Genomic DNA, 111809 nt, shown 5'->3' on the forward strand with positions numbered 1-111809 from the left:
CCACATTTATTTATTTCCACATGTATTATTTGTCCTCCATAAACAAACTTAGTGCTTAAAAATAGTAATTTTAATGGTCCTTTTGGGATGTAACCTGCAGCTGACCGTTTTTCACAGTCATATGCTGTCACTATGCCAAGTAAGGATATTGAACTTTAAAATCAGTTTCAGAGCTTTGCCTTTTAAAATTATAGTTCAAAGTCTGCTTCCACTTATCAGAGCTAAACTGCTGAAGTTTTTAGTCATTGTAAAATACATTTTCATGAATCTCAATAGTATTCTGAAGACTGACCAAATCTGTTTGTTATGCATTTTATCCCTTACATTAATTAAGCAATGTAAGAGTTTATAAATGATAATTATAACCGGTATTCTCTTCTTTTTTTCTCTGTAGTGTGAGAATATTTCGATGCATATCAGCCAAACCAGAGCCCAGATGGGCAATGCATGCTGGGAGCTCTACTGTCAGGAGCACGTCATCCAGCCTGACGCTCAGATGCCCAGTGACAAGACCATCGGAGGAGGAGACACGTTCCAAGAGCCATGTTTGTTGATCTGGAGCCAACTGTGATTGGTAAGAAAACGATTATACTGAAAAAGATGACAAACTCCTGCCATCTTACAACTATTCAACAATGTGCCTGTAGCAAAGCTCTGTCATCTTCCTTCTGGATGGCTTCAACTACTCGCGTAATGTTTGAAAAATGCAGTGAAAGAATAGGGTTTTTTCCGCTGTTGTTAAGTCTTAGACTTGATAGTTTTTAGGTTAAAAATAAAAGTTATTCAGAGACCCATGGTGTTTTAAGGGAAGTGCCAATGGCAGCTATTATTGGCCTAATTATTATTAGTGACAGGTAAAGGAATTTGGTAGCATCTCTTGAAGAATTTTTAAGTCAGTTTGAATATTTTTCTTAACATCAATTCATTGAACTTATAGATGAATGAATGGACTGATTGTGGTCGTTTGAGGCCTTGAATTGGCCTGTTTGTGTCTGCTGGAAGAAACTGAAACATTTGTAATGATAGTGGAATATTTGGCCTGAAAAGCATTTAAATTCTCTGACTTCCTTGGTGGAAAAAATAGAATAGATCCGAAAAATAGTTGCAGGATCATCAAAAGTAAAAAAAAAAAAACAGATTGAGGGCAGACTGACACATTTATAATTTAAAAAAACTAAGAAAATGCAAAACGTTTGTTCAATTCGTAAAATAGTTTTATACCATGTACAACACTGTAATAGGCAGTTTACCTTGAAGCTTTAGTCCTTATGCCTATCAATAACTCCATCTAGTGGCTGTGAAGATGAACACACAGCTGCAACACAACATGGTATTTACAAGTAGCTACAGTGTGGAAATCAATGATTCAAAATGTTATTCTAGGTATGTAAGTAGGTATATAAAACTGATCATGGCATACAAATACTCTAGTAAAGTACCAGAGAATCAAAGTTGCAGTTAGCGTTATAGTTTGCAGGATTTAGTGCCATCTAGCTGTAATGTTGTAGTCATTTTTGACTGTTACTTTTATTGCATGCACTGTCTCACACAACAAAAACTCTTAGTTCAATCAATCCCAACGAACAAAAACAACAATTTACAAGCTTGCGTCCACTCTTCACAAACAAAATGTGTGAAAATCATCGTCATTCCATATATTGTGTTTTATTTTTAAATTAACCGGCTGTTCTGTCTGTGTTGTCATACTTTGTTGAGCTTAACGCGTGCCATTTCTCTGGAGAAACAGGAAAAGAAATGTTCTATAACCACCGTTAAATGTGTTTATTTTGAGTTAGTGTCAAAACATAATGGGGGAACAAGCCTCTTATAAGACCTGGTTTAGGATGTCTGCATAATGATAGCAGTGTCCTGCTTTTATCACCTGGTTTGGTAATCTCCTAAAAGGAGACAAGAATACAGTAAATTGCAACAAATCCTTTTTTTGTTGCCAGTAAAATTGTTGGGGTGAAATTACCTGATCCTTCTCCCTGCTTCAGTAAGAGAGAAACATCTGTGGCTGTTCTCTCTTTGGTGACTTTGAGCTTAAGCTCTTAGACAGGAGATATTTATTACCAAAGGTTCAGTCCAAGGGTTTAAAGAAATCTTTCAGAACTCAGGCCCTAAAGCTACAAAATACTTATGATTATCCAGATTACAGGTTTTTATTTTAGTTTGAGTTATTGTTTTAAGGACTTTTTGTAATCCTGATTTCCTGTTGTTACTTGAGGAACTCTGTATTTATGTATTGTATTTTACGTTGTTTCCAATGTCTGAGTCGATGTCCCTGTTTTTTTTCTAAATGTCTCTTATCGCTTGCACAACAAAGTTATAGTGAAAGTTGTATTACATATTTAATGTGTAATAAATTGCAAAAACTCTCTTTTTCTCTATCTTCCCCCCCCCCCCCCCCCCCCCCCCCCCCCCCCCCACACACACACACACACACACACACACCGTGTGTACATTGTACATGAATGAGCGCCACCTGCGGATGCTGTGCTTCATCAAGGGGTTTAAAGACAACAAGATTCAGGTCAGACACAGTTTTAGAAACACACACACACACACTTTCTGCACTTTTCTGCAAACGGCCTGTTTGCGCTCTCTGAATCCACACTAAAAGAACCGCAATCTTTAGTCAGTCTGCAAAGTGAACCATCTTTCTGGAAGTGAATGTCTTTTTTGACCGTATGAAAAAGTAGCTTGATCGAGAGAAGGAAACTACAGAAAAACGTTGATAAGGAATAGAAGAGCATTGGATACAGCTATGTGTTCACCCATGTACTAAATGAAAAACACAGTTCTTTTTCATTGCTGAATGTTGAAAATATTTTCACAAATGACCCTTTTAAGAAATAATAGTTTAAATTTACTGAAATAACGTGGCAGTCCAGCTTTTCATATGGATACATATGGACTCTTCCAACTGGTGTTTGTCACGAAAGTTTACATCTTTTCTCATGCAAATTAGAAACATTTCAGCTAGATCATATGCACACTGCCATTGCTCTGCTCAGTTTGCATACAGACAGTGTTTGTAGCAATGTAAATGAAAGCTCCTATAAGAAGCTAAAGGTTTTTTGCCATTTTGATTACCATGTAGACAAAGGATAACCTTTTATCTATTTTTAATTTCGCACAGTAGATGTAAAAATAAAGTTTTTCGACAACAGATCTCATCATGAATCTTTTCTTGTTGGAGATGCAAACTGAAGTTTTTTCAGCAGCAAGCAGTTCTCAAATGTAATTGCTTTAGATATTTAAAATAACTATTGAGAAATAGTTAATATTTGTACTGATGGTTTTGCTTTTGCAGGTCAATAAGAGCCATTAGTAAAAATAGAAATCTGTTCTATAACAAGCTATCTTTATACAATACCACACACTTTATTTTCCACTTGGGGAAATTTGTCTTGGACTCAAAGTGCTGCCAAACAACGAATTGTGTCACATTGTAAGTGAGATATAAGAATAGCTTTCAGGCATGCAGGTGGATAAATAATGCTTAGTTCATGTTATCTTGTGTATGGGACATGGGTGACTTATTGGTACTTGATGACCTGAGAGAGCATGCCATAACAAAACTACATATTCAACTGACAACTATTGTCTCCATTAAGACAAATCACAAAGTAAAAGCCTGTGTTTGTTAAACATTTAAATAGCCACTAAGACAGCAGTGGCAGTCGCATAGTCTGAAGGGACGTGTGTTGGGACCGGGTTCTGGAATTCTGGAAATTGGTCTTGTAGCTACAGAGTTCACTTCCTGAGCCTTGCAGAGTTGCCCTTAAGCAAGGGAACCAAACCCCCTCCACCAGTGCACGTGTGTGTGTGTGTGTGTGTGTGTGTGTGTGTGTGTGTGTGTGTGTGTGTGTGTGTGTGTGTGTGTGTGTGTGTGTGTGTGTGTGTGTGTGTGTGTGTGTGTGCGTGCGTGTGGAATGTCTCACGAACAGAGTATAAAATGGAATTTCCCCTTGTGGGAATAATAAAGTGCATCTTGTTCTTCTTAAAAAACACACAAGGACTTAATCACTCAAACTGATAGTGCACATGAGAAGACACATGTAACCAATCAGATTACAAAGAAATCAGAGCTCGAACGCAGGTGTTTGAGTGAGAGGAAAAAAAGTAGGAAAAAGAAGAAGAAGAGGGAGAGGAAAAGGAAGAAGAAGAGCAAAGTCGAGATAGCCTCTTCAGGTCAATATTAAGAACAGAGAAATGTTGTGTCCCCATTGCATTTCATATTCTTGCTACAAATGAAAATGCCAAAGGCATAATGTTATTTTTCTCTCACTATATCATTACAAAATAGAAATGTAAAAAGCTGTTTCCATGTAGTTGGTACCTGTGTGTAAAGTCCATCCATCCATCCATCCATTTTCTGCCGCTTATCCGGGGCCGGGTCGCGGGGACAGCAGTCTAAGCAGAGACGCCCAGATATCCCTCACACCAGACACCTCCTCCAGCTCTCCCGGTGGGACCCCAAGGCGTTCCCAAGCCAGCCGAGAGACATAGTCTCTCCAGCGTGTCCTGGGTCGAGGCCTCCTCCCGGAGGGACATGCCCGGAACACCTCCCTAGGAGGCGTCCAGGGGGCATCCGGACCAGACGCCCGAACCACCTCAACTGACTCCTCTCGATGTGAAGGAGTAGCGGCTCTACTCCGAACTCCTCCCTGGTGACCGAGCTCCTCACCCTAACTCTAAGGGTGCGCCCAGCCACCCTACAGAGGACGCCCATTTCGGCCGCTTGTATCCGAGATCTCGTTCTTTCGGTCATGACCCAAAGCTCATGACCATAGGTGAGGGTAGGAACGAAGATCGACCAGTAAATCGAGAGCATTGCCTTTTGGCTTAGCTCCTTCTTCACCACGACGGACCGATACAGCGACCGCATGACTGCAGACGTTGCACCGATCCGTCTGTCCATCTCACGCTCAATCTTCCCCCCCACTTGTGAACAAGACCCAGAGATACTTAACTCCTCCACCTAGGGCAAGGACTCCCCACCTACCCAAAGAGGGCAATTCACCTTTTTCCGGTCGAGAACCAGGGCCTCAGATTTAGAGGTGCTGATCCTCATCCCAGCCGCCTCACACTCGGTAGCGAACCACCCCAGTGCGTGCTGAAGGTCTGGGTTCGATGGAGCCAACAAGACCACATCATCTGCAAAAAGCAGAGATGAGATCCTGTGGTCCCTGAACCGGACCTCCTCCTGCCACTGGCTGCACCTAGAAATTCTGTCCATAAAAGTAATGAACAGAACAGGTGACAAAGGGTCGCCCTGCAGGAGGCCAATGTGCACCGGGAACAGGTCCGACTTACTGCCGGCAATGCGAACCAGACTCCTTCTCGGGTCGTACAAGGACAGGACCACCCTTAGCAAAGGGCCCCGAACCCCATACTCTTGGTCGAACACCTTCTCCAGATCCACAAAGCACATGTGGACTGGTTGGGTGAACTCCTATGAACCCTCGAGCACACGCTGGAGAGTGTAGAGCTGGTCCAGTGTTCCGCGGCTGAGGATTGAGGAGATCCTTCCACCGCCCGACGACATCCCCAGTTGAGGTCAGCAGCTCCCCACCTCCACTGTAGACAGTGTTGGTGAAGCACTGCTTCCCCCTCCTGAGGCGACGGACGGTTTGCCAGAATTTCCTCGAGGCCGTCCGAAAGTCCCCCTTAATGGCCTCCCTAAACTCCTCCCAGGCCCGAGTTTTTGCCTCCATGACCGCCCGGGCTGTGGAACGCCTGGCCTGCCGGTACCCGTCAGCTGCCTCAGGAGTCCTATGCGCTAGCAACGCCCAATAGGACTTGTTCTTCAGCTTGACGGCCTCCCTTACTTTCGTTGTCTACCACCGGGTTCGGGGATTGCCGCCACGACAGGCACCAGAGATCCTGCGACCACAGCTCAGAGCAGCTGCTTTGACAATGAAGGTGGAGAAAATGGTCCACTCGGACTCAATGTCCCCAGCCTCCCCTGTGATCTGTGAAAAGGTCGTCCGGAGGTGGGAGTTGAAGACCTTGCTAACAGAGGGTTCAGCCAGACATTCCCAGCAGACCCTCACTACACGTTTGGGCCCGCAGAGTCTGACCGGCTTCCTCCCCTGCCAGCGCATCCAACTCACCACCAGGTGGTGATCAGTTGACAGCTCAGCCCCTCTCTTCACCCGAGTGTCCAAGACACACGGCCGGAGGTCAGATGACACGACCACAAAGTCTATCATCGACCTCCAGCCTAGGGAATCCTGGTGCCACGTGCACTTATGGACATCCCTGTGCTCGAACATGGTGTTTGTTATGGACAAACTGTGACTGGCACAGAAGTCCAACAACAGAACACTGTTCTGGTTCAGATCAGGGAGGCCGTTCATCCCAATCACCACCCTCCAGATCTCACTGTCGGTGCCCACCTGAGATATTTGAAGTCCCCCAGTAGAACAATGGAGTCCCCAGTCGGAGCACTGTCCAACACTCCTCCCAGGGAATCCAAGAAGGCTGGGTTCTCCGTACTGTCGTTCGGCCGGTAGGCTGAGACAACAGCGAGAGACCTGTCCCCTACCCGAAGGCGTAGGGACCCTCTCGTTCACTGGGGTGACCACCAGGCGCTCTCCTGGGGCCCTAACCCCAGGCCTGGCTCCAGGGTGGGGCTCAGTCCTTGTTGTAATATCCGTCATAGGGGTTTCTGAACTGCTTTTAGTCTGACCCGTCACCGAGGACCTGTTTGCCTTGGGTGACCCTGCTGGGGGCATAAAGCCCTCGACAACATAGCTCCTAGGATCATTCGGGTGCTCAAACTCCCCTACCACGATAAGGTAGCAGTTCAGGGGGGAGAAAGTTAAAAGTGTGAAGTTTGGAAGTAAAACTATGGTTATTGAAAGAGAAAGATATCAGATGTTTTTGTGTATTCATTTTGGGGGTATTTTGTGTGTGGAGTTTTGGAAAACAGGACCTAAGTGAGTAATGACTATGACAGCATCTTCATCTATGAATGAGTATATTGTGAAAACGTGTTCACTCTTTGACTCAGTCCATAGACATTATGCACTTCTCCATGCTAGCCAAAAGTATTTATAACTCCTCTTATATGTCACTGTTTGATGACATCATCCCTCTGTCTCTGTTTCTAGCTATCTCTGTCTGTGATCAGGCTGGCCACTGAGGACTACATCTGCCCTGGCTTCCCTCAGGCAAACAAATATACTGCAATCACACAAACACACACACACACACACACACACACACACACACACACACACACACACACACACACACACACACACACACACACACACACACACACACACACACACACACACACACACACACACACACACACACACACACACACACACACACACACACACACACACACACACACACACACACACACAGTGTGGAGGTGCACGTACTGTATAATCTGCAGGAAGTGATTAGGGGGTGTGAGATCAAAGGCTTTTGTGCGACGGGAAAACATTCCCCCCTCAGTTCTTTCCTTGGGGAAAGAGGGAGCGACAATTTCCTCGTGTTTAACTCCTCAACGCCACTAAAACTCGTTGGTGCAACTTCTTTTTACACAACCAAGATCCCTGATTCAAAATTCATACAGCTTAAAATCATTTCAATGAAAAACAGTTCATACTTGATCATTTTTAAGGATGCACTTTTAACTTTATTTTTTAATTTATTTGTTTGTTTTTTGCTAATAGATTTCCTATGAATGTTTCCACGCCTCCGGGAAGAAGTCTATGATGGACAACATTCTGAAAAGGTCAGCGCTGATAAAAGACAAGGTGCCTGAAACTGTTTCTTGTGGCCTCAATAAGTGGCTTCAAACGCTCAATAAAAATTAACTTTAAATCCTGAAGCAAAAGAAAGAATGTCAGATTAGAAACATCAAAAGTGTCAATCCGAACTACCAAATCTAATTCAAAACAACTTTAAAAAAAGATTCAGAAATTATACATATATATATATATATATATATATATATATATATATATATATATATATATATATATACACATACATACACACACACACATGCATACATATATATAGATTTGAACGAACAAAAGTCAACTCAGGACACGTACTCAGGACACGTAAACAACAGTTCTGCTGTATAGTAAGAACTATTTGTTCTCATCTAATATTTTAGTTTTAGGACTTTTACGTGTTAAAGATGATTTTATACTTGGCTCTTAATTACGCAATTTGGGTACACCATCGTTAACAAGGACAACGTTTGGAAAATGTCACACAAGTTACAAAATGTTTGAGTGACATTGTATGCATGTAGTAATAAAATGATCAAATCAGATTTTTACCTACATTTCAAGTGCTTCAATATTCAGTAAGTTGATCTACAAACTCAATAAGCACAGGACTTATGTTCATGGGCAGGTAGTCATGACCATCATGATCAGTGTGCTCTATTTAATAAAAGTCTGTTTGGAAAATATCAGAGCTTTATCAGCTTTTGAAATTGAGCGTAAATAAAATAGAATTATTGAAACAAAATGCAAATAATTACACAAAAAAGTCATAATTTTTCTATATTAAAAGAGGCCAAGAATTAGTAATTGTATGCACACCCAGTGAGTAGAGTCATCTCAAGATTTAAAAAAAATACTTTAAACTGGGCCCTGACATTTTTGGTTTTCTACCTTTATTTTCTTTATGGTATATATGACATGAATTGAAATATTTACATTTATTTCAGATTAACAGAAGATGAGAAGCTTACAACAAAACTAAATGCATTCAGTCTTTCTACACTCACAGTTTCAAAGTTATGGTACGAACAGCATTAAAATAACAGTAGAGGGCAGCACACACCAGGGGCTCTGTGTGTGTGTGTGTGTGTGTGTGTGTGTGTGTGTGTGTGTGTGTGTGTGTGTGTGTGTGTGTGTGTGTGTGTGTGTGTGTGTGTGTGTGCGCGTGTGTGTGTGTGTCTGTGTCTGTGTGTGTGTGTGTGTGTGTGTGTGTGTGTGTGTGTGTGTTTGTCTGTGCGTGTCTGTCTGTTTGTCTGTGCGTGTCTGTCTGTTTGTCTGTGCGTGTCTGTCTGTTTGTCTGTGCGTGTCTGTATGTCTGTGCGTGTATGTGGGTGTGTGTTTGGATAGACTTGTGTCACTATCATTACACATTGTAAACACTAGAACACACATTTACTTTTCTCATTTGATATTATGGCTCTGTGAACAACAAGGTTAGAACACCTCCATCAGTATTCGTGAAATGACATGAATTTCACATATAGTTGTCATTATTTTAAAGTTATTCAATGACAGGTATCATGTCATTACCAATCGAGAGATGGTTTTAAAGTTTTGTTTTTAAAATGGTGGTGATGGGGATGGGGTTTTTTTGTCCACATGAGTAATTTAAACAGTTCAGGTTTTGAACTAGAGACTGTTTGTCTTTTAAACCAATTGTGCTCGGCTCGTTGTCTGTAGACACAAGCTTTCAAATAAGAAAGTCACCAAGATTGTCTCAATTTGTGGTTAAAAATGTCAACTCAAATGTCAACTTGTTTGAGTCAATACAATTCAAGACATTATGTTTCTTAGTAATGTTAATTAACAGGTTATTAAAAAACAGCATTAACCTTCATCAGACTGATTCATATACTTTGATGTTAGATTAGATTAGATTAGATGACTTTATTGTCCACCGTGGTGGAAATTTGTCTTTGGCTTCTCCAAAATATAGACGATGCAATCTCGAAAAGTAAGAGCTACTACCTACATAATCAAAGCTACTCAATTAAAGTACAATAAAAACTGTCCCATGTCTTGTTTTTGCTGTATTTTTTTTTTACCCAAATCCCCTTAAAGACTTGTGTTGTGAACCTCAACAAAAACAATGTTTGTATAAAAGTCAAGTTATTTAACATTTTGCAGAACATTTTGTGATCACATTTTAACTCATACAATTTAAAAACTCAGTGCTGCTTTGTCATGAGAGATTGAAGACTGTAATAGCTGGCATGTGGTGTCTTATCATCTTATAGTAAAGAATACAGAATATTTGAAACTCAAGACAGTCAAAAAAAAAACTTCACTTTCACAATGATTTTTCTGTAAGTCTTAAGCCATTTAGGCCAGTTGTGTTATAGTCAATGATGTAGAACATGTTACTAAAGTTTAGGCTTTAACAATGGACTGTAAATAATGCATAACTGCAGTGGGGGCTTTAGAGTCCCTTCAATAGTGGTTCCCATGCTGAAAATGCTGTCTGAACCTAATTTTCAGTCGTTCCAATGACAGACTGAGCTGCAACTGAGCCAGGTGTTAAGTCTCTTGACAAGCTGTAATACAGGCCCACCCATCAATCAGGTAAGGTATGAGTCTTATTGTGAATAATGCTTAACCATAATGATATCAAACCGGATGAGCTGTCAAAAAATACCCTCCTCGTACAGGGTGGGCAAAACTAGACATAAGCTTAGCAGACAAGTTTAATTTTTTTAACCAAGCTGTTATTTCTGTTGTAAAAACTTGAGGTGGTTGTGTAACTTCTGGTGCTTTTGCTGCAAGTATCAAATGGACACTCAACGAACTGCAGGATTTTTCAACACCGGAGCATGCCGCATGCCAGCCAACAACATAAGCGAGTGAATTTTACACAAAACATCCTTTTAAGTTTGTGAAGAAACTCCAAGGATATCTCAGGTTGTCAGTGCTGTAGAACGCGTAATAAAGGTATTTTGAAACAAACATTGGATTCAATGGAAACGTTGAAGTAACTGTGGTGTTAGCATTAGTAAGTTTTTCCCTCAACTTCAAGACTCTACCTGAAATTTCCAAACAGTTCTGAAGAAGAAAAGAAGGTTTATGATGGCTTAGAACTTCATAGCAATTAATAATTACATCAAAGCTATCTAACACCAAGTGTTCACTTCGGTCAACCGAGGCGAAAATTAGGACTAGGCCACGTACATCCTGTATGTCATAACGAAATTGAGAGACTTAAATGTGGCTCATTCTATTTTTGACATTTCAAATACATTTACATATAAAATATATTGCAATTTTACTATCGAGTTTGTCACAGAAACATCTAAAAAAGCAACTGAAGAGAGTGAAAACTAGCTCTTGGATAACTATCACGTTTCTTGGTTAAAGTGGACCGTTTCGTTATAAACAGAACAGAGCCCAATTTTTTATATTTCATTTTATTAGATATTGCCGAAGAGGTAATGAGATTCAGAAATTCAGTAATTCAGAAATACAGTATATTGATGAAGTAAAAAGCTGAAAATATTAGAAGAAGTGCCTAAACTCTTGCTACCGATTAAAGAGCTTGGCAGATTATAGTAATTATCACGTCATCATTTTGATTGTAATATATTTTAATTGGTTTGGTTATGCTTGCTGTAAATCAAATGTATCATATTTTCAAATGTTAAGGAATTAAATGTAAATCTTTCAATACCTTGCAATGCAGAAATGCCTTCAATTGCTATATGATAGACTAAATAAGGAGGTTATTTTATAACCCAGTATTTCCTACCTGTCTGCCTGTCTGTGTGGGTGGTCATTTAAACACACTGTATGTGGTCCTTCATTCTGAGGGCGAGAGGGCAGATTGGATTACAGCTTTGGAGCATCTTTAATTATACAGGCAGCAGCTTGTTTATGTACAAATCCATCAACAGTGGCTGTTGAGGTGATATTTCTCTCTGGTTTGACAGTTTCATCTATTTTCAACACATAATACTCCAATTGGAAGTCAACATGTAAGAATGATTGGTGCATGAAATTGACCTATACAGTTTCACAAAAGATGGTTATTTGTTCATTAAAGGAAATATATGTTTTGCTTGTTGGTGTTCTTGACACAAAGACATAGTCCAAAAAGGATTCAAAGGGTATTGTACAAATAGGCAGGTTAATATTCAGTTTGGTTCGATGCACATGTAAACAGTAGTAAAAAAAAAAAAAAAAAAAAAAAGCAAAAGGAACTCACTTGGAAATCAGGGAACATCAGGGGTTGATGGGGGCTTTGCTTCTCTTGTGGGCCATAGCCTTCTTGTGGTGAGCTTCACTCAGAAGAAGCATTTGTCTGGACCTCTCCATCAAAGTCAGGAAAGAGGGGAGGCTGGTAACTGTACACACACTAGAAGGGGGAAAGGCCAGAGAGAGGATGAACATGGGAGAGTGTTGTATAGGCATACTCAACCCACACATCATGGTTGCTCCTTGTGTCTAGGATATGAAACAGCACAATCTAGTTTCAAACTCGTGGTTGAAGCGGTCTGTTTGGCTGTTGGATTGTTGGTGGTAGCCAGAAGTGGAGCAAAGTGTCGAACTTCTTGATAAAACACCACAACTCTGGGGAACCACGCAGACAATAACATGACCTCCCCGTTTTCTTGGTGATGGGTAACTTGATAGGATGAACAAAGTGAGTCATTTTGGGGAAAAGATCAAACACAGTCAATACTGTGTTGTTACCTTCAGAAGGAGGGAGTTCGGTAACAAAGTTCAATGACAAGACCGACCGAGGTAGAGGGCAGTAAAAACTAGAGCCCACGTGGCCTGCCTGGAATTGAGTCTCTTTACGGTCTGGATGTACTCCACATTTATTTAATCCATCCAGAGAAGATTAACAAACAAAACTGAAGCAAATATAATAAAGAGTCCACGTTAATTGCTTAGAATCAAGGTCCGGATTTAATTTTTGTGATCTTACCAGACGAGAAACAGTAGCTCCGCCTACTGGAGCCAAAGCCTCTATTCCACCAGTACTACCATCACAGCCAGCAGTTTCTCAGATCTTCAGAAGTGACAATGCAAGAAGCCTTGAGATGGAGGGAAACATTTTTAATGTTGGTATTTATTTAATTTTCAATGAAAGAACAGCAGTTTAAATCAAGAGCAGAATAACAGCCTTAACCTCGAATACATTTATATTGATAAAGTTGACTCTTTGGGAGAAAATAGTTATAATTAGAGTAATTTTAGCCTTCAGGAGAAACATCTACTTCATTACAGATATTGCAGCAATTGGAGGGAGTATTTTTTTGTTCTTTTCTTACAAGAGATACTTCAGAAGAAGACTGATGACGTATACTCTGGATATTCCCAGGTGTTAATGCAACCTTTTTTTTGTGAAAGAATATTAATGTCATATTTCAACACCAGAAATCTCATTCAGCTCTCTACATTTATATTTATGTTGTTTTCTTTAAAGAAAAGTCCCCTCCTGCTTAATTTACAGTCTCTAATGTACACTTACTGCAAAAAAAAAAAAAAAAATACAAGGACAAAGTTATCATAGTCAAATAGATGTATGTGTTCATTAGAATTTTTTCCATCTTCCTCAACTTTCCTCAAAGCACATCTCTGAGCACTTTCTTTGTACTAAATACCTCAAAGCAAAAAGCTAGTAATCAGCAACAATGCTTGCAACCACGCATACCTCCCATTGGTGCGGGCAGAGTCAAATACTGGAGTGATGAAGGGTAAAAAAACACAACAGCAATTGTGAAACACTCAGTAGAAGTGACGGTGTGTAAAATGGAGCATTTTTCACCAAACAAAATTAGAGGCTGCTTTGAAGCCTGGCAGACAGCTTGTGGGCACATGCCCTCTGGCAGTGTAGACACCCACAAATCCTTGGCGGTGCCACCCTGCCACCCTGGTGCCACACAGAGACTTGAAACAGTAAATTAGAGTCGGTCGGGGAGTTCGATTTGGATGCAGAGTCAGGGTGGGCTCACTGGTGTGGCTGCATGTTGGTAAAATGCGGTTAAGTGTGGGTATAAAGTATTTATTTCGATGATAGTGGGCTGTGTGTGTGTGTGTGTGTGTGTGTGTGTGTGTGTGTGTATGTGTGTGTGTGTGTGTGTGTGTATGTGTGTGTGTGTGTGTGTGTAAAGTAGTATTCATGTCCTCTTCTGATTAACATGTGACAACACAGCAGATGGAGAACGAAACAGATCCAGTCACAGTAAGTTACAAGTACACAAACACCATATAACCTCAATCGGTTGCATCTATTGCCCTTTAGTGTACCATAAAAATAACATAGATTTCATGTTTATATCTCATCTGCTCTTCTTTTTGACAGTCGCTTAATCAAATTATTGCAGGACAAAAACCATCAGGTACCTACGGTGTCCCTCGAGGTCAAACTACATACAGTTCATAAAACAGTTCACAGAGCACAAAAATTATATTTTACATAAACTACAACTAAAAACAACATTTCAAAGGACATTAAATAAAACGTGTTACAATATTGTATAAGACAACTTATTTTAATACCTTAGAAGACTTGCATGGATAGAACTGTTGAATGTGGAATAAAGGAATGAGAGTAGGTGTTTAGGGATGGGGATAAGGGGGTGAAGATTTGGATCAAGGATTGGAGATGAATGGAGGAGGTAGGGTAACAATAGATTTAATAGATTACTCAATTTATATTTCAGTATTCAGATTTTGTTTTAAAATCACCAAATATCAACTTAAAATCATGTTGTTTTTCTAATTCTGGCCTTCAACTTGTTCCATCATGTTTTGTCTCCACCCATGCAGCACTCCTGCTCAGTGCATTGGACACATTTTTGATAAATGTAAAACATATTTGTATTTTTGTGAAGTGTGCGTAAAAAATGTCTTTTGGTTTTGACATTTAGTCTGTCTTTTTTTTTTTTCAGTGCGGGTGATATTTTTTGCTGAGATGCCGAAATAAATTGGTTCCCATTTTATTCTCTTCATAGCTTCGCTCTGGATCCCACCTTTCTTACACACACCATAAACAGTCAATGAAAACACCCTCCTTGTATTTCATCCAACTTTTTCTTTTCCTTTTTTTCCAAACTCAGAACACCCGTCTCTTTTGTTTTTGCCTAAACTCTGGTGAAATTCCAACATGAGTCAAACGGGGCAGGAGAAGGATGAAGGAAAAACATGTTGGAATTTTCTTTTCAGATCTTCAGGGTTTCTCAGCAGCAATTACACAGAAGTGTTACCAGATGCCTCTCGCCATTGTCAGACCTAAAACCTCGTATCTGCACAAAGTCAGACTATCGTTCCAGATAAGGAAATGCTTTTTTTTGGCACTGTTTTTATGTTCAATATTGTATTTTTACAAAAATACCACAGGTTTAATGATGTTCACCCTGCACAATAATAGTTAAACATTGCCACTGCAGAATCTAAATGTTGAGAATGCAGTTACATGGTTATTTCCTCACAGCAGAGTTTGGTTACGGCAATCGTTAATCCTGTCCTTGAACGCTGGCTCTCTCCAATTTGTTTCAGAAAGAACAGACTTACTGTATATACTCACACACAAAAATCTGCCTTTACACCACATGACTTATCAATTAGTCATGGATAAGTAGTACATTTTGGAGTTTAAATCCTTAGGTTATATGTTTACCCAATAGGCCTACACGTTGACTTTTTTGGGAATCAACAATGTACAGACATAAAAGAACATTTTCTCTCACCAGTCGTATGAGCTGTTAATGTGAATGGCCAGTAATAAGGAAGCAGCGGAGCCAATGACTGATTTGCTTACTAAGCCCAATAGTTCTGCCCCCTCTGATGGCACTTATGACAAATCAAATATTTCTGACACTGTTGATGTCCACTTGACTTAACCTTAGTCTGTATCAGCCTTCAGTTTTTAAAAGCAGTGAGGTACAGATAAACACAGGAGGAAACTAAATACCTCTTTTGGGAACGCAGAGTTATTATGGGCATTTTTGGTTGGATGGGTTAGTACAATTTGCTGACATTGTCACTGATTCTTCCTAAGCCCCACACACACACACACACACACACACACACACACACACACACACACACACACACACACACACACACACACACACACACACACACACACACACACACACACACACACACACACACACACACACACACACACACACACACACACACACACACACACACACACACACACACACACACACACACACACACACACACACACACACACACACACACACACACACACACACACACACACACACACACACACACACACACACACAAACTCACACTAAATTTTATTCATGCATACATACACACAGAGAAGCTGCCTATGCTCTAAGTTTCTCCCGGTGTCTCCAGGGACAAGATAATTGCAGCGGAAGCCGAGCTACTGAGCGCCAGCCGTCTGTTTGGTTGATAAGAATCAGTGGCCAAAAAGAGGTTGGGAAGAAACAGAGTCCAAAGCAGAGATTCACAACCTTGAAACACAACACGTTTTTTTGTTGTTGTTTTTTCTTTATCTACTCTGGTTTTTTATTTCTTCAAGGATTTAATTAGCTGTATTAAAATATTTCTACATGGCTTTCAGGGTCAGATTAAGAAACAGTAAAGTATCAGTTTCAATTTATTGAGGATATGGAGGTATTATTAAACTTTTTGTAACTGTGTAAGTTAATCAACAAATGCATACACAGATCTGCAAAAGGGCAAGAGATTTGCATATGCATTCACAGACAAAAGTATAATTGGTAAAACAAATGTTTTTATCAATAACTAAAACTTCTAAGAGTTTAAAACACAGCTGGGCATTTGTATGTTAATCTGTTAGATCCTAATTATCTGTGTTCATTTGGTTAACTGTGTTCAGCTGGTTTATTTATTTGTGTTCATTTGGCCTCCTCCTGTCAGGTAAACTCGTATTCTCTAGTCATTAAGTTTCAGCATATAACAGCAACGTGATCCTAGTGTTCTCACTGGCAGCATGTTTTTCACTCGTCTGGGGTTTTGACACACAGGCTATGTGCTGGAATTGTTTGCATCTCCATCACAACAGGTCCACTTGCTTTAAAGTGTGTTCAAACTGATGTCTTATGTGTATTAAGTGCAGGATAATTAACAAAGTGTGCTGTGGCTCTCACTCGTGGTGAAAGGAGCAGCTGTAAAGGTTACTGCCGACACAGTATTGTTAAAAAGCTACTCAAATTGTAGCTCAGTTACAGCTGAAATGATTAACATATTCTACATTTATTTCTGCCAAATCTTTCAAAAATAAATGTATGCTTTTAAGCTCTTTAGATGTTTATTATCATGAAATAGTCATATCAGGAAATGTGATGTTTTCATTTATACAATGATTCCTCTTTCAGAGTGTGAACAGGGATCTTTAATGTCATGTATAATTAAACAAAGAACACCTTGGTTTACCCAAAGTCTATTTGCTTACCTGGGATTTAAGAGGGATCCAAATCCGGCTTTTACATGGTAATATTGATCATGGACAACCTGAGCACTGCCTCATGTACTTCAGAGAACCTATAAATAAACGAGCCATAATGCCGTCTCTGCCCAGTGCTTTTCTTGTGAAATGCTGCTTGACCTTCATGAAGGTACTTTCAGAGCACCAGAGAAAAAGTTTCTATTCTCAGTTAGGGTTAGGTAAGTTAATTATTCACAGAATGCAGTTGCTATTTAACACTCTATTCAACTGCTTTCAAAAGGTAGCGTCTTCATGGATTAACAGTTAACAAAGTCACATTTCTGATTAACTGTGCCCACCAATGTGTTAATGCACCCAGTTTATCAGTAATAATAACTAAGGCAGGCCTCTCAATTGGCTGGCTATGATTGTGTGACTTTGTCTTGATTGAAAGTTAACACCTATGTCGAGTGAATTTGCTCAACATACTGGACACAGTGACGCATATACTGTAAGTAACGTAACAATGATTTGTGACAGTAAATGGATTATAAACTGAATCACAGTCTTCTTCTCCTTCAGCTCTGACTTTAGCTCTGATTGAGCAGAGCCACACAGTTTGAAAGATGCACCGAAGAGCCCCGCCCCTTCCTGGCATTGGAGCAAGTGTCAGCGTTAACAATGATGGGCTATGCTGAAAAAGCTTGCCTCAGTATCACTTAAATTGAGCACAGCACAGATTAGAATTGCCAGTGAATGCAAACATTCTACTTCTCCTTTGAAAGGAGAGGCTGTAAGTATTACTACCTAATGGTATCGGAAGTCACAGCTAATGGCAGCTCCACTGGCGCTCTATTAATAAGATAATGAATACATAAAAGTTCCCAAAAAAGAATTTGCAGTAAAATTGAAGGCATTTTTATGAGAAACAGCCATATCAGGTTATTTTGAGCTATTGCAACTTAATGCAAAAAGGCTGATTGTTATTGAAGTGTGAGCTTGTCTCGGAAATACCAACATTATTTTTGTCCCTGCTTGTGTTCTATTAGAGACACAGAAGTAAGGCAATACACTGCAAGTTGTCTAATCTAGCTTATTTTAAGAGAAAACAGCCAGAGTGTTAGCTATATCATGAAATATTCTCAGTGCTTGTGTCCTAAAGAACTGTTTTTCCCCAAGTCTCACACATACCTCTCTAGTTTTAGTTCATATACCTGCACCACCAGGTATCTTGAGATCCTTTCGATACTGTTTTCATAGAAGTTTCCCCATCTGTCTTTCAGACCTGTTAAATCTCCAACTGCATACGTTTCTCCTTCACAAGAGTAGACTGTAAATAATATTGGACGCCTGAGGGACATCACCTATGTGTAGGTACAGAGGGGTTTCAGAAGCCTGTCAGTAGGGGTCGACATACAGGAAATTTGGACTCAACCTACAATAACTTAACTCCTTAGCAGGAGCTGAGGCGGGTTTTAAGCCTGTATCTTGACATAACTGTTGAATAAAGGGTTGAAAAGGGTTTCTCGTACCTATCAACATTCATAACTGGGTTGCATAAATAAATGAAAACCCTGCAAGCATCCCAAACTTTTGATTTGTCATTTTTCAACCATAATGCTCATTTGACTGTTAAGCGGCATACTGAAGTACATTTTATTTTCATGTGGCTGTCATGCTCCTCAGTTATACTACAGGACATTTGTCTTCATACCATGCTTTGACAAAGTGTAAACTGTCATCCTCAGTGTAGCATCTGGGTGGTGTGTCGGGGTGAAGCATAAACAATGTTTTAGAGGAATTCAGTTTGATGTGATTCGCTCAGCATGGACATGACTGCTGCACAAGGGTGGACAGAATGTTTTGAGTTTTTAAGCCAAATTGAAGACAGGGTTACCAGAAGCCACACTTACAACAGTGCATTTAAGAGACACTAACATTTATGCAGTGAAACCACACACACACACAAACACACAAGCACACACACAAAACCACAAACTGATCAGTTACATGGTTACATCAGAGATAAAGTTAGATTTAGTAAAATGAGACAGATACACACTTTAACAATCACTTATAAGTTGGTGTGCATCTAAATCTTGAAAAGAAGGATGTCAACTGACTTATGTGGGACAAAATTAATGCAAACACACACACACACACACACACGCACGCACAACAGACCCCCTAGTCTGTCCACATATGGCTGCAATTGACCGGTAGGGTGGGTGGATAAATGGCAGTGGACCAGCCAGTGGTATAATTATCTGTCCAGCCTCTTTATGTAGCCTTAAATAGCAGCCTTGTTTGCACTAAAAATAAACTGTCATTTCAGCCTGCCGACGTTTGACCCCGACACCTGACCCCAGGCTAAAGGGCAAAAGGTCGACCACCTTACCATCTTGGACTAGGGGCTAAATATAGCAGCACCTCAGCACCTGAATCAAAAACAGGCGTTTCATTACCTCAAAAAGGAGAGATCCACCAATTATTTTATTTTTTTAAAGCACGTGTGAGACCCCAGCACCTATGTGCACAAGTTCCATCAGTGCAATGCATTCCGGATCTAATTGGCCCTCTCTAGTCTATGTTCTTGTTTGCTCTGCCTGTGCTGCAGTTCATCTCTGCCACATCTCTTCTTGAAAAACGTACAGAGTGTAAGCAGATGAAGATGAACAAAGAAACACCAAGATGGAGACAGAACGGGGTGAACATCAATGCAATACAGTAAGATCTTAGCTTAAAATGCAAAACTGAAAACTTGAAAGACGTAGATATACTTATTATAATTATATTATGAAGTATACAAACTCTACTTCTAAGGATCACGATAACCACTAGTATTTTTTCTACAGCAAGTCCGAGTGATTTGATGTGAGAACGCAGCAGGATATTATCCAGAGAAACACACCTCGAGCCAATGGGAGGGGGGAGTGATGTTTTTTTAAACTGTGACTGCTGCACTATGCATAGAGTGTGTGCATGCGACCCCAACAATCTCTGTTCATATAATGGCCCTGACCAACAAGCAGACGGCAAAGAACAAGTGGCGTGGCCTCACAACACCTTTTGTCTTGGCCAAAAAAAGTTGCACATGGAAACACGGCCAAGACGACAGCCTACGGCCAACCACATATGTTTTGTGCATATATGAATGGAAATAACTCTCCATGCCTGCAGGTGGGGCTGTAGTCTGTAATCGTCCTTCCAAAAAAACGGGAAACTGGAAGTGGACGAGGACAGAGAAGAATGCAAATGTATAAACTGCTGCTTGAGGACCGTTTTCAAACCAAATAATGTTTGATAAAAAGTTGATTACTTTTTTTCGTCACATCTGTTTTTCGACTTGTGCAATGATTTACAAAGTTAAACAGCCAATCAGAGTAATTCCTCCCACAAACTGTGCAGACACTGACCGACACGATTCAACATGTTGATTCTACCAAAAAAATGGAAATGGAGGCCGGCATGATCCCTAGATCCCTGACATTTGATTCTGCTGAACTAAACAAAGCATTGATACAAACGCATATATTCTCAATATAGCATCGTATAGCGGACTCTGTTGCTTCAACCACTACTTTCTTTTTTTTTTCACCCCCCGTTCCGTCTGAGAGTGATAGTCTCTGTGAACAACAAGGTCAGGAGAATATCCTGAGCAGCCCTCTAGAAATGATGTGACTATTTTCAGGAATGCATATTTGCAACAAGTTTTGGTGGGAAATTTTAACCAACTTCAAGTTTAAAAAGGAAAGGAGATAAATCAAACCTCATCACTCTCTGTTATTAATCTGTTTGGTTTTTTTAAGCAGAGCAACTGGTACTTTTTGAGGGGCACAATCTCTTCTACAGGTCCTCTGTCTTTGAACACCAGATCACCACCTGTTCACCCTAAGAAAAAAAGCCCTTCCTTCTACCAGTCCAATTTTCACAAAGAAGAGTTAATGACCCTGACCTTGGCTTTATGGCCTCTGGCATTCACCTGCAACTCTGCTCCAGACACACTCACAAACAGCGGCTACAGAAACTCTGCAGACCTCTGAAATAACACACTGAGCCAGATGTGGCGGCAAAACTCTCTCTCATTTTTGAAAAACAAAAACCATTCATTGAATGTAGGTGTCATTCATGCATCTATCAAAAGCATGACACTACAATGTTACATATTATACTGCTTTTCAACTATTTTGAAGTCTCAGAGGTCCCCAAAGAATCTCTTTGAAGTGTCTTGCCAAAAGTCCACTGCAGTCCTGTATTCTGTCATGCCTATAAACCCCTCTATTTCAGTCTGCTGAGCACTGCTGTTTGTGTGTTTGTAGCTTTAAATGTATGTAAGCCCTGTTTGACAAGGCCCTTTTCTACTTTCTTGCACCATGCACTATAATTAAATAGATAGATCATTTTTACATGCTACACTATGTACATCAACTTAGCAAACATACTGTATTAAACAAACATCTTTCATGTATTGAAAATCAATGTCCAATAGGCCCACATAGAATGTACATAAAAGAAAAATACATCATACAAGAAAGAGCAATATGTGAGTGCAGTTGTATAGCAGACATTTTGAGGACCATGTGTGAGCACATTTCCTACCAATATATACTGCATGTGCTGTGTTCTCAGCCAACTTTCTGAGCAAATCCTCTGTGCATAAAAAGTCTCTGTTATCATAAATATGTTCTGTACATTGATATGTTTGGCATGTGTGTCATCCGTTTGATTTTCTTAAGAGAAAACTCTATGCAAAGCATTCCAGACACCGGAGAAGGCATGTTGGGTAAAGTGCTCTTTCAACAGCATCACTTTGGATCAGATATGACATGGAAATTGCTCTTTACAAAATTGCCACCCGGGCAAAGAGTTCATTAGATTACCACAACTCTGTTCTAAGGTAAAATGTTTCTTTTCTCCCTTCTTTCTCTGCTGCTGTAACCTATCTTCTATTTCACATAACAGCACATATATCTACACAAATGCTGTTTCAATCAGTGCTGTGAATTCTGTGAAATAACTGCTCTGTATGTGTTATTGTTTACAAAAACATATTTTTCTGTTTATAGCTGAAATAATGTTGTTGTTTTTTTTTTTTGTTTTTTTTTTTTTGGGGGGGGGGGGGGTGTAAGTCAGCCAGCTCTCAACAGGAAGATCAGGAGGTTCAATCCTCAGTGGATGACGGACTTTTTTCGAACGTGTGATTGTGAACGTACGTTAGTAGGCACATACTGTAGATATACGGTATGAACCCCCCAAAGGGTATAATATGGGACCTTTAAAGTCATGTTCCCCAGATAATGAATTCTGCTGACTGTCTTTGCTTATACTGTTTGTTGTGAAACTTTATGCATTCTGCATCATTTCTCAATTCTAATTGAAGAGCATATTTTGAAAGAGACAGCTAGTAGCTCATCACAAAGTAAAAGTTAAATCCTAATGTAACTGGCCAAAAAAGAAAGGCGATCATTGGGATAATAAGAAATGTTCTTTTTATGAAGCTGCATTAGGCCAAGGAGGAAGCCTGCAGGGGGACTGGGACCTGTTCAAGCAGGCCAGGAACAAACTGATGAAGGTGATCAGGCTAAGAGGAGCTACACTTAGAAGCTCAGCTAACGACCCCTCAGCAGTTTGGAAAGGCCTGCAAGAGGTCACCAACTACAGGAAACCCTCCCCCCACCCTGCAGGTAAAAATACACTGGTTGAGGACCTGAACAGCTTCTATTGCATGTTTTCACACGCAGCACATCATCATCAGCCCATCACTCATGCAGGTAGGACTATGCCCTATCTGCTCCCCCCACAACCCCCACCTCCTTAGCCTCTGACTCCATACCCGCAGTGACCATCTGTGAAAAGTATGTGTGCCAGCTCTTCAAGAAACAAAAGATCAGAAAGGCTCCAGGACCAGACTGTGTGTCCCCCTCCTGCCTGAAAGTCTGTGCTGAGCAACTGGCCCCCCTCTTCACGCAGATCTTCAACTCATCACTGGAGTGGTGCGAAGTGTCCTCCTTCTTCAAAAGCTCCACCATCATCCCAGTCCCAAAGAAAGCTGCCATCACAGGACTCAATAACTACAGACCCAGTCACCATGGTCATGAAGTCCTTTGAGAGCCTGGTGTTAAGGACATCACAGGCCCCCTGCTGGACCCCCTGTAGTTTGCCTATCGGGCAAACAGGTCTGTGGAGGATGCAGTCAACATGGAACTCAACTACATCCTGCATCACTGTAACTCTCCAAGGACCTCAGCTAGGATCCATTTAACATCCTGGATATCCTTCACCGGAAACTCACCCAGCTGACAGTGCCAGCCTCCGCCTGTCAATGGATCATCATCTTCAGGACCGATAGGAGGCAGCAGGTGAGGCTGGGTACCATCACATCCAGCACCCCAACAATAAGTACTGGCGCCCCCCAGGAGTGTGTTCTCTCCCCACTGCTCTTCCCCCTCTACACTAGTGTGTGTAAGAGATTCCATTATAGCGGCAGAGATATACAGTATGTGGTTTACAGCCAACTTTGTTCTAGCCTTATAGAGCTATGTTGTCAATCAGTGGCTGTGATTTCATGGACACAAATAAATCGGAATAAAAGCCTGATCCGAATAACAATACTGCATGTAAACATGTCAATCAGAACAGACGGATCTGATCAGGCTCAGTCAGAAAGAAATTTCATTCCGATCGAGAGGGATGGTTTATACCGATCGTTGTTCGGATCAGGATCCATGTACACTCTCGATCTGATCATGTCAGCCCCAGTAAAGTGACGCGTTTCCATCAAACCTTTCCATAAGAGCCTGCTTACAGTCTGTGATCAGAGCGCACAACTTCATTAATGATCGCCGTGTCATTTAAAAGTTTAGTCTCCACTCTTGATCCATGAGGACTATACTCTCTCTCACCTGTCTCATTTGGATCATATTTGTGTTTTATGTATTAATGTATTGTATTAATGCCTTTCATAGAGACAATTTCATACAACCTTGTTTTATACAAATATTACATTGCGGTGAAAACCCATCTCTGATATCAACAGAGTCATTGTAAACTGTTCATATGATATCAACATTGTCGCGTTAGCATTAAAACTGATTCCGCTATGTCTGCCTAAAGAACGACATTTTTTTACCGTCAGCTGAGACAAACGATAACGCAGTGTTAGAAGAATAAAAGTGAACTCAGAACTGAGAAGAATTACTACAGCCTGATTTTAAAGACGCCTAATGTCGAAAAGTGGCAGCAACTCATTCACATTTAATTTATGTTTACAGTTGATCATTAATGTGAGTAGAATATTCAAGTCTAACCAACACGGTCACGTTTAGACAGTCACAACCTTGAGAACATCAACTATAACAAGTTAAAAAGTTAAACAAAGCTGCTGGAAATGGTTCAAATGTCTGAAAGATGTGTATATGATAACGTTTACATTATTTTTCAACTGTGAGGAAATATATCTTCCATTTTCAGGGTGTAAAACAAATCACAGTTTTTACTGGTCATTTGTGATGATTGTTAAAAAAACACAGGCTGAGATGTCACGTCTTCTGACGTTTCCAGCAGATATGACAGGTAGGACCAGTCTGCGCATGTCACAAGGGTTTTATTCTGATTACATGCTGATGCATGAACACGCACAGCACAATCTGATCATGTCATATTGGGTCCATGTAAACGGTGAAATTGGAATGATTTAAATCAGATTGAAGAAATTCTGCAGCTGCAGCCACTGTGAGATCTTGGTCAAGCATGTTTGAGTAATTGTCTGATGTATATTATGTTGTTATGTTGTATGACTACATCTAAATACATCTAAGATGATCCGCAAGTCTGTTTGACAATGTTCTCCTCAATCATCTAACACAGAAATATCACCCCCCCACCTTACACTGCACCCCAGGTGACCTTTCTGTGATACTTTTGAAGTTCACAGACGACACCACCGTCATCGGTCTCATCCAGGACGGTAAGCGTCTGCCTACAGACGGGAGGTGGAACAGCTGGCTCTCTGGTGCACTCAGAACCATATTAAGCTGAACTTGCTGAAGACTGTGGAGATGACAGTGGACTTCAGGAGAAGCCGCCCACCACTCTCCCCCCTCACCTTTCTGAACAGCACTGTTTACTGTGGACTCTTTCAGGTTCCTGGGATCCACAATCTCACGGAACCTGAAGTGGACCTCCCACATAGACACAATCAGAAAGAAGGCACAGCAGAGGATGTACTTCCTACATCAGCTGAGGAAGTTCAACAAGCCCCAGGAGCTGCTGATCATGTTTTACACCTCCATCATTCAGTCTGTTCTGTGCACCTTCAAACCGTCTGGTTTGGATCTGCAACCAAACTCGCCAGACACAGAGCGCAACAGACAATCAGGGCTGTAGAAAATCGGTGCCGACCTTCCCCCATGCAGGACTTATATCGGTCCAGGGTCAGGAAATGGGCAGGTCGCATCACAGCAGACCCCTCACACCCTGGACACAAACTGTTCAAGCTCCTCCCCTCTGGGAGGTGTGACAGATGTACACCAAAACAACCTGCAAGAACTTCCCCCAGGCTGTCACTCTAGTTGGAATGCATAAGTTAAATCCTGGTGTATATATTATTCATATTCTTAGTTTTTATATTTTGTAAATTTTTAGTACCTTTCAACTTTGTATTTCATGTTATTGTTTTGTTACTAACATTGTGTGTTTGATGTCCTGCTGCTGTAACACCTCAATTTCCCAAATATGGATCAATAATCCATTGATCCATCCATCTAATGATGGTGTGTGAGACCTGTTGCTGTTCATTTCCTTTAGTGTTAAACATAGCCAATGAAGCTGATTCTGATGCACAAACGAATTGACATCCTGTTAGCAATCTCATACCATAAAAGCTAAGCGATGGTAAACATATATATATATTATGCTTAACAATTTAATGTTTGACTAAATAGATACTTTACTGATCCTGAAGGAAATTCAAGGCTATTGACTATGTTAGCATGTTGATGTTAGCTGTAGACTATTAGTCCTGTTAATTAAAATAAAGAATCGCACAGTCTCTTTTTTTCATTGTTTCAACCTCCCATTTTTTTCACATTTCTTCCCTCTTTTTCTTCACAAAAAGTTATTCTCAAATAATGTCCCCTTTTTCGTGCTCCTCGTTCAGGAGTAAGCTCCCAGGTCCAACTTTTTGCAAATAATTAGGTCAAGATGCCTGACAGCTGGTGGACACAACTCGGACACACTTTAGGACAGATGAGGACACACACACACACACACGCACACACACACACGCACACGCACAGAGGAAGCAGGGAAACTGAAGGAAGCTATGGTGACAAACCATTTCCCCTGTTCAGCAATTACCGACCATTCAACTCCACACCGAGACTCATTACACCCAGGCCTGGAATGACATTTGGAAGCGGTTGAAGGGGGCCTGTTCAGCACTGCACTTTGTTGTTGTTCTTATTATTGTCTGTGCTGAGAGGAACCCATTAGCACACACTCCGGTACTGCCTCTACGTCTCAACACCTGCACATGTCAGAAGAGCTGTTGCCTCAGTTTAAATGCTTGCCAGCACTTTTATTTTTTTTACTGGAAACTATACAGTCCTGCACACACAGTACTGTTTGAACAGAAATGGCAGCTGATGAATTATGTCAACTATACTTTCCAAAGGCACATAGACTAGTATACAGTATAAAATTAAATACAAACATGAAAATATAAAATAGATACCGTATATAAAGTAGTTGTGGACAGGGATCAGATTAAAGGTGTGACACAAATGTTAACAGAACAATATGCAATAGACAAATACTGAGTTGGTAAAGTAATCATAGTGCAGTGACTAAAACAAAAATAAAACTGGAGCTAAACCGGGGGCGTCGCCAGGTCATTTTTATCGGGGCTCGAGCCCCGAATGTTTTGAGGATAGCCCCGAAAATATTTTTTTACATAAGTCTTGCTTACATAGCAGTCAGTCAAAATTCGAAAAGTTCTCTGTTAGGTCTGTGTGTCCGCGTGCGTGCGTGCGTGCGTACGTGCCTGCGCGTATGTGTCTGTATACGTGCGCGGAGCAAGGTCTGATTGTCAGTGCTGAGTGATTACTGATTAACGTTACGTCAGGGTATCAGACGGCGACTCAAATTTCAGCGGGAGATGGTGGTCATATTTACAAGCTTTGGAGATGGCAGACAGGGGACAAGCAAAACAATTATCTTTTAGGATTCTTCCAAAAGAGACGAAACGGTAAGCAAAAGCTGTGAGCCTGTGTGGTAACCTCCCTGTTGATTTTTTGTCAGTCTTAATGAGGATTTGAATGGAGGTGCATTTAAGCACGAGGTCATCTGATCCAACTGCAATCTTCCTTTGTCTTTTAGCAGAATGTTTCACCTAAATCAGATATTCTTAATATAAGCTGAAACACACTAATTTGACCATAAAGTGTGTAGGCACTGTGAAGTTGTTCCTCCTAAAAATAGGCAGATGCTCTACTACAAGTGTAATAATCCATCTGAATGTTAAACTGGTTTTTAAGAGACATTTATTTGAAAAACAGGATAAACTACTGGGTAGCCTAAAGATCATTGAAAACGCCTCATATCAAGAAGATATAACCGTGTTTCTTTTATATAAGATTCTACTTTAAGCCTTCACGATTCAGTTTTCATTACATTTATAAATGCATGTTTTATGCTATTTCAGATATAAGACTTTAATCTTAGTAATGTTTTTACAGATTGATGACAAGTCAGTAAATATAATTTCAGCATCTTGCTGAAATACAAATAAAAAGGAATCTTTGTTTATCTGAGAGATTTTTTAAAAAGTCAAGCATTTTCTACTTTTTGAAAATAACATCACTGCTCCCATTTTAGTTAAATAAGGAAACATTGTGCTCAAAACATCGGACAGGCTGGATGTTATATATGACAGGATGAAAACAAGATACAACACAGGAGAGAAGCTGGGGCCTGTACTAAGAAGTGAGTTTAACATGTTCAGGGTCTCTTTGGGTGATCTGACTTCACGAACCCTCACATTAGAGATCGTGCTTCAACTTAAATGCACTTTTCCCAGATGAAAGATATCAGTAAACAATCATTAACTTAACAGACTATAGTTTAATGCTAAATCATGCAGGACTTATGAAGTGTCCTCCCCTCTCTCGATCAGCTCCTGGAGCTCCACGATCTAAAGATCTGATTGGTCAGTCGGTGGAGATTTTTACAGGTTGACCTCTTACCTCAATTATAACCTGCTCCAGAGCAGGTTATAATTGATCGTGCAGCATGAGTTACCTTGGTGATATACCCAGGTAACAAGTGAACGACCATCATATAACTGAAAACCCACAGTTAACCCTGAAGTGACCTCGCTGACCTCAAATCCTGCTTCGTAGTACAGGCCCAAGAACAGAGAAGAACAACACAAGAGACTTAGATTGCAAATAAGGTGCCAATGTTTATTTAAAAAAATATCAAAGTTTTTGTTTTGTTTTTTTATTCGTGGGACATTTATCCATGTCTGGGCTAAGCCCCCAATCTCCTCAAACCCTAGAAACACCCCTGAAACATATTTACAGAGATATGCAAGTTGTCAAGTACTGAATAGATGAAGTGATCATCGTGCAATTAGGAAAAATAGAAGGGAACTTAAGCTATAAATAGAGCTGTATAAAATTAGATAAACATTATAGTGCAATGACGAACAAAGATACAGCAGGAGATTAAATATAACTAGAGCTGCCGTTAAGGTGCATGGCCTATAAAAAATTAGGTCATGTGTCTCAGATTGTAGTTTTAAAGAAGAAAGCTAAAAAAAACCCAACTTCCTAAACCACTAAATATAAACATGAAAGGTTGATTGCTGATTTACTTCACCAATCAAATTAGAATTCTAAGAGACCAGCATACTGTACTTTTTTTTTTTTTTTTCAAATAATAAACCCAAATTTCATTATAATTTACGTTTCAGCTATAAAAATTCTCTGTAACATCAAAGCATCATTAGCTTGAAAAAGTCCTTCTTTGGCCAAATAACTTGGTTATTTAGGACCATCTTATTATTGATGTAATAATTCAGTTGACCTTTAACAAACAGCTAGGACCTTAATTGTCTGAATTTCTCAAAAAAGCCAATAATGAGCAGATTTTGATCCGTTTTTAAAATAGAATGTAAACCTCTTGAACAATCTTTATACAGGAGACCCCCCTTCCCCCTCGTACAGTGCCCAAAGCAGTTATTGTGCACTTGGAACCAATGAAGTCACATAAAAAGATCATGATGAAGTTATGATCGTTTGAGTTAGCATTAGCTTCTACTAAAAGGTCCTTCCAATCTGTTATCATTTAGGTAGAACTAATGAAAGCCTTTTGTGTCTGCACATCACAATTCTGGAAATCACAATTAATAAACGCACCTTAGAAGAAGCCTGAAATGACCGAGTTGAGTAAGGTTTAATAATAATACACATTAAGAAACAAGAAAGAAAACAGGGAAGAGTTGTCCAGAATCAGCCCCTCCCTCTTGGATGATAAATCCAAAGTTTATTTTTTTGTGTTGACATTGCACTGTATACTAACTATCTGAAGTATGTCCATAGACATAGTGTAAACAATAGTGGATGAAGCCTGTCAATCAGGAAAGCCATACGCCCATGTAGAAGTCATATTCTTCATAAAATTTTTAAAAAAAATTCTGCCTCTAAGAAAGTATAATGGTGTGCATGTGACTTGCAGCCGTTGAAGCCACCTTCAAGTGGACACTCAAGGAACTGTAGATTTTAGATTTTTTTCCCATCAGCTTTTATTTTCTACACCCGAAGGTTGTCAATTAGGAATTAAAATGCTGAATATGTTTTTATCATATTCCAAATTAGCATGCGAATGTCTTAATATAGAGACATGTTATTGCTATATGCATGAGTTCTACAGTCTATAGGTGTATTGTGTCCTTGAGGTTCTGATAAATATTTTTTGTTTTGTAAAATTAACTGATAGATGTGCTACAGTGTTAGCATAACATAATGTGGATTTTTTCAAAGCTTTAATTTGTAAGACTAACCTATTATTTCATTTACCTTGTGACTCATGCTAGTTATTAGAGGGAGTTACAAAAACCTTCATGAATTAATACATCCGTAAAACATACATCTTATGTAGAGAAAATTACAAAACAGTTGATTGTGAGTGTTCTTGTGATGAATCATTAAGAGATAAGGTTGCCTTGTCAGACGCTTTGAAAACTCTTCCCTTGAAGGAGAACAATCTGCAGGGCTAGATTTCACTAAAGGTAAGAGAGAAAGGTCTTGAATGCCTTTTCGCTGACCTGTTAACAGACAGACAAACTCTGCCCAACCTCAGGAGGGAGGTAGAGGCTTCCAGGTCTAACAGCCTCTTTTATGGTAGGAAAAGTGCCAAATCTCCCCCCAAGCTCTTTCCACTGCTTACACACACTGAGCCAAAAACAACCACAAACCCCCATGCCAACACAAACACACATACACACACTGGCTAGCTTGTTAAAGCTGAAGGAGAAAAAAGTATTGCAGACAATGAAAAATCTGCTTTTTCAAAAAAATAAAATAAATAAAAGCCTCCGTCTGTCTTTCTGTGGCAGAATATTAAACAGAACCCAGTATGTGGCCATATATTTAACATATTTACACTCAAAATTACAACACCAATAAAACCCAACAAACATTTAAAAAAAACTGTTGCCCCATATTCCTCTATCTCTGATGCTACTGCATCGGAGGTAGTTGCACAGAAAACCAATACCCAAGACCAATGTGATAACAAAACATTTACTAACCGATCTAGTAGACCCTTCTTGAAACAATGAAGTAGTCATGGGACTCTTTGACGCACACACCCTGGGATTGAAGACAAATGCACCAGAAAGTTTTCAGCATATTCACATTTACAGATTTGCTGGACTATTATGTTTGCCCACAATAATAGATTATATGTAAGATGTCAAATCACACACATCTTTAGTCCGCGCCAATTTACAAACCATATTTCTTTAGGTGGCATGGCCAATGCAACCCAACCAGCAACTGATACAAACCACTGAGCACAGGAGGAAACACATGCATAGACTTCTGAGTTGATGAGCTAATGAAAAGTAGGTGTGCAGGTCTGAGCAGGTGGATGGTATCAGCAGAAATCAGGAGGAAAGCCATGATATACACAAGATTACCTACATTAATCCAAATAAAGTGTCTTCATTTACCAACTTTCTGTCTCATCATTTTATTAATTCTGTCAAAATGATTTAAAGATGCTTTTTAGGTGTGCTGGGAACAGTATTTTGTTGGATAGATAGATAGATAGATAGATAGATAGATAGATAGATAGATAGATAGATAGATAGATAGATAGATAGATAGATAGATAGATAGATAGATAGATAGATAGATAGATAGATAGATAGATCGATCACAGCCATTTCTGGATGGGTTGTAGTATTGGCCAACCTATAATTTACAATTTCCCCCACCCATAGTGCACTGAGTTTCAGAATGGATCAAATTTACCAACTGGACGCAATTCAAACAAGCGAATATGACGGACGTGGATTTAGTTGCAAAGCAGGAAATAATAAACTTTACTTCAGGCTGGCTGGCACCCACGGATAAGTAGTTGGCCTGCTTTCTGTTTGATAGACAGGTACCAAACACTATAGTTTATGCTAGCCGGCGGTATATTGCAGTGAATGTTTTCTTCTGGTGGGCAATGAGCCCAGTAGGAGGGGCCCAATTTGAATTTTCTGTTTGCAAGCTACAGTACAATAGGCAATGCTACTCACTCTAACTTTAATCATCAGATTACACTCCAGTAAACATTGCTGCAATACCATTGCAATTTACCTTCTTTTTTTTTTATTGACAGTCTGTTTCAACTGCTTGCAGACATCGATACAACTACTAGGCCCCTTCAAAAATCTATTGGTTTTGACACAAATTACAAATCATTATGGTGGTCCACACTTGTTTGAGAAAATGTTGTTGAACTGGACTCTAGTTAATTTAAATTAAAGGGATACTTCACCCATTTGCATGAAGCTTTGTATCATTAGAAACATGGTAGTAGTGTTGAATGGTCATGAATTCAGCCCTCATTTTGCCCTGAGACGAGAGACGAGTTTTTCTTTGCCTGGAAGTTTTCTTCATGTGGATTGGATTCATGACCATTCAACACTGCTACCATGTTTCTAATGATACAAAGCTTCATGTAAATGGGTGAAGTATCCCTTTAAAGACCAGTGAAGAAAGTGTGAGAAGTTGAAAGACAATATTATTAAATTAAATTTTCTGTCCACAATAAAGAACGTAATTACAGATTTGTTTATTTTTTGGCACATTGTAAGATGGTAGGCTATATATTGTCGTGTCAGTGACCATTTGTTCATGCATTGTGAAATAAGTATTAAGACCCCTAGTGTGGTGTGTAGTAATCCTTTAAACTTTTGGCAGCACTCTAAATGGCTAATTCCCTCAATACAGTGGTCTAAATACTGACTAATGAGTTATTATGGACAGAAGCTTGGTTTCATAAAGACACACACACACACACACACACACACGCACTCAGCCCCCTCATCACAAAGTCAGCAGACCATAACTGCACTGTCGACATAGATATCAGATCTGAGAGGTCACTCTTGATGTGGTACCTAATGTCCCCTCTCTGCGTACGAGCGCGCATTTGTATGTGTGTGCGTTACATCTGGGTGGTCAGCAAATACATGTCACAGTTAAGATGTTAAAAACAACCAGTAAATGAGGATGAAGTGTATGTGTATAATCACACCATTCTAAACCCAACAGTCAACTACTAAAACATATTTTTGTTTTTTAATCAATAGGTTGTGAGTTAAAAACTCTGAAAATAATTCCCATGAATTGAAGAAAAAGATTTCTGCTCTTATTACTGAACACTGTAAATAAGAAACGAACAAACAAATGGCTTACTACATTTGTTTTTAAAATGTGTTTCCTGATTTGAATGAAGTCATTTAGGGTGTTGTGATGTTAACTCCAACCTCTAGTATCTGAGTTTATGTGGCTTGAACCCAATGCACCGTAAGCAGATCATTTAAATTCTACTTGGATGAGTATTTACAGAATGTGCACGTTGTTCCCGATCAAAAAAAATACTCTTCTTAGGAATGTTGTATAGACGAGTAGAGGGAGTAACTACAGGTTTGTTTTCATAGGAAAAAGCAACATACAACAACACAACAAAAGATGCAATGGAATTATTGTAACGCAGTAATACTTCAATTAAAATTACATGCATGAGTGGTTTAATAGATTGTTTTTTGCACCAGAACAATAATTAAATGAGGCGTGTAGTACAGTGTACAGTGTAGCTTAAAAGACTCATACACACCCAATGTAATAGCTGTAATGTCAGAGCAAATCTCCACCAAGGAGTTGCCTTGCAACCTTACTTGGAATTCTCACACAACCAAAACAGAAACGTGCTATCACTTTCACTCACAAATTATAAAGCTCTTAACTTTTTGATTTTAAAAAGGTTGTTGTGCCCATTGAGGGGCTTTCAGGTAGGATGTAGTGGGTGCTTACAGTAGCTGCTGTCAAACCCATTAATTGTTTATGCATTGCATAATGTGAGAGGTGTGCAAAGTCATGCGTGCCATCTCTATGCACTGCATGAAAGTTAAAAATAATTCAACTTGGGTGCAACAAACTGTTACGACATGAAGGCACATCTAATGACAATCTAAATGACAAAGTATGATCAAAACAAACAACCCCCCATGCGAATTGCCAGACTTTCTGTTGGCGTGATCAGCTGCCTGAAGTGTGTCCTTATTCTCATCAGACTTTGTGCAACTTTGCCAAACTGATCCCCCACTCAGCTTGAAGTACACCTGAAAATGGTTGTTTTATACTGTACATCTGCAGCTCCCTGAACTCCGACAGTTCCTGTCATGCAAGACAGAAGATTAAAAGAGCCAGGCCTTTGCTGACTTTAGTCGGAATGGGGGAATCGAGCCCAAAATCGGGCCAATTATCTTCTTGTGTGTACCCCGCTTAAGAGCATAAAAAAGGCCTCTTTGAAGGAGTTCATAGTTTGGACAGGCTAAAGCTAGGACCAGCTTCATCATAATGCAAGGCTAAGACTGCCAGCAGATTCCACTCTGTCTCTGTTTTCTGTCTCTGTTAAAATGTTACCACAAGTTTAATCTAAAAGAAATGCTTAAAGTAGAGTAAAAATTACTCTTACTCACGACTTTAATTCTTGTCTGAGCTGTAATCGCACTTGTCCCTATTGCACCAAGTTTGCATATACTGATGTGTATGCACATAATATACATTTCTGTATTTATGTACACAATATTGCAATGAGGTTAGATACAAAGATTTATGTATGTAGGCATAATTAAAAAAAGTTTTTAGATATGAACACAGAACTGGCTTGTTCTTAACCACAGCTTTCAGATGACCTTTCAAAGTGGCAACAATGGAGCATCCCCTCAAAAAGATTGGTAAGCGGTTCCACAATGTGCAGTTCCATTGTGACCTAACGTCTAACAGTGACCTGGCAGTCACCTTTAACAGTGGCTCTAGTGGTTCTAGTTGAAGAATCACTGATAGCTTTCTGTTTGATGAAATCACTTAGTTGGGGTTGGAACTGCGTATTTAGAACCTTGTAAAAAATGTTGCCTTGTCTGAGACTGCTTTAAAACTAAAAGGCACTACACAACGGGCAAATCATTGTAGAGAATGTGGTCAACGTGTTTTAAATAAAGTTTATTGAAATTGCCACCAGACAAAACTGATTTTACTGTCGGTATACTGTAGTCAACTAATCCATACAGTATGTGAAAAAAGTACCATTCATTGACTTTATCTTGTTTTTTTCTGAGTGAAATTTTAAAGAGAAAGAAAGCTTTTAGATTCAAACTTGTTTGAAGTCACACTCAGTTCGTTCTGCACATTGTTCTTCGTTTTCCCTTTAAAAAATGTCTAAACAGGTGCCAAATTGTTTCCTAGCAACGATGGTAAACAACAAAACACTGATGAGGATAGCGTGCCACAATTGAACATCAAGATTGGAAAAATAGTAAACAAGTGTTGAAGGGAATGGGCAGGTTGCAGAGAAGGAGGCTTTGATTGAACATCTTTTGTAGTCACTTTGACACTGGCGGCAGGTAGATCATGACACTTGTCACATCTGTCACCAGTAGTTACATGCTGAAGAAAACCACATGTACTCCAACACTTTAATCTCTTCAGGCTCAATGTCATGTGATATATGACCTGAGGCAAAACCCTGAAGTATGTCAGATGCAATGGCCAAGTTTGGTCTCCACAGTGTTCACTGGATTTCTACCTTTGTATACACAAACTTACGTCTTTGATATCTGTTACTAGTTCACCCTACCTATTTAGTTGAAGGGGTGTGTGCACATGGGGATTATAGGCGTGCTAGTTTGAATGTTTCTGGGTGTGTGTCCACGTGTGTGCTTCTTTGTGACCAGGTTTAGTTTGTGTTAGCAAATAAGTCTAAAGGAAGATAAAGAGAGGCACACATTCTTTGGTCCAAGCAAAGGAGGTGCAGTTTATGGTTCCATCATAGGAAGTGCATCATAGAGTGTGCAGTTCACTGGGTAAAAGAGACCTTGTCATCACATTTTTTGTCAGGATTTCAATCAATATACAGTACATGTATTTGCTTGAGTCATGATAATATTGCCATTATTAATCCAATTAATAATATCCGGTCACAGAAAGCTTGTGATTGTTCATTCCAGAGTTTTTCAGAGAGTACATCAGTAATAACACAGTAATAAATGAATAAACAACTATGTTGGTTAAGGTATTTGAATGCATCTGACAAACTTCCTATTTTTAAACGGTGTTTCACAAATCACTACCCTTTTGTGTCATTAGTATATAATATATTCAAGAAAAGTAAATAGCACATGCCTATAGTTTGAAGCATACATTTTTTAAAAACAAACACTAACGTTGCCTGATTGTCCTTGTGGAGGAAGCGTCATCACCAGCTAACAGCTCTAGGGCTTCTGTTTGAGCTAACGCAAGGATTTGGTTCTCGCCTTGTTCTCCTCACCACTTCAAAACAATTTGACCACAGAGGTGATAATTATCAGCATTATGTATTTAAATGATTTGAAGTGGTTCTACGTTTCCATGTAATCTTGACATTATTCAGGGATTACATGATCTATTTTGTACACACGCTAGTGAAACATGCACAAACATGTGCACACTTGTCTTCATATGCACAGTGGAAAATGCAGGTAGTTGGTTTAACCTCATCGCGCAAACAGGAAGCTTTGGCTGAACTGCCATAAATACAAACTACTACTACTACTGATTCTAAAGGCAAGTGTTATTGTTGTGGTACACTACAGACAGTGGGATTGATCAAAGTCATGTGAATATGGAAACTCTCAAATTCTTGTTTCTTAGAAACAAGAATCCACAGAGTCCAGAGATATGTGGCCTATTGTGACATTATTTAAAAGCTAGATGCTACTGACTCAAAATAATGATGTCTGTGTAGTTTTAAAACTTGTGCACTTTAAAGGCCTATGGTTTAGGACTTTAGATAAAAGAGTAATAAAGAGTTTTGTAATTGAGAAGAAGGATTTGAATAATATTTGAATCTAGATTACATAGGGTGCCAGTGCAGAGACGCCAATACAGGAGAAATTCGGTCCCTTTCCTTACTGAGGATTGTGACTGATTCTTTTCTAACAGTGAAGCTATAGCTATTTCAAGTCAGAACGCGAGCTGCAGCATTTTGGATCAGTTTAAAAGTCTTTAGAGACTTACCAATTCAGCCAGACAAAAGAGAATTACAATGAATGCAATTTAAAATGAACAAATAAAGTAGTTTTCTGTATTGTTTTGTGACAGGATACGCCTGATTTCAGATAAATTACGAAGGTGAAAGTGGGCTGTCCATGAAATCTGTTTTTAACGGGAGCCTTAAAAGGCATATCTTGATTGACTATCAGATTCTTAATAGTGGTAAACTTCTTGGATGTGGGGTGCGGACCAAATAGAAATTCATATTCTTAACAGGTTTGCTAAGCAGGTGACTTAAGGATCCTACACATGCAGCTATCTTTGTTATTTCTATCAATACTATTGTGCAACCCTTAAATGCGGAATGGTAACTATGAAAAATGAGCACAAGAAAGCTGTGTAGCTTATCCTCAACACAAATGTTATCTGTTGGAAGAGCTGTTAATGGCTTGACAAATGAGGAGGGCAGCAGGGTAAGCTGTCTGTCATGATCAACAGCCTAATTTTCAGTGATGTCACTGCATCTGGTTGTCTGTCAGCTGTATGAGGGGACAATCAAGTCATGCTACACTTTCCCAGGGCCATGTTGCTGCAGTGGGGTGACTAGTCAAAATGGGCTGATAAATACTCTAGGGTTAAATGGAGGATAAGGGCCAGATCTAAGAACACAGCTGCTGAAACTGCTATCATCTGTCCTTTCATCCCATTTCTTGTTTTTGAGTGTGTTAAGTTCATGCAGTGGCCAGACCTTTTTAAGAGACAATTGTCTTTTAATATATATATATATATATATATATATATATATATATATATATATATATATGTGTGTGTGTGTGTGTGTGTGTGTGTATATATATTGTAATTGCTTGATCACTGATTCCATGATTGCTTTCTTTGAGTTCCACAAAAAGTTATTGTTTACAAATTACTACAACAACTGTAAATTCATTGTTTGAATTTAAAGCTATAGAGCTTTAAAACTCTGAGACTAAGAATTATAATATGTGACCTGTTCTTGTTTACTTATACACAAGTTTCCAACATAACAATGTTCAACAATAGTCATTAACTAAACTGAAGCTCCGTATATATTTTGAAAACTTTTGACTGATAGTTTGGATAACGGTGGATATTTCCACTTGGTGGGCCTTGATCAGCTGTTTAAAGCAGGAATATGTATGAATTTGGTTTGGTGCCCTTTGGTGCCCACCGAAGATCTTGCACTAAGTGCTGTTACACGAACCCATGTTCAACCATGTGGATTTGTTTACAAGCAGATTGTGCGACCTAAGAATGTATGAGAAAGTATACAACGTTGTCGTACATTGGTGATCCCCAACACAAAAAGACTGACACAAATCACACATAGAGCTGCCAAAATGATCGGCCTCCCCACCCCCATCCTCTCTGACCTTAACACCACAGCCACAACATGCAGGGTACTCTCCATCACCCGGGACCCCAGTCACCCCCTAAACCCATACTTTGTGCTACTTCCATCTGGCCGTCGGTACACGTCCCTGACCTGGAAGAGGGTCAAGTTCAGCAGGAGCTTCGTCCCCTCTGCCATAACAGAACTGAATAGACTGCGTCGCTAAATGTGTGTTTCTGTTTTCTGTGTTAAATGTGTATGGTGGAGGATGTAATGTATGTCTTTATGTATCTTGAGGTCTGTCTGTCTATGTTTCCCTCGTACAAGGGTGAAAGCAAATTCCCTGCAAAGGACAATAAATCTGAATCTGATCTGAATCTAAATCTTCTTTCAGACTTTTGTAATTTAAAAGAAATTTCAAGAAAAGATCTTTATTTCATATCAAGATATAATTTCGAATAATGTGTAGTAATAATGAAAACATTGTTTTTGCTTGTGCCATACATTACAACATACCTTGACCTAAAGTTTTGTGTGTGAACTAGGGCTCTAAAGCTGTAACAAATTTTGCAACTGAGTGACGGCACGGACCCGGAGGCTCATCGGCAACAGTCGCCTCGCTAAAAATGCTGTCTCAGCCTAACGACAGGCTTAGAAGCGGAGCTGAATTTTAAGCCTCTTGATGAACTGTTACATCATGTCAGATACGCTCCTAACTATAGATTACACAAATTGTTTTCTAAATCAAATCAGAGCCGTTTAAAAAAGTGAACCCCGGTACAGTGTGTGTAAAGCAACAGTGGCTACGAAAAACCTCAAGCTCGAGAGAATCAGGGCTAATAGTTGTCACATTGACACTTATGTTAAGACTGGTTACATTAGCTATTGAGTGCGACAACACCATCCCCCACCACCACCATCAGCAACAACCAGCGCCAGCACTTTATTATTTATTAGTGACTGTTTACTCCTTAACACTACTTTGCACCAACTTTTTTTTCTTTCAATCTATCGACCAATTCTACAATATTCTATATTCTCCCTATATCAGTTTTGCTTGATGGTAAAGCTGATTTACACTCCGAGGCTGATCACTGATGAATAAACTTTTAATCATTTTGAGTGGATGATCGGCTCATGTTTCATATGAACCCGCCTTGGTAATTCAAACTTGCAGCATCAGTGAGGCAGATAAATGGAGGTGCACTTCAAAAATCTTTCTGGCATACCGAACAAACTGACAAAAACGTCAGTCAGTTCCTCTTTCTGTGTCTCACACACCCTCTGCCCTCCCTTCCTTTCCCTCTGTGTGTGTCTTTCTCTCACTCTCACACACACACAAACACAAACACACGCGTAGGAGGGTTGACGCCGCGCTGTCTGCAGTGCGTTGAGGAGTATTGTTATTAACTACAGTGTGAATAGAGGCAGCAGTACATCCCCTGCTCTCCGGCTGCTACAAGGCTGCAGGGCTCTGCTTTGTTCTGCGCTCCATAATGGCACGCCATAATTACAGTCTTAGCAGAGGAGGTACACAGGCAGTCTACCTTACCCCTCGCCTCACCTCACCTCACAGGGTAAAAGAGTCAGACATGGATATATAGCTCTTTCAAATGTGTCTTTGTGGTAGTATGTCAGTCAGTGATGTGTGTCACCTTAACTGGGCCAGGTATTTCAGTGGTTTTCTTCCACATTGGCGGACTGATCAGGTGCTGTTAGGCCGAAAGTGAAATTTTCGCCTGTATAATTCTGTATGACTTTGTGTGTCATATTGCCAGGTCACATGAAACCTGGGTTTATTGTTTATTGTGTCATTTTCCTGTCATTTCTAATTCTACAACAAATCTGATCTGCAGTTTATTCTCTGGGCAAAAGTGCATCGATCTTTCGAGCTCATTTTTAAGTTGACTTTAAATCAAATCATGCTGCATTTATCTTTAAACTGGTGGTCTTTCAGAACACAGCACCATATACACCTTTACAGTTTACACCTTTACAGTTGAGACACACCTTTACAGTTGTTCGACATTGAATTGAATGACATGAATTGAATGACTCAACCACATATATTCGTGTATAAATAGTCTTTAAGGATAGTATCTGGAGCATGATAATACAAGTACGAAGACGTCAGCAGTCAAAATTAGCAGGACTGACTGTTTTACAGAAAGAAACAAATCTTTTACATCATTTGTTTCCGCTATAGGTTGAATTTTGTTGTGTGTTGTTATGATAAGTCGCATTGTGATTGATCATATCCTTTTTTGTTGTTGATAAAAATCCAGGCCAAAGAACATTATTTATGTTGAAAAATACCACAGTCTAAAAAGGCTCATGTTTAAGGAATAAGTGTAATTTCAGTTATTGCAATTGTAAAGCTGATGAAGGACCCCATTGGGCTTTTTATCAATCAGTTATTTTTCATATTTAGAATGTTTGTTGATACCGAAGGCGGCTGTGGCTTGATAGAGCCATCTCTCAACCAAACGGTTAACCCCAAGTTACTCCCAATGTGTTGTCTGCGTATTAATGTGTATCAAATGGATTAGTTAATACTGGTGAACACTTTAGCAACCTCTTTCATCAGTGTATGAATGGGTACGTGTGATCTGTGATGTAAAAGCATGTTGAGGAGTCAGAAGACTCGTAAAGCACTATATAAGCTCAAGTTTACCAGAACATACTTGTTTGCATTGATCAGAGAAAGATTTGCTCAATTGCTGTACCACAGAACTGAAAATCTTAAAGGTGTTGGAAAAAGCACTCCGAAACTTATTTACAATAGAAATACAATAAGGCAGATACTTGAGTTATTAATAGACTAGCTGTCTTTTCTGCGGTGGGTGTACAGGTATCTTTTTATTCAGTTAGTGAACATTCCTTTGGTATTGCAGGTGTGATCACTTGTGGTTTCGCCCTGAAGTAGTTGGTTCAGATCATCTGGATAAACAGGAGTTTCAAATCGATCTCACCATCTGACCACTCCTGCTTGCTCTTTTGTTGCTCTGTGGTCACATCCTCAGATCTTAGCTGTAAATCGTTGGATTCAAAAGTTAACAGAGCAGAGGCAAGATGGCAAAACAGTAGTTAAAACAAGGATGCACTTTGTTTCTGGTAAAAACTCTTTAGGCTTGATAACCATTGGCGTGAATCCCAGGCTGAGAGTTGGAGCTGAGGCTATTTAAAACTAATATTGTTTATTAAATGAAAAATAAATAAACACCCCGTAGTGTGCGTGCCCATGATGACAATAACTCAACAGACCAATATTGTTTTTTGTACCAGGTTGTAAACATGTTAATTTCAGTTTGTTTTTGTTTTTTTTAATTGGTGTGTATGTGACTTCCGGGGCTCCTGTAGCTGCTTGATTCACTGCTTGTTTTACTCTGACTTCACCCAGAGTTTTTGCAACCATTCCCGAACATTTTTCTTCTCACATCTGGATAGTAGGAGAATTCACCTCGAATTTGGATGGGAAATTAATCAAGTTTTAATTTCAACCACAATCATGGCTTCCCACAATCATTTAAACAAGATATTAAAGGTTAAACTATCACAGGTCAAGTGTCTGTTATATTCTGGCCACACAGGTACACGCGTACACCAAAATTCAATGTAACAAAATTCTAGTACAAAGCGTGAAACTGATGTGCTGCACTAAATGTACACTGCTCAAAAAAAATAAAGGGAACACTTAAACAACACAATGTAATTCCAAGTCACACATCTGAGAAATCAAACTGTCCACTTAGGAAGCAACACTGATCAACAATCAATTTCACATGCTGTTGTGCAAATGGACAACAGGTGGAAATTAGCAAGACATCACCAATAAAGGAGTGAGTCTGCAGGTGGTGAACCCAGACCACTTCTTAGTTCCAATGCTTTCTGGCTGATGTTTTGGTCACTTTTGAATGCTAACGGTACTTTCACTCTCGTGGTAGCATGAGACAGAGTCTACAACTGACACAAGTGGCTCAGGTAGTGCAGCTCATCCAGGATGGCACATCAATGTGAGCTGTGGCAGCCAAACACCATGCAAGACGTTTGGCATTTGCCAGAGAACACCAAGATTGGCAAATTTGCCACTGGCGCCCTTTGCTCTTCGCTGATGAAAGCAGGTTCACACTGAGCACATGTAACAGACGTGGCAGAGTCTGGAGACGCCATGGAGAACGTTCTGCTGCCTCTAACATCCTTCAGAATGATCAGTTTGGCGGTGGGTCGGTAATGGTATGGGGTGGCATTCCTTTGGGGGGCCGCACAGCACTCCATGTGCTCGCTAGAGGTAGTCTGACTGCCATTAGGTACCAAGATGAGATCCTTAGACCCCTTGTGAGACCATATGCTAGTGCAGTTGGCCCTGGGTTCCTCCTAATGCAAGACAATACTAGACCTCATGTGGCTGGATTGTGTCTGCAGTTCCTACAAGATGAAGACATTGATGCTATGTACTGGTCCGCCCATTCCCCAGACCTGAATACAATTGAGCACATCTGGGACATCATGTCTCCACCATCTACCAACACCACAATGTACCACAGACTTTCCAGGAGTTGGCGGATGCTTTAGTTCAGGTCTGTGAGGAGATCCCTCAGGAGACCATCCGCCACCTCATCAGGAGCATGCCCAGGTGTTGTGGAGGTGCAGGAGGTCATACAGACACATGGAGGCCACACACACTACTGAGCCTCATTTTGACTTGTTTTCAGGACATTACATCAAAGTTGGATCTGCCTGTAGTTTGTTTTTACACTTTAATTTTGAGTGTTACTCCAAATCTAGACCTCCATTGGTTAATAATTTTGATTTCCATTGATGATTGCACATTCAACCATGTAAAGAACAAAGTATTTAATAAGAATACTTCCCTCGTTTAGATGTGTAATTTTATAGTTCCCTTTATTTTTTTGAGCAGTGTATTTGTATTGATGAATGCAGAAGACCTATATAAACTATCCAAACTCGTTCCCCTGTGGGTGCAGCAAAAACACATCTGACGTCAAGTGTAAAAGGCCCTTTCTCAAGCCTTGCTCCCTTTGAAAACTTAAGTTGTTGTTTTTTTTTTTTTAAATAAGTTTGTACAGTAAAAGTTTACAGTTGTTGGACAACTTTATAGTTTAAAAGATCAGACATTCACTATTGTCTAAAGTAGCAATAGATTAAAAAAAAACTTGAAACTTTTGTCAAAAATACATTTTCTCTTGTTTTAAACTCAATGTAATAGATTGATTTTTTTCTCTTTCTCCTGTTCATCCCTGCCCCATATTCTCTTTCACCCTCCCTGAAGGTGTAAACTGACCTGCAAGTGTTCCGACAAGCAGCTCAGTCAGTTCCATCTTTTGCTGTCTGACACTAACTCATCTCCAATTGATGATGGATGACAGATTGCCCTCATGTGTTCCATCACAACAGTCAGGATCTTTAAAAAGGCCATGGTCCCAGTTGTTCAGTGTTTGCAATGTATAATGTCATCCATTTGCTCCATGCTGTGGAACTAGATTTTGAGTTGGTTGAAGTGTCTTCCCACAGGCTGCTTCTATTCAAAATTTGAAAACAATCTTGAGTGGTCTTGAATTTGCTTTACAATAGCAATAATAAAAGACAAAATCATGCCTTATTACCTAGCTCTTTATATTTCAGGCCACATACTGAAACTGGATATTTGGAATCCCTAGGCCTGAATGCCAAAGACAAATTTCTCAGACTTGCACAATTAGGTTTTAAGGGAGTTTTTAATGTGCGCCCATGGTGCAACTCTCTCCAGCCATGCCAGTCAATCACTTTACCTTTACAGTCTAGGTGGAAACCAGAAAAGAAAATGTAGCAACTAAGCAAGATTGTGCCACTAAATAACAGCACTGACACAGCCAGGAGGGTGTGCCTGGCACGCACAGAGGTGAAGTCAGGGAGGGGAGGAATGTTGGCTGCAGATGAAAGCTGAGACACAGGCTTGGATGTGCAGCAACACTCTGAACATCAGCCTGTTGCTGTAATGAACCCGACTGTAGCGGCAAGAAAAGAGAGCCAAGGGATGGAACATGCTATAACATCTCTCAAACGTCTGCGTGTGTGTGTGTGTCAGTGTGTCTTTGTGTCTGTGATCTCTGTCTACCTTCCTCTCTTCGTCAAAAGTGTGTCATAATAATTACTGTTCAAGTTTTTGCTGTCAAAGCAACAGATTGAGTGTAATTGTGGATCCTGCGAAATTCATATCACATTCGATTCCTTCCACTTTCTAGACACCACAGCCACACCAAACAGACAAATGTGAGTTTTAGAAGATGTCAACTTTACTCCAGAAGAGTTTGTAAATGAATTAAAACCTGAATCTGTCAGTGTAGGTACGAGCATGTTGGTGTGTTTGTGCGTGCATGTATATCTTGGATGCCAGAGTGACAGCAGAGCCTTGACAGAGTCCTGTCAAAATGGAGATTAGTGAATTAGTGATTAGTGCAAAAAAAAACCAAATGTATAGCCTTGATTTCACAGGAAGAAAAAAGATCCTTCACTTATTGACATTACTGTCATACTAATTGTGCACTAAAACCATACACAAGAAGGAGATAAATAATTGTGTACAACAAAAGCCATGTTGTTGTTGCACATTATTGTTGTTGGGTGAGCAGAACTTAACAGCTTTAAGGTGAAGATACTTGTACAGACAGTATATAGTTCAGTCAAGTGACTCCCAACATAGGGGTTGGGCCCTATATGTGTCACATAATAAATATGAAGGGTCATGAGAGTTTTCTTTCAAGTTAAATATTAGATACTTATAGACATGTATTATGACTGAGCCCACAGTCATAATACGCACTCAGTCATAATACACACTCTTTTTTAAGATTTCACAAGTCATCGAGTGTACAGTTTTTACCTTAAAAAAGTACCAACAGTAATTTTCCTCTGAACTTTTCTATGCTTTTGCATAGAGGTGTATTGTAAAAAGATAATGCAAACTCAAAAGAAGTACTTAAAAATTGCAGCATTGAACTTACACATGATTTTTAAACTTAATATTTGTTATTGTGATAAATACTGTAATACATTCTAATTACATCATTGATGTGGTTTTCCTTACATTCAATTTAATTGTGCCATCTGAAAAAATAGTTGCTTGGCTATCAAAAAAAAAAGCAACACAAAATAAAGACTTTTTTGCACACTTTGACTGTTACCTGGCCCATGTGGCCCATGTAAACGGGATAAATCCCATTATATTAAAGAACTCCAATCAAAGTGGTTTATCAAGTTCGATAAACCCCTGTCATTATTGTTTTTATTTGTCTTGTCAAGCTTTCGGTGTGTAGTAGAATGCCACCCCACAGTCCGGGATTTCCACCGCGGAGGAGCGTAATGACCGTGAGCTGAGCAAAATTACAGTGTCCGAACCTCTGCTCTGCTGAAATCACAAGTTTGGAGTTTCTCTTGAAGGGCGATGTTTGTTTTAATTGTCCCTCATTTAGGACCACATAGGTTGTCCTGGGTTTGTGTGTGTGTGTGTGTGTGCGTGCGTGCGTGTGCGTGCGTGCGTGCGCGTGTGTCGCTGTGCCCGCATGCCTGTGTTCGTGTGTTTGCTGTATCCCCACTTCGTCTTTTGGGTAAAGTTTACGTTCCCCCCAAATTATCTTAAGGTATTTCAGCCAAACGCGAAACACCCTGGGTTCAAACAACGACTTATAGATCACTTGTGTATGTTTCATAAATACAATCAGCATTATCAGTTCTTCGGCCTGTGAAAAGCAGAGGCACTTCGATCTAATCCGTCTTTTCTCGACAACAGAGATTATTTGTTCGGCATTGACAAGGCCTGAGAATGTTCTTTTGTTTTGTGTGTTTTTTTCTGGAAATACACACATTTAAATCATGTTATATATCTGAAGTTTATTTAAACATTAAAATTGTGCACATATAATCAGAATATTTGAAGAAGTGCGTCTGAATAGGACAAGCGCTGTCTGTTCCTCCATAAATTAATTCTGATGACTGTTAGTCTCTATGAAAACAAAACAGATATTTTGGCAGGCATCAGCCCGTGTTGGCCTAATGGTTGGGTTATTCGTTTGTATTTATAGGCTATGGCAAATGTTAAAAAAGTAGTGAGCCTGACTTTTAATATGGCGACTCTTAACTCAGTGAAACACCATACATTTGTTTCCGATATCACACTTGCTGTATTGTATGGAACTTGTGATATTTCTTCTTCAGACATTCATGGCCGTTGTCCAGCACAGATTGAGAGGAGCGTATCTTTTGCCGCTGCTGATTATGATTTGTGTGACACGCGGAGGCGCTGCAGCCAATGAGCGCGCGCTCTGTGCCAAGTGGAGGCAGAGAGGGGCCGTACAGATTCACTGTGAGTTCTGAAGAGGAGGAACACACTCCTTTCCACCCCGCTGCCAGGCTCCGCTTCCCCGCACGGCAAGAAACAACACTCACTGTGGACGGACAGATACAGAGAAATTACCAAAATAAAGGATTTCGATCTTTTTGAGGACTGCTTTTGTTGGGAGTTTCAATTTTTGTAGCGTGTAATCTCCACTTCGCGTCGGACTGCCATGCGTCGTAGCAGTAATAGACTTTGAGGGTCACGTTTCTTGAGCCTTCTGGGATGTAGCGCTGGGTTAACTCAGCTCAACCCACCTTACAGACGTGGTTTCCCTTTAAAAGTGTTTTTTTTCTTTCTTTCTATCTTTTAAGAAGCTAATTGTTTGGTTTAAAATGTTAATGTTGGTTACTTGAAAGTGAAAGACTAAGTAAGACTCTCACTTTTGTGTAACATTGATGGTGGGTTCCCTGATTATGACCCCCGCCTGGAGGTCATAACTGGCACGTCTTATCTCCCGCCACATCACAGCCCCCCCACCCTAATGATGACTATGAGCTCTATATCGGACACTTTAGTCCCGCCTGATCCATCCAAATCGGCGTTTTTGGAGTTCGGCGGTCACGGCTACCCCGGACACCAGCAGCCCTCCCCCGGTCTGTCCCACAACCATTACCAGGTTCACGGACTGCACGCAGTCGGGCCCTCCCAGCACGATGGACCCTTCGCCTCCGGGGCATCGTCGTACGGTCGCCCGCTAGGATACCCACCTTATCACAGTCCCGTGAGCGCGCACCATCCTGGGGCTTACCTGCCTTATCAGCACGGAGGTCACGGTGGCGCGCTGGGACACACCAGACTTGAGGATGCCGGTACGTTCACTCACACAGAACAAATATTGAACAATATGGTTAATTGTCGCTTGCTGCACTTTAATTTTGGTAGCCCTACAGTGTATTATGTCAAATAACGGCTTCAATATTGTTCAGGGAGCCCAATAATGAAATATTGGCACACTGAAATAATTATCACATCGATTCAGGCTGTTGCCTTGACTGGTCTCAAACCAAAGGTAAACTAACTAAGACATTGAACATTATTTAACCTTGCAATTATTACGTTGTTTTTTGTTTTTGTTTTTATTTATTTTTCCCATAAAGGCTTTTTTCTTTATCAGTAGTCTGTGTTGTTTGGAATAAAGAAAAAGAAAATGTCCAAGTCAGAAGAAGTTTGCGCGAAACACTTAAAGGATTTACTATTATTCCTAACTGATGTGTTATTTAGGGCCAGGAAAATATTTGAATGAGGTCTTAAATATGAAAAACATGAAAATAAAATCAATGCGGAGCTGATTAATTGAATCCACCTGCAGGTCAGCCACATCGTCGTTTACTTTACTTTGAGGTTGGCTGGAGATGAATTTGAGGCCCACTCAGACTGTGGGACTCTTGACAAGATGCAGCCGACACCGGGCCTGCGGTGTCCCACAGCTCCAAACACAAACCCTCAGCTATCATATCTCAACATAACATCCACCGTGTCCTTACCGTAACCACTTAATAACAATAATAATAATAATATTAATAATAATATTAGTAATAATAAAAGTCCACTATTGAACTAATCATTTAGAGAAACCAAAATACAATTGAACTCGGATAAAACAACGCCTAATAGGCTATATTTAACCAAAACAAAAAATGTTTTTATCAATTAAAACAGCTTTTGAAAAATAAATAGCTTAAAACGCTAGATTACGTTTGATGTATGTAAAACCAAAAAAAAGGCCGACTGTGAGGAATAATGTCTTCAAGGCCATTAGCAACAGACAACTTCGAGTAAACGATGTATATATATGTATGTGTATATATATGTATATATATATATATATATATATATATATATGTATGTATGTATGTGTATGTATATATATATATATATATATATATATATATATATATATATATATATATATATATACATACACACACACACACACACACACACAATGATTTTCAAATGTTATCCAATCCCTCATCAGAGGAAGAAGAAGAGAAAAGAGGACACTTTAATTGCAGTATGAAGTGGATAACAACCGTCCTGTAAAGGCTTAATGATTTGCTGTCAGATCACAATGACCTGTTAAGAAGGGCCACAATAAATCATAGTAGTGTGCTTGGCAATAACGTCTCCGTTTTTTTTCTGTCAAAATTCTTAACTTTTTTCTTTCTTACTTTCTTACCTCTTCTGACCTTCTTAGCAAAATCAGCCTAATCCTCTTTTTGTTAGTTTAAGAAAATGATAAGCATTCAATCCATTATTTTTTCATTACTATTATAAAGTTGAAAAACATACATGCTGTACACACAGGACTTGGGGACATAAGTTATCACGATCAAATATGTCATATCAGTCAATATCTATAAATGTAACAGCTGATTTTTGCCCCTCAGTGAAAGTTAAAGAAATCTTTTTGTTGTGGTTTAACCTACGTTGTTGTGAGAGGAAAACGCTGATAGTAGAGTTTGCTGCTGGGCAGTGACGCTTTCTGGCCCAGTGCTTGCTGAGGGTCTTACACTAGTTTGGTACATTTGGTCTAAATCTTGAGTTTGTCGTGTTGAAACGTGTGATACTGTTTCAAATGGTGGAAAAGGTTTAGGTTGTTGCCTGTCTTAGCCTCACATGTCCTCTGGTGAGGTTAAAATCTATCATTTGTTATCTTTATTTTGAGAAAAATTACATTGCGATAATAAATCATATTGTGATAATTATCATTATGGTTTTATCACCCAGGCCTACATACTCCCAAAATACTTATCTCCACCATAAATAAATTTGTAATGAATGAAAATGACTTAATTCTCTCTGTTCTCTTTTTATTGAGTTCCTCTGCTTACCCACATCCATGACAAAGTACATCATTTGAAATTAATATGAATTCAAATTAATATTTTCTGGACTACATGTCGGACTTCAGTGCTTTGTTTAGCGTGTTCCTTTATCATGTAAGTTGAACAGATAAAACAAGCTCATTTTAATGTTCAACAGCAACACAATGTTATATACAAATTGATAATGAAATGTCCTCATCTCTTTAGAATAACCTTTAATCTTTACAATATTTTGAGACATTATAGTTGTCACCTATACATTTGATTTCCATGTTTTTTTGCAGTATTTTATAAGCGGCACTTCTCTAATTCACTGTCTATTAATCTCTCTGAAGGATTCTTTAATATGAGTGCGTTTGTCTGTATTATAGGCTTTAGAGATTTATACAAATCCTGTAAGACATTAAAAAAACATAACTTCATAATACCTCATTGTTATAAAGTATTTAGGAAAAGTTTTCCTCAAAAAGAAGGTTTACCACACCCTTATATTTTGTTAGACAGATAGAAAGAAACAAAGTCACATTAGGATCTGTGGCGCACAAGTCATGTTAAAAAACCCAAGGTGCATAACTGAACCCACTTAGGTTTTCTTTAAAAATTCACATCCTTTCTGTCTTTGAATAATGTTTTCTATGTGCTTCTCCTCTCTGTAATTTCTTAATGAAGTGAGACGCTGCTTTAGTTTCTTTAAACTTGCAGCTCAGTTACAGAATCTGAACATCTTGTGGGGCCTCGGCTTGTCCGCAGCTGTTCTCTCCTGCCACTGCAGGCTATAAACTCATGTCATAACAAAGATCAGCGTGGGCGAACATACACAGTTGTATAGCTGTCTCTAATTTAAAAAAAAAAAAAAAAAAAAGTAAAAGAAGTACAAGAGGAGGAAAACCCCTCTTGGCTGAGCTGCATGTAAACCAAACTACTTTAGAGAGGACAGAAAGCATTTCTCTTTGACCTAGTGTTGTACAGACTCACATCAGACTGTATTTCATAATTGGGCTGATATAAATCCATCAACAAAATATTTGTGTCACAGACTTTAATAATTTTGTATCCAACAGTACAAACCCTATCATTTTCCAAATGTCGTTATACATGTATTTCAACCCACTTGTAAAAAAAAAAATGCAACCACTGTCTCCATTTAGTGGGGCTAACATGCATTTAAACTTCTGCACTGTAGGTAAATTATAAGGCCCTTGTTTTTTCTGTTCCTATATGTTGTGGACTCTGAAGCACTACAAAAGAAAGTAATATCCCATGACTATTATTTAATTAATTGTTATCCCTAAATAGAATGTATTTTGTACAGAAACAAATGTACTCTCAAATGTTCTTGTTGTTTTCCTACATATCCATGACATTTTAAGCATCACAGTCTTCTTTCCCTGCTTAAATCGTCTGTGATCACATTCTGCCCCCCTCCTCTCCTATAGACCACGAGAAGCCAATGGCAGTGATAGAGAACGGGGAGGTGAGGCTGAACGGGAAGGGGAAAAAGATCCGGAAGCCGAGGACCATTTACTCCAGCCTGCAACTCCAGGCTCTCAACCAGCGCTTCCAGCAAACCCAGTACCTCGCCCTCCCTGAGAGGGCCGATCTGGCAGCCAAGCTGGGGCTGACTCAGACCCAGGTATTTAACGCACGCACGCACGCACGCACACACACACACACACACACACACACACACACACACACACACACACACACACACACACACACACACACACACACACACACACACACACACACACACACACACACACACACACACACACACACACACAGTGAAGTGGACACAGCCAGCAATACTTTATTTAGCCTTCCTTTCGATCCAACATGATGCCAGAAGAAGGCGTTTTGTAAAATAGTTTGCAAGCATTCAAGGGCAGACAGGTGTGAAAAATCATTATATTGGGGAAGGTAAATAAATAAACATGACATATGATATGTGATGACAAGCGCCAGAAACAATATGTGATGCCTAATTTCTCTAGTGACACGCGAGCATTCATTACCACTCCCAAAACATCAAAGTAAATATGAAACACTGTGAGAACGTTGTCTGTATGATATCCCTGGAGTGCATGACCAGGGCAAAGATAAATACAGATATATGCTTTTTTTATTGAGGAAAAAAATTGAAAACAGATTTACTTTCAAATCAAAATTTCTCAAGCAGTTGCAGAGTCAGCTACAAGAACCTCATAAAGCACAAACAGACGCATTCATTCTTGCGAACAAGTGTCATCTCTCCTTCCTCCATGTGTGATTACATTCTGGCACGCACTCAAATGAACATAAACGTCATGTGAGGTTTAGTCATACAGTAGCTTTTTGAAATGGTATCACAACACAAAGGAAAATCAATTAATTAAACAAAGCAAGGTAGAACAAAGAGGTCAGAAACTTACACCGCAAATTTAAAAGAATGAAACTATGACGCTGTGTGTTTTTATGTGTGTACACGTGTTGGGTGTAACAGTTCCGTACGTCTACCAGTTGACGTGAGGTAAAGACTTGTTCAGCCATTGGTAATCTTTACTTTTTTTCTGCGTTCTTTCTCTCAGAGGACATTCACACACAGGCAGACAAGCGTGAATAACAGTTTGAAAACATCAATTTTATCAGTCATCTAAAAGCAGGCAACCAAATGTTGATGCTGGAAGGGCTCAGCAGGGGTCAAATATTTGGTTTTACCAGTTTTATTAAAAGGCACTTTAGGATTTAAAGTATAAATATGTAACTGTCTAATTTCCTTTTATATAAGACAAAAGTAGTGTCACTCTATAGCAAATTAATGTTGTGTTATTTGTTAATCTCAATAATGCATTCTCTGTAAAAACCCCTTACTGAAATGGGCAGATATGGATTATTTGTGTTTTATTTTCTAAGCTTTTTTTTAATGTGTTTGTGAGGATAAAGTATGGTTTAATATCCTTAGTCAATCATTGTTTTTGTGTCAAACAGGGTTGCCATAGAATTAGCGTACAAGAATGCAAATAAACGTCGTCCCATGGCTACTTAGAAAAAATATCTGTATTTACAAATGAATTATGCATCTTTAGCTTCCTTGCAAGACATTTATATAGAGAAAAAGTTCATTTTAGGTAGGCTACAGTAGTTCCAGTTCACAATTGGATGCAATTGGATGGGTAAGGCGTCCGTCCATCTAAACTACTGCTACTTTAATATTTAGTCAATATAGCCGATCAGTTAGATGAATTAGTTTTCAGTTTAGTACTTGCAATCTCATGATTTCCACCAATCCAAAACTGAAACTGCTGCTAGCCTAATGAGTTGCGCTATGCTAAACTACGTTCACCTTTTGCTGAGTGACATGATTGACATAACTAAAATAAACAATCAATCATGTTAGATAACAGATAGCTGTAAAGGAAAGTAAAAGCTACTTTTGGTTGTAGCATAGCTAGCCAAGTAGCTAGCTTTTTTAAGCAGTTAGCCATGTTTTTTTGTTTTGTTTTTTCAGTTTTTCATTGTTTCATAATAGGCTACTTTTGTGCTGGGCTACCATAAGATTAGTTCTAGACCTGCAACTGCAATGTAATAAATCCATACAAACCTCTTATTAGGTAACTGCGCCAACAATGCAAAGCCACAATATACCTATAGCATATTAGAAATGAAAAACAAAAACCCTGAGAAATGAGGCCAGGATTGTTATGGAATACCTCTTTAATCTATACCTGTGTGTTTTTTTTCTTTGTTTTAAGTCACAATGATCAGATGAGCTGTCTTAATCCTATAGTTTATTGCATATTGTTATGTTTACATTGGCATTAAGCGTTGATCTGTTTGTTTAACTATTCCTATAGAGCCATCGTAGTTTGAAATGTGCTCTGCTACTAATTTTTCACTGTGGCTTTAACTGAAAAAATTATGTTTGTTCGTCGGACTGTTGGAGAACTCTCGTTTTAGGAATGCAGACACAATTTTTAGTCTATTTTAAGATAAAGATTGTGTCTCCTTGATTCCTGTCAGAGTCAAGGTAATACCCTTTTCAATAAAGCAAACTACAGTGGGGTTTCCCTCAATTTTCCCATTTGAATTTTAAGAAGCTTTACCACTATCTTTGTAATTTTACTGTGGTCAATGCTCCAAGCTACTTAACTAAGATGTAAAATTTAAAACACCAGTGAGGTAAGAACACTGCAGATCACTGATAAGTTAGAGCCAATAGTTGTTTGCAAGTCCCAGAAAAAAATCATCACAAGCTTGCAGTTTTTTTTAAATGGCCAAGCTTCCATCAATTGCTTCCACAATTTTTCCATTCACTCACACAGATTTAAATGGCAGCCCATAAAACTGCATCAGTTTCAGCTCATTAGGTGCAGACGTTACTTTGTTTTCTAGAATTTAAAAGATTCAGCAAGAGACGCGTTAAAAATGATGTCACAGCAGTTTCTCGTGGGATCAATAAGCTGAATAGAGGTAAGAATTCAGGGGGTACTATCTGTTCCTGGTCCTAAACCAAGCTTACCAGTACGACATCGTCCAGCATAAACTCTGCACATAGATATACAGTAATAACCTTAAGTCCACACACACACACACACACACATATAAAACCATGAGTCCACTTGTCTGCATCTTTATACACATACAGAAACAAACATAGATAGATAGATAGATAGATACTTTATTGATCCCGAGGGAAATTCAAGCATAAACACACACGCTTAAAGATAATGATCATACACCACATCTCTATCCCGCCTTCATGTCATTAGGCCTACGGCCAAGTGCCGACCACTTTGCATCTGATTCTCTAATGTTCCCAGACACAGCTGAGAAATGGCACGTAGCACAGTCCTTACATTTTTCCATGAAACTCTAATTTCTCTCTCTCACGCACTCACAAACACACACACAAATAACATCAAGATTAAACCCCCCACAAAATTGTAATGGTTTGATTCAATATTCATAAATATTCAGACATGCATTGCAAAGTTTGGTTTATTTGTCATGGCCACACACACACACACACACACACACACACAAACACAATGGCACCTGGCCTGCCTCTAAGCCACCCCCCTCTGGTAATGCTGGTGTCATTAGTCGCAGTCTCAGAGAAGCTGTCAACTCTTTGTTGCTGTTGGAATATGAAACCAATAATTACAGCAGAAATACTTAAACTGAGGTTGCAACTTAACATGCTGCTGATTGACTTCTGGGCTCATATGCTACGCTTCAAATATTAAGGTTTTCTTCTGTGAGCTATGAACTTTGGTGTACCGCACAAGGTAATAATCACATTGCAGGAACTGTAGTTGTTGTTTTTACATGGGTGGCTTTTAAGTTTATTTAAGGCTTAGTGATGAGACAAGAAAATCTTTTCAATTTGATTTTTTGTTGATTTAGATTTTTGGGAAGTTGGAGACAAAAATTTTTGAACTCAACGAGTTAATTTCTGCAGAATTTTGTGGTGCTATTTTTATTGCATTGGAGGATAATGGCTTGAAAGCTTAATTCAATCTGATAACTTCTAACAGGCTGTGACTGACGGCAGCAATTACTCTGTAACAATAGCGGACATATTTGATGTCAGATTTTGCTCTGCATGACTATTTTCTAAGTCATAGCTGAATGCTGGGTGTGAAAGCTGGCTGCTTTTTTGAGAACCAGTGCTAAGTTTTTCCACATATTAAGAGTCAATTATACCAGTCTCAAATTAGATTTTATGTGAAATCAAGTTTTTTCAAACACTTCAACCATCTTCATAAATTCCCATAAAAGCCCAGGATAAGATTTCACAAGACTGTCAGTGTCAACAAAAAAACAAAACAAATTTAGCGCCTAGTGTTTTTTCCTCCTCTCTTTTCTTGCTGTTTTATCTCTCTCTTCTTTGGGCACACAACTCTAGTCCTTTGGGTGCCTGTTTCAGATTTATGACACAGTTAAAACCTGTGTGTGACAAGAGTAACGTTCACTGACTGTACATAATTATTTATGATTCATTTGTTCCAGCTAAACTGACAGGTTTCCCCCATGGCATATTTCATGCTCAATTTGCCTTAATGCTAGAAAACAGATGAGTTATATAAACAACACAACTGAATCATCTCTAACCACAAAAAAGACTATAGGGATATTTAGCTCAACATGTTGACATATTTTAATAGGATAATGTGTGTCTTATTACCACATACTGTACGCACAAAATCCTCACTATGTGACTACTGCCATATGAAATCCAAGGTTTTCATAACTTTGACAAAATCACTTCATTATGGCTGGACTCTCTTAATTGTATCCTGCAAGTTTAACATTGTTTTTATTCGCTGTATATACAGTATATACATTACATGTTGTGCATTCTGCTGTGGACTTTTCGGGAATAACCACGTGATTGTGAATCACAGTTAATACCGTGTGTGATGGCGTTTATATCACCATGTTAGTTCATGATTCCTATCGGCACAGACATGTTAGTGTTTGCCGGAATTCTGTAATATGTTTTATGTGATATTATTAAATAACTGTATTGGACTTAGACTTAGACTTAGACTAAACTTTATTGATCCTTTGGGATGACTCCCTCAGGAAATTTAGGTTCCAGCAGCATATACAATAATTGTACAAAATAAAGATCAAAAATGTAACACAAAATACAAAAAATGTATTGTAAGTAACAATATACAGAATAATATAGCATCAATAATAGAACACTCTTCCATTGGAAGGAATATACCAGAAATATGCATGGAGGAAGCAAAATATACAAAAAAAGGCAGTGATTATTGTTGCAATTATTGCACTTGGTTGAGATTATTATTGCACATTGTGTGTCCCATACTTACATAATTGTGGTTTACTTTATTGCATTGTCATCTTTAATGGTATTCTAAAAGGTGCATCATAGTTGGTATACAGTAGTGTATAAGCATTGTGTGAGCTCTATTGTAGTGACCAAGAGCACTTCAATGCAGTTCACTTGTTCGATTTATAAATGTGGTTCTCCTAGCGGCCTAGCCTGTATGTTTTTTATTCAGTCACAGCTGCTTTGTTGCATTTTATTGTCTTTTACATTGGAATTTAGTGATGGGAATTGCGGCTCTTTTTAGAGAACAGGCTCTTTTGGCTCGGCTCACCAAAAAGAGCCGGCTCTTTGGGCTCCCAAGTGGCTCTTCAGATTTTTTGTAAAAATATGCATTATATAAAATGTTTATAATATAAACACACTTTTATTTATACACTCTGCAGAGTTGCAGCTTGAAGAGGAAACAGAAGAGAGAGAGAGAGAGAGAGAGAGAGAGAGAGAGGGGGAAAAAACCAAATTAACAAGCAGCCCTGGCCAGGATTTTTTGAAATATCGAGGTCAACATTCGAAAAAAACATTTATTTGAGGCAAAACTGTTTAGTGTGTCTTTGTATGAGTGTGTTGCTGCAATCATAAAATATATGAAAGTGTAACTGAATTATTTGTGTGTGTGGTGTTGCTGCCTCACAATACATAACTAAGGTGATCTCTAACTGTATATTAAGTGTTTGGTATAGGATATGGTGATTGACTGAGTAATATAGAGAGACTCTGGTCTTTGGATGTAACTGGGTCCTGGTCTTTGGATGTAACTGGGTCCTGGGCTGATAATGGGCTTCCTGGACCTGACTCCACATTCATCTCACTGGTTCCTTCTCCTGCTCTTTCTCTCTCCTCTCCTCCCGTCTCATCCTCTGTTAAATTTTTAAAAAGAAAAGCCTCAGTATACTGAGTCATGATTATTACAATTGTAATGCCATGTTTAGTCACAGTATTACTTATCCATCCAAAAATCCAAATAATATTATAAAATGCTGTTCAGCCTTGAACACGAACTTCAAATATTCTGATTCATGTCCTTTCATTTTTCAGCCCAGGCTACATTTACATCTCTATTGTCTATCTGTTGCATCTATAGGCTCATCCACTGTTTCTCATTCTCTTAGCTTGTTACAGTTTTGGTCACCAAACACATAGACACTAAATGGTGACAATGTCTCAAAATGAAGGAACCCTACACCAAATCCTCTTTCTAAAAAATCAAGTTCAAAATAAAAAGTTCCCCTCTCCTCTTTGCCTGATCATCCTCTGCCTTTCTTGCTGCAACAAATGACAACTTGATTGACGCTGCCTTAAAACTACGTTACATCGTTGCTCCGATTCAAATAGACCTGCAGTCACGTCGCGAGACTCGCGACCGTGTTTACTTTAGAAAAATACGCGGAGGACATGACAGAGGAGTCAACCTCTGTCTCTCTCTCTCTCCTGTCCGTCTGCTGCGTGTATAACCCCTCCCCTCCCCTTGCTCAGTGAGGACACAGACGCAACCGCACATCTTCACCAATGATATCCGGCTTTAACAGAAAAAAGACAAGAAAAAAACTAATCGGCTCCCATCTGGCTCCCAATGACGAGCCGGCTCCTGTCGTTCACTTCAAAGAGCCGAGTCTTAGAGCCGTTACGTTCGCGACAGACACATCACTATTAGAATTGTAGCTATGGCCTACATAAATATGTTACTAGTTTCCTTTTTACAAGCAATGTCGCAGGCTGCTCCTTAGTTACCATTAGTGTCAGCCAACTTTTTTTGCAAAGACTTAAACACTAATTATATATCGTAACTTTTGTGACGGAGATTTAAAAAAGGGATTTAAAGGTAGAGTCAGCAGCATTGTTAGTTTGTCGCAGCAAGAAGCATACACTCACTGCTGGACCTAGTTTGTACGTTTACTGCTTGGACCTTGTCACGATGCGAGCAGAACACAGGGAAGGAGGACCCAATTGCAGAAAAAACAAAAAACATTTATTTTAACTAAAAAGGCAAAAACATAAACAAAAACTTACTAGTCAAAAGAATAATCCAAAATCCATGAGGAGCAAAACAAAGACTTCCAAAAAAGCAGGGAGACGAAAGGACAAAGGCTCAGAAGACACATGAACGACAAAAGACAATGAACCGACACAGAGGGTAACAAAGACAGAGACTAAATAGACGTGAGATAATTAGACACAGGTGAGACTAATGACACAGGTGAGGACAATCAAGGCAATCACACAGGCGGGAAACACAAGGAACACAGAACACAAGACCAGAACACTTGAGGACAAGTAAAAAAGTAAAACCCAACACTGACACCACCAAAACCAGATATTACAAAATAAAACAGGAAACACTAAATACTAGACTTACCAGGGAATTAATAAAACAGAACTCAAAACTCTGAAATATAACCTAAACGAAACCAAACCAAGCTACCGCACTACAAGCTAACCACAGGTGTCTGGGAGATAACCACCCTCAAGTTCACCTTCATTTTAGAATGAGCTCTACCCGCAATGTTTTAAGCTTTACTTTAAGAAGTCTGTACTTTCTCTGCTTTGCTGGCAAGTCCATGTCTCCCATCATATTCGCAGGTCCAGTTGCCATAGTGTATTCACTCAGAACTCACCAAGCAGAGACCAAAGTCTATGCAGATACAGTCACCACCACACATAGTATAGAGCCCCATAAGTTATGATTAAGTGGCATTACTGTTGGAAGTCTGTATTCATTTTTTTTACGAAGAAGCTACTGACCGACTTTAAGGAATGGTATAAAACAGGCAGGATGTGTAGAACAGGTATCGTAACTCTGACAGAGACTTAATTGGTTTTGTTAGCTAACATTTCTGGCAGGGACTTCAAAACTAATAACATAAACACGCAAAAATTGCTGGCAGTTACTTAAGACAGCAGGTTACATGACTGACAGGGACATTGAAACCAATTACAGATAACTTTTGGCAAACAATAAAGAAGCGGTTAAACTCGCATGAATTACTCACAAAGACTTGAGAACTCTTTTTATAACACTGACAGAGACTTCACACCAGTAGACCCAATCAAATGTGTAAGTGTGCTACAACAAATAAATTACATAAGATAATAGTTATCAATAACGACGTTTACGTGTGCACAATTTCATCAGTCTGATAAAAATTCCGATTTCAGTTTACACGGATGCTACATAAAATGATGGGATTATGCCATGCATGTTCATACATCAGCATTTAATCAGAATAATACATTCTGACATGCGCACACTGGTCCCACCTGTGAAACATCGGAAGAAAATGTTATTACCACACCACACCATTACATATATGACCTATAAAAACTTTAAACAACTATGGTTTGTTTTACACCCTGAAAATGGGAAATAAAAATAGTGTTCTAAAAGTTATATTATTGGTTAGATCATTGAATAAAAAAATAAACTGACATTAATGATAAACCGTAAAAAATAATAAATCAGAATTTGATTCTGCCTCACACATGATAATGACTTTAAAATTAGGTCATCGTTCTTCTTAATTCTGAGTTCACTTATATTATTTTAACACTACATTATAATTTGTCTCACTTGACATTAAAAATATCATTTTTTAAGCACAAGTTTTAATGCCAGTGTGTCAACATTCATATCACTTAACAGTTTACAATAACTCTGTTGATATAGAAGATTTTGCTGTAGCTTAATTGCTGGGAAAGGCGCTAAATATCCTCAAAAGTGGATTCTTTTAGGTTATGCGCTCTGATAGAGAGGTAAATGGAAACATATTACTTTAATGGGGCAGACATGCGCAGTGAGAATCATTTTACCCCAGTCAAACACACACGATCAGATCGAGCGTGTACATGGATCCTGATCCGAACAACGATCGGCACAAACCACCCCTCTCGATCGGAATGAAATTTCTTTCCGAATGAGCCTGATCGGATCAGTCCGTTCTGATTGACATGTTTACATGAAGCATTTTGATCAGGCTTTTATTCCGATCATTTGTATCCATGTAAACACAGTTTTAACAGACACTGAAGAACCATTAATGTAGGCTAACAACTTTGGTAGAGATTTAAACTGATAATGTTAGCTCAGGATAACATTGTCAGGGCGAGGCTGTTAATTTAACAAGTCGATGTATATTGTATAGTAGGGATGCTCGATATTGGCTTTTCTACCGATATTCCGATATTGTCCAACTCTTAATTTCCGATACCGATATCACCGATATATGCAGGCTTTTTACATCAAAACTGTTAGGTAACAACAACATAAAATATCTCCTGTGGAATTAACACATTATGCCTAATTTTATTGTGATGCCCCACTGGATGCATATGTGAATGAAACATGGCTTTCCAAACGTACACACTGAGAAAAATAAGAGAACAACTTAAATTATGGAAAAAAGGGCCATATTTATTTAGAGTTAGAGAGAAACCTCAACAACAAACAGCCTCAAACAACACCACAGACAATATAAAAAAAAGGAAGAGGCATATCTTCAGTCCATTAGTTGTAAACAAACATAGTCAATGAATGACTGGCCATAACTTGTCAAATAATATACTCAAACTGGGCTCAATCTCTTTTGAGAGTAACAAAATCCTCTCTCCTGATGCCTCCAGTACTCCAAAGGGCATCCTTTCGAGGGGATGGCTTCTCCTAGGTATGCATGCACCTAAAGAAAGAATAAAAAAGACAGGGAATAAATATATAGAATTCCTCCATTTCTTTAATAGAATTTCTATTATTTATTTTTCTTTGAAGCACTGACTGCCAAATGGTTATTGTATTCATTGCATGTAATGTATATTTTTAATGTGACGCACACAGCACAGCAGGTTAAATTTAGTTTGATGATTAGAGTTAATCAATTACTCACCTGCGCTGTCTCGCTTGTAGGTGCTTGAGCTGCAACTTCATTCTCTGCAAGGATTTCTTGGTACAGGTTCGAGCCTTCTTAGGTGGGCAGTCCTGGGTCATCTGCACTTCCACCAGCAGCCTCTCCATTGCTGCCACATTGTTTTTTCTCAGTTGACTCTTTAAGCGACAACTGTGTGGTTTTCTTCGGTTTCGGCTGTTGCTTCTTTTCATCACTTTGCTGCACAAATGTAGCAACTCCGCGTGATTCTTCTTGACATGGGTTATTAAAATTGATGTATTAAAGGAAGACACCTTGTTTCCTCCTCGCATAACCGACGCTTTGCAGTCATTGCAAATTGCAAATTTATTATCCGTAGTTGACACTTGGAAATAGTTCCAAACCACGGACACCTCATTCACCGGGTGAGCTAACTTGTTAGCCACGAGTCTAGCCTGTTGTATTTGTTGTTGTTAACGTCATCAAGCGCGCGCCCATAAACGTCTCGTGCTGCGTTCATGCAGACTCGGAAATTCCAATATCGGTTCCAATATCGGTTGTAAAAATACGATACCGATATTTCCAAATATTACATTTTTAAGTCAATATCGGCCGATAATATCGGCCCTCCGATATTATCGGACATCCCTATTGTATAGTGTTGCTTTTGTTCTCAGATGTTCATTTGAATGTTGAGTTAAGCATGGAAAAAAGATTTGTCAACCCGTGGAAAGATAAAAGGTTATTATTTGCAGCTGAAGAGAATTATTACACAACTGACCCATAACCTTAAAAAGCCCTTACAGGTCAGTGAAAGTGCTGTTCTTGTTGCATGGGTATTTTTAACACCAAACAAACCATACATTGAGTGTAGCTAAAATTTCTGTTGCATGTTGTCTATTCTCATTGAAATCATATATTACATTTTCTAATAAGGTTTTCAATCGGTATCTAAGTATTTTCTATTGGTCGTAGTATTTAGTCTTACCCTTTTTTTTTTTTGTCTTACAGGTCAAAATATGGTTCCAGAACAAACGGTCCAAATACAAGAAGATCATGAAGAATGGGCCCTGTGGACCTGAGGGAGACCACCTTGCCCCCCCTGCGCCATCCTCCGCTTCTCCATGCTCTCTGTGGGACATCAGCATGGCTGCAAAAGGCGCACCAATGCACTCTGGAGGATACATGAACAATTTTGCTCACTGGTATCCAGGACACCAGCAGGACTCCATGCCAAGAACTCAGATGATGTGACAGAGATGCAAAACCTCCAGGACAAATGGATATAACACAGCAAGCTGATTGGAGCTGTTAGGGACACTGACATTGTTGTCTGAGCCACTCTGGAGGCAAAAATAATTAAACTCAACCAGTAGCGAAAATTGTAGCTAAGTTCCTGAAAATGCTACAGACAACTATGAGATCTTTAAAAGTGTTTCAAAATTATTACTATGATTCAACTTTTGTTTCTACAAGGGCTATCCTCTAATTGAACAAAACATGTATTGAATAAAATGATTCTTAGAGAGTCAAGTTTGCATTGGTCTAATGGTTGCAGAAAAACAAACCTCAAACTTCCCCAGGAAGTGCCCTGTGGTAGCTATCTATTTTAGAGTAAGAGATAAGGAAAAGCTTTAAGGATAATGTCCACATTTTGATGGTGTCTGGCAGGTTTGCTATGGGAAGTGCATCTCCTCTGTGAGAGTTACATTCACGTGGACACACTAAAGCTTATTGTCGGGTACAATGCCTTTGGTCACAATAAGCCAACAGCACTGTAGAACCAAACTCGCTTTAGGCACAGGTGGTTTCATATTTGCATTGCAAGGTGTTTTTTTTTTGTTGTTGTTTTTTTTTTTTTACAACTTTAGCTAATTTGAATGTATGATGTATATTTGCCTCAAAAGTAAACACAAATAGCAAATGCTATGTTTTACATCAGGTGTAGATCAGAGTGGCGGAAATAGACTCAGTAGTGTTTTTATTCAAATGTGGCCACAATAAGCTTAATAATCAATACAGTCTCACTTAAAACAGCCATGTTATTTTTGCCTTCAGCACGTCTCTGCTTTAAAATGTGGTAACTTTCATCAAAAAACTACAACTCTAAACTTATGACAACCCCAAGCTGCAGGTCTGTTTTCAGGGTTTTTTCTGTCTTGCAAGGGGCCATAGCAGAACAGGTTTATGTGGAAAAAGAAGGGTTCTTCAGGGTTTTTTCCTAGTATTTCTTAATGGAACTGTGCTGATCTCAAATTAAAAAATGACACATCGGAGTAGAGAATTAAAGCCAATTAGAATGTTTTTTTTATGCTGACGTGTGTGCTTTTTTATCATACTGACGAGGGTGTATCATGAACCTTTAAAGAGCCAGCATGAAGTTGATTGACGTCCCAACATGGGGCTCAGGTCAGGTATGCAATAAGTGACTTTATGGTACTTAAAATTCCATTGTTTTGAGTATATGGGGGAAGGCATGAATTTGACATGCCGGATTTATTTTATGAGTCGAATTTTATATATATTTTTTCATTTAAAAAAATGTAAATGGGTAAAAGATGAAGCCAAAAAAGGAAATGCCAAAAAATGTATTGGAAAGCCATATTTGTATAAAACGAAATTTCATCAGATCATTCATGACTACTGTGCTGAGTTTGTCATTATCATATTTCATATAAAAATAAAATCACTTAGGTCATTCTTCAGTTTTTCACTCAGAAGGAGGAGGTTTAAGGGGCAGACAGAAGGGTTGTATGCAGAGACTTTGGATTCAGTTCCAAATGTGACTGTTATTGCATTCACATTTTCTCAGTATTTTCTGTTGTATAGTAATGGTTATCATCTGTGCCCATACGGATACAGCCCGCAAGACTGTTTATTTTGCCTGCGAAACAATCCATAATTAAACCCACAAAAAAAGTAACTCATGAAAAAAATGTCAAATGCGCAATTAAATGCCCTTCAGGGCTGGTGTCTGTCTTTCTAGGCCATGATCAAGGTCTTGAACACAACATCAGCGGAAATGTCATTCCGTCATTATGTCGTGTTTTCAGTGATTGACAGGTGTCAATGGACAATGGCTGCTAAAAAAAGAAAAGTTGATGCAGAGTGTCCCTCTTTTCAGGAAAAATGAATTTATGATTTTTTTCATAGTGGAAGTGAGGGGCAAGCCCAGGGGCTTACTAGGCCCAGTGCTGTGTACTCCTCGATCAGAAAAATGTTCCCCACCCCGGTTGTAAAGAGAGGAACTCCTTGAGAACTTCAGTGAAGTTTACATTCATAAATCCTGATCTGTTGACTGGAAACTATTCAATAATCTCTTACATTCTCATAATTTGCCAATAACATATTAGTAACGGCCAGGAGTATGTAATGTCATATAAATCAAAAATCTATCTACCTATTTGAGCTTGTTTTTTTGTTTTGTTTTTATAAAGGAAAATGTGTTTTTGCATTTTCAACAGATATAAAATTGAGGCTTCAGGTATGCTGTGCTAGAATAACAAATCCCTTCTCCGTGTGCCTCAGCGGCCTGAAGCCATTTACTCTAAAGTCATAAATCAGTAGAAGCAGGTCACGTATTTTTGCCCTCCAAGCATCTGGAGAAGCAAAAGCAGTCGTCAAATATCGTCAATGATTTTATAAAATGACCATGTCAATTATAGGTAATTTAGGACACAGCTTGTTAAATAAAGCTTTCACTCTGTTGCTGTAATTATCTGTAATTGCCAGTCAAGGGAATATTCTTCGGCCTCGGGCAAAAGGAAAAACGCTAGGAAGTAGTGGATTACACCAAACTGGATTACTGAGGACTAATCCTCTCACAATTATTTGATCCCATGAATTAATATAACCAAAATGTATTTTTACAACACTGTTTTATGATCTTATAGGGTTTGATTTAATTCCCCTTTTTAGTATTGTATAAAAGAGCTAAAAACCGCTACTCTTTATCTTGTTATTTTAATGAAAGTTAAAATATTCCTTCCAGAGATCATTGTTTGGTCAGAAGGGCCAAAGGGACAAAAGGAAACTCTTGTTAAATTACCTTCAGGTGCTGTTTAATTGGGGAAGAAAAGGCCATGGTAACATGAGCTGTGTGTCGGTGGGAATTAATAAGTTTCAAGGGGTAAGAATTCTTAACTTGTTAGATGTTTTGCTGCAATGCCACAGTCCTATGTGTGTGTTACATAACCCGATAGTGGAAACAAAAATACGGCTTCAAATAATATTTTTAAATGATTCTAAACAAATGCATGTATCTCGATGATTAACTGGATGTTTTTGATAACCCTCGTTTCATCAGGAAGGCCTTGTTCTGTCACGGTGGGCGCGATGAACAGAGAGGAGGAGGACCCAAGTGCAGAAAAAAAATAATGATTTATTTAAACTGAAAAAGCACAAAACAAAATCAATATCAATATCAAAAAACGAAGTCCATAAGGGAAAACTGGGAGCCACGAGAAAACACAGAAAACATGAACGGACATCCGACAAACTACAGAAGACAATGAACCTACACAGAGGCTAAGAAACACAGAGACGAAACAGACATGGGGTAATCAAACACAGGTGAGACTAACGAGACAGGTGAGGACAATCAGAGCAATCAAGACAACACTGAGGACACTAAACGTGACAACACTGAGGACCAGAACTACACATTAAAATAGGAAATGCCTAGAAAGACTAAACTAAGAAAACACACATGAGAAAACAGGCAACACAAGGGATTAATAAAACAGAACTCAAAACACTGATATAAAACCAAACCAAACCATGACATGTTTGTCTGAGTTTAAATCAGTCTGTAACAACTACTTGACTGTTTCAGGATGAAGAAGAAAATAATACAGTATCATCAGCATAAAGACAACTGTAACATCTTTTTAATTTCTAAATAGAAATCAAAGTGGCCCCAGGATACATCCCTCGGGTATTCCTTTAAGTAATGTGTAGGGTAATTTTATATGATGTGCAATAACTGCTTTTGGACCAGCTCAATCTCAATCATTTGGCATTACCACCACATGAATTAGTATTTTCATGTAGTTGTTTTTCATACACACTCAACACTCTGCAAGTGGCAAGTTGTAATTCACGTATATGAACAAAGTGCAGACATAGTGTAAGGGTTAAGATTATAGTTTTGGTTATGATCCAAGTGCCTTGTTTGTAAGACGATTAAATTGCATTGTAGAATATAAAGGCCTACGTTATATAATCCTGCTACCGTAAGTGCAATATAAACATAAATAAAAGGTCTGAGAGCACACCTTAACAAAACACAGTGTAGTTGTAAAAGAGTTTGTGAATGTTGTTCTTTGCAGCTACAATTCCCCTTTAATATATTCAGTTCTGGTCTATAAAAAGTGAATAAATGCTTGATAACACAGCAACATGCACAAGCTTAAATGACACAATGATGAACTTACTCTAATGAATACACATGCAGGAATAAGAAAATCAATTCACCCCCCAATCATGTCTGTCATGTTTGTGCCAGAGAGGTATTTGCCCGACCATAATTTATGCACTGTTGGCAAGAAGTAACATTGGTTTGCACACAGTTGGTATTGCATGACATACCTTCTTTCTCTTCCTCTTCCATCTAGTGTTGTCTCTTGTCTGTTAAAGGGAAACATATGGTTGAGAACATGAACATTTTGTCACGATATAAGTGGAACTAAAAAAATGTGTCACTGTATTACATTTCTGGCATTGCTTTTTTGTGTGATAGCAAAACAAACGTGAAACATATAGTCAGTGGAATTTTAAGAAGGCTGCGACTTCTTTAATCTGCTTCTTTGAACAGCGTGTTGTTGCCTGTGGGGAAGTGTTGAGTTTTATGGTTACTACAAACATGTTTCTTTGCAGACTTCAGATGGGTTGCATTGTCCTAATTAACTGGTGGGAACTACAGGACACAATGCAGGTAAAAGGGCAAAAAAGGAAGATTATTACAAAGAGAAATCAAATGATCTGACACATGCATGCCATTGTAGCTTGTTGTGTCTGGATTTGGTTTGCTTTCACCTACAGTGGAGTAGCACTAAAAATATGTTCCATTAAGTTAAATACTAGGCCATGAATGAGTTTGACACCAGATACAATATCCAAACGTCCTGTTGTTACATTTAGACATTGAAGTGCATTTTAACAGGGTGATAGTACGTGTTTTCATGGATTCATTTATCTTGATAAATTTGTGGAGATATCTTTTAATTGTGTCAACCATGTGAGAGTAATTCTTTTAGGTTTGTGAAGATGTACTACATACATGTGCAAGAGATATTACAGTAGCAGCAGAGTTATATTTGATTTGGAGCCAAGTGTCTGTTCTTGTTTGAGAGATTTAGCTTAACATAGATGTTTGACATTTGGGCCAAGGAGATGAGTTCTTCATGCCTTATACAGAGTGAAGTATTTGTGGGCTGTCTTTCTATCAGAATATAAGGAACACTGTGAAGAAGAATACGATGCCAGTGATAGTGAGATCCTGGTCAGCACGGGTCCAGTGACTGCAGAGTCCTGGTCCACCACCACTAGCTTGTGAGTTTCTGAGCAGCATGCCAGTAACTGCAAGGTTCTGGTCATGAAGCATGTCTGAGATATTATCTGTTATGTTATTATGTTATTTGACCATGTATAAATAAATCTAAGATGATCCACAAGTCTGTTTGATAATGTCCTCCCCATTCATTTAACACAGATACAGAAACCCCCTCCTTACAGTGGAGTCACGAACTGATTCTACTTACACAGGGGTAGCATATTTTCCCTTGTGCGTGGGTTTTCTCCAACAGTCAAAAGAAAAGCTCATTATGTTAATTGTTAACTGTAAATGAGTGTGTTTACATTAAAGGGTTAGTGCTTCATCTAGCCTATCACAATCCTGTACCAGTCTGCCCTTAGCAGATCTGCATATAAAACAAACGTTATAACAAATGTAAAAAAAAAGTTCAAAAGATATTTAGTGTTTATTTTTTCCTCACAGTGTTTCTTAAGTGTCCCTGATTAAGACTAAGATCTGTCTAAAACTTTTAAGTTATCAGTGGGGGTCTCCTGTCACAACATCCGATTTTAAAATTGTTGATCTGAAAAATAAACCTCCAGATTCTTGTTTCCGAGCATACTTTCAAACTTGTGTAGGATTTGTGTTTAATGTGAGGATGGGTTGCTGCCTTGCCTTCTGTACTCATCGTGCTGTCAAAAACACAGTCCATGGTACGATAGATAAAAATAGACTGACGTTAGTTGAGGACTTAATAAAGTTTCCAAAGACCATTTTTTGGTCATTAGACCGTCTTAAACAGCATTGTAAATTGTTATGAATATCTTACTGTGCGTTCTTATACGAGACGTGAAAGATGGACAGGAAATGGAGGTGCAGAAAATAGAGTGTTTGCACGTGGACAAAAAATGTAAAAACTCTTAAAGTCAAGACTTCACAACATGCTACTGGGCAGATGACAGCATGTGACCCCCAGAGTAGTAGGAAGCAGAGAGAAAGAGACATGGGGAAAAACACATTAATTAGAACAAGTCATAAACAGTAGGGATCACTTTATATTTGCTTATTAAACCTGACTCCCATTGTGAGAGAACACGTACATAATAGTTTCTTAGTGCAACTGAGAAACTGCAGGGCTTTGTTTTTGTGTCAAAAAGAGACGTGTGTGTGTGTGTGTGTGTGTGTGTGTGTGTGTGTGTGTGTGTGTGTGGTGTTACTTGTGGTGTTAGGAGTAAATTATCAGAGTTAGACCGATACACCGTATTTGGCTTATATGAAATTCATGTTGTCAATATATGATCAGAGAACCATTTGGTGTGTTTCACTGATTTGCAGTTAAGAAATTCTGCAGGTCAGATAATGTGACAGCTGATGAAAGCCTGACCCAACAAACATGGGAATGAAAAAAAATCAACATTGGGCACCACTGCGCCCATTTTAACCTGCATATTGCATCGAAGTAAAATAAATGCATTTCATCTGTGCCACAATATGCATTGCCAAGATTGACAAATTCTGTAAAGAGGAAGACTGCATGGAAACATTGGACAATGGTGCAATTTCAAATGTATGAAATAATAGTTTGACATCTTGGTAACTGCAAAGTTCATAGACAAACTTATTTCATCTTATCTGTAAACAATCCCCAGAAAATGAGAAATCCCATTAAGAAGAGATTTTAAGAAGAAATGACGTTTTAAGGTATTTAATGACACATCACATTTTTATCTTTTTAACTTTAGAGGTGTTGATAGACAGATTGTGTTACTTTTGGGCGGGGGGATTCTTCCCCTCAATTTTAATACTTTTGCTACTATATACTCCAAGTGTACAGACAATTCACAAGTACTTGGATCACTCCTGAAAATCCTGATATTTTTAGGCAAGGTGTGGTTTTATAATTTAAAACAATTTGAAACATACATTACTATAAGAGAACTGTAGAACAGTTTATTTTCAGGTAATTTCCAAAAGTATGCATTTATATTGGCACCACATACCCTACAACATGTATTGGCTGTACTCTGTAAAAAAAGAAAAGAAAAAAGGTTTGTTAAAGTATTGGCTTTGAAAAGCACAAATCAGTCCAGGCGCAGTGTGCAGATCGTTACTGGAGGCAGGGAAAGGAAAGTAACGTCAGCTCCATATATTTCAAGACACTGTTATAAACTTTCCTTCCGCTGCTGAGTTTCCCTCTCAGCTCAGCTCCAAGCAGCTTATTTCATCACCTCGTCTCACCGCCTCTTTGGCTTGTGAATACCAAGGAGCAAGATGGCAAAACATTAACCTAAGCTCAACCTGAGACACATCATCCTCAATTTTCTTGTGACAAAAATGTCAAAAATGTTCTCAATTCTTTGGCAGAGCTTGATGAAACACTACAGGTAGGTAAGAATTCCTATTTAAAAGGGAATCACAAATCCACCAGGCTTCTCTTGGGATCATGTTGGTAGTACTAATATACTCTACAATAGGATTCTGCTTGTTTGTTGGAAAAATACAGTAGTCTGCAGGAACCACAATGGCTTTGTTAAAAACCCTTTTTCCTGCAGGGTACCAGTCACAGGTTTTTACAAGTCCCTGTTGGCCCTTGCTGTGTGATGTTCACGTACATTCCTCTCTGACACCTGGAAGCTGAGGGCTCAGCACAGGAAGGCAAGAGCCTAAACAAACATGGAAGGTGTCCTAGTGGATCAGTGGTTTGGGGTCCACGCCCTGCAAAGCTTGCGGCTTCAGGTGAACATGATAATTTGAATGTCTGTTTCTCCCGTTTCTTTGCGTCACCTACGCGCACGCCTCTATTAGTCTACATCCTTGGTTTTGAAAAATAACGACCACACAAACCTCATAGATAACTTTGGGTGAATGAAGAGCTTATCTACAATGATTTTCAATTCTCAAACACTAAGAAAGCAAAACTATGCAAACAGACTGATTTAAATCAGGTACAAATTGTTCACCATCTGAATTAAGAATTTCCTCAATCGATCTAAAAATTTCAAACTGTTCTAAAAATTGAATTGCAATTAATTGCTAGATTTTAATAGTTAATCGTGGTTAATCTACAGTGGCCCTGAAGTGCAAAGCATAATGACAAATCAGAAAAATACAACAAAGCAACAATAAATCACAGAACAAACAAGAAATGAAGTTGATGTTGCTTGCCTTCATTTCCCAGAGCACCCTCCAGCTGAGCTCTCCTTTCCAGGCGTTCCCTCCTCATCCATTGCCCCTGCATGGCAAGAGAGACAGCCTTTGCTCTTCTATGTCATTTTGGTTCAATACTTCATTTTGGAGGATATATAAGGTATTTTGCACTTAAGGTGTGTGGTTTTGTGAATTGTAATGTCATTGGGTTTTCTTTCATCTTTTGTGTTTTGACGTGTTTTCTTATTTGTTGTTGTGATCTGCGCTTCAGGGCCACCACATTAATCAGATTTTATTGGATGATTAAAACGTATTATTTCAGCTTTAAAAATGAAAAATTGTTGACCACAGTTTGTCGAAGAAGAAAACCAACAGTGAGAAATTATCCTAGGTACACAGGGAAAATTTGATAAAAAAAAATCTAAATGGAGGGAAACCAGACAGTGGATTCGGATTGTCCCCCCTATCCCCTTAACTATCCTCTTCACCTTAATCCCAAGGAAAACATCATGATGTTAAGAAAAGGAGGAGAATTCATGAAGGACTAAGGGAAAAGCGAATCTGTTGCTCTGAGAATCCGACCACATTTCCTCTAGACTACGTATACGTGATGGCGGTAGTGAATGATGTGGGTCTGCCGTGGGGAAACTTTACTAAAACACTTTACCCTGTGCTTTCTTAAAGGTGTAATAATCCTAATTACTGCAAGATTGGAAGTGAAAAAAAGGCTCCAAGTAAGAAAAATGAAACAATGTGGTTTTCACATTGAGAATCCTCACCTTCATGTCCACTCATGAATCAACATTTATCCATAAGTTTGATTCTCTAAAAAATATTTTTTACATGTATGAAAGATATATGTAATGTTTTAGGTATACAAATGTACAACTGCAAAAATCATTCTTAAGTGAATGAAATATGTTGAATAAAACATCATCTGCTCACCATTAGTTTTCGTGAACTGTCGGAGGCGGAAGTCACTTTAAATGTTGCGACCTTAAGTTGTTATGATACACCTACAGAAAATACTTAATATGAACAATGAGGGGGTGAAGTGACTTCCGGAGATCTGTGAGGCTGTGAAAAGTGTGTGCTTTCTGTACAACATGTTATCGCAAACAATTTGATGGCTGAGATACTTAAGCCTGGACCGCATGTTTTTTCTGCTAACGCATAGATAGATAAAAAAAAGAGCTAGCAATCTTTGTTTTTTTTGTAACCATCGTGTTAAATGAACTACAATGTTTGAAAACATTTTGAATTTGTCACCAGATTTAGAAATAATTGATAAAGATATATATTATATATATATATATTTGACTTGCAACTGCTCAACAGTTGTGTTAGCTAGTCCTTCAAATACATAGCCCTTTAGTAGCTTCAGTGTTGAGACTAATGAGTTTACTTTGGAGGACAACAAGCGGTGTCAGCCCGATAGCATCCTCGGAGAAGGAACGTTGCGTGCTGTAAACAAACAGGCAGGGGATTATTCAGCTGTGAGCTTTCCAGTAGATGTTGCCTTTTAGCACCAGCATGAAACTAAAACAACCTGCTGTTTCGGCTACACCTTCCCCATACTGAAGCCTCTGCTGTCCTCCAGCAGCACACCTCCGCTTGCTTTCACTCGAAGGAGTTATGAAATGAAATGCACCATGGTAAAGCACAAGCGGCAGACAAATTTGTCCTTTGCCCGTGCTTCAATTTCCTGTGTCATGCATTGATGTGTTAGCAGGCTAATGTTAGCACACTTTGTTTCACTCATTGTCACACCCCCGGGTTAAGTGTTCCATTTATTTCTGTTCCCCTCATGTATCATGTCTTGTGTTTTGTGTTTTACTTACCCTGTGTCTCGTTTCAGTTCTCTTGGCTAATTGCCCTTCCCTCCGTGTTTCCCAGTCTGCTGATTACCTGATGTGTCTCACCTGTGTCTTGTTAACTCCACCACCTGTTCAGTATTTGATGTATCTCGTCTCTTCGTAGCAGCGTTACCAGCATTGTTTTGTATAGCCTTCTGATCTGACCTAGTGTGTTATTTTACCTCGATTTCTGCTTGCCGTTTTTGATACCTCTGCCTGGATTGATTGGCTACCGTGTACCGAACCCTGCCAGCAATAAACAGATTTTGAAACTACCTTTTCCCTTGAGTTGTGCATTTGGGTCTCCTTACCTGGTTGTGATACTCACAGCCTCATATTGCACATAAATTGAGAACAGAGAATGACCATGATATAAAGAAACTTAGGCCTACGTGAAATTCACATGTGCATTTAATAGACTGTGTTATTCTTCTTTTCAGCTTTATACTCAAGGCCATCCCGTCCATGTAAACATGTTGTAATCAAGGCTCAGACAACATGACACCAGGCGGGACTCACACTTCTCACTCATTGTGGACAGTCATGACTCAGAGACATTTACTGATGATATACTTGATTTATGCTGTATTTATGTGTAAAATGTTGCACATTCTTCCTGGCAAAGACTTAGGGAAGACAGAGATCATACACACTGGGGTTATCAGGGACAGTTAAGACTATTACTAGAGACAGGCAAAAACAATGAGGGCGGGACACACCATCACAAAGGTGTAAAAGAGAAGCAGGAAAAAATAGCTTTAGACTCGGGACAGGAGACTGACTAAGTAAATCAGGAAATGGTAACTGACAACATAAACAAATGTAATACAAAAACTGGCCTCAGACTTATGTTTGTCATGTGTTTTGGCTATGGTTTTGATTGGTTGCAAATCTGAGACCTGTACTACAAAGCAAGTTCAACACACCCAGGGAATCTTTTAGTCATCTGTCTTCACCAACCTTGACAAGGAGATTGCTACACCATCACACAAACTGGTTATCAACCTATAAAATCAACCAGGAGTTTCCAGAGGTTCATTTGAAAGGGGCGTTGTTTGGCGTCTGGTTTAAAGCAGTAGGTAGAGCAGAAATGCCACGTACAAAAGCCTCAGTCATTGTTGCACTGGTTGCAGGTTCAAACTCCATTACTGATGCTGTTTGGTGCATTAGATTCCCCAGTCTCTCCCCCCCCACATTTCCAATCACTCCTCACTTTCCTATCCAAAATAAAAAGCAAAATCCAAGAAAGAAATCTAAAATAAATTGCAGACCTGTTGTTATCAAACAGAGTGAAGTGAAAATAAAAAAAACCCTCCGCACTTCTCATGATTGGCTCATAGACCTTTGTGATCAAGACAGCTTATAGGTCAGTGTGTGATGTTTTTTTTTTTTTTATCTTCAGCAGAGTTTGTTGTGTATAAGTCACCATGGCGATCTACCTTGTCCAGAATGTTGACATTACTCCACTTACCACACAACCTTACTTTGTAGGACAGGACTCAGGTACTTCCTCTTAGCTTTTTAAGCTGACAACTCAACTGACAACTCAGAAAGAAAGCACTGAGATATTTGAAACATTGTCTCATTTTCTTTATCTTAACCCCGTTAATTGATGGAAAACCAGTGTGTTTGTCTCTTTAAAACAGCTTGTTTGTCACAAACACACACACACAGACACAGAAACACACACGTCTCCTCCCTTTTCCAACTGTGTGCCACATGAAAGCAGTGTCAGCGGTGTGTTATTAGTATCCAGAGACTCCAGAGTGTCTGCTGCACTGTCACCTCCCACAACCTTCTTTACACGCACTCTGTGTGTGTTTGTGTGTGTGTGTGAGAGTGTGTGTATGTTTGTGTAGATATATAGATGGCTGCAACCTGTATCAGTTGTCTGACTCACTCTGATGAAAGCGCCGTCAGCACACTTTCAACGCCTTTGTGAAGTGTTTGTGTGCATATGTGTGAGTATAATTGTGTAATGCAATCTCCTAAAAATACACACAAAATAGTGTAAATGACTGGCGGATTCAAATAAAGACATTTATTGTTACACATTTTCTGACTTAAAAAGGTTCCTAAGGCACAAACAGTTATGCTACAATTGATCTACAGTTGGCAATATAAATTATACATCTGTGTACAGCATGTTTTAAACGAATATATACTTTGCATATATGCACACTCTGTAGTGGCCATTTTGAGTCTTGATCAGTATTTTAAGATGTAAGGTCCTTGTAATGTCTGGAAACAGGAATTAAAGGGCCAATTTAGAAAAAGTTTACTAATGAGAATCTTTTCTCTGCATTGGTTAAAGACAACCTGTTAACATATTTCTGTAAACCAAACATTTGTCTTGGTTCTTAACATCACTTGGAGGCATACACAGCTTGGTTAATTTCACTGCCTTTTCAAGGCACTGCGTCTGGAATAACTTTCTGTGCAGCTTTTGCTACTTAAGGCTAACTCGAGCCTGGTTTAATGACCTGTTATGTTGGCCAGGCTAGGCTCAATACCAGGATTTCTCGAACAGAAACCAATTGCTTGTGTTCCGTTTCGGCAAGATGTTTCACAAGTCACGTGTCAGCAACAAACTGGCTCAACTACAGTGCTATAAACCCGAAATAAAAATATTTTGCTTTGGGATTTTTTTTAATGGAGGTCTAAACAAAATATATTTTTAAACATGAAGATGCACATTCCCTTTTTTTGCGATCACTCATTCCCTTCTGTTGTTCTGCGTGTAAAAGTGACATGCATTAAGGATTGTATAATTATGCATTTGGTGTGTCTCACTTTACTTCTGAAGACACCTTCAGAAAAAAAGGCACTGCTATGGCACAGTGATTTGTTTCAAAGTTCTGTTGGGTGAGGTTTTTTAAAAAAAGTTGTTGGTATTTTAAGGCAGGGAGGGTCTAAAACAACACTATTGAGTTGCATTATGGGAGTTTTAGGAAGATCATAATAGATGCTGTTGTGCCACATAAATAAAATTTTTTACATTAACATTATTTCTGCTCAACACCTGACAGCTATTACCCACAATCCAATGCAATGAATGCAAATAGCTAGGTTTGAGATCTTGATCTTGACAGCCACTACACAGAACAGACGCTGGAAGAGTTCTTACCCTATTGTTTATATTTTCAAACTTCCCCCACAGAAAATTTGCACTTTTTCCTTGCAAAACAGCAACGATTCAAACTAAGCTTTACTTATTTATTTACTATTCTGTTTCAGGAGAAATACAACTTTAAATAAAATTAAAAATTAGTGCAAAAAGAGCAAGGGCCACAGTACATGTGTTTTGCTATTAGGTACTTGATCATTTAGTGTCCCTCCATGGTTTGTCTCCTTTGGTTGGTTGAGTTTGATCTTTTACTTTCAAAGGTTAGCATCGTTTCAGTGCTGTTCACTGTCCTGACCTCACCTAAAATCAAACCATCCAATTTTCTGCTCATTTAAAGCCAACCATAAGTGTCCTGTGCTGCTGAAATGGACTTAAAGCGGGAGAAGAATTTCAGTAGTTTTCAGTGGTTGATTAAAAACGTGTCTGCGGGAAAGAGTGAATCAATGCAAGTTTTTTTTTTCTTCAATTAAAATGATACTATAAAAAAACCTATTAAATATTTTAAATATGAGCGGTTATCTGTGATTTAGAATGAGATTTGTTGTGTGAATCTCAGCTCTGCAAAAGCCACATCAGTCACCACTATTTCCATGACAACCTCGGAGGAATGAGTTCATATACTCCAGATTTAAGGGCAACAGAGTTACTGGGGCTGGCACTTGTTTTTAATCCACATTTTGTGGAGAAGCATGTTTTATAACTTGTGTATTTGGGGTTTAAAGTCATGACTTATGTCTCTGTCATGTGTTTTTGGTCACAATAGAGCTATAAATCATCCTCCCAAAAAAGACTCCCAGACTTTCAGCACAAGCCTCCTTTAAACCTTTTGTGCAGACTCCATGTTTTAGTAGACGGCTCCCAGACTCTGTGCAGTTGACGACGCACCTGTTGGCGCGCGATGGGCCAGGCCTGACTGTTGCAGACCTAAATTTTCCCCTTGCTGCTGGTACCAGTTCTGATGTGAGTACTCTCCCATGCAGGCGGGCGAAGAGTCGACAGGAGGTTGATAGTGACTCTGCCCCCTGCTGGCAGGGTCTAGCGGTGCATTATTGTTGCTGTTGTTTGTATTGTTGCTGTTACTGTTGTTGTTGTTGTTGTTACTGTTGTTCTCCCACACAGCTGGGGATGGAGGAGAGTTGCAGGCCATGGAGTCGCTAGCATCAGGGCTGTGATCTAGAGGAATATCTCCAAGTGGAAACTCTCCATTCTTATAGAGCTTCTTAAACTTGGAGCGACGGTTTTGGAACCAAATTTTGACCTGGAGGGAAGGACATCAAATGTTGAGGCAACTTAAAGAATAAAAAAATGTAAGCAACATAAAATGACTATCACCTATTATTGTAGTTTGCATAAAACAATGTTATTTCTGCTCAAACTTCTGCCTGCTATGCTGGAAATTGGATTTTATAAGTATGAGTAAGGTTAAGTAGAAGTAAAGCTGCGAGATGGAAGACGGCTTTGACACTGTCAGAGTTGTAGCTGAAAGACTAAAGCTCAAACATCATAAATCATAAAGACCTTGAGAAAATACCTAAGCAACAAATTGCTTTTATAGTACACACAGATATAATGATAGTCAGGTCTAATGAGCACTAATGATAGTACAGTTTTCTCATATGTTGTAAATGAAATGTAAATTACGTGGATTATGTTTTTGGTGTTCCCATAATTACTTAATAATGAATTTGCATATATGTTTTCAAAAACAAGTAGCTCTGCCAACAGTAGACCTTTCATGTTGCAATGCGTCATATGCTTCAAACAATGCCCATTTTTGTGATCACACCCATGACAAGTTCATGAGCTTAGAACCTTGTGACTCCTGAGCTCAATGCTTTGGTTTGGGTTATAGAAGCCAGATAAATAAAATAATATATTTTTGTGTTAAATAAAATAATATATTTTTGTGTTTGTGGACTTTAATATATGTATGTGTGTGTGTGTGTGTGTGTGTGTGTGTGTGTGTGTGTGTGTGTGTGTGTATATACACACACACACACATACACACACACTTTTTTTAACAAAGTTTATGTTTACTGTAAAAACAGGATACGCAACCCTTTTTATTCAACTCATGTCAAGGAAACATGTAACAACATGTTATTTTTTAATGGTGTAATGCGTGGTCAGGTGTAATAGTGCAAATCTTACTCCAAATTTACTACGGAGCAGGTTAGAACATTGTCAAACATAGATGTTTAGTTTATAATTCGTTAACATGACTTTTCATTCGGAATCAGTCTTTTTTATTCATTTAGATGTGCTCCCTGCCCACCTGCTCGCTGTGTCAGAAAACCGAGACGAAGTTCTATCCCAGCAAGGTTTAGCATATCTGCTTTTCATTTTCAGAGAGAGAAACCTCCGGGGCAAAAAAAATAAATCAAAATGCAGGAACATTATATGGGCCCTTTTAGTTCCTAAATCTGAGCTTGATCTTAACCTACCATTATCCATTCTTTAAGAAAGAGAGGAATACTTGTAGTCTTAAAATATTTTTGTCAAAAGAAACATGTTAAATAAACATATGTTTACTCGTAATACTTTGATATATCACAAAACACCTATCACAAAACACAAAGAATTATAAAGGCCACTGCAAACTCTAAGATTCTTCAGAGCTCTGTTACATGTCATTTTAAGATACGATCAGAGCCACTGTTGTTTTGCTATTTGTTAAATCAACATTAAATCCAAGAGGGCATCAAACCAACTCACATAACTACGTTTGAATTGAAGGGGTATTGTGCGCACACCTTTGTTTTCTTTAAGTGTGCATGAAGCCCTAACACAATATTGAACAAAGAGATACTGAAGCCACGTTAAAACAACCTGTGCCACAAGTTTTGTCTTTTATCACTTAGGCAAAGATAAATCATTTGAAGGGAGGAGTATGTATAAACCAGACTGACAGTTACAAGTCACGGTAGAGCACAGGATCACAGTCGACCTCTCTGGAGCTCATTCGTTATACATAATCCTTCATTGTTGTTGTTAAACCTGGTGTTAAATTACACGTTTAAACAAAATACAACTCTCTTACTGTGTTCAAACGTAACCTACAGCTATGGGATACGATATCACTCCTAATATGACCTTTATGAGATTTTTCAGTTATGCCAGTTCAAGGTGTATTTATTTATTTTGCTCTCACTCTCATCACATCATCAACTCACACATCAAGTAAGTTAAAGTAATTATTTGAACTACATTTAATGTTTTACTGTGTTTGTGTCAGTTCAGCTGAATTGTTTTTTCACAACCCCCCCCCCCCAAAAAAGTTAAACTGCTTTCAGTTCACACTCCTTAGAGCTCATAAACGTGTCTAACTTCTGAACTTCAACTTCAAGTTAAAAGTGGTAACACCTTTGTTATTCTGCAACACTAACAGATATGATAAACCCTTCTGTCCATCTATTTAAACTGACACTTCAACTAGTTCACAAGCTTCAGCTTAAGATGCAGCACCCATTTAAAGTCTTTTGCAAATTTAAAAAATAGGCAATTTCAAGGAAAGAGTTACACATAATCTGGTTTCAATTTTTACAAAACTCTATGAAATCTGTTTTTTCTGAACTTTGATGTAGTTGAATGCAGCCTCACCTGTGTCTGTGTGAGTCCCAGTTGTGCAGCCAGCTCGGCACGCTCAGGCAGCGCCAGGTACTGCGCAGACTGGAATCTCCTCTGCAGGACGGCCAGCTGGTAGCTGGAATAGATGGTCCGCGGCTTCCGCACCTTTTTGGGCTTCCCATTGACCATCCGGACCTCCACAAGCGGCTCCTCTTTCACTGTAGGATGAAAAATAATGATATTTTAAAACTCACGTGTCACGTTTTTATGTGCTTGTAGAATTTTACAGTTGAAACTTTTTCAGTTAATTTCTTCTTCAGTGGTCTTTTTAATATGTTACTCAACCTGTATAAGATATCATCATACAGTGTGTTTCTTCCTATTTTGATATTCTGTCGTGTTAAGATTTTACAGAGAAGTTTGTGCAGATAGAAGTTGTCACACAAAAATGGCCACTGCTGCTTACAACTCTGAAGTTTCAAAGAAATTCCGCCAGCACTGTCAACTTATAATTTTGGTCTGAGTGTCTCCCACAGCCGGGGAGGAAGACGGAGATTTATAGGTGCTTTTCAAGTAGCCTGAATGCCCTCTTGTATACATCAGTCATGCTTTGTGTTGTTATTCCTGTACCTCATTTGTGTCTACTTTTAGAGATACATTCAGCTTTTCCGAAACACATTTGTTTGTATCAACACATATTCAAGAAACACCACCATTTTGACCATTCAGTTAAATATGTATGGATATGTATGTATCTAAACTTTTTTCATTGGTTTACTAACCTTAATCTAAACCTAACTTAACAAATGATTTTGTTGTAAACTTTATTTTCTATAGGTTAATTTCAGTTCTACAACCACAAGGTCTTTTTACATTTCATCCATGGTTTGTGCATTCATAAAATTGTTGATTTGTCAATAGATTTATTTGGGTGTGGCTGCAGAACGTTGCAAGATAAGGAGCTGCCTCGCTGAATGATTCAAAGGCCAAGGCTGACTGACATGCTGTGACACCTGATGTGCGTGGCTGAGGGCCAAAGTCCCCCGGGGCCATTTCCAGGAGTCAACTCCCAACTGGAATGTTAAAAACAGAACACCAGTCTGTCAAGTTTGTTTTTTCCTCCTAAGTATGCATACATAGCTCAAAAAGAACATGACGAGAACACTTTTCTGAACACTGTGGAGTGCATGGTTGGGACCTGAAGTGAAACGTCGATGGTGCTTGTTTTCCCTGATGTTGTTTAAGGTTGTTAAGTTTTCCTTTATTTGGGGTCTTGAGCGCACAATGACCTGATAGTTTTACTCTTACAGTATCTCATTTACAGAAACTTAAAGATTTTACTCAATATTGTTTTTTCTTTTTTCATTGAATCAGCAGATTTGTCCGAGCACAAACTGATACTTTTTACTGTTGTGTTTATTTAAAACAATTGTGTGTTAATGTGGAGTCTGAAAATAGGTGAAATTTAAAAGTCACTGATTCGAACTAGGCCATGGCTTCCATCCAAAGGCCTTTATGGTGCCCGGTCATAAATACAATCTGAAAAAAAAACTGCTAAAGGAAATGTAATATTGAGAAAAGTGAAAGTAAAACTCAAAACAATGAGCGAGTTTACCTAAATCTATCTCTGTTCTCTGTAATCATTATCTCTCCCCTTCCCCAGTTTCCCTCTTCCACTCCTTTATCTCACCCAAAAATGATGTGTCATGAAGAGTGACAACACATTGATTTTTTAAACAAAATATAACTGCAACCAGTGACATCAGGTACTTATATCAGAGGCTGCTCAACTGACAATAAATGATATACTATTGTGTTTTAGTATTTAAACAAGCAAATGAAAAAGTAATATTATTTAAACTGTCACACGTCTTTGTTCTGACATTAATCCTAAATAGTTTTTATGCCTCAGCAAACACATATATATCCAAATATTTTTCTTTTAATATTAAAGGTTTAGATTAAGCACTTAATATTACTTGATATTTCAATTCTGCATTTGATTTGTTTTCTACTCGCTACTCATCCATAAATGTAGATTTTGTGGATCACCCAAATTTTAGATTATGTACAATGTAAAGACATCCGTTTAAGACTTAGTTCATTTAATAAAAAATAAAATAAAAAAAACACTCAGTCCCTTGTGCGTAAAGGTCATTCGCAATAATTGGGTTTAAAAGGCCTGACGTGAGCGCTTGCCAAAGATCACCCTGAGGTGGTCAATGTGGCTTTTTTGGTTCTTGGACAAAGATGGAGAGCTGTGTGTAAGACAGGAAACAGCAGCCCTCTGTGTTCATCATTTCATACATACATTTAAAAATATAGCATGGATCAAACTTCTGCATAAGTTCCAAATTATCCTTAAAAGTACAGAAGTTCACTTGTGGTATTGCTTGGACTTACCTCCGTCCTGCAGAGTTGATTGCACCTCTCTGCTGTAGGCTACGTGCTCTCGGTGAGCTGCATGAGGGTATGGGTATTCTGCTTTGCCAACTGTGTATGCACCCCCTGGACCCATCCCGTTCAGGTTGTAATGGTGGTACGCGTATGGGTTCATGTGCTGAGCTGAGTACGGCTGCTGCGCCTGGTAGAAATCCTGCGGGCCGTGGAGCGCGCTCTGGCCGCTGTAGAAGCCCATGCCTGTGGATGAAGACTCCGGCAGAGTTGGTGAATCCTTGGTGGCCGAGATGGAGCTCCCAACCACGGAGAGGAGAGGCTTCTTCTCTTCGAAGACAGGTGAGGACTGTCCGTTCATTTCCCGGCTTTTTAAGGAGTTATTCTGCTCTTAACTTTAACCGAGGACAGTTCTGAACTCCTCACCGTCTGGAGCTGGCGTTCCCAAACTCCCTAAACGAAGCTGCCGGGTTGTCCACCGTGGCGGCGCCCAACCCAACTAGAGCTCGTAATTACAGGGCGCGCCGAGCTGAGCCAAGCCGGGCAGGACTGAGGGGAGTGGATGTCTCCTTCTCATTGGCTCGCCTGCTCGCTCTCTGCCTCTGCCCTGAGGCCAAGACAACGATGACTGTCGCCTGTCTGGCTCCCTTCTCCTCCCCACAGAAACCTCTTGTAAGCCTCTCCTCGGGCCCAAACGCGGCGCGCACACACAGTTGGTAAGCCTGGAAAAGGTCTTCTAACTTTTAGCTCTTTCAAATCAACATAGATAGATATATAGACACAGACAACAACCAATATCCTAAATAGGGCAGATACAGATTGACCTGACCAGGCATAATGATGTTGTGATAAGTAATGTTTACGAATGCGCTTTCCTGAGCTGCCTCCCATACAAATGCAGATTTAGAGCCATGTGTTGTTTGCTGCCAGTGTTTGGGTATTTACAGGTAATCGAGGCTTATTTTCCTGTTTTACATGTGTTGACTCGGACCCCGGGCTTCTCCCAAGCCTCAGGGAGGAGAAACAGCCCCCAAAAGAAATTTAAAATAATTATTCCAACAAGCCGCAACCTTAATCATAGTAGTAGTAATGTGACAAGCTCACCGCTAGATGTCACTGCTAAGACTCTCTGACTGGCGCTCATATTTTTCAAACCAGTTAACTTTTGTTTGTAGTACTACTGGAGCTTCGTGAGATGACCTACCTTTAAACTGAACATTTCAATCATTTATTCACACATTCTTTATTAGCTTAGATATTTTTTTAAACAAATTATTTAAGTTTTATCAGTGGAGTTGAGATATCCTTCAACATAAAATCCAGGTAACTGTACAAAAAAGGCTGGTTTAAAAAAATTCCCCGGTTTGAAGAACAAAACCTAAATTCATGGAAAACATTTGAAAAAAACATCCAATATGATGCACACAAAAGATTACATAGAAGCCAAATGGACATTACTCAAAATCCCACAGCACACACTTTGCAGGTTTTATTTTTTTTTATTAGCATTTCTCTTTCTCTGTCATATACGGTAACCCTCAAGTCCTTGCAAAATGAGTTCCCAGAAATGTACAGCTTATTATTATTTTTTTTTTAAGTGAAACTCACCCTTTCTTCACAAACATCTCATCTCAAAATGCAGAGTTCTGACTCCAGTCACATGTTGAGCAACAAAAGCACTTGTGACTGACCAAGCTCTTAGCGGGGAGGTTCATCCTGTTCTTAACCCGTTATAAAAAAAGGAGACAGTGTGAATACATCAGGCCTGGGATGAACAGAGGCGCTTGGCTTTTTTATATATACAAAGAGGAAGTAGGAGTGCAGGGAGGAGGAGCAGGAGTACAGGAGACCCCAGTGTGTTGATGATCGTCCTCCTCTCTTGTGATGTGGTCCCAAGCGGACAGAATTCCCTGTATGGTCCAGAATGCCTTGTGAGTGAGTAAGACCACTCAGAGGGAAACAGGCGAGAAGGGGGGGGGGGTTCAAAGGTCGTAGTGAAGCGAAGGCAGGGGCTGTTCTCAAAATCTCATTCAGATGACTTGTTGGGCGATTCTTCAAAACCGCAGAAAAAAATGAAGAAATTCAAACATTCAGTTCCAGGGCTGGTTGGCAAATGGAACAAAACAGGAAGAGTCCAGTGAGAGACAGACCAACCACCCCATGCTTACACCTGGTTCCACTCTGAGAACAGACAGAGCAGGTCCTTTTTATATATATTATACATGTATGTATAAGTACTGTATATGTATTATTTATTGGTATTTTACAAGATTCCCTGATGGCCAGCGCAGAGAGAAACAGGGGGGGGGGGGGGAGTAAGAGAGGCTTGTCCAATTTTAGATACAGTAGAAACGAGTGGTGGGAGGAGAGATGAGGGGCACAGTGCCTGGATGTGTCCACGTTGTGTCAGATCAACCCCCAGTCAGATTGGAAGGAGGAGACAGGAAGGAGAGAATATAGAACAAGTGTGAGAGAGGACAAGGAGGGGGCAGCATCTCCACCCAGTCAGCGTGTTGTTCTCTGTGGGGTCGTCTTCACTAATCAGCTGGTTGATTGGTTGGTTGATTGGTTGGTTGGTTGGTTGGTTGGGTTGTTTTGATTGCTTGCTGGGTCGTTTAGTGTTCGTCATCTCCTCATCCTCCTCCCCTCGTCCCTCCCGGGTTGAACTGATTGATCAACGGTGGTCTGACTGGCCGACGTAACTCCAGACTTAAGGACCCATGGTGTCATTCTCTCTGAGTGGCACAAATACAGAATGCAGGAAATGAGTACACTTGATGGAATTGTTCATTTTTCGTTAACAGTTAATGCGTCGTATTTACCTTATTGTCAACTACGATTATGTGAAGGCACTTTTTTTAAAGATATTAAAGATTTAAAAAACTGTTAGAGCCAAGAGTTAGTGTGGTGATTATTATTATTGTTGCACGAGAATACACCTCAAAGACTACAGCCGACGGCTACGAGTAAATTCTCCACGGCAGCAGACAGCGGTGGTCCGTTGTTATGGTACGAGAAGAAAGCTCGGATAAGACAGCGGTGGGGGCTCAAGGGGCTTTCCCCAATCTGTGTCGAGAGCTGAAGATAAAAGAAACCTCCGAACAGCCAATCAGAGAGATTCTTCTCAGCAACGCAGATTCAACGTGTCAAATCGGGGGGAAAATAATAAAAAAGCAGACGAGTCGTGACGGAGCCGGACACACTGCAAAAAACAAGTGTGACCACCGCTTATGACCTTCTCCTTGGTGCGTCAGGACCTTTAAATTCAATTTTAAGCTACTTCTAGCATCCAGTTAGCTTGGCACAGACATGAGAACTAAAGAGAAACGGGCGGGTTATTAAATCCATCTACCAGCACATCTAATGTTCTAAACTTTTTATTTTTATTTTTTGGGACTCGTAACGTAGTCTGAGGAATTGGACAGAAAGACTCCTTTCAGTTTGCGTCTTTCCCGTCTTGTTGCATGATATAAATATACTAGAGTACGATACCTTATAATAACAACATAATCTCTCTCCTGACACTAAGAGAAAACAGCCGAGGTGGATGGTAATCATCGTTACTTTGTTTACTTGTTTTGATGTTTGTATGGGAATTATAACAAAAAGATCTAAAGTACCGATAACTCAAAATCAATCATTTCAGATTTGGTATTGTTTGCTGTAAACACGGTTTGTTATGAGACTGATGGTTAGACAAACAGAATATTTCATAATTAAAAGGAACGAGTTAGTCAATATGTCTCTTCCACCTGATCCATTAAACAATGTTAGCAGCTGTTGTTTTCTGTTCATGTTTCAGCCTGTGGATTTCTGCTGTTGTTGACCTGAAGGCATCTCAGCCTCCTCGGTTACCTTCTTCTGGACTCACCTTATGTGAGCTTCTTGGCTTTGTTGTAGAGCGAGTCGACCACTTTGCTCATGTTCTGAATGGTCTCCAGGGCCACCTCGTACGTTTTGTCCACCATCGGCTCCTCGAACACAATCAGCACACCCTCACCTTGGTCCAAAATACCTGCAGGTTCGAGGAGGGGAGGGACAGTCAGTGTGGGAGACGGCGAGTGGTGCAACGGGTCAACATGTCGATTTAGAAAGAATCATAGGTTTGTGTCATCTGACTGGCACAGAGGGCCAAAATATATATACACATGAGGACGAAATTATTAGCCCCCCTATGAAAATTTCACTTTTATTTAAGTATTTCCTAAATGCTTTTAAATAGAGCAAAGAATTTTTTACACAGCCTTTTTAAACATCCTAGTTTTATTTTGGATGCTTACATTATTTTACTTTGCACAGAGAAATGAAATTATATCACAAAAACCAAAAACTACCTGGGTCAAAATTATTAGCCCCCTTAAGAACTGACCTTTTAAATGAGCCATAGAACAAAACACTGTTGTGCAATGATGTGCATTACCTTTGTACTGCTCAAAGCTTGTAAAATCAAGTTAAAATTGAGTATTATCTACCAATTTACACACAGTATAAAAAGGTCAGTTGGGATTGAGCTGTCACTTGAGAAAGCATCATGGCAAAAACAAAAGAAATCAGTTTGGACCTGAGAAAAAGAATCGTTGATGCACACAAAGCAGGAGAAGGATATTCAAAGTTATCACAGCGATTCCAAGTGTCAAGAACTGGAGTGAGAGGTATCCTCAAGAAATTCAAAGAGACCAACACAGTACAGAACAAGCCTGGCAGAGGTAGGAAGCAAAAGATTTCAAAGACTCTGGAGAGGAAACTAGTGAGAGATGTGTCTAAAGACCCCAGAACAACTGTCAAGACACTAGTGAACGACTTAGCCAGGTCAGGAATTGTAGTCTCAAAGAAGACAGTCACTAGAGCTCTGCACAGGAATGGACTGCGAGGTTGCAGACCAAGAAAAACTCCACTTCTGCAGAAGAGACACCTTCAAGTCAGACTGAAGTATGCTAAGGACAACCTGGAGAAAGATTATGCATACTGGAAGCATGTCCTTTGGTCAGATGAGACAAAACTAGAGCTCTTTGGCCATAGAGACATTGCCTATGTTTGGAGAAAGAAGGGAGAGGCGTATAACCCAAAGAACACCATCCCTACAGTGAAACACGGTGGTGGGAGTATCATACTGTGGGGATGTTTCAGTGCGTCTGGAACTGGGAATCTCGTCAAAGTGGAAGGAATAATGAAGAAAGAAGGATATGTGAAGATTTTGAAAGAAAACCTCAAGCAGTCAGCAGCAAAACTGGGTCTGGGTCGTCGTCTGTTGTCTTCCAACACTTGGAATCGCTGTGATAACTTTGAATATCCTTCTCCTGCTTTGTGTGCATCAACAATTCTTTTTCTCAGGTCCAAACTGATGTCTTTTGTTTTTGCCATGATGCTTTCTCAAGTGACAGCTCAATCCCAACTGACCTTTTTATACTGTGTGTAAATTGGTAGATAATACTCAATTTTAACTTGATTTTACAAGCTTTGAGCAGTACAAAGGTAATGCACATCATTGCACAACAGTGTTTTGTTCTATGGCTCATTTAAAAGGTCAGTTCTTAAGGGGGCTAATAATTTTGACCCAGGTAGTTTTTGGTTTTTGTGATATAATTTCATTTCTCTGTGCAAAGTAAAATAATGTAATCATCCAAAATAAAACTAGGATGTTTAAAAAGGCTGTGTAAAAAATTCTTTGCTCTATTTAATAGCATTTGGGAAATAATTAAATAAAAGTGAAATTTTCATGGGGGGGCTAATAATTTCGTCCTCATGTGTACATAAAAAAACATGTAATGAGGAGCTGGATGGTCTAGCAGACGTGATAGGCGCTCCATGTAGAACAGATAACATAAACACACTGTTGGTGTGTGTTAGCAGCTGCTAGAGCACGTGATGTGGGACAAGACAAACGACAGGGCCGATGCAGTCAGTAACGTTATCGACCTGTATAACAGTCTGTTCTGCTAAGTTCGTAACAACAGACGACAAGCAGACTGGGACAAATCAACTTTAGACGAATGATCGAGGTCACGCGGACATCAGGCTGATCATAGTCCTGGTGAGCCGAGGACGTTTAAATCGCAGTGTGACACAAAGTCACAACGAAAACTTTACGCGTGAGAAGACCACGACGCAACACGCCGCAGAAAAGATTTTCCAGAAATTCTGAACCGTCTTCATATTTGTACTGCAGATCTTCATGACACCTACTACCATTACTTCAACGCTGCGTTGTTTCACTGACACTATACAGGGATTTATGGATCATCTGGGATTTGTCGCACCACTTGAAAAAGGAGGAGGAAAGAAGAAAAGGTGTACCTGCTAAGTGACAGATACTCTGATCAGAGTCGATAGATTGATTTACTTTATTGATTGTGAAAGAGTGACTGTAAACAACTTAATATTCGCAACCAGGAATACGTCACATTCTCCTGTTTCTTAACCCATGATCTGCAGGCACCTACCGTGAAACTTCTTGTCCAGGATCATCTGCGATAGCTTTCTTTCCACGTCTCCCTGCAAGTCAGGCACAGTCAGAGTCAAATGTTGCGCAGTGAAAATTTCCAACCAGCCTCTCAAGTAGAACTTAGCGACAGTTATAAAAAAAACAAATTAAAAAAACAAAACAGAAATGTGGATAAAGATGAGCAAGTCTTACCTTCGCCAGTTTGATGAGGGAGGAAATGTGTGCTATCTGTTCAGCAATCAAAAAAGAAGAGATGCTTAAGTAAACACAAAAGGACTATTTGAAGTTAGCATGCTGGCCATAAAAAAAAGTAATAATAATAATCTGCCTGAACCTGGGCCAGAGGAGACAAACCTCAGTAATAATCCTACAAATGTGATACAGATTTACAGTTTGTAATGTAATAATCCCACAAACATTTCTAGCAGACGTTATCTGCTAAAAATGTGATACTTATACACCTGCAAAATACGTTTGAGTTAGCTCCTTAGACAATATCTGCAGTTTGGGCAGAGCGGGTTGAAATGCGTCAAAGCAATGCTGTGTTCTATATAGGCTGTGCATTGACAAGTCCACCTTCGACCTTCTCTTCCACACTCTCCAGTGAGCGTGGTGTCGTTTTTTTTTTTTTTATTTAACAATTGTGGGAGGTGTCGTGTGTTTTGTCTATTCAAAAGCTGCACATCAGTATGACTTTTGGTTCATTGCGTTTGTTGGCGGCTGTTACGAGGTCATCATGTGTCTTTACGTGTTTGGGGTGAAACACAGGCAGGTGTCCAAATCGCGTACCTGGACTCTGGAGAAGGGTTCGATGACCCTGATGAGGTTCTGCTCCAGCAGGGTGTCATACAGCTTGGTCAGGTGGTTGCTGATGATGGGGTCATCCCTCAGCTCCGCTTTGTACTCTGTTAGAGCCTTCAGAACAAATGACGAGAGAAACGATCACTGACAGAAATCGAACCATCAGAAAGACCCGCTCCGTGGATGAGCGTGTAAAAGTTGATATCAAACGCTTCCAAATAAACTATGAACACGAACCTGCTCAAAGTCTGCAAGCGACCGGTTCTTGCTGGCAAGCGCCACACATTTCAGTGAATCTGTCTGTAGGAGGAGAAAACAAACATCAGGATACAGATACATGACACGTCTATCTCATCGATCGAAACAACTAAGCCCCGCCCACTTTGGAGGTGTGGCCTCACATGTCGCAGTTCAAAGTGACAATTCAAATGTCTTCACATTTTATCTGAAACACTAATAATATGCAGAGGCGAGTTGTGGTTGGTGTGCACAGCTACGCCGCGAGATAGCAGTGTTGTAATCTATCTTTGGCTATTTCACTTTTTCATCGCAACGCTACAAAGTATAAACCAGGGGCCGCGTTCACTAAGTAAATACTCTCCTCTAAAGTACTAAGAGTGGCTCCCTTTGATGAATCCCTCCTGAAATTTTCCTGCGACCAGCCGATTGCCGGTTTACCAGGAGCTGGTTGGGAGGGCTTTATCGATGCTCCTTGTATACGACACGACTCATGACTCACGATTAAGCTGAAATTCAGCCCGACTCCAAAAACTCTCATACGACTTAGGAAAAAAAAAAAAATCATAGCATATACCCGCCTGAAGAGTTAAACTGTTCGAAGTAGTGAGGAGGACTTTTATCAGGTTAAGGAGTTTCCAGAGCCGAGGGGAAAATACAGAAATGTTCTTCAAACACTACATGAAGAATATCACTGAATCATTGCAGCTCTGACTTTTTTAGGACAAAGTGAGACGGGCGTGTGGTTACCTCCACAGGTGTCTCCAATCACTAATCAAAGAGGCTGCTGCAGGGGGCAAGTGATTTCAAACATTTCAGACGTTATAGACTTTTAAAGTACGTCTTACAGTTTATTCAACAAAGGTGTGATGCAATGTCTGATTAGATTCTATGACTGGGTCCAACTACGTCCGTTATAAGTAAGAGAGCGCTTTCTTTCTTCAACCAATCGCAGCTACTGGAAAATTAAACATGAAAATTAACAACCTAGCAGCAGGGTCAAACGCGCCTCCTCACTGAGATAAAAGTTGCTGTCCCTTCCTCGCTCAGGGAAAGTTCCTAAATCACTCCTATTATTATTATTATTTTTTTTTTTTAAAGTTCAGGGGATTTATATTAGGAGGTTTCTGAGAGGATTCTCAGAATGTCTGAGAATACAGGCCCAGGCATTTCAAACACAAAGTGTGTATAGTGTTTAATGCCAGTCCTGGAAATAACTCTAAGTTCGCTATTAGTGAACTAGTTAGCCAAACCTGCAAACATCTTCAGTCTAGGAAAAAACCCCAAACTCTACACACGTCCTCTCCTAAGACACAATATCTAGAACAGTTCAGTCCTTGTCATGGAGGAGTTCTGCAATAGGAAAATGAACATACATTAAATCACTTCAGAAAAGAAGGTTTACCTGTCGTCCGGCGTGTCGCAGAGCTAGTTTACCGCTGATGAGGGCCTGGACATCCTCAGGGCTGAAAAAGAAAGAATCATAATTCCGATCATTCTGCGTTCTCTCTAAGAGAAAAGACAACAACTTTGATTTTGGACATTTATAAGTGAAGTGATTACTTTAAAGCAGTATGTCAACTTAGGGAAACAATCAGAATGTTTGTTTGCTGTATATCACGATGTACAACATAACAAATGTGCCAATTATTACTCATCATTTAACTACAAATTATGAGTTATTCATTATAGGTTTTATTTATTGAAGAGAGAGAGGAGGGTAGAGTAGACATGCATCAGAGGTTAAAAGAAGGGACTTGAACCTGTGGCGATATGTGGGGTGGGGGTGAATCTTTTCAGCACACTTGCATACATTAATTCCACTCATGTGTACTTTTGAAGTTTACAAAAAAAACAAAACACTTTTTAAACCTCGCTGATGAAACGTTTATTGGTCTCCACGTCGCACGCGTTTTTCATCATCCAGCCCAGATACATTCAAACTCTGATTCTAAACGGGCCTGGGTTGTGTTCCACTTACGCGTTGAGCATGATTTTGCAGAGCAGCATGTATTTGAGGGCTGTGATGGCTCGGGGGCTGTCAATGGAGTCGTAGCCTTCAAACGCCTCGTAGAAGTAGGAGTAAGCCGTCTTCCAATCTTTCTCCTCTGCTGCGTGAATGATCCCTGAAAAATCAAGCGAAACATGGGTGCCACTGTTAAGTCGACCGCAACCAAGAAGCAACACCTCCCCTCCCCCATCCGAGGCTCCTGAAGCAACGCCTGCAGTGTCTTTGCTGCTTCGTACCTGACTGCATGTCTAAAGCTGCTTGCAGTTTGGGCGGGCAGTAGATGGCGTTGGCGGTTGTTCTGGCAGATGTAAGGGCGGCGCGGGCTTTGGGCAAGTTACTGAGGCCGTGGTATGTTTTACTTTCCAGCAGCTGAACCTCCACGAGCAGGGCTTTGTCGTCCATCTTTTTCAGCTCCTGCAGCAACTGGGAGCCTGCAGAAGGAAGGAGGGACGTTCACAGTCAAAGCAGTACTTTCAGGCCTTTTCTAAAACATCCTTCAAAGGAAACATTTGAGTTTTCAGTCCACTCATGATTTTAATGAAGGAGTTTGAAATAACATCTCAAGGTTGTATTCTTCATCCACCCCTTACTAAGTTTCAGACACACGCTTCCCATTGTCCATTCTAACAATGTGTGATTGTCTCAAGTAGATTTAAGACTTACCGAGTTGTAGCGCCTCCTGGTAGCACTTTGTGTCGAAATACAGGGAGATGAGACGAGCCTGAGGAGAGAGGTCAACATGTCAGCGTTCTGGTTAACGCATTTGTTAAAAATCCAACTCCAGTGATTTTGCCGAATATTTCTTCACATCTGTTTTCATTTATAAGGGTTCTTTAAATACAGATGGTTTGCTTGTTGTTGTCTTCAGCCACTTAGCACAGTTAGTTTCACTTCAGAAAGCTTAGAGCTTTGGGGAAGCATTAGCGCTCCTTCAGAGTGTCACACTGCTACCAATGCTGTAAAAACCCTCCATCTTCATTTTCGTTTTGGAGCGTATGCTTGAAAAGCATTACAAGTGACAACCCATGTTACAAAGAAAGAAAGGGGAGTATATTTTTCAACAAAAAAAGAAAAGGTTAATACAGTCTACACATGCTGTTTATGTAAAATGGGATGAAACTTTTTTTATGCATCAACTGTGATCCGTTGTACCCCTTATAAAAAGCACTTTGTTTTAAAAATCTGATTTATCAACAATCTTCTGCACGGCTACACGTGGCTGCAAGAAATGTAGTCTGACCGACAAAATACTGACTGATTAGTTTGTTTGGAAATGTACCAATTCTCACCTCTAGTGCCTGTCTGAGAAAGGTCCTCTTTTCAGCTTTAGCCCACTCTATGCACTCCAGGCACAGCTCCACCTCCTGACCTGTGGCGGCCTCCATGTCCAGGAAGAGGTCCAGCAAGGAGCGGACCAACCGGGCTGCCTTGGCCTTTGAGATGGAATTGAGGAAGGGCCGTACATACTTGAGCAGACCCCCGAGCTCTAAGGAGAGGACGGGAAGAAATAATGTGTCATTAAAAGACAGATGACTCATCTTTACTATCAATCTGTCAATAAAAAAACAGCAACATGGAAGACTTTTTTTTTTTTTTAAGTAAGCTGATTACAGATGATTTCAGAAAGCAGACTGTCCACTACTAAAAAGTTTCTCAACCAATAGAGAAGTCTTAAATAAAATGTGTTCTTGGACTTGTCATTTACAGACATAGCATTGTGAAAATACAACAAGATGGTGAAACAAACTTTAAGTCCTAATTAGATTTCAGTCAGATAAATGTGCATCAGGCCAGTCTGACACTCTAACAGGTCCTGTATTTAAACAAAAAGATTTGAGGCAGAGCCCAGACCTGTGTAGTACGAGTGCCCCCTCATTGAATATACATTCTCCTTGTTATACTGCTGTGTTGAATCACAGCCCTTCCTCTGGCCCAAATGTGAGGCAGGGACAAACTTTTCATCCAAGTCCCCTGAAGCTATGACCTTCAATAGTGACTACCTCACTCACACAAACGATTCAAGGCTGGGCTTTTTTTTTTCTAGGAACCAGTTACTTAGAGATGACCATTGAAATGAATTTGCTGTCTAGTAATATCACATATTAAATTCCTGATTTGTTTTTTTTTCTCGCAGGATCAGTACTGGTGTGACATGTCTGGGATGCAAATTGTATTGATGAGTGATTTTAAAATATAACGCTTTGTGTGTGTGTGTGTGTGTGTGTGTGTGTGTGTGTGTGTGTGTGTCCAAATCAAAGTGTAGCTGCTTGTATGAACATCATGTCCTGTTACCTGCAGCTTGCCCGGTCTTTGCCAGCAGTCCACCCAGCTCCAGGATGCTCTGCTCTTTAACACGCACCGCCTCCTCATCACTCTCCTGAATGTCCCGCTTCACTACAACACACACAAGATGATAATGATGTAATCAGATCCGTACCAACACGAATCCCCGCGATATACAAACTACATGAATGTTTCTGATGATTCATGTCAGATCAGTTTTAATCACGGAGAGTTCTGATTGGATGACGAGTCGTCAAATGTTTATCAGAGCTGTGAAACATCAAACCTGTCAAATGATTAAAAAATAATGTTATTGTTCATGACAGCTTCACAGCTACGCTTCAGAAACAAAGACAGAAGAAAACAGTCCGTAGGTATTATACAATAGAAGTGACGTTAGAAAGTAAACTCAGGTTCACGTCGGCCTGACACCACAAGGCTAATATGCTAACGTTAACTAGCCAGCTGTCACCCAAGTCCCTGTCAAATGAATGAGCCAGAGCAGCAAACATTAGCTTGTCTGATAAGCCTGCCGGTGTGCTGCTAACCGGCTAGCCCACTGCTGCTGACTCACTGTGCAAGCTAGGAGAAAAAAGAGACGTCCAGCACTAGGCAAGCTAACTTAGCTTAGCTGCTAACTAGCTAACAGCATCAGATGGACACCTGCGTGTCCAGCTTCATTGTCAGACCGCAGTATTATTCTCCTTCATTTCACAAAAGGTGTTAATTATATTTACCTATAGAGTGTAAGATATCGATAGAGGCATTCCGGTCTGTTCCAAGAAGAGACTGTGCTCTCTGAAACTCAGCCACTGCCGCGGCTGCCATCTTTCCTCTGCCTGCCTCCGCTCCGCCCGGCCGGGATGTTTTCCGGTCAGGTCGACCACATGGGCGGAACAATGCTGACCCCTGCTGGTGATGCCGAGCACCGCATGACGAGGAGCCAGGGCCATACTGAAACTATGAAGGCAGAGGCATGTCTGAAATGTTTTTTAGAAAACAACAATGATGCCTCAAACATGGACCATCAGCAACAACACTAACAATTTTTATAGCCTACAGTTTTGTTTTTTGTTTTTTTAATTCCTGTTAAAACTGCTGTGGGATACAGGTGGAGAGAGGTGAGCAACAGCCTTTGTCAAAGAAGTATTATCTGAGGAGAGATTTTTTTTAAAATCAGAAATACTACCTGAATTTCCCTCGGGATCAATAAAGTATCTATCTATCTATCTATCTATCTATCTATCTATCTATCTATCTATCTACTGTTTTGTCCACAGGGGGCGCCAAATCGCCATAACTCAAAAAGTATCCAGCGGGTGTAGAAGAAGATATTCCTTCATTCATCTCAAAACAGAGAAATTTACATTGATAAAACAGCAAGGAGCAAAAATTGCAGACAAAAGTAACGCACAGTGCACAATTAAATAAAAATTAAAAATATAGATACAGGAAATATAAATAGAGCTGCAGTAATGATGTCTTGAATGTCTTACAAATGATGGCATAGAAATAACAGTTGTGTTAATGATAACATATTAGAGTAATCTTTGTTTCATTTGCATTTGCAATTGTGCTTTATTGATGTAATTGTTCTAAAAATATAATGTACTTCCACAAGGATCTTTTTGTTATATAAAGAAAATTGAATTTCAGTTAAACTGGATTTTGAAAAAGGATCTTGTATGGGGAGAATTTAGCGTCCATAAACATGTGTATGTCCTCAAAGCTTGATGTGTTGTTGAATGCTATTTAACCATGACATTTAGATAAACAAAAATCAAAAGATATTTTTTGGCCCTATTTAAAAAAAAATAAAAAAATAAAAAAAAGGTACAGAACAATCAAACTTTTCACAAAGTGCCCTTACATCTAAATAAACCAAACAGCAGCATTACTCCCTCCCCTGCAATTCAAAATATGAGGTAAAATAACTCAATAAAAACAGAATATATTAATATACAATGGATCTTTTGCATCGCTCAATTTCTATGTGCACTTCATTTGCAACTTTCTCAGCTAAACCTAACACACAATACCTTTAGAAAGAGACAGCTGGAGTAAAGTCTTGTTTATCTAATATGGAAGAAGAGGAGTCAGATTCAATTTCTTAAACTTGAGTTTTATTTACAAGTTATAACAAATCAACTGTAATATACTAAAATGTCAAATTAAACTCTTGATCAAAGCTTAAAGGGGACCACTGGTGTGAATTAGTAGTAATGAGAGGTATACATGATAATTTAAACATCCACACAATAATATAAAAATATCCTTTATTTAATAAACATAAAAAGTAATATGTAGCAAGTGAGTCCACTCATTGTTCACAAGACAATGGAGAGGTAGTCACAAACCTGAAAGTAAAGAATAGAACAATTAACTTGTGTTGTTGAAGAATATATACATCTGTCTGCAGACATGTTCAAAAGGGACAGTGACTGTGCACTACCTGACAGCTAATCATCAGGTTGGGAGAGCTGCCATCTGTGTTTGGAGATACAGAGAAAACAGGATTGTGAAGACAGTCCTCCATGTGCTCCGACACCCTGGATTCCAGTAGATGGCGCAGGATATCCGGCGTGACGTTCTGATTCTGAAGAACAAGATTAAAAAAAAAAATGTTTGGACAAAAACATTGTTTAAATACAGTTTTAATCTATTTCAATAAATCTTCAAATGAATTTGATTTCTATGTCAGTGTGACTAATTTTAAAGTAGCTTTACATTTGTCATATTTCGTCTTTTTTAGGGGGTGAGGGTTATGAAGTCTGTGTCAACAGGAGTAAACCGGATATAATGTTGCCACTGATTTAGTGGTTAGCTGTGATCTGCTCCTACAGTGTTACTATTGTTGCCTGTGTTTCTTTATGTTTTCGCAGTTTCGCAGCATTTAAAGTGTTGTCTATCACTGGACTGCTTTAGTGGTGAAGAAACCACAACATGATGACTCTCAAGCAAGAGCTCTATTTACCGTATTTAAAGAGCATTTTTTGTCTCCTTGATTTCTAAGCCCACTTCCTGATGTTTGAGCATACATGATATGAAAGATATACTTAGACCATGCAGGTCACATAACTCCACTCTAATACGCCATACATGTGTTCAGATTTGGTGATGTTGCGACTTAATGGAGAAGGAGGGCAACTTTTTAAATCGAAACTTTGCATTTGAACAAAAACCACAAAACATAACCTTCTCATCATTCCAGCTGAGGAAAGAGGTTTTTATTTATAATAAGAAAGAATGTAGCACACAAACCTTAGTGTTAATGTACAGTCCACAGGGGCAGGAGATGAAATGACTGTTGATGTTTAAGTTTCTCCTAAGAAACACAAGAAGCATGCGAAGATCACATAAAACTAATCTGAGAAAATCTTTGTCAAATAAGACAGAGACAGATGCTGGATCTAATCAACATTTTTTTTTTTTTGAGTATTAGGTGACAGAAGTCTCATCTGTGACTCACATGTGACATATGGGGCATATAATGTGCATCTCCTCCATCCCCTCCACAACTGATGATATGTACTGCTGTTCAAACTGCAGGTTTCTCTCGTACTCTTCAATGATGGACATTTCTGTGGCACGGAGAAAGGAACACACATTTTTTTTGTAAAAGCTCATTGCTGCCGGTGATCTAAGCAAATATTGTTTTGTCTTTACTACCATTGGATATTATTTCCCTATTTGTGGCGCAACAGGTGTTCGCATATACTTCAAAAGACAATTGTTACAAATATTTCATTTCATGCAGTCTTGAGTTTGTGTCACAAAGCGGATGCTGTCGGATACAGAAATGTGTTACCATGAGACAAGAGCTCCTGTTGTATCTCTTCCAGAACCGCCAGTTCATCGTACTCTTTCATGACACTGAAGATCTGGAGAAAGAAACGAGACCCATCATTGGTTGTTCAACTCGGACCAGAGGCTCCGTTTGTTAACAGGCAAGGCAGGCAACTGCTTGGGGCTCTCCAGGCAAGAAGGGGCCCCCTAAGGCTCTTACAAAATTTAAACCAAAGCAGGGTTTGTTTGTTTTTTTAATAACGTGGCTAGTTTTTCTTAAAAAGGTACAGAGCTGTCTGAAAGTAAAACATTTGCTCTCTCGGAGGAAAAGAAACCCAAGAGACAGAAACATAGGAAATCTGATGGGTTATTGAATAAAACATTGTCAAAGAAGGGTCAAACCTCTGCTCTGCCGTCTGGGCCCCACAGGGAGGGCAGTCTCCGGTCCTCTGACTGAAGAGCACCCCACTCCTCCTCCATCACCTCCTGCACGATCATGGAGGCCCCGGAGCCGCGCTCTCCCATCTGACGATATCTCTCCAGCAGCCTCGACCGGCTGTTTTTCAGTCTGTCCACACAGCGCTGCAAATAAGACGGAAAAAAGAAGAGAAGGAAAATTAATGTAGACTCAGAGGCGCACGACAAGCTAGCTAGCTAGCTAGCTGACAGGTTAACATATGATCTCTTACCTTCCGGTACGTTTCTTTCCATGGCGGAGTCGTTCCCTTATAAAGGGAGCGATGTCTGTGTAACGCATCCATCTGTACGCTATCAGCAAGTGTGAAACAACATGCACACTATGATTTGTTCAAGCGAACTGCCTAAACTACGGGAAGACTTAAAAACAAAACATTGCGCCGTTAACCATCTTTTAACCCCCATGTTCCGGAAGTGGACAACAGCTTCCGTGAATTGCATGATGGGTTATGTAGTTTCGTGCTACCAAAGCTACTGAACTGCGGCGACCACTCCTGAAAGATGGAAATAATAGAAAGAAAACAACAACTAAATCACCTTTGTTTCAGGGAATGTCTTTTTAGTGTGTGTGTGTGTGTGTGTGTGTGTGTGTTTATAAAAAGTAATACCTGAAATCTAGAGTCGCCGGAAGCAAAGTAGTGCATAGGCTACATGTTAATACAAAACATTTGGTGTTGACCTGCAGGACACGTGGGAAGATGGAGGAACTTATAGCAAGTGAATGAATATCTGATGTAGAAATAATTTATGAGTTGCTTATAAGCTGTTAAATTAATGGAAAATCCTAAATGAAATACTCCAGTAATTCATTGTTTGAGTATTCCCAGTATTATTTCCAGGAGAAACATATATACCTTCATAATAAGTTACAGGAGAAGTGACCATTAGATTCTACATTTATGACTTTTAAATTGAAGTTACTGATTGAGTTACTGATTAGTTTCATACATCATACCTACATAATTAGAAATCTGACTTTTTTTCCTTAAAGAAAGCTCAAAATAGTAATCCTGACTTTGGGACATACACTTTATTTAGAATTTTTTTTTAAACACTGTTGTTTAAGATTAATCAAATGCTGGTAAATGTTAACATAATTCACAGTAATGGAATTCACACATTCATGTGTACTTACTTAGGGACAAGTGTAATATCAACAGAGAGATATTGGAGAGAGGAAAGCTACATCTTTGTCTGTATTTTTATTTATTTTAGCAGCAAAGCAAAGAATACAATGAGACAGATTGAAGGATTGCACATTGGACAAAGTAAACCCTGAAGGATTTGAACAAGGAACCCACCTAACATTCAAATTAAAACATCTGCAAAGTCTTCTCACTAAATACAAACAATCAGAGGTACTCTAAAGTCGAAAAACAGGAAGAGAAAACTATTAACAAACCGTAAATGATTTATATATATTGTAACAAATACTGTTATTTAAAGATTTTTTTTAAGATATCTTTTAAAACATGGGATTTTCTGTCATTACATACTGTAAAACTGTGCACAGTTTGGAGGGATATTTGTGGACAGGCAGACCTATTTCAGTCTTCTGTAGAAGCATTGTACACAATTATCTGGACCTGATATCAAGGCATTCTCAGTGGGCCAATCTCTGCATCCGAAGCCAATCATTTTTTTATTAAGTCTCCTTTTCCTCAACTTAATGACTACTTTGGTGCAAACATTAGATTTTATGATGACTGTTGGGATTTGTAGAGTATTTCTGCAGAGTATAACTCTAAAATAAATTGCTATCCCTTCCATCGAGTCAAGCGGTCTATTACTGAGTACATTAAAATGTTTACATGATTAATCATATTGGACAAAGATAATGACATTCCTCACCCCATAGTGACATTAAAATGTGACTTAATGATTTACAAACATAGGATAAGACATTATACTACATTATATTCAAACTTTAGTAAAAGCAGCACACTGAAACAATTCCAACTCTGCAAGTGCACAACCAAAAAAAGACTTTGAACATTAATAAACTTGCATTGCCCTGTGGAGAAGTTTGTTTTGGGCATTGGTGTTATAAACTTTTGAAGCACATACCAATCAAAAAAGATGAGACATGACCATTGATACGTGTTCCTAAAAGTAATTACAATAATACAATTATGAGAGATAAAAAAACATAATTAAGTTATTTCACAATCCCTGCAGCCTCAGAGACAATATTTGACTTGAATTGAGCCTAACAAAAATTAGTTTTAAATACAATTAAGTTAGTATTTGTAACTCAATATCATCTGCCAGAGGGTATACGAGAATACTGAGCATGTAGTATGATGATTCAGACAATATTCTCTGTTGCTTTCCTCAGAAAGGTGTACATACAGTATATTGAAAATGTTTTATTTCTACTATGACCTTTATTTTATTGGCCTGACAAGCTATTCAATGTAAAGATACACCTTTTACTGCTCTACCACATACATTAAGTCTGTGTGCAAAAGTTACAAGAACTACTATAAAGAAGAGCAACATGTGAGTCAGCTTGGACCTTCCAGCTTCACCTGTTATCTTAGTGAGAGCCGAGGTACCTGTAGAAGACCTCACTGATTTCTCATCCATAATGGAGCATGAGCGCCCATTTACCCAGAATCCTGCACCATAGCCACCATAGTTTTCTCACATTTCAAATAAGGTAGCTCACACAGGGATGCTGCTTAATAGGCAAGGCATGCAACTCCTTTGGGCCCCAGGCCAGTTAAGGGCCCCTGAGGACTCACAAACTTAAACCAAAGCAGTGTTCCTAAAGGTGCACATTTTGCAATGTAAGAAACCCTCCTAAAGGTCACTCTTGTTGCCCTGATTTCCATTGCATGCATTATTTTTGTGAAAACCACAATTTGTCAGTGAAAGTCAACAAATAAAAATCAAGAGAAATGATCTGTCTACAGGAGAAAAAAAGAAACAGGAAGAGGAGAACAGACACTGGCAGACATCATAGTGATGAACGCTGTTTGGAGGGCCCCCAATTTAATTTTGTCAGGAGCCCCATTGACTCTAGAATAGCCCCCACTCACACAAAACTACATTCTGCATTGAAAAACTTGGTATTGCACTCAAAATGTGCTGATGGGTCTGTGTCCTTGTGCAGCAGACTCCAGACAACTGAGAAATAAAAATAGGACTCCTATTTGATGGTCTTGAGCCTCAACTTACAATAGCCTTAAAGAAGCCCTGTATCAATTTTATCACCAGGAAAAGCTCCACTGAGCCTATGAAGAGTTAGTTGCATTATTTCCAATGTTCAAAGTCTAAAAACGTAATTCTAATAGATTGATCATTGTTACTCATCATTGTTTAAAAAGCATTTTACGTTTTAAAGGGTTGCAAAATTGGACTGGGTCATGAGATAATCAGTGAGGATCAACTTGTTTTCTTCCTTCTCTCTTGACCTTGTAGCCTCAGTGACATTCTGAAACGTGACATTCTTGAGTCAACGTGTTATTGATTCAAGCGGCATCGTGCACGAAGAACTACTATTATACACATTTTACATTTAGTCACAGGTAGAAAGACTGCAGGTGAGCTCCAAGGAAATTTACAACGGTGCTGATACTCAGTATTTCAACAGTTGTTTAGATGCCATAAACGCTCTGCTGTCAGAACAGCGCATGAGCTAAATTCTCTGCAGGCCGATTTATCACCCCCACAATGTAAGCGTGTTCAACCCACTCAAACTGATTCACAAAAACCTCCGCGTTCATCTTAAGCAGTCAGCCCCACACTCCTCCCCTCCGCCCCCATTCGTGCCAGCTTCGACACATCTGCTCGGCTGGTTTCAGCACCTCGGACAGCGACCTTTCCGATAGGCTCGAACCCTTCGACCGCCAATGGTGTAAGCGGCGCAGCTGCGACAGCAGCAGCAGCAGCAGCAGCATCCAGAGAGCAGCCAATGAGAAGGCTCCGTTTCTCCCCCACATCCAACCCGAATAACTGCAGATGCCCGCATCAAAGCAACGACTCTCTCTCTCTCTCTCTCTCTCTCTCTCTCTGTCTCTCTCTCTGTCTCTCTTTGACAGGTTTGCATAGTTGAAGATGCTTTCGATTTCAGGAATTCATAGTGGCCATTTTCCTCAGCCTTTGTTTTGATTTTGTTTTGATAGATGCGATATGCTCCGACGTGTTAGTGTCTAATTGAGATTTTCCAAGCGTTCCAAGCGTCGTGTTTGGACGTCAACAAGCTCTGACTGTAGAGATTTTCGGCTCTCAATGGAAGACATCTTCTCCCTCGCTGCGAGCGAAGGAGTGAAGCACATTTCGCATCTGCCTCCTGTCTTTCCGCATCTACGTGCGACGGACTTTTTAAAACCAAGATTTAAAAAATAGCCTTAATTAAGTAGCAGCTCATTGGGAAACAAAACTGTGGGCCTTTAGCGCCGGGGACTGTACACTATCAAGACGGAGTCGTTTTCACGCCCAGGACAGCTCGTGTTGGTGGTGTGGAAACCAAGCAGAAGGGCTGTAGGCGTTTTCACATTTTGACCGCAATTGCCCAGCAGCAAGACGGGTCAAGGTGTGATTTAAGCCTATGGATTCCACGAGAAGAGATTAATCAGAAGGTAGGAAAACAAACAGATTTAATTTGTTGCATTTTTGCCTAAGCCTCTGCGAATCATAAAACATAATATGGCCACAGTCAATACACCAAAATGCCCAGACTCATATGTTAAAGCCAGCAATGACGACAGAATCACCTATGCACAGGTGTGTGAGCGCTCTTTTCTCCAGGATTCCCGATAACAAAGATAGTGCAAACATTAAATGCAATAGAATCTCCTTCCTCGTTTTCATGATCATGGTATGTTTTAACCAAGGTGTTTCTAGAGGATGCTTGTGAAGCTGCGGTGTGTTGGAGTGGCTGTTCAAGGCTTCCATTTTGAAGCTAAGATGGATGCTTGCGCACATTTCTTTCCCGTGTGGCCCTATCTTGGTTCTTATATAATACTGGTGAACAGCAGCAGCAGGCTGAGACTGTTGCAACAATATGTCATCGTTGGCATTAAGGGGAAGACAAAGTCCAGTGAAAATGTAATTCCCTTCCCTTCAATCGAGATATGTCAATTTTCCTAAACATAAAACTAAACAGCAGAGCTTTTTAAGAGAACAGTGCGGAGTATTTATGACACAGGTGGTGTGTTTTAGCTAAATGCTATAAGTTAAGACATTGTGTCTCAAAAATAAGACAATCAATGTGTAATGCATTCAACAATAATTAAGTAATGTATTGTTTTGTAAAGAAAAAAAAAGGTGGGTACACCAAACTAAAACAAAAAAAAAATACACCTCGCTTCTTTCTAGGGGTTTGTCCTCATCTAGCCCTCACAAAAAAACCGAAGTGTGAAATTGTGACAGTCCCACACAAGCTACATTGTACGGTCGTCTTAAGAGTGCTGTTAAAAACTAATAAGTGGACCTTGATTGTTTACTTTGTTCATCATTATGCTGCTCACGTGTACTGTTCAAGGCACAATTATGGCTCATCTTGGCCTTAAAGTACACAAACAGCTGCTCAACTTTGAATGGAAAAAACAAACAACAATGTTCAATTTTACACAGAGTTTTCTACGGCATCTCACCTTCTCCCAGATATACTCAAGTTGGAAAAGTTGACAATGAATAAAGCTATCGAAACAGGATATCCAATTCCAGGAAATCTCCATTAACTGAGGAAGACTATCAGATGTTTTTGAAAGCTTTAGAAAATGTGAGCAATACCACCGTCCCCACTTACGCACACACAAGCACACAAAAGAAAACTTTTCTTGACCTCTAGGCCTTGGAAACAGCTTAATTACAGCATATCATTTATGTAACTCTTACTCCGTGACTATTTCTGGACTTTTCAACCAGATGATGCATCTCTCTTCTTGAGCAGACACGTTTTTGTCAGATATCATGCTAGGATGGGATGATAGTGAAAGTATTTTTAAAGTAGCTAACCAGACAGACACCTTCATTCTCCTTTCATTACTTTTGCTGACTATTACTCTTTTTTAAAATTAAAAAGTATCATCAACTTGGACCTAAGTTATTCAGTGGCATTGAAAACCCCTTTTCTCTTTTCTTCTTTTTCACAGGTTTATCATCTTCAAAAAGTGAGGTACTCTTAAAGCTCTTTGTCTTCCACCACCTCTAGTCTTCCTCTGTCCCAACACTAACCCTTCGCACAGGCATCATGGGTACAGTGTTGTCACTGTCTCCCAGTTACCGCAAGGCCGTGCTGTTCGAAGATGGCCCGGCCACGGTAGGCCATTACACAGCGGTCCAGAACAGCAAGAATGCTAAGGACGCTGCTGCAGCAGCTGGTAAGTCCCTCAAACGCCCCTCTATCATCAATGTGTTACCATGGAAACGCATTGTGGCTGTATCAGCGAAGAGGAAGGGCTCCAAGAAGCTGCAGTCGGACGCTGGAGATGGCGGGAAAGGAAGTTCTCCAGAAGGCCACGCCATTGCTACAGCTAACTCCACCTCCAATAGCATTAAACTGAAGAAGTCTCAATCCTGCGCTAACCTTTCATCTTACTCAAGTCAGGATCCCTCAGCCACCACCACCACTACCTCCTCCCACCTGCCCACCTCCAAGACCCTTGCCAACGTAGTTACTGTCGCTGCCAAAAAGAATTCCCTTACAGGCTCTGGGATCCAACCATCAACTGCAGCTGGAACCCCAAAACGTGTTATCGTCCAGGTAACAAAAGTTTTTAGTTCTGCCTTTTGGGTAAAAAAAGACATTTGATCACATTTTATAATTGTTCTTCTTTCCTGGCAACTAAGGCTTCAACCAGTGAACTGATGCGCAGCCTGGGTGAGTTCCTTTGCCGCCGGTGTTATCGCTTGAAGCGCCTCTCCCCGACTGATCCGGTGCTGTGGCTGCGCAGCGTGGACCGCTCCCTTCTCCTTCAGGGCTGGCAGGACCAGGGTTTCATCACTCCGGCCAACGTGGTCTTCCTCTACATGCTGTGCCGCGACGTGGTATCATCCGAGGTGGCCTCAGAGCGTGAGCTGCAAGCCTCGCTGCTCACCTGCCTCTACCTGTCCTACTCTTACATGGGAAATGAGATCTCCTACCCGCTGAAGCCCTTCCTGGTCGAGGCAGAGAAGGAGGCCTTCTGGGACCGCTGCCTGGAGATCATCAACCGCATGAGCGGCAAGATGCTGCAGATCAACACAGACCCGCACTTCTTCACCCAGGTGTTTGCCGATCTGAAGAACGAGAGCAAGAAAGAGGAGGAGAAAACCAAACTCCTCATAGGCCTTGACCGATAAGAGGGAGCTGGGAGGGGGGAAGGCAAGGAGGAAGGATAGAAATATTGATGAAGTGAAGGTTGAGGTAGGGTACATCAATGTAAAGCAGTGTAGCGATATGTTGGAGCTGTAATGTTGTCTGGCATCTCTACTGGTCTATCCCTGACTATATTTTAGGTTATCCTAAAGCGTTTAAATCATTTAATTCAAATAATGAGCCACATAAACACTAACAGGCTTTCAGTGCCTGAAGGCTGCCACTGGCCAACTGGTCACTTTAACTGCAAGAAAGCAGATTAAATCAGGGTTATTGTTGCATTATTTGACATAATTGGATCCGAGTCGATTCCCAAGACTTTCAGGACACTTGTTGGTATCCAACGCCTAGGCCACTTGGCCCTGGATGTAACAATAACAAGCTTTAAGGAAAAGATATGTTCAGTCGTTTTCTTCACAGACAAGTTCGCCATGTTTAATCACTTGCTGTGCTTGCAAGCTGGAGGATGTAATAATAAAAGGCTGAGTTCGACCAATAGTTATTCATTTATTTTCACGCAGATTTCAGACTCACATCAGTCTGATAAATACCTTGTTTCAGTGAGATAAGAAAAGATCTCTTTTTTTTTTCACCGAATTGGAGGGGTGAAATGCCAGACAACACAGATTATCGAATAAATAGCAAGTTTTGTACTTGTAGTGATACATGGAAATGATATGATGCTATTATGAGTTTCTACATTTCTACTTTTAGGAAATGGCGGGGTAAAGAAAAACAAGAAGCACCTTGCATGAGTTCACTTCATATGTCCTTGCACATGATTATCTGCTTATTGCCAACTCCACTTTCCCTTATTCCTCTTGTCCTGCCCAAGAATATTGCACTTAGCGACACTGGCCCACTGTTGAAACAATAAATAATAACACAGTAAAGATGGATGAACTGTGAATTTGTAGTCTCTATTTGGCAAATTTGTTCTTCTTGTTACCCCCCCCCCCCAAATATGACCTAATTACTTTAACATTGAGGGTACAATTAGTAGTTTTTAGTAGTTTGAAATGCTGATCTCCGGGCACAGATTAATAATCATTAAGAGAGCCCTTCTGTACACTGTGTTTACAAAAACGTGGGAAAATGCAATACCACATATTTAACATGGGGAAAGGTTCCGTTCCTCTTTCCCCTGCACATTCTCATGCTGTCCATATTGCTGCTTTACCGAATAACCCGAAAGTAAAGTTTTCTTTTTTGCGAGAAAGAATGATTTCCACTTTTGAACGCTACTCTTGATGATGATGATGATGATGGATGGAGCTGACTTGTGAAGGACAATGGCTACTCACATCAGAATGAAAGAAAATGTGAATATATTGCAGGTGTGTATTGGAGGCGGTAGACGCCTTGAGTATTGTTGTGACTTTTCTTCCAAAACAAAGCTTTGATGTTGCTGTCACCACTCAGATGGAGGGGCTTCTTCTGCTCTTTGGAGTGTCGACGTCCCTCCTCTTTCATCCTTCTTTTTCATACAGTCAATACTCTTTACAGCAACCACTAAAAACTCAAACACAGACACTCCCTGTGTCTGTCCATCTGCTCCTCTGAACTGGCCAGCCCCCCACCCCACCCCCCCTGGTGCGGTCCAGCCCAATCCAGTTGCCCCATATTTAAAGACTCTTTTGTCAGCTGACCTGACGGCATACTTATTCACTAAGTTGTTCGACATGCATGTGTGCTTCTTTAGGTTTCCTAGCATGCTGCTTTGTTTTGGGCACACCGTGACATATGTAACAGAAGAGACTGAGCGGTCGCCATGTTGAACTTGTTGCAAGCTAGACTCAGTGATGTGTCATCCGAACAGCTCGGCGCAAGGACTCCCTAACGAAGAAAGTATGTGAGAAGTGTTGCTTTTTATCCATTTGTCCAGGGGAGTCCAAGCTTTGGAATTTCTTGTATTTTTGTATACATGCTCAGAGGCCTACCTCCAAGGTTGAGCCCCAATTCTGAAACATTTTCCAGCTTAAGCAGACATAAGAATCAATGGCTATAGGAGGCATATCAAAGTTTCAGTATGAAGTCCAAAAAAGTTGTCGGGTCACTTAAAGGGAGTAAGTGTGGGTCAGTCTTCTTCAGTTTGTAGCATGAACTTTCTGTTCATTTTAAGTATCTGGCTCAATAGCGATGAACTTTGGAAGTTTGTAAAGCTCCCTCCTGATAGACAGTAAAGACATTATTCAGCCTAACTGCATGCAACGGCTGTTTAAAAGCCAATGGAGTGTCTCAAGAGACGCCTTGCCTTGATGTCACATCACTAAGTCTAACTGTAGCCAATAAACTGTCCACAATTTTTTTGAAAAGCTCCTTCAACCAGGCAGAGATCTTGTGCCAAATCATTCTGAAGACTCATTATTTCATACAAAAAAAAACAAAACGATGACAACCAAACGAAACATGAGCCAAATCACAGTCTCTGACTGATGAACAAGAAAGACTTCAAAGGAATCAGGACAATGTTTTTACATTATTACCATAATGTATCTATGTCAGACAGGAAAAGAAAGACTTTGTTTACGTAGGTCACATGATGTTGAGTGAAAATGAAAAGCTTGTGATTTAAATACACGGTGAAGTTATTATAAGTCACCTTGCAAAATGAACACCAAAAACTGGAGTCAATCGAAGCTTGAGCAGCTGACATTCTTTTACATTTCTGAAATATATATTTTTGGCCTGATCTTTGAAGTGATCAAAGGCTAAAAATGTACAATTCTGTTTATTAGAGGAAATCCTCCAGGCTTGGATTTTTAAGACAGGATGTCAGCACTGCCTCCAGACTTGGTAGCTCCACGGTGCAGGTGATGATGTTTGAACTCTCAATGTATTCAGATGTGAAATGATTGGGCTGCACTCTGTACCACGCTGTAAAATAATGTAGCCTTGATGCAGAGTCAGACCTCATGAGACAAATATGCACATGAAGACTTACATCCATGGCAAACCAGCTTGTTTACACAACCTTCCTCCTAGCTGTTTCTGATGGGTCAAACAGTACACAAGTAGCATTTCTCTCAATGGCATTCCCCCAACATGACTGTTGAGTCAGAACTTTTTATTATTTTGTTCCTTCTGAAGCTTCATTCTGTGAGTAGAAGTTTAGGCCAGAGATGAATTACAGCAAGTTAAGGGATCAAAGGTACACTACACAAACTGAATAAAAGAGAAAATGTTTTAGTTATACTTTGGGATTTTATAAAACACAGTGATTTGACTATCACCAACATTTAGAGGAGGAATGATGACCTGATGAGAATCCTATGTGGTTAAGCTAAAGGGTTCACTGACCTTTTGCTAAGCCCTGAAACCTTTTGTAAATCATATCTTAGACTGCTTGTTCCTGCACGGCACATAAGTAAAGACAAATAGTTGTAAGTGTGTTCAATCAAGCAGACGATAAACTACAACTTGGTCATGCAGTCTAAAATGACAGATGTCTCTAGGACATTGAATAAGCACTAGATCACTCAGAATGTTACTGTTAGACAGTAGTGACTTGGTTACAAAAGCTGTTTTATTATAACTTTCCAGAGTTCCCACATGTTTTCAAATCATTTCAAATGCTTTAAAATATGATACAAAGTACACAGTATTTAAAGACTGGGGCAAATGTTAGCGTTTATGTGCTTAATGGCCCTGGAAGTGAAAATGCTAACAACTGATGCTTCTCAAGAGCATATTAACCCACTATTGAACCTTGTAACTAAACTTTTGTTGTTTTGATTCTGGCAAAGAGAAAGACTTGTGAAATTCCAAATTCCTTTCTCTCGGCGTTGCTATGTTCCTCACTTTGAGGTGTAGAGAAATCCTGAATTTAATAGGCTGGCTGCGCTTGTTAACAATTCGTAATTGAATGAAAGGTTGCTTAGCATCTGGTCAAGTATACTTTTTAAACTTGTCTAAAATCAAAAACACAATCTAAGTTAAGAAACACCCCCAGCATACGATATAATGATTATTTAAAAAGGTCTGGATGTTAGATTGTGACAGAAAAGTGATTAGAGGGTGTACTGAAATTGTTTTTTTTATTTCTTATTTTAATGTCTTCTGTCCTTCCAGCAGTGCAGATACAATGACAAGGCACTCTGAAACCTATAAAGGTGGCAAAGAAAGGAAATTATACTTCTGAAAGAACTTTTTTTCTAGAAATGGACGAACAATGCCCCCTCCTTTACACGATCTCATCATTGATCCACTCATTACTATGTGCCATATTTTCTCTTGCAACACATACAAGACAAAAACTATCATGTAACATATGAAGCGTACTTAAATGATGATGATGATGATGATGATGAAGTTATTATGGTTTTCTTCCTTTACATTTGTGAAACATATTGTATAAAGGAGAATCTCTGTTTATCAAAAGTCAAGGCTACTAGTGTTACTATAGAGTGCTGATGCTGCAGTCTGTTACTACGTGGATGTATGAATATTTATGTGAGAAACAAGAATAATTTGATCAACTGTTACAGGTACTTTATATAAAAAAACATTTACAAGCATGGCCTTCATTGTTTCTTTTGTATACATATTCAAAATGGATATGACCCTTTGAAGCAGATCTTTGTCTGTCCACATTAAGGCAGCACTGAACTGATAGAGAGCTTCAAGAGCTGCTGAAATGTAGATTTTGTTCAGGGAAGACGTGGTATCTGGGGAGCAGAAAGCTACTATCAAGAAGGAAGACTCATAATGGGCACTGTAAGTATGGTTCATCGACTCTAGCACATGAGTGCCAACAGTTTTTGTTACAGAGTGATAATCCTAGCTTGGGATAACATTTAAATAACCAGTGCATCAAAAAGACACAAACGCTTTAAAACCATCACAGTGTTGTTGGTCAAAGTGGCGTCGCAAACCATTACCTGATAATGCAACATATACTGTACATGATCCCATCATAACACTGGTGCAAATATGGCCACTGAGCTGGTCTGAACATTGAATAGAGTTCTTCTTTAGGGAAAATACAGGTTTACATTATTAACATTATATTAAGAATAATGTTATTGCATGAAGCACAAACAATTATATGGATATAATCTGAGTTAAAAAAAAAAAAATAATAATTATATATATATATATATATATATATATATATATATATATATATATATATATATATTATGTTTCTCAATCAGAACATTGGGATCTGCATTGGTACCAGTTCAGTGAACATCACTGTTCTTCTTGATGTCCAGTTTGAGCAAACATTAGGAAGTGTACTGGTTAGTATATCTTTTCTTCATCTTCTTGTTTTGTGTTAATTTCAGATATGAGACCCATACCATGCTGAAGCACTTTGTCTTTCCTCCCCAGTTCCCCGCTGGCCTGCATTCCCACTGCTAAAGGCCCAGCCGGACCAGAGCACGGTTACATCCGTACATACGTCATCACAATGCGTGTCGTAACAGCGCTCCGGGGCATTTCTTTTTCCAAATGTGGAAACACAATATTTGCTGTTTGCATGATAATTGAAATTATTTCTTGCATGACTGAAGTGCATATCATGCAAGAAAAGTTATCATTTAAAAAAAGAAATCCCGGTGCTGTCACGTTACTGTCATTGGCTGAGCGACACGACACATTTTCAATCTTAAAATCAATCAATCTTTATTTGTATAGCGTCAATTTATAACAAGTGTTATCTCAGAGTGCTAGAGTGCTGCTATATGCCTAGAGTCCGATACTCTAGGCATATAGCAGCATAACTATGAGCTGGTCTATACCTAAGCCAGTCCTAATAAGATTTATCAAAAAGAAAAGTTTTAAGTCTATTCTTGAAAGTACATAGTGTGAATGCCTCCCGGACCCTGACTGGTCGACGATTCCAGAGGAGCGGCGCCTGATAACAGAAGGCTCTACCTCCCATCGTGCATTTAGAAACTGGAGGTACCACGAGCAGGCCTTCATCCTGGGAGCGCAATGTTGGGTAGTACGACACAATTAACTTTAAGATAGGATGGTGTCTGACCATTTAGAGCTTTGTAAGTAAGAAGAAGGATTTTAAATTCTATTCGAGATGTTCTCAAATGTAGCGCAAGACAGAGAACATGACTGTACATACAGTATTCAATTATATGCCATGTCCACATTGCGTTACAATGCCGACCCCCACTTTTATCAACCGTGCCAAGACCAAGAAGGTATACCGGTATACCAATTCTGATTTTAATACTTGATTCTTGAATTTTAATATTCACACTGATCTATAAAAGGCAGACAAATCGTATTCTGCAAATGGTCTCATCTGCTATACTGACGTTTTTGCTATGACTAATTTTCTTCAGGGTTAGTCCTGCTCCTCTGTGTCAGCTGTATCCATATTTCCAATATGATATTTGTTACTTTTTAGTGAGCTCTCTTTCCACTGTTCGCAGCCTTTTATCACTGCTGTGCGACAGTGCAGATGCATTGGGACAGTGAGCATTAGGGGCGCTGTCCGTGGTCCTGAAACACAACACTATAGGCTCTTTACCAAAGTAGAAGGTGTTTTTTTTAGTAAAGAGAGTAAATGAAGACTAATGTATAAAATACATTCTGAAATGTGATCATGTATTTGAATACAACTCAGCAC

General features: G+C 39.5%; 5 protein-coding genes across 5 annotated transcripts; 2 read left to right on the forward strand and 3 right to left on the reverse strand.

The window, feature by feature from the left end:
- The first annotated feature begins 47130 nt into the window (after positions 1 to 47130).
- LOC306838814 (homeobox protein Dlx4a-like) lies at positions 47131 to 63427 on the forward strand. Its single transcript, XM_079367188.1, has 3 exons — positions 47131 to 47553; positions 51009 to 51205; positions 62278 to 63427. The coding sequence occupies exons 1-3, from the start codon at positions 47226 to 47228 to the stop codon at positions 62518 to 62520; spliced, it is 768 nt and encodes a 255-aa protein (XP_079223314.1). The 5' UTR covers positions 47131 to 47225; the 3' UTR covers positions 62521 to 63427.
- An 11233-nt stretch (positions 63428 to 74660) lies between these two features.
- Positions 74661 to 83245, reverse strand: dlx3b (distal-less homeobox 3b). The gene is made up of 3 exons (XM_079365809.1): positions 81881 to 83245; positions 79511 to 79695; positions 74661 to 77168 (listed from the first exon to the last, which is right to left on the reverse strand). Exons 1-3 carry the CDS (start codon positions 82230 to 82232, stop codon positions 76755 to 76757), a joined length of 951 nt encoding a protein of 316 aa, XP_079221935.1. The 5' UTR covers positions 82233 to 83245; the 3' UTR covers positions 74661 to 76754.
- A 105-nt stretch (positions 83246 to 83350) lies between these two features.
- Positions 83351 to 94566, reverse strand: LOC306837929 (26S proteasome non-ATPase regulatory subunit 11A). The gene is made up of 13 exons (XM_079365808.1): positions 94383 to 94566; positions 93655 to 93756; positions 92652 to 92848; positions 92026 to 92083; positions 91599 to 91793; positions 91333 to 91477; positions 90757 to 90817; positions 89352 to 89414; positions 89103 to 89228; positions 88506 to 88541; positions 88312 to 88363; positions 85743 to 85886; positions 83351 to 84606 (listed from the first exon to the last, which is right to left on the reverse strand). Exons 1-12 carry the CDS (start codon positions 94471 to 94473, stop codon positions 85744 to 85746), a joined length of 1269 nt encoding a protein of 422 aa, XP_079221934.1. The 5' UTR covers positions 94474 to 94566; the 3' UTR covers positions 83351 to 84606; position 85743.
- Positions 94567 to 95746: 1180 nt separating this feature from the next.
- Positions 95747 to 98327, reverse strand: rpain (RPA interacting protein). Its single transcript, XM_079367076.1, has 7 exons — positions 98121 to 98327; positions 97834 to 98013; positions 97454 to 97526; positions 97115 to 97226; positions 96907 to 96970; positions 96098 to 96241; positions 95747 to 96002 (listed from the first exon to the last, which is right to left on the reverse strand). The coding sequence occupies exons 1-7, from the start codon at positions 98190 to 98192 to the stop codon at positions 95973 to 95975; spliced, it is 675 nt and encodes a 224-aa protein (XP_079223202.1). The 5' UTR covers positions 98193 to 98327; the 3' UTR covers positions 95747 to 95972.
- A 3607-nt stretch (positions 98328 to 101934) lies between these two features.
- Positions 101935 to 107606, forward strand: LOC306838075 (cyclin-dependent kinase 5 activator 1-like). The gene is made up of 3 exons (XM_079366025.1): positions 101935 to 102494; positions 104013 to 104623; positions 104710 to 107606. Exons 2-3 carry the CDS (start codon positions 104111 to 104113, stop codon positions 105199 to 105201), a joined length of 1005 nt encoding a protein of 334 aa, XP_079222151.1. The 5' UTR covers positions 101935 to 102494; positions 104013 to 104110; the 3' UTR covers positions 105202 to 107606.
- The last annotated feature ends 4203 nt before the right edge of the window (positions 107607 to 111809 follow it).

This window comes from Symphodus melops (genome assembly GCF_947650265.1).
Source record: "Symphodus melops genome assembly, chromosome: 17".
NCBI classification, from domain to species: Eukaryota; Metazoa; Chordata; class Actinopteri; order Labriformes; family Labridae; genus Symphodus; species Symphodus melops.

What these genes read in the sequence shown, in the direction of transcription:
- LOC306838814 (XM_079367188.1), top strand. Translation starts at nt 47,226, where the DNA reads ATGATGACTATGAGCTCTATATCGGACACTTTAGTCCCGCCTGATCCA. An exon ending in CACCAGACTTGAGGATGCCG is followed by an intron (nt 47,554 to 51,008) that starts GTACGTTCACTC and finishes CCTCTCCTATAG; the next exon opens with ACCACGAGAAGCCAATGGCA. An exon ending in TGGGGCTGACTCAGACCCAG is followed by an intron (nt 51,206 to 62,277) that starts GTATTTAACGCA and finishes TTTGTCTTACAG; the next exon opens with GTCAAAATATGGTTCCAGAA.
- dlx3b (XM_079365809.1), bottom strand. Translation starts at nt 82,232, where the DNA reads ATGAACGGACAGTCCTCACCTGTCTTCGAAGAGAAGAAGCCTCTCCTC. An exon ending in ATCAACTCTGCAGGACGGAG is followed by an intron (nt 79,696 to 81,880) that starts GTAAGTCCAAGC and finishes TTCATCCTACAG; the next exon opens with TGAAAGAGGAGCCGCTTGTG. An exon ending in TGGGACTCACACAGACACAG is followed by an intron (nt 77,169 to 79,510) that starts GTGAGGCTGCAT and finishes CCTTCCCTCCAG; the next exon opens with GTCAAAATTTGGTTCCAAAA.
- LOC306837929 (XM_079365808.1), bottom strand. Translation starts at nt 94,473, where the DNA reads ATGGCAGCCGCGGCAGTGGCTGAGTTTCAGAGAGCACAGTCTCTTCTT. An exon ending in CCCTCATCAAACTGGCGAAG is followed by an intron (nt 88,364 to 88,505) that starts GTAAGACTTGCT and finishes CCTGACTTGCAG; the next exon opens with GGAGACGTGGAAAGAAAGCT. An exon ending in CCTGGACAAGAAGTTTCACG is followed by an intron (nt 85,887 to 88,311) that starts GTAGGTGCCTGC and finishes TCGAACCTGCAG; the next exon opens with GTATTTTGGACCAAGGTGAG.
- rpain (XM_079367076.1), bottom strand. Translation starts at nt 98,192, where the DNA reads ATGGATGCGTTACACAGACATCGCTCCCTTTATAAGGGAACGACTCCG. An exon ending in ATATGCCCCATATGTCACAT is followed by an intron (nt 96,971 to 97,114) that starts GTGAGTCACAGA and finishes TGTGTTTCTTAG; the next exon opens with GAGAAACTTAAACATCAACA. An exon ending in ACCTGATGATTAGCTGTCAG is followed by an intron (nt 96,003 to 96,097) that starts GTAGTGCACAGT and finishes CTTTACTTTCAG; the next exon opens with GTTTGTGACTACCTCTCCAT.
- LOC306838075 (XM_079366025.1), top strand. Translation starts at nt 104,111, where the DNA reads ATGGGTACAGTGTTGTCACTGTCTCCCAGTTACCGCAAGGCCGTGCTG. An exon ending in CAAAACGTGTTATCGTCCAG is followed by an intron (nt 104,624 to 104,709) that starts GTAACAAAAGTT and finishes CTGGCAACTAAG; the next exon opens with GCTTCAACCAGTGAACTGAT.